Genomic DNA, 110,180 nt, shown 5'->3' with positions numbered 1-110,180 from the left:
AACATTTCAGTATGTGTAATTGTGCTGTCTGGAATTAAATCAAATATATGATCCACCTATCCTCCATGCCAAGCTGTGTGCTGCAATATGCTGCGTTCCATTTGTACTGGGAAGTCGGAATTTCCGAGTTCCCAGTCGGACATTTCAACTGGAACGCCCCCTGAGGTGGGATTTCCGACTGGGAAAGTCGGAAGAACTGAGTAACCCCGAGTTAGAAATCCAAGATGGCTGCTCCGTGCGTCAACGGTTAATAAAATCTCTCGTAATGTATTATTTAGCGCTTCTGTTTTGTTTTTGTGTAATTAAATAAGTGGTATACGTAGTACTGTCCAACGTCTATCTGTGGACATGTTACTACGGTGTTTGTATGTATAGAATACCGTGTAATGTGGTGTTTTCAACTGGTATTGCTAACAATGGCTACAACGATAGCAACAATAGCACTGGATGCGTCCATCTTGGTTATCCGAGTTGTTTACTGGAATGCGGTCAACTCGGGTGTGACGTCATTCCCAGCTCCGACTTCCGACTTCCGAGGTAAATGGAACGCAGCATAAGTCTCCCTACTGGTTTTACAGTGGGAATCTGGGAATTGTAGTTTTTCCAAGTGGTGACTCAAACTTTGAGTTCCATGGCAAGGCCATGTTAGAATTGTGCTTGATGGCAGACTAATTCCCCCCTACGGCAGGGGCTTGACACTGAGACCAGCTCACCTTGCGACTCCCTGACCCCTGATCAGATGTGTTTATCAGGGGCTAATAGTTCCATTAATGGTCCTTAATTCTCTCAGTGACCTGCACTCTCTCCGTCTCCCCCCTACACAATCAGGCCCTGATAAGCCCCTTTCACAGTGAATTGCCCACAGCTGTGGAGCCCCTTGTTGCGCTGGCACTGGCGCACTGTCATCGAGCGCACCGCCTATCTGACCTGCTAATTTGGAGCATATGTAAGTGCTCTCCAAGTGGCGGGTCTTTTGACATGCCACAAACAGCAGCTGTGGCAGCTGCCCTCAAGAAGCTTAATTTAATTCAATTACATCTTTGGGAGATATGTAAACGAGGAGCCACCGAGAGGGGTGATGGGGAGGGAGGGAGAGGGGGGTCAGGGAATGTTGAAACACCCTAAAACGCCCCCCAAACCCCTCAGCCCCTCAACCCCCCAGTCCCCTGCATCCACTGTGGAGGCCCAGGTGGCTCGATAGGCAAATGATTGGGTGAACATCCAAAGCCCCCTTTCTGCAGGGGGGGGGGAGACTGGAGGCTAATCAGGGTCAGGGGCTGCTATCACACTGATCAGCTCAGCTCAGCCCCTGGGCAGCTCTGCAATTAATGCGGCTTTGAAAGGGAGAGAAAATATTCGCCATCTGGCAATTAGGGGTTCCTAAACTCTCTGGGCTTAAACGCAATTGTGATCTTATTCTTACCAGTGCAGGGGAACATAATGCTGGCCCAAGGCCTAGCGGTGGCTGTGTGGTAGCTCAGCGCTGGAATGAACGCCTGTAATCCAGGGCAATTCAGCAGCCCCCCCCTCAGCCCTTATGCAGTGGATAAGTAATAATGATTTCTTTTTGTGTGAAATTATTTGCATCTCTGGTTCTGAGCTCCAGCTGCTTCTTAGTGAGTGCATGAAAGGCCCGCGTGTCATCATGATCAAATTAACTCTGCGCTTGAAGGGAGCAAAGGTTGTCGATTGCGCGACATTGTGTTTTTATACTTCATTGATATTGTGATTACTCATTTACAGTGACAATGCACGCCACGTGTATCTGAATGCTCTCTCTATCAGGAAAAGAAAGGGACTGTAGAAAGGGAGTGATTTAGTCCAAGTCCAGACACTCTGCAGCCTTTTGTGTTTACCTTAAGGGTGAAACATTCAAAGGACAAAGACAGTAATTAGCAGTTGGATTAATCTGTTATTACAAATTCTGATGGGTTTTTTGAGTTGCAAATCTAAAACCTTAAAGAAAAACTGACATTTGAGACAAACTATACGAGTAATGAATGCAGGCAGTTGGAAACAAAACATAAGGAAGCCGGGGTTCAAAGTCTGTTTTTACAACAAACAGTGACTCATTGGCCAATGGGGAAAAAAATGTCACATTTACATACATTTTCAGCTGTTATTATTTAAGTCACTGGGAATCAAATGAAATTACTAATCATCATAAAGTATTCAAATTAAATACACATTGCATTAAATCACAATCTTATTTATTTTCTGGATCTCTACAGAAGCAGTTAATGTTCAAAGTTAGCTCACTCAGAAGTATAAAAGTTGTGACTCAAACAGGATTCAACCCCCAACCTTATGGCTGCCAGTACAGTTACCTCAATTACTGGCCTCAATAACAAGCAAAAGCTCCTTCATTCAGGCAACATACAATGCATGTCATGTACTGGTTCTGCCACTCACTTCATCATGAGGGCACAAGACAGCAGTTCACCTGTGAGTGGATGGTCCTTGCTGGCACTGCCACTGTGTTTTATTGATGTTCTGGTCACCATCACAAGCTCAGAAAGACAATGAGAGGGCCCAGCCTGATCCGATGACCTGCTCTTTCTTTAATTGCCTGCATCCCAAAAGTGTCCTGCCACATTCACAGTTTCCTGTAAAGGGATAATTACACACATTGAATTATTAACAGTCATTATCAAAGCTTGTGCTTAACTTGTTTTGCTGTAGTGTAAGGATCCTCTGATCTTCGGCAATCATTACTTATTAAAAGCCTGAATGCTTTTCCCAGTTGGAATGTGTAGACGTGTGGCTTAATAAAGGCAAGTATTCTGCGTGCCCCCATTTTAACTCAGACTAAACGGCAGGAAAATATTAGGGTTATTCTGCACTGCAGAAAAAAAACAGTGAAAATGACAATTTATGGGCACAGTTGAAATCATTATCATAACTGCAAATTAATTAAACCAGTATTTTGAATGTATTGTGTACATAGCTGAGAAGCCACTTTCTTTGGCCCAATCTGCTTAATTCCTCTCTCACTCCAGGGCTTGGGTAAGATGTACAGAGCAGTGCAGGGAAGGACTTCCAACTTCACTCACATCATCCGTTCCAAATGTGCTCCATCAGTCACACCACTCAAATGTAAATACAACATGTTCACAGAAAGAAAAATCACATGCATTTTGGGGCGGTTTGCTAAAAAGTGTAAACCTTCATGACCATTATCCTATCACATAAGTGAATCGGGGCTTTGTTTGGTATGATTTCAGTGAGAAAATTATATACTGGCTGCATTTTGCCACAGGTCCATGATCCTTACCCAACAATAGCTGGGCAGCAACCATATCTCTTCCTTAAATTAAATCAAAACTTGTTAGTGCGTTATACTCAATCGACAATAAAATTTGAAAATAAGAAAATAATATAAAATAAAATGTGACAGGGGATACAAGTTGTAATTTTCAGACAAATACATTCTTGTCCTTTTTTGTTTTCAGTCTTTATTTTTAAGAGCAAGGTGCCAGCAAAGTGGCTTACAGCAGCATTTAAATCTTAAATTAGACACAGTAGTATACTGAAAATATCTTACTGGTATTTAGTAATAGCACTCTATTGATCTAATTTCAGAGGCTTCCAAATGAATCAGTTATGTAAAGAGAAAGAAAAACATTTTGGATAAAAACCGTTCTTATATGCAAGGGCAACCTCTGCTATTTCTGGCCCACCTGGTGTATTTTAGCAAAGGGACAGGGCTGAAAATAACACACAGCCCAGAAAAGATTTGACCATGGCAGGTATCATATGTCAAAACACGAACTTAAATTGTGAGCAATGTAGTAGGCCGTTCATGGACGTTTCCACAAGACACAAATATAGAAAACCGCACACGCATATGCTAAAGGTTCATAGCCATAGCATATCATGTAAAACTCTTTTAAAATGCAAATGCAGTCGAAATGGACTCTGTCCGGTAGCTCTTTCCCAGCTGCTTTGTTGTCGGAGCGTGATCACGCGCCAACCCTCACCTGGTTCGTTGGTTTGTCCACATTAGTAAACGGATATAACCACCGCTTTGTAACTTTCTTATTCTCTCCATTTTTTCTGAGTGAATGTCTGATTAAATAATCATTTGAACTCCGCAGAGAGCCGACGAGAGCGATACCCCCAGATTCTCACCTTGGGGACATATTGTCCCCTGTCACCAAAACCTCGGGGACAGAAGGCGGCGCCGCGGGGAGGCGCAGCGGGAGCGCGAGGCGCTGATGAAACGGAGCTCGGTTAATGAAGGCATGGCCCATGGCTTCCGTGGCTTCGCCATATGTTTCACCAAATGCAAATTGCCCCCAATTCAAACAACTTTTTCATCTTGATATATGCAAATGTGTTTATAAATACTATCTTATAAATATAGCATTACATATTTAAAAAGCGCTTAAACTCCCTCGCTTGTTTTGGGAGCGCTGCGGTAACATCTTGTGACCCACAGCTGCTTAATCAGGCCTCGCGGGACAGAAAAGAGCCGTCTTCTCAAGCACAATTCATCCCCTATCAAATAATTTGTAATGGGAGTAGCCCAAGACTGTCAAACTTTCTGATTTGTTTTGATGAGCCTTTTTGGTAGTAATAACTAGTTTGCCTTTTGTTAGACGCATATAATTTAGCCTACTACACAGGCAGCCAAATATGTCTAGATCTAACAATAACAAAAATAACAAATCAAGCGAACGTAATTAGTTATTTACATAAATTCACCACATTAACCTGCTTCTTTAGAGATATCACCTAAATTGAAGACCTTGCGTCTGTTTGCCAGAAGGGGAATAAAAAACATCAAAGAGCAAGAAAAAAAAAAAGTAGTTATTACCAGGGTATAATTAATCCACTCATCACCCATGCGCTTTATATTCCAGTTTCTGAAGAAACTGTAACAAATGTAAATGTATACCCAGTAAAATCTCATGAGTAAAACATGGCCATTTAGAAAGATGTGTCTGAAACTTTGAATTTTATGTGAGGCTTTCAGGTCTGGGATAATAGGTGGGAATGGTTTGAAGGCAAGCAGATGAATCCTTTAGCCTTTGAGAACTGGGGTTAGCAGGTGTCTGTAGGTAAAGGAGTGATGGGATTGTCATAGCCATGTGCTTGCCCATGGAGAGCACACCTGAGACATTTCTTGTGCCAACATCTTCATTGTCATCCACCACAGCCGCACATAACAAACCTGGACTGCTGACATCTGTTGCCAGCTGGCTGGGGGGGGAGGGAGCAAACACCTCAGTGTAGGCGTACATTATCACAAAATGTGACTATTGGCCATTGAAGAGATACATATGTTGAAAATATTCAAATTATGAGAGAGATATTTAGTTATGATTTTAGGTACTACAAATAGTAATTATCAGATTAGGATGAGACAAGTTTCACTGTGTGGCAATGCAGTGGTGTTATATTAATGGAAACAAACAGGGTGCAGGGTATCTGTGAGAAGTGTGAACGTTGATTAAAATGTCAGAAAATGCACAAATTCAATAAAATAAAATAAAATAAAATATATATATTGTATACATGCTCAATGCATTATTTATAGGATAAACAGGTGATTTAGTATTAATTTCTTTATTTAGCCTGTACTTTACACATATGGTAATCATCAGTGCAGTTGTCCTTAATTTATCATTTAGTAAGAGGTGTTAAATTCCTGTCAGGGAAAAAAACAACTATATTACTTAATATACGTGTTTCTGGATCTGTCAACCCATTCCATAATGTTTCATGGGTGTTTTTACTATTATATAGGATACTAAATGTTTACACTTGCTTGCATATAATTATAAATGCATGGCAATTTCAAATACACAACCTACATGGCCCTGGAAGCTGGAATAATCTGTTTAAAACGACAGTGAAACTGGACTGTGTTTGTGAGGTTTCCATACACTCCATTCAACTCCAGCAGAATTGTACGCTGTCCAATTTAGTATGTAAATGAGTGTGATTCTGCATGGAATGTTTGTGAATGGGGAGGGGCTGACAATGTGTCCAGCCAGACAAGCATGTAAACAGCCTTGACCAGATCAAGCAACTCCTACTATTTATGCTTGGCTGAATGCGAATTTAGCTCAACGTGGTTTGGGAACATTTTTACAAACCTTTAATCAAACATCCACACTTTTTCTGAAGCCAAAAACTTACTTTGAAAACAGCTGCTATGTCCCACCAAGTCTCTCTCTCTCTCTCTCTCTCTCTCTCTCTTTCTCTCTCTCTCTCTCTCTCTCGCTCTGTTGATCTACAGCATGTATCTCTCTCTGTCTGTGACAGAAAAAGGTATAGGCTGATTGATGTGAGCGGTGGTTATTGTAACCTCCAGGTTCACAGTGGGCTCATTAGCCTGTGTGCACTAGTGCTAATTTGTAGGGTTATGAACTCAATGTTAATTAATCACGCAGCTCGCAGATAACGGTGGCCCTGTGCGCGACTGTGAGCGTGCATACAAAGCAGACCTCCACGCGGAGACTCAAGTGTCGTTTGTGGGAGAAGACCGCACAGCAAGCTGCAAAGTGTTACTGTGTGGTGTGCCAGGCCCAAAGAAAAACGCATTTCCAACTGACACTTAAAGAGACCAGGTTAAATTAGAGAAGTAAACACCTGCATGTCTGCCTGAAATCAAAGGCAATTTGTTTAGCTGTTTTTGGTTTAGTTTCAGTTCCTAAACTAAATATTTAGTGTACAGATATTATGGGAAGATTATATATAAGTTATATATATCGACATATTTCAATATTATATATTATGGTACATTATATTATTTACTATTGAAAATAAATGTATATCTGAATGATCTTAAGCCCAAGCTATATCATGAGAATTTCCTGACTGAAGGAAAATATAGGAGTGATCATAGAAGTATAAAAGAAGAAAAGCCATTTTAAGTAGCTTTATTAAGCTTCACTGTTGTCATCTGCTGTTAAGCCCAGTTTTAAACCAGCCAAATGCTGGTTCCAGTAATGTTCCTGTTAGAAAAAATATTTACTTATTATCTTCCTTTATTTATGATATACTGCCACTAGGTGAACATAAATATTATGATTACCTGACATTCACTGTGTTTCTGTAGGTTTTAGTGGCCTGTGTTAGTTAAAAGATTTCGTAATATGTTATCTTCATTTGTAGTCATCCTTGCTTTAAATCCTTTCTCAGTTATTTTAGGTGTTTGTTATTTAACTATACAGACAATTTGTTTAAAATATAACCCCGGTTACACATTTATTTTGCAGAAGTGCAATGGCTCTCTCTGCTGGATATATGAGATCATTTCGATTTAACCGGCCTACTGTTCTTCCCAAACCTCATTTCTGACCATTTGTCCATACGTGATCCACAGAGTGTACAATAAGGTTCAGAAACACATATTATAGGTCATTAAATATCACACGTCTCACATGCTGCATTACAGGCCTCTATAAAAACATTTTGCAGAATGTGGACAATTAACAAAGAAGAGGAGTAACAATGTTGCTCATTAGCAAGTCTTCCTAGCCGTGGTGAATAAGGTGTTGTGTGAGGTGGCAGTGTAGGCCCAGCCCAGTGGCAAACTGACACTTCAAAACTGTTTATTTCTTTACAGCACTAGCAAACACAAACAACATGGCATAGATCATTTAAATAAATACTGGACCCTTTCCTTTCCACTAATTCCTCTCAACTTTCTTGCTATCTCATATGCACACACACACACACACACACACACACACACACACACACACACACACACACACACACACACACACACACACACACACACACACACACACACATACATTAAGGTGCCAAAATTTGGGCACCCGTGCTTTAAATGTCTGTTACAATGAATCTGTTTATGATTGAAAGGAAACCTGAACTCTAAAATTTTAAAGCAAGATAGTTTTTTCATTTTTTACACTTACAATTACATTAAAAATTTGAAGTAATGTCTCATGTTAAACATCGTACCATTTAAAGGTCAGGTTTGCTTCTGTTCACTTAGATATTAATTGTAAAAGGCTTTTTTTTTTAGTTACCCCATTTTTGCGTACTACTGTACATATACACAAATACAGGCAGCACAGTTTTTTTTGTGTGCACTCAAGCTATGCATCTTCATATACTGTATGGGACACACCACACTGTTAATCTGCTTAACAGCCACCAGCTAAATACATTTTCAGAAAAAAATGTCTGCAGCACCTCTCTGTGGAGAATGTGTGCATTACACCATTATATGTATTTATAATGATTAAAATAAATAATAAATACCAGACTTACACTTTACATTTAACCGTGGCTGAAACTTTAAGCCAATAGATGTTTCTTAATAATGGCAGTCATGACTCCATCAAGTCAAAATTCAAGTACTGTACCTGGATTAAAACATCTTTCTCAATTTAGCCTGAGATTTACAGTTCATGTGATAAAGCATTTCATTAAAAAAAAAAAGAAATCTAATTTATGGCATTTCAACTGCAGTTTCTGCGCTTTTTGTCCACAAACACCATGATATCAATCCGGTTAACCTATATACAGGTTTTAGGATCATTGCATTAACTCAGTGGACACTCTTCTTGAGAGCAACATGCAAAAGTAGAGAATATCAGTGAAATACAACCGTGGCATAGCAACAGAAAAACACTAAAGGCTGTACCATCTGGAGAGTAGAGTTGTGTCAGTATGTGATGATGGGCAGGTGTCTGCTGTTCTGACCTCTGTGGGAAGCTCACTCCACCACAGCTGGTGTTGGACAGAGAGGCCATGCCGGTGTATAGTTGGATGTTCTTTCAGAGACAATGGGGCGATCAGTCCCTTTATGGACCCAATAGGCTAGCACCAAGGCACCAAACACTGCCTGGATTAGGAGCAGGGTTGAGTAGATATTGACTACGGTATGGATAAGCAATGCATACTTATGTCTGCTGCAAAATGGTAGTGTGTGAAAAAGTAGACACATTTGATTGTCATAGAAACCTCCATCAGAAGTAATCTGAAGAATCAAAAACAGCCACAGCTAGATTTAATATTGCATGATTTGCATGACAATGTTGGTTGCATGAAAATCTTGGACATAATACTTGTAATACAAGCTCTTCATTGAACATCAACAAAATATGCAAATGTAGTTGTCCCTTAGTCAGAGTCAGCAATTTTTTTGTCCTTTTACTTAGAAATGTAAATATGCACATACAGTGACATGGTATACAGTATACTGGAGTTATTTAAACAGGATGTACATTTGAAATTGAAATCTCTTTTGCAAGAGAGAGGTTTAGAAGAAGCATGCATACTGTGTGTACTGTGTGTGAGAATACAGAGGATTGTATAAAATTGATGTTTATTAAACCATTTCTGTTGCAGTTATCATGCATTTGTGACATACATTTACCAGATTAAAATACTATATATATATATATAGAGCACACATGCTCATTTGCAGCATTAACCACTATGAATACACCTCCTCTCCAGCTAATAATACTAGTCTACACCAGAGGGCAGTGCAGAATCATTAACTGAAACCACTGCCATAAAGTTTCACTTCTTTGGTTTAAAAAATCACATTGGATTTTACTGTAAAAAAAATGGTATATCAATAATGAATGTTTATTCACCTCATTAAGTACAATTTACAAAACATAACACATAATTTGCAGTGGAAGTAGCGACCAGTTTTATCTCAGTTTGTCTCATTTGAGTCCTAAAACACGGCAAATTCATATCTCTCTTTTGTCTGTCGAGACATTTCACCACAAGGGAAATCTGACACAATCACGATCTGCTGAAAAAAAAAACAGGTCAAGTTTTGGTTTTGAAACATCTGGTAGCTTGTTGGCCAGTTCAGAACAGCTCCATACTCAACATGGGTTGACGAGCTCAAGCTATTTTTTGAAACAGCTGGTAGCTTGTCATTTAAAGCTGGTCAAGATAACTTTTATCGAGTTTAAAGTGTCTCTCTGTAATAGATTTAGCGGCATCTCTGGTCTCTGGTAGTCATAATTGTCTGTTTTTACACTCAAAATACCAGAGTTCCATGCTAAAATAGCAGTCTTTCTCCGAAGAGAATCCAGCTGTTGCGTATTTGCAGAAAGAAAACGGCCTGGAGACAACCAACAATTTCGTCAGACACGGTAATATTTAGCAACATATGAAACCAAATTTTAAAGATACTTTTGGGATTTTAGGCACTTGCTCTTCCGCATTTTACATGCAACGTTCTGTGCCGTGTCCTGTCAGACCTCAGGCAAATCTCTCGCACTGCAGCTGGCCACCCGTCGTCACATTTGAATACGTGGCGGGAATGTTGAGCCAGACACGACTTGTCGATCCATAAAATATGGATGGACACTTTTAAGAAGATAATTCATTAAAAATAAATGGTTATATATAAGTCAGTTTAGCACATATCACCATGAATTATATGCTTTATGGGTAGACAAAAAGTTTAAAGTAATTATATATTTCTATAAAGCACTGAGGTGTAGAAAAGCAGAGCCAGTGCACGATGAAGACACACAATGCATACTCCCTTCCAGGCCTCAAACATCGCCTTCTTTTCAGTCAGACAATTTATTCTACAATAAAAGAGCACACTAAGCTGTTAAAAAAATAGTAAAGTAAAACATTGATTTGAAGGTGCAATTGGCAATCACAGAAACAAATTTAGAGCATTTAAAAAACCCCCAAAGACCCAGAGAAGCCTCCCAAATACACACACATGCACACGTGTACGCACACACACCCATGCACACACTCCAATGTGTTAAAAAAAATATTTTTATTTCACTTTATTTACCACCACTTGAGTTCTGATGAAGATGGGTCCCAGAGGCTCATCTCCCCAGTGGGAAGACGAATATTTACTTATGCTGTAATTGCCACACATTAAGTATTCCTCTGCAGCACTGTGTACATTTCTGTCTCCAACTCCCCAATGCCCAATATTGATATCAAAGGGATTATTCCTCATGTATTAGCTCTTATATGATGTTACATCGTTCAGGGGCCACTGCTCCTAAAGGGTATGTTAATTGAGTCTCACACTAATTGAGGGAATATATTGAAGCAAGAAGATGTACTTGTTCTACTTGACACCATTGGGCATTGTGTCGAAGGTGAGAATACTCGGAACTTGGGAAACTTGAGGAGAAGGAGGCGAGAGATTATACTGCCGCTCAAGGGACGTTTTATGCTTGAAATACCCTTGAATTTGTGACAGCTTCTTGCTTATGAAAAAAAATTGGGAATATATTTTGAGAAATATACAGCCTGTTTCAAGAAAAGTTCAATGGACACCACATCAAAAATTCATAACTGATGTTATCATACTGATATTCATAACATGCCTCCCAAATATATTAATCTGCACCGTCAGTTATTCAGTTGTAGGAAGACAGCCTGGTCTCTCCTCAATGTGATGTCTGCTGCCAGTTTTCATCACACACTGAAGTTCACAAGTTGGGCTTGCACAGACATGAGTCAGAGGAAAACACTCCATGTGCAGCTCAACATGCAGATTTGCAGATGCTCAATTGATCAGTAGAGGTCGCTGGTGCATGAAGAGGTGCTTTTTCGCCCTGGCTCACTGAATCCGCTCCTTTCCCTGGGCTATGCTAAAGGCAATTATGCCTTTCCCTGTGGCCCTGCTGGCCACAATCAGCACTGATACAGTCTGGATTTAATACCTGGCCATTGGACCTATCCTGCTGTCAGTCCCTCTCATAAATATTATATATTATACATATTTTTATGTTCAGTCAATGTGATATTTTAAACCAGCTCTGTTACACTGCCTTCTCACTTAATAAGACACAAAAGCTGGCTGGGCCAATTGGAAACATTCGCTAAAACACTGAAATAACATCAAAACAAATGATTTAACACAGAGTTCTGAGAGTAAGTTCTGTGTACCGATTAATGCTGAACACCAAAGGTTACAGAACTGTGACGAGTTTATTTTCATTAACCCCTAATAATCCCTTTCCATTATTGGTAAACAAAAGCTTAAAGGACACCTGGAACCTTTATAATGTCTGCATCTGTACACTTTGTGTGATGGATACATTTTAAAAATGCAACTACATAGTAAGTAAATAAAGCCATAGAGTAAGTGCATGATGCATTCCACAGACTCAAAACTGAAAGGATTGACTAATCCCCGTGTCTGGTACCAACAGGAGTGTGGGATTAGTGCTGTATAACGATCCTTAATGTGCGACTGTACTGTACCCAGAACTTTCTTTCACGGTATCTCAACATAAGATTTAAGATATATAAATGCTGAACAGGAATTGTGTGCGTTCATGAGTGCCTGTGTGTGTGTGTGTATGTGTGTGTGTGTGTGTGTGTGTGTGTGTGTGTGTGTGTGTGAGTGTGAAAAATCCTCTATTAACACATTTCAGGTGACAAAATCACTCTTTGGGATGTTAAGATTTTTTTTTTTTATGTCTTCATGTCCTGTGAGACAAGTGTAAGTGTAAGTGCTTGCAAATAGATACAAATAGAAATATCTTTCATCAACAAATATTCAATACTGGTATAACATAAAATGTTTTTGGGAATTGCAGTGTCAGATATAATTTAATGCATGTTGTTTTTGGATTAATTTGTCTGCAGTGGCTTTATGTGGACTTAATCTGCATGGTATTTAAAGGTATTTTGGATGCAGAAGTTTCCGGTGATCTGTTCACTTCACAATGGCTAGTGTTTAGGCATGAATGGGTTTGGTTAGGCATGGTTTAAAGCAAGAATATACACTTCAAGCAACTCCAAAGCATCATGTTCCCAGAGGCTGTACATATGAACAAATACATTCTACAGCATTTATTCATAATCATAAACATAATTATCAGTTAAATATCAGAATAACATTGCCGTTCAAGATAGATTACTGAGATTATTTTTTAAAGATTATTGAGAAGTAGCCGGTTTAGGTAAACATGGTATATGGCTGAAGGTTTAAATGTACTGTTTGCAGCTGCATAGGAGAACATGATCTCCATCATTATCTCTATAGTGTTAACATGTGGTATGATTTTGAAGTGCACACAGTGTTGCTGTGTGTACTATGATTTACAGAAACAAAAGAAGGGAACCTCACACAGCGTCTGCATGGCTGTTGAGCATCCAGGTGTGGTGTGTGGTGGCGTGTGTCTGGTCTGGAGCCTGACTGGAAGGAAGAGAAACATGACTCAGAGCTATACTGAAAGTAAATCAGACTGTTTGTGTCAAATCCCGAACGTACATCCTGAGAAAGCTGGATGCCAAACAGGAAATTAATCGCTAATGGGCTGGATACAGACGACAGATGTTGAAACTGCTTAAAACCTGCAGGGCTGCATATGCTGTGTATGTACTGTATGGCATACATGTTCCCAGCATTACTGAGGGTTTAACAGGTCTATATCTAATATCACTCATTTATGGTCACTGGTTCAGGATAGAAGAAAATAAATATTGTTTGTGGAATCACTTTTTGAGCAAATACTTTAGCTGATAGTTGCTTTAACAACATTTTAGCTGATAATTGTTCAAATAGCTTTTCTTTTCTTAAAAACTTGTCTGTCTGGAAACAGATTTATGGCGGCTCAGATTGCAGAGTTTCTCTGTGTAAAACATGCTGATCCTTGTGCAGACCTGTGGCCCTTTTCCTACCCGAATAGCTTTCATTCCCAGGGGTTGTTTTTGTCTTAGTGTTTATATTTGATTTTAACAGAGGGTTTTTTTTAGCCTGAGGACAGAGATTCTCCAGTCAAATAGACACCAGCTCACTGGTATTATGTAAGATAATTTCCTTCACCATGTAGCATGCTAGTTATGCAACAACATGTCCCGTGTTGAATTGCTACACTTAAACTATTTGTTAACAGCAGACTTTGCCAAGGGTCTATAGAAAAAATCCTTTAGAAAATGTTCTCTCCAGGAAATGAGACAAACCCTGTGGCACTGTTTATAATGGAAGATTACAGACAGGATTTGATTAAAGGGTTTTGGAAGTCTGAGTTAAGAGACTACCAATAACACTGGCCACAGATTTTATTTTGATAGAAATGGACCTTCATGTTTTAAATGCATTTAAAGGTGTTAAAGCTATTTTTTGTGACTTATTACACTTTTAGAACCAACAACAACAGTGAAATGCTACTTATATATAACCTCCACAAGTGTTGATGTATAATATTTGAAGGTGGCCTGCCTCAAAAGATTTCGCCATTGCATTGTTTCTGGCCCAGTCTTAATTGTTACCTCTCTTTTGGAACCACAATGATAGTTCTGCACTTTTCACTATCTGTATAATGAAATATGTCCTTGTCTCATACAGAATGTCTTTGAAAAGAGCAAAATAGGTGGAAAGTCAGGACAACACGTCATGAAATAATGACACATGACAAAAATACATTCAGTTCTGCAGAAGTTCTGCTCTACTGTTGTGCTTTAATGTCAACATATATCCATAATGTATACAGACACCCTCTCAACCCTAGGGCTTAAATGTCTCCTGAAGCTTAGTCAGTACTATTGGGCCTTGTGAGGACAGAGTTAGAAGACAGATGCTGTCCTTAGACTGGCCACATTGAAGTAGATGAAGGCACATCTATCCCAGCTTCAAATAAAAAGAGAACTGAGGTTGTCAAGCAGGAAACTGAATTGTTGCAAGGGAATTGGGAGATATTTAATATTTAAAATTCTATCCTTGTTTTTTTATTTTATTTTTATGCAAACCAAAACTGCTGGATGGAAGGAGTTTGAAATGCCTGGTACTGCAGCAGCCCCTGTAAAACATGCAAGGAAATGTTTTCAATAGATCAGGCATTGCCCTGAGCACACAAATATTTCAATCATTCTAGACAAGTCCTTGCTAGAGTTTTGATCCTGTGCAGTTAGAGGTTTGGTTGTGAACTGGAAGATGGTTGCGGCTGGTTTACGCTTGTGGTCTCAGAGTAAAATACTCCAAGTGTTTCTGAGTTCAGGTTCTTTTGGGTCGCTGGCTACTGTCTCATTGATTTCCCTCACTAGATGATCTAGGCAGAGTTCAGACAGATGTAGGCATGGGTTTTCAAAGTTCATATGCTTTCCCTTTCTTCTTTGCTGCACCAAAGAGCAAAGACTCTCACAAAGGGAATAAGCCCATTGCAAGTTTCTCAAAAAGTTTAAAAGCAGGAGTCAATGGGGGTTGGGGGGGGGATACAGTACATAAACCCCTGAAAGTCTTTCTCACAGGGTTTAAATCCTGTTCAAGTACTGTGGAAGACTATGTACACTAAAGGGATCATTTTTAAGCAGTCACATGTGTGTGTGTGTGTGTGTGTGTGTGTGTGTGTATGTGTGTGTGTATTTGTTTGTTCATCTGCAGTTTGCTTAAGTTGTTTGATGCCCCGCTGCAAAGTAAAGATGTTTTCCTCAGTCAGTGGGAAGTAGAAGAATATGTATGCGACCGTATCAATCAAAACGTATGAAGTTTGACATAAACACTCATGGAGATGCAGAGTATATAGTCAGAATGCTTGATGCCTTTGTCCAGTGAAGCACTACACTGATGTATTGTGTATATCTCTACATTCTGCACATTAGCATGTGATCCTTCCAAATGAAGAGTGGTTTGCCATACCAAATCTCTGATGTACATGGCAAAACCCAGGTTTTGTTTATATAACTGTTTCCTTTGAATCCATACATCCATCCATTATCTTAACCCGCTTATCCTGAACAGGGTTGCAGGGGGGCTGGAGCCTATCCCAGCATACATTGGGCGAAAGGCAGGAATACACCCTGGACAGGTCGCCAGTCCATCGCAGGGCACACACACCATTCACTCACACACTCATACCTATGGGCAATTTAGACTCTCCAATCAGCCTAACCTGCATGTCTTTGGACTGTGGGAGGAAACCGGAGTACCCGGAGGAAACACACGCAGACACGGGGAGAACATGAGAGAGGCCCCGGCCGACGGGGATTCGAACCCAGGACCTCCTTGCTGTGAGGCGGCAGTGCTATCCACTGCACCATCCGTGCCGCCTCGTTTCCTTTGAATGAAAATGCTATATTCTCACTATGGAAATGTATGTGTTCTTAGTACTATTTTAGCCACATTCAAAAATGATATTTGCTTGCCAATGGATTGAAAATGACTTCACTGAAAGAGTGGGGATTCTGTTAGCTCAGGTTGAGATTTGACCAGACATTTAGACCTTTTTGGCATTTTTTATTTTTTTGACATTTCACAAGACACCAGGGTCAGGAATGTGCTTAACTTGTCCAAACATTGACAAGGAGAGCTACACCAGGATACAGTATACTTCCATGGGCACTACTAAAGTTACTTCAGGCAGAGAATTCACTTCTATATTCAATTATAACTGCAACCTGGCCATGGACTTGTTTTAAGAGCCTTTAATTGGGAATTAGGGGTAAGATCAAGTAATGGAAACAAGCAGAACCTTTGTGAGAGTGTTGTGAACCGTAAGTCATTTGGGGTCATTGCCAGTACTCTTAGTGTAAACAGTCTTGTCCATGTGTCAGATTTAGAGCCCACAACATAATGAGACTTCACTCACTGGGCAACCTCCCTGGAGCTCGGTGGGAAAGAGTGTTTTCTTGAATTCTGCACACCAGAATTGTGATGAACTTTTTCAGTTCAGGAACGTATTCAAAATATATCTTCCTCTTGTTGCCACTAGACTCTAATCAAGAGTGCTATGCTGTTTGATTTTAGTTGTGTCATATATTTGTCAGATTTATGTTTTTGTTATCAAACCAAATATATAGAGTAAATATCCAGCATAGGAAAGAAATTTTACTTTTTCTTACTGCAGCTTCTGCACATGTTCAGGAGCATTGCAGTAAATTTGGATCTTTAACAATGCACTGACAGTCTTACATTTCTCAATGTCAGCAGCCACACAGTGAATCCTAAATGTCCATGAATCTACATCTGTGCAATAATAGCATTAACAGGAAATGATATTCTGACATGTCACAATGTTCTTATCAATAATTTACTGTTTCATTTCGGGAGAGGTCCTGCCATCCATCAGGACACGGAGGACAGGGCACAGGCTCCCTGCAGTAAGATTTCTTGCCAAGGTATTCATAGAGTACAGTATCACATTAGTACTGTATTACCAGCAGAAAATGGGCCAATGGGCCGAGTAAAGGAACCGACACAATGTCCTATTTTTCTGCTCCCTTGAGCACTGGATTAGAGTACTCTATCTCAATGGCCTCAGGTTTAAGGGAAATACACAATGCACATGAGGGTGTGTATGACTTTAGGAGATAATTATTATGTTCACCTAATTTCGTAACATGTCCATCAGCACTCTTTTAATCAACATCAGTTGTTTGTGACGGTGATATTGGCCTAGGCCAGAGGAATAAATTGTCCCGCTTTTTTATTGGTAAGCACAGCAAGAGACCATCCCCAGACTTTACACTTAATCTGAAAGCAAACAGGAAAGCTTCATTGCAGAGGCAGGAAAGCTTCATTGCAGAGGCAGGGAAGCTTCGTTGCACAGGCAGGAAAGCTTTGTTGAACAGGCAGGAAAACTTTGTTGCACAGGCAGGAAAGCTTTGTTGCATGGGCAGGAAAGCTTAGTTGCAAGGGCAGGAAAGCTTCATTGCACAGGCAGGAAAACTTTGTTGCACAGGCAGGACAGCTTCATTGAACATGCAGGAAAGCTTCATTGCACAGGCAGGAAAGCTTCATTGCACAGGCAGGAAAGCTTCATTGCACAGGCAGGAAAGCTTCATTGCAGAGGGTTGACCTACTTCCCCGAGCGGCAAAGCCCACTTGTCTGTGCCTCTGGCTGGCAGAGTACATGAAAGAGGGTTGCCCACCTGCTGAGAAGCTGCAGAACAAAAATATACACCAACCAAACAAGGCCAGCCCTTTTCGTTTCTTACTGTAGAAACAGAAGAACAGAGAATAGCAGTAGTCTGCTGTAACCTCTCTACGATTGACATCATTAAAAAGTGTTAGCTATAACACATCGCAATAAAGGGTTATTATAGGATAATGTGGTGTATTACACAGCTAATTGTGATTCATCTTACCTGAGCCTTTTTTTACTACACAATAGTGTCTTTAAAAGAAAATCTATTCAACCTCAGGCCCAGGTTTTACATGATTAAGTTCTTTCCATTGTGATTGAGTGAACAAAATAATCACATCTTCAGTTAAATGACCACATTGCAATGCAATGTTTGCAGCAGTAGTTCATATGGGATAAGAACTGTTCTGAGTCTTGTGTCTGGATTAACATAAACAGAGTCACATGCAAACCGATTTCAATCCAATCCATTCATTCATCAGCTCTGGCTTTACCACCCACATCCTGAAGGGCACACAGTACTCCATTTATAATATGTCCTTCTTAGCTGTGTGCATTAAAACATCACAGTTCAGTGAACATCAATGATTCCAGACTGCCCTTTTTACTTTACATTATGTTTGATCAAAATCTTTGTCCACTCCTAGAGGTCCATAGTGTGCTGCCAGCCTATACATCTTATATACTGGCAGTTATACCATCACAGAGTTTTACCACATTCATTGATGGCAGATTTTATTGTAACAGCAGGCACAGTTTGTACAAGACATTTGGGATATATGTTCCGTAAATATTAATCCAGAAATAATCTGTGTTATAATAATCTGTATTCATGTAAGAGAAGCATAATGACATTGATCTTGAGAGGGAATTTTTGGAATGCTTCATGAAATGTTTTCTGTCATGATATATTCTTTTAAGATTTGATGTATATTATTTCATGTACTTTAAGAGATACAGAAATATTTATCAGCAAGGTTTAAGATTAATAGACAGTAGGTACCATGTACATTGCATTCTAATGTCATTGGCATCTTTGATAAAGATGTGCCCTAATTTCAGTACTTTGTGAAAGATAATACTATTGATTCTTCTTCCTGTGTTTTACCAGATTTTACAATATTTAGGGGGAACTTCCATATGCAATCTCTCAAGATCCTTAATATCCTTTTCCACTTTTGGACAGCCCTCTTCAATTCAAACCACACATTTTCAATAGGGTTCAAGTCTGGAGACTGAGAGAACCATTGCAAAAAATAATTAAAATAATTTCAAGATAAATTATGAATCTCACAGGCAACCAATGCAAAGATTCAATTATGGGGGTGACATGTGGTCTTTTTAATTGATGCAGGGATTCTTCCTGTAGCTGCATATTTTAGTTTCGGATGCTCTATTTGTTTGTTTATTTTACTTTAAGCAGGACCAGAGTAGAGACACTGTAGTAGTCTAGTAATTGACTAGCAATAAAAGTGTGCATTAGCAGTGCAGTATCTGCTTCTGTGAGTAAAGGCAATGTTTCTTCGCTCTGGATAAGAGTGTCTGCCGAATGCCAATAATGTAATGTAATGTCTTAATTGCAAAAAGGCCACCTTTGTTGCATGAAGCTGAATGCTTAGATTAGCGTCCAGGTTTACACCTAAATTCCTAACTTGCTTGTTTGAGTTCCTAGGTTCTTACATGTCTATATACAACCTGATTCAATTTGAGCTGATCAAGCTTAAATCATCAGGCAGGCAAGACAGAAATGAGGAGTTGTGTTTTTACTCACGATATTCCCAAGGGAAAGCATTAATAAAGAAGAGTACTGGGCCAAGTATAGAGCCCTATGGAAGCCGACAATTAATATCAGCTTTTTTATATAAGAAATCCCCCAGTGAAACATTTTTTTCCTTCAACCAGATATTCCATCTATACAATCATACAAAATACAATTCATGCATCATAAACAGAGCCACATGGTAATCCTGACATATATGTTAACAGTATAGTTATTGAAATTATTAAACATCGTTGTTGTGATCTACAGTACACTGCATAGGTGACTAGTGGAGAGTGAGAATATTACTTTATTAAATAGTTTTATTTTATGCGCTTGGCACATTTTTCCCTCATGACCTCTACTTATCCTTCAGAAAGTGTGATTTGTTTACACTGTTCATGCAACAGAGCCAGAAATCCCAGTGACGTCCTGCCAAGGAAGCACCTGTTCATGTGGAAAAGCACTTTGCAGAATTATGGCTCTACTCACGTCATTTTCTGCTTCACTGGAGAGTCCCATTGTCAGTGTTACTCCTAAAGGAATTAACTCACATGACACCTTCCATCTTCAAGGTTGACCAACCAATGACAACATTCACCAGAGGATTAAATATTGTGCAGACCCTTTACCAAAAGGACATTGTCACTGTTACAGTTTGTAGTAGACTAATTCTTAATATGTAAATGAGTGTTTTCATTTTTGTTTGCATAGAAATTGTTAAATTATTGAAATTTCATGATGAATAAATATATTTAAGCAACAGAGTGCACAGCACCTTGCCAATGGTTCAAAGTGACTCAACATGCCCTTTGTAGCTCTATCATTGCCCCCTACAAAATATAAACAAATATGGTAATAAGATAACTGCATTGATTAATTGGAGATTTGAGCTTTACTTCTTAGAAGAAAAGCCTGCCAATGACAAAGATATTGTTTACAGTTTGACCACCACAACAGGGCTTTACACTTCAGTGAGAGTCAGTGGCAGTTTCACGATACACAGTTTGATTTGATGGTAAAGGTAGTTGTGTGCAGACACACACAACACAGCCAAACATGAATGCATGCACATACGTGCTAACACACACACACACGCAAACATACACCCACACACCTACACACGCACACACACACACACACCCTGGAGCCTACTGGGTGTCATGACTACTTAGAAGCTTACTTCTAAAACAAGCCTGTTTTCTCGTGTGATTCGCAACTGGATCACAAGCAAACAGCTGAGGTGAAATGGAGTTCATTCTAATGAGCTTGTTTAAACTGGTTGTGCGTGTATAAACTTGGTCTTCATATCCGTGGGCTATATTTGTGTTTTTGTAAGCGACAATTCTGAGATCCAACCATGGCCTGGCAGAACAAATAGCAACAAGCCTTTAAATCAGAGGTGGCAGAATAGACCAGAGATTAGAGTACCAGTATGTCTAGGTTTTAATGGGACTGGAGCTCAATCCCTGAGCAAGACCTTGACCCTTCTTCAATAAATATCCAGCTGCAAAATATGCCAACTACTATTGAAGTACCCCCGAATAAGGGCATTTGTTTAATACCTTTTCTGTGAAATATAGAACCAATACACAATGATGCCTGATTCCATATTTCAGTAGTAAAGGCGGGATGAACAGTGAGAGGACGAAGGCGCGGTGACCTTTGGTAACTTGGTCAGAGCCGCGGGGTTCTGCATGTGTTTGTTTACGTAGAGCTGTCGCGTCAGAAGCACGAGACATGGCCCCCCCATGGTGGAGGAGTCTTTCTGCGGGAGACGGGGTTGACCGTTGCATAATGTTTCCTCTGCGGCTGATTGTCTTCCTGTCTCGGTACTGTTCTCTTTCCTTCTATTCAAAGCTTTTCATTTACCTGCCAGGCCATTGTGTTGCTGAGAGCAACTGGGCCATGCTCTGCGGACGCCCCACCTCCAGAGAGAGTGGAGCGTGAGTAAACAAAGCTGCCTCCTGCTTGGTGTGCCACTGCAGGGCTTGTGTGGGGGGAGGAGGAGCAGCAGCTTTCTGGGCCAGGACTCTCATTCTGTGTATACATATTTCAGTTATACATTGCTCCAATTCATATCTGCTCCCGAGGCTTTATAACATATAAAATGTTCCTTTCATTCTGTGTAGTAGACTATCTGTGTGGAGAATACATTTTTGTTAATGTTGTTTGATTCGATTTTCAGTCCCATGTCTGTATTGTATTGATTGTATTGAAGGCAAACAAGTATAGACATTTAGCTGGACATAACAGCAGCTCATTGCAGCAGCTCGGTATTAAAGCAGAATGCTTGAATTTTTCCAGTCCTTTGATCCACATTGTTTTATTGATTACAGCCACTGGAAATAATACTTGAGTCATTTGAGGAACCTCACAATGAAGAACCCAAATGCAAAATAGCACACTGCAGTTCCATTTTGATATACTGTAACAGCAACAACAGCAAGAACCAGGAGATCAATACATACTGGCTCATTTCTGGACAAAATATAGCAACAGAAAAGTAGCATCTCTCATTAGGATGATTTTGATTAACCCCATATTAGAAATTTTATTTGGTTGATTTGCCAGGATCATTGCCATTATTGCTTGATTTAGTGCAGAATTACTCTTTGAGTCAATTCACTTAAAACTTCTTCAGAATATTGTATTTGCAAGAGCACCCAGCTGTCACGCTTCAAAGAGTACGAAGACAAAAGCTTATTGTGATTATCACAGCGAGAGAGAGAAATATGGCTAATGAGGTTATGAGTTCTGCTTAGATCTTGTGCGGCATGCAAGGCATTGAGTTTCAGATGACTTCAAAAAGTATTTATCTGAGCTCTTTCATATCTGAAACTAAGGGAAAGCTCAAAGGAACACAATTTGTTTGATCTATAAATGGATGGTACTGCTATTTCTGGGATCATAGATATCTGAACTCTCTCAAAAGAACCCTGTCAATTAGTCCATTATCATGCCTTCTTTTTCTCGGAAATGTGAGAAACTGTTGATTAACGAGGAGCTTGCTGAGATCTCAGGTGATTAAATGTATTTTGAATGGCAGAAAAATAACATCCATTAAATGTGTTTTGTATTTTATAAATGATGTTAACATGGTAGAAATATAACATCCAAATGTAACACAGTCACACAGAACAAGATCAGTATATGTATTTTATTCTGGGCTGGTGAGAGGAGAGGGCAGGGAAAAAGCAGTCATAGGAACAGTGGGGGATAAATTAATCACTGCATCAGTGATATTAATCTACTTCAAAGGAAAGGAGAATGGAGCATGAAAACCTTGACTTAACTTAAAAGGCAGACATAATAATAATGACAATCATTGAGGACATACATTAGTGTGTGTACATGCAGTATTACAGAATTAATGAGAAATTAGATAAAACGACATCAATCACAACTGATACAACATGTTTCATCATGTTTGTTTATTTATCTATTTTATTTACATCCATCCATGCATCCATACTTTGTTTAACCAGGAAATGTCATTGAGGTAATGTCATTACTGGCCATAGTACATGTAAAAAGTTTCAGTTACAAACACTGCGGCAGCACAATACCCAACACTACAAATAAGAATGAGAGGGGAAATGCTTTTGAAACACATAATAACAATGGTATCTTAATAATGCAAAACAATGACATTCCTGTGGAATATTGCCTTGTACAATAGCTATAAAAACACGCAGGGATACAATGGTTGCTCATTTAAGCTGATTCTGTACATTTTTCAAATCCCATGGTGTACAATAGGAAACATCAGTTGGTACAAACACTGGGAACATTACAAAGCAACCATTTTGCTTTGTAGACTGAAGATGGTAATTGCACCAATTCCCTGACAGAAAGGAAGAGAGAGGAAGTGAGGGTGTTTACACAGAACCGCTTTATAAATTAAAAGGTGTGTCTGCTTGTGAATGGTCAATGGTCATTCCACCATTTCATAATTAGCAAAGTGATAACTACACATAAACACAATTATCATCAAGGATTTACTAATTATATAAAGATGATTTTTAAATTATTAAAATGATCAGGAATCACCAGTGGTATATCATACCCTTTGACATGCAATTGTAATGCAGCACTGACAGCAATAATCATCATGAGTAGAGCCTCCAAAATAAAAATAATAAAAATATTTTCATACACTCAGTGAGCACTTTATTAGACATTTATTAGACTTATGTTTTATACTTAAGTGTTCTGCTGCTGTAGCCTATCCACTTAGTGGTTTGATGCGTTGTGTTCAGAGATGCTATTCTGAATACCACTGTTGTAATGTGTGGCTATTTGCATTACTGTCACCTTACAGTCAGCTTCGACCATGCCCTGCCCGCAGAACTGCAGCTCACTAGATGTCTTTTGTTTTTCACACCATTCTCTGCAGAACTGGGAACTCTGGAGATTGTTCCCAGTCCCAGGAGTCCCAGCAGTTTCTGAGATACTCAATCCACCCTGTCTGGCACCAACAATCAGGCATTCCACAGTCACTTACATCACAGTTCTTCCCCATTCTGACATTTGGTCTGAAAAATGGTTGAACCTCTTGAACCACTGAACCACCATAACCATAATTTCTTCAACCCAGAAAGCTTATTTATGCACCCATTTATTGAATCCAGCCTATAATCTGCTATGACTCACATGAGCCATTTATCATTATAACAGCATATCAGTGCTCCTGCACGTGCTGTTTGTTTGGATGTGTCAATATTACATCCTGTTGCTGTGCAGATAACTACGGTATGTAATGGAAACAACAGAGCCATTCAAAGTGTCCTCCGGATAATAGCCTATTGTATGTTCTAGTGACGTACATATGTTACTTGATAATTGTTACCAGCTATTTTCATACACACAGAGACACGTGCACAGGGGGAGAGAGAGGGAGAGATAGAGAGAGAGAGAGAGATGAGTGGGTGGGTGGGTGGGTGGGAGAAAGATAGCAAACTTTACAATCACCTAGTCATCGTCACATTGCTACGATAAAGAAAAATCACTCCATTCATAGGTCATGCTTTTAAGGTGCTGTCATTTCAACACTGCTTCTTCACGATTGTAAGGAATAACCTTGAATATTAGCATCAGAACAAATTATCATCTGTTTGACGTACTGTAATGATCTAAACAAGGCACAAAACAGATGACAAGTTTATGGTTTTATCTACTTCCCCGACAGAAATGATGTCTGCTTGGGAGGGAATACGGAGCGTATGGATCAATACTGGATAAAGAAATCTATTTTCTGCTCAGCAAATAAATATATTAATAATCAAGACAATTTATCTACTTTAACTGGACAAAAAAACAATTCGGTGTTGTTCTCAGTCAGCGTTTAATTAAAAAACCAGCCATACATATTCTGTTAATTGAGGGCAGCCACATGCCCAATTTCCAAAATCATTTTTTCCAGATTCAATCCAGGTTAGAATTTTACATCCACCTACAAATGAGAGCAACTGACCTTCTCTCACTGCCATATTTAAAAAGCAAGCAACACAATGTAGGTGTAAGCCAGTTTTCTGCCAGTGGCGATAGAGAATGTATAACCTTTCTTTATGAAGCCCTTGATTAGTTGCATCACTTGCATCACATGTGCTTTAGATTGACCATATCAAATACCTGGGTCTGGCTGGGGGTAACTGCGAAGAGGTTTGGATAGACTAGCTGACTATCTCACCAGCAAATTCATAATGAATTTAACTACCTAGCTACTGAATGTCTTCTCTGTCAATTAAGAAGCATTAACTACAGGGATCAAGAAAGGGATTAAAAGTCTGAGACATCAATGCAAGTTATCAGGTTTGTAAGGGCTTTTTGATCACTGTACCGATTACATCTTACATTCATGCTTTATTCTACATCATTGATTGGCCTCATAGGGTAGGGTGAAGAACGTTTCATTGGCAGATTGTATGTCTGATATTTGATGGCTTTTCTTTCTATTCAGTTTGCTTAGTCCACTTATGGTTTGAATGCATAAAAAACTGGAACTGTGGCAGGCAATGGATATTGTTCTACAAGGCTGACAGAAGTATTTCTGTATCTCCATGCTATTTGGTTAATAAAAGGCATACCTGTAGCATTGTAAAATCATAGCATCTGTTCAAAACCATTGTGATATACAATTGATAAGCAAACAATTGTGATATAACCAGGAGAAAAACAAATGTTGTACTTCCATCTACAGCAGAGATAGCATGGCTCATGCCCTGATGACCCCATCACAGAGGGCAAGTGATGAACGAGCTGCCCTGGGGGTGGTTCTGACTGACCCATCCCTTTCAGAGGGACACCAGATGGGCAGAGGACTCTGGCTTTAATTTATTGTGATTTATGGCTGAGGCCAATGGCCCTACAGCTCTCCATCACTCTCCAGGAAGGACGCTAGAGCATATGGAAACCACCAGGACCCTGTCATTTTCTTTTTCCTTGAGAAAACAATCATCTCTGAGGAAGAATTTAGCCTGAGCTGAACATGATTCACATGCATGATATCTCATAAATCACAATGTTGTTTGATTGAACATGAAGTCATTTTTTTAGCTTTAAAAGTCATATCCGTGGGAGTAGTATATAACACTTCTGAAATACTACAGTAAATTGACATGTTTCTTACAGCAGGCTAAACAGATAGAATGCACACAATAGTGTGCACAGATTGTGAATCCTGCCTGACAACTGATACTTAAGTGAAAAGCAGAAGAGTGATGCTTGCTTCAGGCATGTACACCATACAAAGATGCCACAGAGTCAGATAAGAAGGCATCTTAAAGTGTAGAGATCCACAAACTGCCAGCTGCATTATGTAAATGCAGGACAATTGATTGCAACATTTAGTTCCCTTTAGAGATAGGAGATGTCTGTATTGATTAACTAAACCTGGTTTGATTTGTAACATCTTGAGTGTAGCCCACAATCATCTGGGAAACAGATGTATGGCTTATATTAACTTATATTAACAATCAGGGCATCTAACCATCTAACGACAACAACAACAACAACAACAACAAAGTTGAACACTTCGTTTTAACTGTGAGCATGTAAGCCAATGCACTAATGTTAGCTGTACTATACAAAAATAACAGTGGCTCAGTAGCACGTTAACTTCACTACCATTAGCTCACCACTACTGAATATAGGCTACAGCAGGTAACATGGCTTAAACTGCTCCCTGAATAACATACCAGAGTTAATGCCATACAGTATAAATTGCACCTTCACACTTAAGATACTTTACCAAACTTTTGCAGATGGACTTACATTACATTACATTACATTAATGGCATTTGGCAGATGCTCTTATCCAGAGCGACGTACAACAAAGTGCATACCCATAACCAGGGATAAGTGCGCTGAAAGACCCTAGACGGAAGAGTTGGGGGGAAGAGTTGTGTCATCACCACAGGAATGATAAGACAGAAAACAGGAGACAACAGAGCCAAGAGGCTTGGTATAGAGACTGAAGAGGCAAGGAAGAAGAACTGAACTGGGGGGGGGGGGCTGTTCGAACTTCAGAGTAATCAAAACGAACCCCTCATGCAACCTGGAAGAAGTGACAGTTGAGCTAGGAAGCAAACCAATTGAAAGCTGTGCTACAAATCCTCAAGGCAGTGTGGGAAAGCAGCAGGAGTTGGTGGTCAATTGTGTCAAAGTCTGCAGAAAGGTCAAGGAGAATTATAGAAGAGGAGATAGAAGCAGCCTTTGCTGCTGACTGGCTGTGTGGAGGGCAGAGTGGATACAGTGCTTGGCAGTGACATTTAGGAGCATTCCAGAGCCCTGGGTCAGAGTTTTGGTAAGGCTGTTGTTTGCTTTATACAGTTTCTGTGTATTGTGGTAGTTTATGCCTTGTTTCTAGAATGATAGTGACATGTTCTCTTCTTGCACTTATGATCTCTCTTGAGACTATACTTTCCCCTCCATGGAAATACTCCACTTATTTGCACTTGTGTTTGCATTGTACCATCTAAAGCTCAACCCAGGTAAGACTGAAATGATATTCATCCCTGCTAATACCTCTCCCCATCTGGATCTCTCCATTTCCCTCGGGGATACCACACTCACGCCATCACCCAGTGCAAGGAACCTCGGCGTGGTGATGGACAGCAGATTGTCCCTTTCCGAGAACATTGCGGCGGTCATGCAGGTTCTTCCTACACAACATACGGAGAATCCGCCCCTTTCTCACCCCCTACTCGACTCAGCTCCTGGTCCAAGTGATGGTTCTGTCCTGCCTGGACTACTGCAATTCCCTCTTGGCTGGCCTCCCAGCGTCTGCCGTCAGACCCCTCCAACTTATCCAGAATGCAGCAGCTCGTCTGGTCTTCAACCTTCCCAAATACTCACACGTCACCCCCCTGCTTACTTCCCTCCACTGGCTGCCTGTCATGGCTCGGATCAAATTCAAAATATTGGTGCTAGCCTTCCAAGCAGTTGAGGGGTCTTCCCCAGCTTACCTACAAAACATCATCAGACCTACACCCCTGCCAGACCTCTTTGTTCAGCCTCCACAGGCCGCTTGGCACCTCCCCCTCTCCGAACCTCCACCTCACGCTCACGACTACTGTCTGTTCTGGCTCCACGGTGGTGGAACGAACTCCCCGTTGAGGTCAGAACTGTAGAATCTCTCCCCACCTTCAAGCGCAAACTGAAGACGCACCTCTTCCCCTCCCCCTTACCTCCCTGTGAACCTTAATTGTTGTCTTTGTGATTTATGTAGTGTTTCGGTATTTTTAGTTGGCTAGGTAAGCAGTATTTGGATAGTTAAGTTCGGTCACTTTTGCTTTGTTGTTTGTTTGTTTATTTGTTGAAAAAAAAAAAAAAAAAAAAAGAAATAGGCCCTGGTCCTTATCTTTGTTGTACGGGTAGCAGTTGAAATTATACTTCCCTCTAGGGTCTTTCAGGGCACTTACCCCTGATTATGGGTATGCACTTTGTTGTACGTCGCTCTGGATAAGAGCGTCTGCCAAATGCTAATAATGTAATGTAATGTAATGTCAACTGCTGCCCACCAGCAATGATATTTGAATCAAATGTTTCAACAGCAATGACATTAGAAGAGACAATAGGGTTTGCTTCTCTCTTTCTGTGAGTAGGGGGCTGGGGACGGTGGGAATGCTGAAGAGCTTCATTGTGTGAATGTTTTTAAACAGGACTAAACTCATTGAAGATTATCTGGAACATCTGGTTGCAGAACATTGTGCGTACTGTTTGGCCACTGCATCAAACAAAATGTTACAGACTATTCAGACTTCAGTTTTAGTTTTCAGTTCAGAAGGTGGAACTATGAAAATGTACTGTACGAACATTCTGCCTGCCTATCTGTGTGTCTGAACATGACTTTGTGTATTCTGCATTGTAAGTATATCTATCTATCTATCTATCTCTCTCTCTCTCTCTCTCTCTCTCTCTCTATATATATATATATATATATATATATATATATATATATATATATATACCTTTATTTGACTAGGAAGTCACATTGATATTAAAACCTCTTTTACAAATGAGACCTAGTCAAGACAGGGTCAAATATCAGCATAACAGAATCACAATCACGAGACCATTACAATACAGAACTATCCATAAGTATGTAGGTATATACAATTCCAAGTGCATTACAATACACACAGTATCACAGAATATAACACATGGTGGTGAAATGAACACATCAGTGTTACGTAAGTGCTCAAATAAACTTTCTGGGAAGTCCTAGCACTAGAGAATGGGTGTGCTTGCCTTGGTAAATGTGAGAAGGCAGATACACATATCTAAAAAATGTAGTATGTCTTAAATTTTTTTAGATATTACCAATAAATATTTTTTCCAAAATTTGGTTTGGTACTCTCGACCTTCTCAGGGGCAGCCTGTAGCGCAGTGGTTAAGGAACATGACTGGGACCCGCAACGTCGGTGGTTCGATCCCCGGTGTAGCCACAATAAGATCCGCACAGCTGTTGGGCCCTTGAGCAAGGCCCTTAACCCTGCTCCAGGGGAGGATTGTCTCCTGCATAGTCTAATCAACTGTATGTCGCTCTCTGAGTGTCTGCCAAAATGCCATTAATGTAATGTCATGTAATACATATTTTCAACCAATTTAAACTGCTATACTATTGTTCTGAGCCCCTGTTAAAAACCTAAGAAATTTTCTCGACCAAAGCCAAAGCCCCTTGATTTGAGTGGAGCCACTTCATATTGGGCTTCGGACTGAAAGGGTTAAAGAAGTCAAATGCATCATTTGCATTCGTTTTTTTACTGTGTATAATGTGTATAGAAGCTATATAGAGGATACTTTTGATAGTATTCTTACTATAAACGGCATAAATTAATTTGTTGACTCCCTCACTGGGATAGGTCAAACGGCATGAGCTCTTGGCTGGGCAACACTAACACATTTGACCATTACTCAGCGCCTCCAAAATATTATGCTTGAGGCTGAACATGTGATGTGTTTTTCTGTACTGAGGAAACTAAGACAAAGGGGAGCCCTATCTAAAAACAACACAGGTGGTCTTAGCTGGCACTCACTCAGGCATTGGCCAAGACACAGCAACCAGCCATTGGAATGTATTCCCAATGACTGGGATGCAAAAAAAGCCAAACATGGTTCTAGACATGGGGTTTTCAATAATTTTCTCAGGATTCTGGGGACTGCATCAAAAGTAAAAAAGGTTATATCACGGTATACTATGCTCCCTCTGTTCAATTTGTGGACCCGCTATTGGAAACCCAGGATTCAGATAGTGATTCTGGTAAAGTACTTTGCTCAACAGTACATAAAATACAGGAATTCAGCATTTCAACCCTGTCCCTGAACACTTATTAGTGTGATTGTGAAGCAACACATGCACAGCTTTTCAATATATTTAAGGTTTTCCAGGGAAAAAATCCCACATAAAATGAATGGTGTAATGTTTACCATTGTAACATCAGAATGGCCTCTTGCAGCTGATCTGCAGCCTCTCCAGCTGATGATGTCAGCAGTCTCTCTAGCACTTCTATATACTTACCTTGAGTTATACAAATAGCCACAAATCCAACCTCTCTGATTGGCTGTAATCAACACCCATCAACCCCCTAGTAACACCATAGCAATCACCTAGCAACTCCTTAGCAACCACCTAGTGACAATCTAGCAACCACCTAGTAACGCCGTAGAAAACACCTAGCAGCAACCTAGCAACCATGTAGTAACACCCTAGCAACGCCATTGCCACCGCCTAGCAACACCCTAGCAACCACTTAGTGACACCTGAGCAACCACCTAGGTTGTCACTTCTTTTCATACTTTGGTGAGTTTGCTGAACATCAAAAAAAAAAAAAGATTATGACTGACACTTGCTAGTCTGCTAAAGAGAATTGTTGATTGCACCCAACTCCATGTCTGTGATAAAAAGAAGCACCTAACTGACTCAGTCTTTCAAGATTGTCCCTTGTGAACACCAGGTGTCCAGAGTATACTCTGCTTTGGCCATTCAGGGACACCCATCCACATCTGATTCAGTATGCTCTCATAAATAAATTAACTCCAACTGCCAGGAGCTTTCAAAACTAAACATAAGAAAGCCTTCAGTCTATGTGAAGTTATACATTTACATACACTCAGTGAACTTTATTAGGTATACTTATTTTTTAGAATTATTGTTCTTCTGCTGCTGTAGCCTATCCTCTTAGAGGTTTGACGTGGTTTGTTTATTCAGAGATGCTCTTGTGCATACCAATGCTGTAATGTATGGTTATTTTCATTACTGTATCCTTCCTGTCAGCTTTGACCAGTCTGGCCCTTCTCCTCTGACCTCTCTCATTAACAACACGTTTTTAGCCACAGAACTGCTGCTCACTGGATGTTTTTTGTTTTTCACAGCATTCTCTACAAACTCTAGAGACTGTTGTGCGTGAAAATCCCCGGAGATCAGCAGCTTCTGAGATGCTGAAACCACCCTGTTTGGCACATTTCTTCCCTATTCTGACATTTAGTCTGATAAACAGATTAACTTCTTGAACATGTCTGAATGCTTGTATGCATTTATGTAGTTGCTGCCGCATGATCGACTGATTAAATATTTGCATTAACAAGCTGGTGAACATGTCTACCTAATAAAGTCATCAGTGAGAGTATATGCCAGCAGTAGTGTTCTGTGAATAAGGAATTTATTCTCTGTATTGTTTCCCACATGACACTATTGCTGTACCCTAAGAGTAAAATGCTTAAAGTGAATTTATTTTAAAGAGACAGATTTATAAATTACAATGATTTGAAAGCTGGTGTGAATTGTGCATCTGCCAAGCTTGCAAAGAATTATATACTTTCATTGTTGCCATTTAAAATCCTGTTGATATATATTTCCCCATAATGGGTTCGTTCAAAGCAAGCAAGGTCAAAAGCTGCCATGAAACATAAAGGGGTAGTTAAGGACTATTTATTACACAAATTGTCTAACATCATAATTAAAAGGAAGTGCTCTAGACCACTTCATTGTCTGCCATGTTCTTGAACTGTAGATATGTGGAACCATATTGGCACCATAAACCAACAATGATATCTCTTTTAGGTATTGCAGTATAGGTTTACAACTGGGCAAAATCCACAAGTACTAACAAGTGAACAAAATATAAAAGCGACGTTCATTTAAAATCAAGTAACAACAACTTTCCACTTAATCTGCTTTTTGTTTGACAACCTGGAAGAGAAGGAGGTTCCGTAACTTTGAAAGGAAGCCATGCACATATTGAATTTGTTATGGGATTTGATGACTTTTGTCTCCAGACAATAAGAAGACAACAAAGGCCCACAGAGCCTGGTTTGCCCCCATCTTAGTCCTTCATGCCAGACTGCAAGCAGACCAGGGCCAGCATTTTTCTGCCTTGCACTCGACAATGGACCCGCTAACACACTGTTTACTTTAGCGCTGGTGAGGGGGTTTGAGCCCATGGGAGCCCTGCCGCCCTTGGTATAGAGAGAGACAAAGCCTTTTTCACACTCACACACACACAGTCTCCCATTCAGTCAGCAGCTGCCAGCAGGGCTGCCTTCTCATGGGCGCAGACAGAATAGAAACCCTCTCTGATGGAGTGGTCATCACCTTGACAATGAGACCTGGAGGCCAGCCAGTCAGAGAATTCCATCACATAGACCAGTCCAGCGATTGTTGTCACCTTTCTCTATGGCCTGTCACCGGTTCTCCCTGCCTCCCTCCTGTTACAAACTTGGGGGTTGTGGTGCACCAACTCTGTCCTTTTTCATCTTTAAAGACATTCCTTATTCGTTGCTGTTTTGCTGTGTGCACACAATCGAATAGAAAATATTTAAGGAGAAAGAACAAGGTCCACAGTTCCTTCTCCAGGTTTTGGTCATTTTCACTCCCATTTATTTACATTCATTTAGCATGGATGGTTTTTCCTAAAGCAACTTAGACAGCATAATGAATATTCTTTGTATACTCTTTATAGAATTTGTTCATGGATTGCTATGAAATCAGTTGTGATTATCCTTGTTGGGAGTTGAGCTGTTGTTAACCTTGAGGTGAATGAGCATGTGCGCACACAGACAAATGCACACACACACACACACACACACACCGTACACAGAATAATATCATTTGTGATAACTGAGCGGCAGTGGTCTATTAGCTTTTATGTCGTAAACAATGCAAAAAACTTTACACTGAAAAGAATGTTGTATACAAGCTGGCTTGCAGCCTGGCTTCCTGTGTGAATTGGCACTGCTCTTATTTCACTCTGACCTTCATGCATCTGTGACACTGGAAAACAGCACCGCCATGACCTCCTGCCCTCCTGTCGATCCTGTAGGACATGGAAAAATCTTTAGTTCCGTAAAAATATTTTTTGGATAGGTTGTGGACAAGGGCCATCCTGTAGGTTAATGCATTTGCTTCACAAATGTCTTAAATCACATTCCAAATGCAAGTCGTTATCACTCCAACATGATCATAATGACAATAAATAATTAAATGAATACAATATATTTTCTCTCTGAAGTGCATGTGTGTCTTTTAGATCCAACAATATTCATGAGCACATGAATGAATGTACTATTGTTTGGGATGAAGGGGGAAAGAGGGGTTTGTAGTGGAATTTGAATAGACTGATTGCTGAAGCTGAAGCACCCATTGCTGATTAGCCTGCATCTGCCCCGCTCAGCAGTCAGGGGAGCCGCCTCTTTGAGAGCGCTTGGGATTAGCACAGAAAAAGACTTGTACATTCAGCTATCCCACTGAAAAATCTGCAGCAAGTTCTTTTTCTTTTTTTAACCTCCCTCGCAGGTGGCTCCAGTGCAGAGGGAATGTGGGAATTGTCATGTAAATGGCGCTCCAGCATGGTGACAGCAGGAGGAAAAGTGATCACTGTCATGGTAGGGACAGGGAGGCAGACTGTGCTGCCATATTATTCACTGCTCTGCCCAATTTTTTGTACAAGTCCTTACAGTTTTCTAAAGAATATAATTATTTTTGGATAGGGCTTGTTTCCATCTTCAGTTTATCAACAAAAGCACTAATCTGTGATTAGTAAGAGGATTTACTTACTGTACTTTAGCGTTAAAGTAAGGAGATTTAAAAAACATGAAAAATGATCTGGCCACAGGCTGGAGTTAAAAGATTTTTTAGAGCGAACATACAGTTGGTAATAAGAGATAAATACATACAATGTGACAGCCTAAAACACACCTTTTCATCAAGACAATATTCTTCATGAGATTCAAAAGAGTCTAATGTGATTAAAGAGAATACAGTTCATTTACATATGGAATTGCCATAGGCAGTTTTGTTTTACATAATTGTTGAAAAAACATATTTTGGCCAGAGGTTAATCCTGAATTTGTAGTTCACGTTGCTGGGTAACAGTCCATATGTGGATTTTCATTTTTAGCATTGGTACAGTGGACCTGGCCTTTACTGGACACATCAAGGCTGTGCAGGTCTGTGGGACTCCTGTGTACGGTTCTGACTCAGCAGTACATGTTGGGAAAGGAAACCAACTGTACAATTTCCAGACACCTCACTTCTAATCCCCAGTTAATTACATCACTGGATCAAAGAGAAAAGCCACAGGCTCTCTACATCAGGATCTGTGAGATTACAGCCAGGGGAAAGAAAGTGATCTGCCTAATGGAACCATTCATTATCAGGCCTTTGTTCCCTTGACCTCTGCTTTCCTATTGTGCTTGGAACAGCAGAGGTTTAAACCATGCAACCCGTGAGATTGGTTTTGCTTTCTCAGAAAAATAGCAGGGTTTTTCTCTGAGACATTGCTGGAGACTCATGAAGGACAAATGGTATTGATTCATGAGAACAATGAGATTTAAAAATATATCATAATCCCGTAATAATAAACCTGACACAATATTCACATAGATGTCATATAGTATCTCTGTCCTGTGATTTTATACTCTAATGCAATGCCAAATGGAAGGCTGCTGTTCTATCCAGCTGGAAAGTGATATGCTCTCCTCAGCTCTCCTAATAGGATTCATCAGGTTTACTGGATGAATATGTCAGGTATATTTGCAAGAATATTTGCCACTGTAATTTACATATATTTGAAAAGATATAATGTTTATCTGAAATATATAACCCATCATAGGCTAAAATAAATAACTGTTGAGATATCCATAACAGCTGGGAAAATAACCCATTCTAGTGCCGACATTGTTATCCTCATTTTTAAAGTTGTCTACTGTATTTATTGTGTAATCTAATACTCTATTTCGGCATAGCTTGATATCATCATTTATAAAAAAAGGTCCAAAGTTGTCAAGCACACAGACACAATTGCATTTAACTTCTCATCCAGAACTCAAAGTGAACTTCACAGAAGGCTTGCATACAAACATAAATTGTTTTCAAATGATGAAACTGTATTACAAAGCTACGTGGTTCTGATTTAGAGAGAAAAGGTTGGATATTTCATCATTTAATTTAACTCAGATCAACTGTATTTGATCTGATGCCGCTATAATGGCTGAATAATAGATAATAGAACAGATACTTTCAGGTCACCTTTTTTAGCTGAGTAGGGTTGCTTGCCCAGAGTATAGGCTTTTAGTTGCAGGTTCGTGCCCATTTTATTTATTTATGTCATTCAATGTACTGATGTGGTCTCCAGATCTAATTGCCCTGCAGGTATTGTTTTACATGATACAGCCTTCTCCCCAAGAAGCTCAGCAGCAGTGTAATGTAATGCGGGGAGAAAACGGTTAAGAGGATCTGGTTTTTGTAGGTCAACTGCTCTGGCCATTGGCCCCCTTACAGCTGCCTGCGGATTGTTCCATTAGGGGGTGTGGACTGCTGGCAGACAGCTCACCTCCATACACACACACACACACACACACAGGGTGTGGTCTCTCGCTTCCTGCCCCTGGGGCCCCGCAGTTCATGCGTCTTGTGACCCCGGCTCAAAGGGCCGTCAGACCACCATTCAAACACAAATTCTACAGGGGACCTGTTAAGTACTGGCTTTAAACTGGGGAACAAGAAAACATTATAATTACAAGAGGAATAGAAGCTTAATAAAAAGCCCTTCAACCTTCAAGCAAGATCACTAACCACTAATTTACACCTTTTGTCCAACAGATTCACAGCTGACTATTTGTAGATGTATTTAAATTTACAAGAGGAAATGCAGGTGAAGTCTTTTGCTGCAGGACATAAATGTCCCTCTCAGATTTTTGGCAAGCTGTCTGCCGCCTTCTGTTGTATTTAGTCTGCCATTGGCTCTTGGGGATGGTCTGGCATGCTATACTGTAGCTCCAAGGGTCTTGGACCGGCCATCAGTTCACATTACTGTTATGCGAACCATTATTCAACTATTTCTGCTGAGCTAGCACTTTCTGTCACAGCATCAGTTCTCTAATGTAATGCATGCAAACAAATGAAAACATGAGTGATCCAACATCAGCTTCTGTACAACTGAAAGGTACAGAAAATTGATTTGCAATCGTACGACACAAAAATGAAATGCACCCGAATACAGACACTATTTCACCATTATAAGTGATTATCATTATCATTACACCCACTGAGTACTGGTTCATATTAATGTACGTTTCTATAATTCACAATTGCATGTTCTAGATTGCATATTTATTGTCTTGTATAATGTAACAGTATATGTATATTACTTCCAAAATAAAATGCTAAAATCGGTTTGATTGTTCATATAAATGATTTTGTTTCATTAATGTAGTGAACAAAGAACAGGTCTTTCCCTGGTAAAAATGAAAGGCTAACACTGCTGTTAAAACTACTGTAGCAAAGCAGCTTCCTTCCCTTAAGCCTTTTGGGATTCCTGACAAGTTACTGCAAGCAACACATCCCTCCAACAAGCCCCCCGAGCTCACCTTTCCCTCAAATGTGCTCTCCACTCCACAGGGACATTTTCTCCTGTGGACTTCTGAATCCTGCCAATTTGCACATTTACACCCCAAATGTCTTTGGGGTGCTGATACAAGACTCCCAGATTGTGTGATTGAATATCTACGTACAACTACAAAACGGCATTGTGCATTGGTAATACTATTTACCCCCACCCCCATCCAAGAAACGGTCTAGTTCATACACAAAAAATCTAAATGAAAAATGTGAGATGTATACTTAAAAAAAGAAAAAAAAGAGGTTTAGTTCCCCTCACGCACTAACATATCTACATGGTAATTAGTGAAATTATATGGTCACAAAATGTTCTGCTTTGCCATTTCAGCTGAATGTAACACTTGCGGTGCCGCTTTCAGCTTATTCAATGATGACTATAAACCTCTTTGCGCAAGAGGACACCATCCAGTCATTCATGTTGTCAAAACCTTCTAGATGACAGTTCTGATTAGTTAAGCAAATCACTCCCCACCCATAACAAGATCACTTGTCAATTCAAGGAGACATATCACAAGACAAAAACACCAAGGTTTATCCTCTATTCTATTAACTCCTGTAAAATGAAGGATGGATCTAGGCTGCTTAAAGCCTACACAATCTGGGGAGTGTGAATCCACAAAATGGGTTGTTTGAGGTCTACACATGCTTTTTAAAAATCCCAGTAATATAGTTCAGACCTATAATTAAATGTGTAAGCCAAGTAGGTAGAATCAACACTGAGCTCAAATCCTATCACCGTTTAATTAACGAAACATTAAATTTGAGAAAAATCATTAGTGTATACAGGTTTGTGTTTATTCAGGATTAACAAATTCTTTGACCTCAAACATGAACAGAACTCATTGACCAAGGAACCATCATGTTGACAGTGTATTACAGGCTTCACTTGAAGCAAAAAAACCTTTCATTATAAATTGAGTACAAAGAAGAATACTAAAGTGCATTTGAATGTCTGCAGAATACGAAAGCATACTGTGGACAGACAGAACTCAAAATTTAAGGCGGAACAGGCCTGTTTCACAGACAGATTAAGCTTAGTCCTGGACCAAATTCAGTTTTGTATGTAGAATCTCAATTCTCAATAGAATTTAGTCTAGGACTAGGCTTAATCCATGTCTGTGAAACTAGCCCAACATCTCTCCTGGGACAGGAGGCACTAAAGTACTCAATGGGCAAAGCCAACAAATAATCTGAGACTGCATTCATCAAGGCTTATCTTCAGCACTCAAACAAAACTCCCCCCAAATAACATTTAATCAACATCCAGTGACTAGTTTTCTTCTGTCATTAAAAGAAAATCTAAAAAACCATATACATAGGCCTATATATTCATAACTGTGATTCACTCATCATATAACAATAATGGTGCATGGACAAAGAGAAGTTTGCTGCCACCACCACCCTGTAAAAGTGGAATGACGTGTATTGTGTTAGAAATCTGATTTTCAATGTTCACATGTAAACAAAAACCTTGGTAACCATTTTGCACATTTGTAACCAAAGCTTTGATAGGTGCTGAAAATGAAACAGTCAGATACAAGATATCCTTATTGTGACCTACAAGATAATAGCCTTTATAAATGCATATAAATACTTAAAAAATGTAGAAAATCACTCTTTTTCCTTCAAAATGATCTAATCGGTTTACTGCTAGTGCTTTGCTTATCAATAGGTGTGTAAACATTTAAATTGATTCAACATAACCTCTTTGTAAAAGGTCAGCTTGTTGGAACTCTGATCAGAGAAATGCTCAATATAGTTCAAGAGGGCATCAAGTCACTGTTGTCTGAGGACCCACAGATGTCTGAAGTGACACCAATGCAAGCTGATAAAACTCAGCTGATAACTGTTGGCCACAGTACACCAGGGTTCAGCAGGAGTGAACAGACTACAGAACCCCCGTCGCTCCCAGTGCAAGCCACAACCCCCTCTTAAGACAGCGAGAGTCATCTCTTCTTCTTCTGCTGCCTGAGCATCTTCCTGCGTTTGAGGATCATGTCGTGCAGCCGCTCCAGGCCCTCGTTCAGGCCGTCTCCGATGATGGCGCAGGCAGGCTGCAGGTGCCAGGGCGAGGCCGAGCCCAGCTCGCGCAGAGCCAGCAGCTTCTCCACCTCGCCCAGCGCCAGAGAGTTCCTCAGGTCCTGCTTGTTGGCCACCACCAGGAGGGGCACGCCCTGGTTCTCCGACAGCCGCGCGATTTTGTGCAGCTCCGTCTTGGCCTCCTCCATCCTCTCAGCGTCCACAGAGTCCACCACAAAAATGATCCCGTCCGTGCAGCGTGTGTAGGACTTCCAGAGGGGCCTCAGCTTCTCCTGCCCCCCGACATCCCAGAAGTGAAAAGTCACCGTCCTGGAACAGCCCAGAGTCACTTTGATCTTCTCCGTATTAAATCCCTTTGTGGGCACGGTGTTAACAAACTCATTGAACTGCAGTCTGTACAATACGGTGGTTTTTCCAGCACAATCCAGCCCAAGAATAGCAATGTGGAGAGACTGGAAGGATGGGAGGCTTGGGAAAATAGTGTGTTGCTCTGATAATCCATTCCCCATCTTTTAAGCCATGAATTAGGGGGATAAATAGAGTAGAATAAGGTCGCTGCTTCAACTAATATTCACAATAACGTTAGCTGTACTATTCTCGGAGGATCACAGCAGCACCTAAAAATATAAAAATAAAATAAAATTAGCGCATCAACAAAGCACATCCTATGAACAGAGCATGGTAATTGTTTTAGTTTGGCTGAATTCAGAGGACGTGCATTTCACCTTACAAAAGCGTTCAGACGAAGAACTCTCATTTTCGTAACTAAAAATGTATACTTAACGTTTAATAGTATGACTAATCAAACAACAGCAACAAGCACGTTTACATGAATCTAGGTGGTGATGCTCAAGGTGTTTGACACAGGGACTGAAATGCACATCGCTTATATTCCCACCGGGAGATGTTCTTGCACTGCCCCATTTCCACCCTGTAAATCGAGCTGTACCCTCCAACAAGAAACCCCGCCTCAAATTGACACAAGCTATACCAGTTTGCAGTAAACCGTATTGCCAACAACGTTTTTGTAGAAGCTAATGTCACCTTATTGACTTGAGTTAGCGTGTGTATGTGAAAACTACAAGATAATTTTACTAATCAGATACAACAGCTATGACAGTGTCCTAAAAGCATTAGTCTAACGTTAAAACGAAGTCACCAGATAACTCGCAAACGACAACCTAGCGTAAGTTACTAGTTCACATTATCCATCAGTTTTAGCGTTAAAGGCTAATTTGACGAGACATGAATATACACAGCTAGACAGTACTGTTATATTGTAGTTGGATGCATTTCAACAGAAAACAGCTAGCTAGCTAGCTAACTATAGCTAATGTCAACTGTCATTTTCATGTTAGCTAGCTAACTATCAAAAGGTCGCGTTTTAACATTAGCTAAGTTACACCTTGAAACAAAAATGATATCCACTCACCTACACTTTCTACATTGGTTATCTCTTGAATAGAGGTCCTTGTTACGATGAAATTAGCTAAATGCTTAATCCGCTTTCTATTTGAACCCAAACCGCAGTTCGCACCTTTCTCGTTGGTCTATGTAGAGGCACTGACAATGTGGCAAGCTAGCTAACAAGCTAGTAGTAATTCAGCTCTAATCATCCTCAACTGCAGGTTGAGCCTTAGAATTTAAGAGAGTGCTAATTGGTTGTCTTGACACCTAACTTCACGCTTCCCCGTATCTTGATTGGTTTACGTACAACGTCAGTCAACACAGCCTTCATGACACACCCACCACCTGTTGCGATCAGTTTACAAAGTTACTAGAATTAAACTTTATTGGCCATATTATGCAGTCTGTATATTAAGGCAACTACACTGACATTGGCTAGAGTGGAAGTAAACTGGACAGTTGTCCTTTCTGACAGAAATACTGCAGGAATATGTAATTTTAAACAAAATTTCACTACTTAACTTAACTATAAAAAAACAACTGCAAACAGCTTTACCAAATAAATAGTCACAAACTCTGCAATGGGATAAACAACAAAGCAAATACTAAAAAAGTACTCACTGACAATGGTCTCGTTTCCTCTGTCCGAGTCCACTGCAGTGGACTGGAGATTGGAGAAACAGTGCCACCCTCAGCAAAGCTGATTTAACACCATCTGGATTGTTTACTTTCAAATTGATTGGTTGGAGGACTGACGATGAGTGCACCAATTTGCAGTCCTGATAAACGTTAAATTAACGACAACAAACGAAGTCATATTTCCCATACAAACAATTATGGTTATCTATATCTAACACACGCCGTTGATGAATTGATCCAACATGCTTTATTTGTAATATTTCGTAAAGTTAACCAGTAAATAGGCTATCAAAATTCAAATAACGTAAATGTATTGAAATATAGGGACATTTTCATATAAATGAACAATATTGGCTATCATCGAAACTGTTTTTTTACATTGCCTACACATACCAAATATCTGATTATACGGTTTAGTGGAATGGAAATGTGCAGAGATCTAAAATGTGCAGAGAAAAAGGGACTGAAAATCTACTTTGACGTTGGCCTTTGTACGCTCACCACCTGGTGGTCAGAATTGTGAATTGCGGGATGAAAAACCTAATTTCAAGACTCGACAAGAAAGACTATTTCGGGTGAAAACATGTCAGTGCGAGGCTACTAACATCTGAATCTAACATCTGAATTAAAGGTGAAACACCGAAAGACTCTTGCCCTACTGCGTGATCTTAAAAGACAGTAATCTAAATTTTCTAAAATCGATTTTCAAATAATTTGAAACAGGTGGGCTGCAGCATAGCAACTTTATCGATGATATTAAGGCGAATAGGCTACTGCTTTGCTTTTCCCTCATGATAATGAAGTAAAATGCTTCCACAAAGCGAATGAAACTCCAGATGAGCAATAAAACCAGCAGGCAAATTCTGCCTGGCCTGAAAATTGAATTTTTCCACCCCACTATGCATATTGATATATTGTGCGTTGTTTACTGGGCCTCCTTCCTAAGTAGATACCCAGTGTTAGCCTGCCTACCGTATAAACGTGCAAATTATGGGCTATGCACTGACAATGTAACCCACATGTCAACATGATAAATTATAAACATATTTTTTAATAAAATTATTATGCAAATGGTGGCGGCACGGATGGTGCAGTGGGTAGCACTGCCGCCTCACAGCAAGGAGGTCCTGGGTTCGAATCCCCGTCAGCCGGGGCCTCTCTGTGCGGAGTTTGCATGTTCTCCCCGTGTCTGCGTGGGTTTCCTCCCACAGTCCAAAGACATGCAGGTTAGGCTGATTGGAGAGTCTAAATTGCCCATAGGTATGAGTGTGTGAGTGAATGGTGTGTGTGCCCTGCAATGGACTGGTGACCTGTCCAGGGTGTATTCCTGCCTTTCGCCCAATGTATGCTGGGATAGGCTCCAGCCCCCCTGCAACCCTGTTCAGGATAAGTGGGTTCAGATAATGGATGGATGGATGGATTATGCAAATGTGTGGTGACTTGAATTTGCTGGATTGTGCAGTCATCGCTATTGTAGGCTGTTTCTAATGTTTCCAAGATGTTGTTGTTGATAATCTTTATAAATGATAAACTTATGTAAATATATATAATATCCCGCATTGCACATACAGAGTGACAGGGCCACTTGGAAACACACTGTGAAACTTTAATAATAGTCATTTAGAAAACAATTTCAAAAATGAAAATAGAAGGATAGAAATTTACTTTGGATTTGTGAATTTTTGTTTACCCATTAATCTTAGAAATATCACATGTATGCTCACTCTATTAAACGGAACCATCTTCAATGCCAAAACATGGTAACCCATTTATGAATAATAATAATAATAATAATAATAATAATAATAATAATAATAATATTGCATTTCAATATCGCTTTTCTAACCAGTCGGTGACTCAAAGCGCTTTGCAGTGATGGGGAAACTCAAGTGCCACCAAATGTGTAGCACCCACCATAGAGATGCAATAGCAGCCATTTTGTGCCAGAATGCTCACCACACATCAGCTGGGGTGGAGAGGGACAGAACAATTATTTAGCCAATTAAATTAGGGGATGATTAGCTGGCAGGTTGAGAGTGCCAGGTTTTGAATCTTGCCAGGAAACCGGGGAACCCCCTATTCTTTTCAAATAGTGTCATGGGATCTTTATTGACCACAGTAAATCAGGGCCCTGGTTTAACGAAAGATGGCATCTCCTACAGCACAGTGTCCCCATCATTGCATTGGAGCATTTGGCATTTGCCGTTTATTTGATGAGAGAGAAAATCACCCCCCAACTGGCCCACCAACACCACTTCCAGGAACTTTGATTTCTCAGGAGGTCTCCCATCCAAGTACTAACCAAGCCCACATTTTATCCTTTTTAATACATGATCAGTAATACACTATCATCCCCAGCAAAACATAACAAAAGATAATTGTCAAATGTTAAAGACCACGAACAGTGTATTCACATGCAAACGCAATTTCTTCTGAAACATTTTAACAGTCTAGTTTCATGATACACTGGTTTGTAATAAGAAAAGTGGGTGGTTTCTAAAGTGAGCATATATTCTTGGCAAAACATAAAAGTTATAAAGGTGCAAATACAGTAATACATAATTATGCAAAGTATAAAAGCAAACATTTCAACACTTACAAACTAGTTATGAATAAAATGTAAAATTGGAATGCCTTGGCTTTCATGCAATATGTGATGACTCCTTGGCAACAGGGTCAGGGCCCCATCGTGATGCGTCCCAGCCTAAAAACCATCCTGTGAATGTGGGCGGCTCGTGCCCCTGTTTCACAGTGACCAGCAGGGTGTCCTTATCCCGTCCTGCTGGATCCGTCTCAATGTACATTTTTGCTGCAGAGAGAGATACATATTTGTCTCATTATTAACAATCCAAAAAAAAAAAAAGATGGATAGTCCAGATGGATTATAAAATAAATTACTAATTATCATCTCCAGATTCAAAATATGAAAAATCAGATATGTGCAGAAACATGCGCAGAATTGTACTTTGATGCGATCACATCAGTTCCATGGTTGGTCAGTGTCAGTGTCAGAAAATACTAGGTCTGATGAATATGAATATTATACAATGTTCTATTCAGACTGCAGATGACTAGACTTTAATAATATAATTTTGATATCAGGGTAGTGATCATATCAGCTCAGGTAAACGATGGTTGGTTTAGAATGTAGTGCACTATTGGCTGTTAGGCAGAGCTTAATGAGGCTCAGGCAGAACTTAATTATTCAGTGCAAAGGTTCATGCGAATTAAAGTGTAAATATTAAATATATATGAAATTATTCAATCTGTTGATTTTATATCTAAAACCTTACAACATGAAATATGGAATGGGATTTGTGCATATCAAATCATTGGTGTATTGTACTTTTCAAATCACTTCAAATTATTATTAAATAATTAAAATTAAATTTCCAACCTGATTTCAGGGATTCCGTTCGCTCAACTTCATTGGCGTCTATTCCAATCCATACAAACACCTAAAAGGACATTGAAAGAATTTCACTAAATGTCTATTGTAAGGGTAAAAGCCATCATCTGAAGGTGACATTTACCTGATCCCAGACGTCAAGCAGCATTACGTCATCTTCAGCTAAATCATCCTGGGTGAATTCTCCTGGCACTTCTTCAATCTGCAAAAATATATTTTTCTTACATGTGTTATGTTTTTTCACTACTCTTTTTAGTTATTCTTCTTACCCTTGCACCAGGATAACTGCTTGTTCATTGTCTACCAGTCTTGGAAGGATTTAGGAACTATTTTTATTGCATTTATTGTTGATTGCTTTTTGACAGTTAGATAGTTACCTTACATTACATTACATTACAGGCATTTAGAAGACACTCTTATCCAGAGTGACGTGCAATGAAGTGCAAATCGAACACAGGGACAGGTGCGATGAGGACCCTAGAGGAAATATGTTTACATATGTCCTTTTACTTGTGCAGGTTACAATGAACATTTCTAAAGTATATTCGCTGAAGCATTGTTGCCTGCAGCTTCTTTTGGAACAACAGTGGTGCTTGTTGTTGCATACAACCCTTTATCCTTCAGGTGTACTGCGACATCAAGGCCTGACTGCTTTGCATCACCTCATACTGATGAAGACGTGGTGTCCTACTCACAGTGAACCTCCCTGACTTGTTTGAGCAGCCAAACAGGCGTGGGGCATGAGTGATTTTTTGTCTCTCCAGCTGCTGTGATGTCTGATATTCTTTCTTCCCACCTAATGCTGCCCAGAAGTCAGCTGCATGGACACAGTGCAAAAATGTGAAAACATGTATGCCTTAGAAATGATTACCTTTCTCTTTATAGATATGATAGACATGATAGAGTACAGTCAAATCTTGAACTACAAGTGACTCATTGATGCCGACACTGAAAGTGTTCAAATGGTATTGGACTACATGCTGACATTTCTGATGCACAATTTCGTCTCCAAAAAATGTTTGCGTTTGATACAGTTGCACTCGACCCTGGACTTTTAATAATCTTTTTCTTGAATCTTTATTTAACATGAATGAAATGATGACCTAACAGACAGTTATTAGACATGCTGTCATCTGTATGTAAGACATAAACTGTATACAGCTAGTGTTCATAGGTGAGCAGTAAAAATGCATAGGTTTACCTGGTTCCTGTCCCTCTGTGATCCTGCTGGCCTGGCAGTGTAGCTGTTCACTGATATATTCAGCACCCTCCTCCTCCTCCTCACTTGCCCCCTTGCCCACCCAGATGTACCCTGTCCCCTGTGCTAGCTTCAGCAGGTAAACATCATTGGAGTTCAGACTTTGAGCCTCAACCTGTACCTGGTAGACAAAATATGACAAAGAGACTTTTCATTACCAGAAACTATATTCGGTAACCATTAACTTGTGTATATCAAATTATCGTGTGTTTTCTTGATCTTAAAAATGAAGCTAAAACATATTGGTCTGTTTTGATTGTTGTGTCACTGTAAATCTGAAGGATCGTTTTTCGTTGACGACTAACCTCTGCGATGCGTGTTATTGTAGGTAGGTTGCGGCGCACTTGGAAGAGGCGCGTGGGAGGTGGGGAATGCTGCCCCCCTTTCCGGGATGTTCCATTCCTGAACACGATCAGAGGCTTGGCTTTGAACAGGCTCAGAAAATGAGAGGGCTCCTTGCCCTGAGTCACTCTGACCTGGAGGATACAGTCAAATCAGAGTGAAGCGTCTCATTCATTAATTCACTCACTCATTCACAAGCTCAAAACGTATCTTTAGTATCGATCATTATGTAGGTCACTCTGTGGAAATACTGCTAAATCAATGCCTTCTTAACATTCGGAAGGTAAAGCACTATAAAGTAATCAGTTAGATGTTTATGATGTTAATAAATGTGTGTCCATAAGGGCCCAGTTGTAAATGCCAATGGTTCTATCTCTAACCCTTGTATCCAATAAAAATTGAAACTGGACTTATTGCATCTTGTGGACAACCACTAGGTGGCAGCATGAATCATTTGTATTGTACCATAGTGTGTTCAGTCTGGCTGGAAAGACGGCATAGTTTTAATCATTCCTCTTAAATGTTAGTCATGCTGTCAGTCAGATTAAACCTTGGAGGAAGGACGGCTAACTATACAACTGTCCTGTCCATTTCATGCTATACAACCTGTAAAAACCAAAAGGTAAGTCAACTTTGAGTATTTTAATCTTATATTTAAACTTAAAATCTTATTCCTATTATTTTAGTAAATAAGAGCAAAAAGATTGCAAATGAGTTCAGACAGTTTTTCTTATTTTCCATTGGGGTAAGGCAATTTCACTTTTCAGGCAAAAATTACCTTAACCTGTGTGTTGTCAAAAATGACCTGCCACTATGTCTGACAGGTCCTAAATTATCCTTTTTCAACTTGACATTTGATGATAAAGTTTGTGATGAGTGACAAGTTGTTTCTTCATGCAGAATATAATTCACACAAGTAGGGTTAATGGGGTTAATACAAACTGATCTACTTAAATAATTCAAGACAAAAACAGTTGTTAAGACACTTTTTTACAGTGTACCCCTCTTTTTTACAGTGTACCCCTCCTTTCAAAAACCCAGAGACTCACATGCACTGCATGACCCCCTAAGGATCGGTCCAACTGTACAGTCAGGAAGGCAGAAGTGGTGATCTCATCCAGGGAGGCATTGGAGCCCTGCCTGTATGCAGGTGACATGGGCAATTGGGCATTGTACTGAGGAACACAGCTATCTGGATACAGGTTCAGTATGAGGAACACAGCTATCTGAACACAGTTTCAGTAGTAAGGAACACAGCTATCTGAACACAGGTTCAGTACTAAGGAACACAGCTATCTGAACACAGGTTCAGTACTAAGTAACACAGCTATCTAAACACAGGTTCAGTACTAAGGAACACAGCTATCTGAACACAGGTTCAGTACTAAGGAACACAGCTATCTGAACACAGGTTCAGTACTAAGGAACACAGCTATCTGGATACAGGTTCAGTAGTAAGGAACACAGCTATCTGAACACAGGTTCAGTACTAAGGAACACAGCTATCTAAACACAGGTTCAGTACTAAGGAACACAGCTATCTGAACACAGGTTCAGTACTAAGGAACACAGCTATCAGAACACAGGTTCAGTATGGGGAACACAGCTATCTGAACACATGTTCAGTACTAAGGAACACAGCTATCTGAACACAGGTTCAGTACTAAGGAACACAGCTATCAGAACACAGGTTCAGTACTAAGGAACACAGCTATCAGAACACAGGTTCAGTATGGGGAACACAGCTATCTGAACACATGTTCAGTACTAAGGAACACAGCTATCTGAACACAGGTTCAGTAGTAAGGAACACAGCTATCTGAACACAGGTTCAGTACTAAGGAACACAGCTATCTGAACACAGGTTCAGGCAATGTAATCCAGCATTCTCAAATAGCGCATTCACAAAAGATGAGAAGATAAGGCATGAGGAGTACTCACCAGGTGTAGATGATTGTCCCTTTGGCATACGTGTACAAAATGATGTAACAGTCTCCACCGTAGAACTGGCCATGTGTTTCCGGGTCAACTTCAACTCTGTCACCGTTTTCCACTCTCCAGATCTGCAACACATTTGAAAGAGCAAACACATCATTAGCATTATCCTAACCTCACTATTTCCTAATACAGTGGGTAAATGTATTAAGACCTTTCTGCAAATTTTGCATTTTAGATAATTTTTTACTCTTTACAAATTATAGAAAAAAGGAAAAGGGCCCAGTGCAAAGGTTTGGGAACTTTTGGATCATTATTTGTTTTAACAGTGATTTACTTGTTAGGGCTTCAATGAGTCAGGTGAGTATAATTCCAGGGTTATCATTTTATTCTGAAGTAGCTCCATGCCTTCTAAAGTGTCCACCTGCAGTGGCTGTTCTGTCTGATGCTAACAACCATGGGTTTTCTAAGGACTTCAGAATGAAGATGGTTTGTTTCCGCCAAGAAGGAGGAGGCTACAAAAAGCTCTCGCAATGTTTCAAACAACCTATTTCCACTGTTGAGTGTTTTGTGGTCAGCTTTGCTTCTGTGCACTTAGATATTAATTGCAAAGGCTTTTTGACCAGGGGTGCTCACATTTTCTCACACTGTATGTCATATATCATATGTTTCAGCTTAATTATGTATGAGCTTTTTGTGTAGCAATGGTACTGTATAGTGGCCTCCATTTGGGTGTGTTTGGGCAATGGGAGCATGCAGATGCCCTGGAGGGGGTGGAAAAACCCAAATTCCCTCAACCTGTAACTATACTGAACACTAAGAAGCTTAGTATGCAAAATTATGCAAAGTCCCTTCATAGGATGCAATGAAGTACGAGTGAACTGAGGTGATGTGCACAAAATGCTGATGGCATGCTAATAAACTAGCTTGCTTGAAGAGTTGGATGAGGCCTGAAAGATGAACCATTAACAGCACAAAGGGCATCCTGTTTGGCTAAAGAAACGCATACCATTTTCAAAACTCATCCTTCCTGCTGTGCCTCATAGCAATGTTTAAGGTAACCTAATTCATTAAAAATCCAGTGACATAGATGCCCTGAATTCTGATGATATTGCATAATACTTTGTTTTGCTTAAGAATAAAAAAATGCCACTTGAAAACTTTATTTAGGTTGTGGAAAGTTACAAAAACATCTGTGTAATGTATTTTTTCCCCTGCCTTGGACCTCACAAAAGCCTAAGGGCCCTGTTTTGCTGACAACAGGATCACCAAGGCACCTGGCTGCGTGCGGAACTGCTTTGGAAACCACGTTTTTTTCTTTATTTCTTTTTGCCTACACCTGGTTTATAATTTTTGTGGTCTACAAAGAAGGCATTTGGGTTGGGAAGTGCAGGGGGTATGTCATTAAAAACATTAGTAGCTCTGCTAAGTTTAATTTTATTATTTTTTTCAGCAGTGTGAGAGAGTCTCAAGAATCATGTTTCAATAAGTTAATTTAGTGGGTCTGGTCAGTTGTATTATGCTTTGCAGGGAATCTGGTGACTTTGCGGGTTATTTTGTTAATTATATTTCAGATTCAGTAGTATTTATCCAGCGTGATTTACAAAAATTACCTTTTTAGCTACTACCACTATCACTATTTTATCTGTACCATTGTCATGCTCAACGGTACAATGGCAGACCTGGGCTAAATAAGCATTTGAAAAACAACTTGTTAGATGCTAATAAATCGAATACACAATATTCAAAGAAACATGCTACTGAACAGAATACTGTATATAATCATCTGAAAGAATAAACACGGCTGAATTATTTCCAATAATCATTTGGGGGGGTGAAGGCTGTGTGCGAGATATGTAGGCAATATTAATTTGTTATAGCAACATGAGGACAACAAAGGGACAAAACATTATGTAATTTTAAAAGCTCAATTGATACATTGAATAGATAAATACTGCAAACCCTTTTCTGTTCAACGACAGGAATGGTTTGTCACCTGTGTGTCTCCTCTCCCATCATCCACCATGTTGTATTGAGCTGCCATGTGCTGGGATTCATGGAGTTTGGAAGCATCGAATGGTAATTGCTGGATCCGAGCAATTCTCTCTGTTACAAACACTTTCCCAAATCCCTCACTTTGCTCTTTATCCTTCCAGTTCCAGAAGAACTGTTTGAAGATTGGAGTTTCACCTCCCTGTGGAAGAACTTGAATCTAGAAGTTAGACATAATAATCCCATTTGTATTCAAAAATTTGAATGATATATCATCAGCAAGTTAGCTCAGAATATTCATTATAATATCAAATTGCGTTTGAGGGAAGGACATTTTTTGCAAATCGTTATTTTAAAATAATGCGATTGCCTCCTCCAAGTGGAAACCACACAAATGGTTCTCGCATAACAGATGCATACACATGTGATGCCCTCACCCAAGCACGCTCACTGGATTTATTTATTCATCTACTCTATTTATAGATTTTTTTCATTTATTTTCTGTATTTTCCAATGCAGCAGAGACCACTGTAAACATGTCATTTTGGGGATGATATTAATATGATAAACCTGGGTGTTCTGTGGGTAGCCCATCTGTCTTATGAAGCCTTCAGCTGTTTTCATTGCTTCCTTCCTCTCACTCTTGTTCGCATTCCTGCCTTAAAGGGATGAAGTTTACCATGTGACAGGAAAATGGATGGGAGGAAATGACAGAATAGCTAACAATATGACATGATTGAAAATCTTGAAGCAGCACTGCATGATGTGACTATATACAGTTCTGTCTCTTACATTTCAGAATAAGTAAAATGTTTATACACAGAAACTACTACTGATACCTTTCCATACGAATATCATCCTGCTCTTCCCGTGATCCAGAATGAAGCACTCGTCAGACAGGAGAAGGCTTTGACAGAAGGGGTTCTCCTCAGAGACCACAGACACCTGCATGTCCCCTGTTGCATCTGATACCTGTAAGAGAACTGGTAATATTCTGTGCCATCCAGAAGGATTTAATGAAGGATGAAGACGATAGATTACAAATAATGCGTATATGTTTGTATGTGTCCACATGCATGCCTCCATACCATGTAAAGTTTGGCCATTTTACGATTGGATATATCTGCAATGGCATCGTCCTCATTATCCCCATCAGGGAGGTCTGGCTTTTCACCCAGGACCTGAAAAATAATATTCATTCAGTGAGCTCTTTATTAGGTATTCATTAGACTTATGTTTTAGACTTATTAAGTCTTCTGCTGCTGTAGCGTATCCACTTAGAGGTTTGACGCATTGTGTGTTCAGAGATGCATACCGCTGTTGTAATGCGTGAAAGGAAAATTGTGGAAAGCAATGTTGAGGTGATGAAAGTGCTCAGAGTACCAGAAAACACTGCCACGTGTTTTTGCAAAGGACTGACTTAAGATATTCTCACCCCACAGCCATGCTAGAAAGGTGCTGCAGTTTGACCTACAAGAGGACTACTGTATGTCATGTACTGAGAGAGCCGAGTTCAGTGGAGGGAAAGTTATGTGTCATTTAATAAACAGGAGGCAAATACTGTTCAGTGTTGTATATTCAGGGTAACACACGGCCACATCAATAAATGAGTCAGTAGAGTAGAGTTCCAATAAAAATAGGCCTCAACCTTTTTTTCTTTTTTGCTATGTTACCACATGGTCATGTCTGAGTCTGTTGCTTTGACCAACTCAAATGAAATATATCAGGGTTATGTAAATTAGGATTAACATAAAAGTGAAATGACTTTCACTAGTCAGAATCACATTGATTTATATACATTGTATCATTTACCTGGACCACTTTATATACAAAATAAACATTTTGACAGTTTGCCCTGTCTTTTTGAATTTGTTTAACTTTACTCGATTTTTCCCTCTAGGATCTGAGATTATTAGAGTGATTGCGAATCAACAAACTATTGTTATCTGGAAGTTTTATTTATCATTCCGCCATTTTTGTCCAATCTTCCCACAGTTTTCAAACCAAACCAACTGGAAAATCTCTGGCTTGAATGGTGTGCTTGTTCATAGTTTTTTTATTTTTATTCCAATTAATTTCTGAGATGTTTAAAGTTTTCCAGGGAAAAAAGGCCCATAGGAATGAATGGAGGAATGTTCAGTTTCTACAGTGGTGGCAGTTAGAATTTCCTTTTTTTTTTTACATGTTATTCAAACTGTCAAAGTGCTTTATTTATCAAATGCACAGCATAACACAAGGTCATTCTGAACAATGAAATTCTTGGGACATGGCATTCAACAGCTATGTAGTAGACATAAAAAAATAATAATCAAAAACAAAACTGCCATTATTCTCAATTGTTACACTGTATACATATTTTATACATGAAAATGTTCATATACACTCAGAGCACTCATATACACCTAATATTTAAACTCCCTAGTATTGGCAGTAGTAGCAATAGTCTGCTGATTTGCCGCAATCACACTCCACATTTTCTTGAGGAAATGCACATCTCTAGTTTAAAATGTTGTGTTATTTTCATTTAATAGCCATATAGCTATAAACTGGAAATGATTACAAATCACCATTTAAATACTGAAAAGTGAAAATGTGTCTTAACAAACAATAGAAACAGCTTATTTTTTTAGGTGGGGTTAAGCCACATCTCCATCACATAATCTTATCAAAGAACTGATGCTCTATGGCAGATGTAAATATGAGTAATATTTACGGTTCAGTTTGTACTGTATTAATTCATACACTGCGATATGCCACATGGGCCAATGCACTTATACAATGAAACAAGAGCAATGGTACCTCATACTAATGCATAGTTCATCACATTATACATTTGAATTAGGCCCTCAACATACGGTACATTGTGACAATATTTATTTTGTTTTGTTTACCATCATCTGCATTTTACTATATTCAGTGGCTACCCAGGCATATGTACGGAGCAATATCTTGAGCATGAATACATTCAGAACAATAAGAAAGTTAAAAAAGTAAGTTAGACTCTGCTACCTTTATCATGCCTTTCGGTTCCATGTCTTCCTCCACCACAATGAGCTTGGCTCTCCCATTACGCTCATTGTCACGGATACTGGTCGCAACTTGTGCTGCCTTCAACCTCTCATACTTGTTACAGTTGCTGCCACACCACTGATATATCACCTACAAGGAAGAAATTAGTTAGTATTTATGTTTTTCGTTATTCAACTGTATTACAACAATTTATTTAGTACATTTAGTATATTATATTATATATTATTTAAGCCTACATGAATTGAACATTGTCCATAAAATACATATTTGTTGCTTATTAATATTTACTATATACTGTAATCACATAGTGTGCCTACTACAACTAAAAAAAGAAACCGTCTAAGATAACCCTCTTAACCCCCTTGTATAATGATTTGAACCTTTTTAAATGCCAACATGCACTGGCATCATTTAAGCAAACGATATTTGTGCTCATAGATTTTGGAAGATCTAGAAATTAGAAGTCATATACAGAATACCTAGCCAGAGCACACACTCTTGGACACTCTGCATTGCCATGATGCACACTGGCTGAGGTTGAAAAGAAATACATTTCATCACAGACCAAGACTGTGTCCAGGCCAAACTGCAGCGTCTGCTAAACAAAACCTTATTGAATGTGGCAGTTCAACCTTCACAGACTCTCCACCTCTGTGGTAAATGAGGCCATACAAATACACCTTAAAAATACACAGCTCTTGTTTATAGAAGGAATAATTATGTTTGCTGAGACAACACCGTATTGAAAATTTGCCTAGTAACACAGCACTTCTGGTTTACACAGACCAGCAAAATCCAGTCCAAACACAGTTGTGTAGTTTGGCATGAATTCCAAATATTTGCTATCTAATTCTGTCTGATTTCTAGAGAAAGAAGTTACCCAGAAATGTTAAACTGGTATAGTAGCTTAATTTTATGTGTAATCTGCAGACGATAACACAAAAGTCCAAATAATACCATGGTTAAAATGTAGATATACACTCACAGAGCACTTTATTAGGCACATTTACACTTTATTACACCTACTTTTTCATGCGATTGTCTAATCAGCCAATTGTGTGGCATAAGGCTGGTGTAGCAGAGTCATTTTGAAAAGGTATGATTTATAACGAATAAAGCCATATTTCAATAGATTACTATCACAATGGTCATAGGCAACATCATGTGGATTTAACTAATGGTGTTTGTCCTTTAACAAAAGGCTTGGTCCTTACTGCCCCTAGGTCCACAATGAAGCAGTCTCCATTGTTGAAACTGGTCCATGTGAGCGGCACCTCGGTGGCCCTCACCACCCGTCTCCCCTTAATGTGGAGGAGCCTCTCTGCTGTCAGATCATTGGTGATCACATGATTGAATCCTGTAGCCACACCTCCTGCCTAAGGGAGAAAACACAAACCTTCATTTGCATGCGCAAGTTTAATTGGTGGATTTCAAATTGAAGAGAAAAAAAGTCTCTGTTCGCATTAACAGTTTTGCAGGGCAACCATTTTAATCACCGGTGCGTATACTGTCCCGCTAATTTTGAGCAGGATGGCCTGCAGTCAACCCACAAAACCCCCGCACAACTTCAGAGTGGTTTTGTACCTTGTACTTGATTCCTCCCTTAAAGTAACTGGTGAAGGTGGTGGACTCTGCCCCCTGAAGTTCTCTGTACTGAACAGGTTTTCCGCCCAGGTAGTCATCCATCTGCACAGTGAATATGGCTGCAGAAGTGCTCTCATCCTGACTGCACTCCTTACCTGTTCAGAGGCATACACACCAGGGAAGGAGTGATATGTCCTCATGTCTGGATTAGCCTTTTATGCTATGTTTCACTTTGTTATTGTCGAAATGTGTATGGAAATATGATATTAACACCCTGTAGTAAATAGTAATTAAACTATAAAAATATGTTTTTAGTTAACAGTTTTGCTAAATTGTTTGGTACTTAATACAATGTAGAAAGAGGTGTACTCTTGCCTGAGCAATGCTTAGAGGCAGTAGCAAAAGATGCATTACTATCCATTTGCCTTTACTTCTCTTAACAGCTTTAGATAATACAGAGGCAATATCCTTGAGTTATTGATTATGCTAAGACTAGATATGAATCGATAGAGGCATAAAATATTCATATGTGTCATAAAGCTAAGGATAGAACTGGCAGTATACAGCCACAGTGAAAAGAACATCAGTTTCTTGTATATAAAGATACATTTTTTAAACATATTCCCTTATGATTATAAACCAGGAAGCATCACACATTACACACTTAAGTTGAAAAGAAGATAAACTGAAACTTTCCCCCAAAGATTTAATTTCACACATATTCTTTTAAGTACATGACCGTGTGTACAAAAAGCATTTTATTACAATTTGTGGTTTCACTTGATTATTTTTCCAGCAATAAATAATTCAAATGCATATTTTACTCACCAAGCCAGAAGTGCAGGTCATAGAAATAGCTGTCCCTCTGCTTGACTGTATGGAGAATGAGATACGCATCACCCACATAGAAGTTACCATGGAGAGACTCAGATACCAGTACCAACTTCATGTTTTCAATCCTCCAGACTTGGAGTCCAGCAGACTTCCCTGCTCTCTCAAACTCTTTGTGGCTCAGTGCCATTTCTACTAGATCCAAATGTCTGGCCACGTACTGTAGAACGAAGGGTTTCACTGTGCAATGTGAGGGAAACACTGTGCGATTCTGGAAATGAGAAGTGAACTAGCAGCAACAGCGTGCAGCAGCCTTCATGCGGTCGTAAATGGGTGTGTCCATAAATATACCTGCACTTAAACTCACAAACACACACATTGACGCAAACATGCAGAAACATTATGCATACACACACCCGCAGACATGCAGGTACACATGCATGCACACACACACACACACACACACACACACACACACCGACACACACACACACACACACACAGGCCACTTTAACCTAAAAGTGAGGGAGAGACCAAAATTATTTGTCAAGTGCTTCTTCAGTGATAGCTGTCACACTGTAGGGCTAGTACAGACAGCCAGGGAGAAGCAATCATGCCGGGAAGGTAAGTGCTGATTGCCCGGAGGGTGATCTGGCTGGTGTATATAGTTTGAAGAGTTATTGGTGGACGTCACAAGTTAATTCACTGCCCTACAGGCTAGAACCAATGTTTTAATATGCAATGTCCACCTATTGGCATAGAGGCATCAAGTCTGCATGTATCTACAGACTCAAAGCCTATACATACTTACCAAATTTTGTGAGGGTTGGGCAAAGCATTTACAGTTTATTGATGCCTGGCAGCCGTATTATTTAAAAAAAAAAAAAAAAAAAGGATGATTATTGAAACTCACCCACCCATGATTCTTTATGCCCTAATTTGGTAAATATGGACCAAAAAACCGGAGACTAGTTCGCAAAAGTAGGTTTTGAAAAAAAAACGGAAAATCCAAATGTCTGCCAATGTTGCTTCTTGAGGCAAAGTTGTTTGGCTGGAGGACATACATCATGATGTATGTTATATCACTTTCCATTTATCACAGCCAACGATACACTATTTGAAAACCTGCATTTATGCAATATCGTCCCCTAACGGCTGACTGATTAAAAATTGTTTTTCCAAATATCTTTTATTCCTTGGATTGTCTTCTAGAGACTGTCAAACAGATGGATCATACGAAATTTCAACCTGATTGGTCAAGTGGTTCAAGAGATATACGCATTTGCATTGGTTTGCTTGCTATAGCGCCCCCTATTTTTCGAGAGGTGCACACATTTTGGACCTTTCACAAGTTGGCCACACCCACTATAATTTAGTGATCCCTGGTGGCCATATTGTTTTTAAACAATATTTTGGATAATTATTGAGCTGCAGACTCCACAAATTCTTTCTAACGGTGAAGATGGGCCAAAAACCCAGAGACTAGTTTGCAAAAGTAGGTTTTGCAAAAAATTCTAAAAGAATAAATCAAGCCCCTGTCAAAGCCTAACATTACAAGCACCCTCCATGATGGAAAAGGCCCCCATGCATTTGACCTCAGTGATTATGACAAGCCTGTTAAATAGAGAGACATCTGTGTGAAGAACTTCTCTGGTCTGAACATATGCTTTATAGATACCAACCTAGACATCAACAACATAACAACCCGGTGAAGGCTATACACATGGAAATATCTTTAATAATTCATCACATTACTATTAAACAATGTGCTGGTACTTCCCTTTCCTTTCCATGTTCCTCTTTTGCTTTGTAAAGTGAAGGAAAAACAGGTGCATCACCTGAAAATGTAAACAGCATTTTAAAGCAGGAGATCTGTACACTGTTACAAATAATGAAAAGAAATATAAGTGGATTATACAAAATATATAGCTGTTTACTGCATGATAATGTAAAACTACAAATGGTGAAAAGGACCTTTTCCATTTCTTTCTTCATCATGTACATACATTTATTTTGACTGATACAAACCTAAGAGGATTAAGTCCAGGCCTAAGCTATTATTACGGAAGTGTTTAAAGAATAACACCACCCGCACCTGAAGTAGGGAAGAAATATTGACTTAGTGATGTGGGAGAAGTTGTTTCGTGTGTGTTTATTATACACATTGGTTCAGTGGTGCATATAGTCATTCTGCAAGGATCTTGTGATAATGTTCCTCCAGAGCAGTGGGGCAGATTACATTACATTACATTATTGGCATTTGGCAGACGCTCTTACCCAGAGCGACGTACAGTTGTTTAGACTAAGCAGGAGACAATCCTCCCCTGGAGCAATGCAGGGTTAAGGGCCTTGCTCAAGGGCCCAACGGCTGTGATGCATCTTATTGTGGCTACACCGGGATTAGAACCACCAACCCTGCATGTCCCTGTCGTTTACCTTAACCACTACACTACAGGCCGCCCTACAGATGCTGCTGACACAGGCTAATGCAGTGTCCAGCCCCCTGCTGGCTTGCGATGCAGTCATTACCTCAAAGTCATGGTCATTCCACTCCTATCATCATCTGTAAATCGCCATGCAGGAGGACTGGGATGCCAGAAAGCATCATGCCTTACATAAAACGAGAAACCATTACAGCAGCCTTTTGTTTGGATGGCGACAGCAGAAACCACTTCTGATATTGCATTTAAGCACAAATACTCCAGCCGTCCAAGGAAGAGCACACTGGACCAATGTGTGTGCATGAATGAATGTGTGTGATTACGGAAATATCTGAACACACCGTCCACATCCAGTGTAAAAAGCACACTCTTTATTTCCCTTCAGTTACCTGGTTAGCAGCCTTACTTACTTACATATAGAGCACCCCGCCAGGTTAGACCAGTCTGTAAAGCCCTTTGTTAACAGGTAGGGAAAATCACTAACTTGCAGCAGTTTCTGAGCAAAATTGTATTTGAAATTTAAGAATACAGAGCCCACTCTGTCCACATTTTAACATACAGTAGATTCCAACAGGTGCTTTTTCATGGCTGACCATGCTTAGACAATATCAGCTAATTTTGAATGAGGTTTCAGTTATTTCTTCTTTGATATGCAGTGAAGATCTACATGCAGGTACACAGAGTGTTAATGTGATGAATATAATTTGTTCTTCCAGGAGAGGGTGAGTTTCTCCTCCACTCTGTCCATGAAGGCGCTGTGTACCCCTCTTCTCCGTCTGTGTCTCTGTGAACCAGAAAGTGTCTGAGAAACTGCCTTCAACAACTTTATTTTTATAATGCCACATACATGAAAACCTGTGCTTCATCATGACACATGATGATTTTATGATGTAAAAGTAAACTCAGGAAAGTACCCTGGGAAAAATACTGAAAATAATTTAATCATGAGACCATCATTAATCATTAACCTAAACAAACCATTACATGACATCAAATGTCAATATTATTTAGGAAGGAAAGTGTTTCAATGTGCAGTTTTCCACTATCCTGTAGAGGGCAGTCTTAGCGTGAACTGGAGACCAAACAGCCAAAGCAACATCAGACATCCTTCACACAACTCCCATCAAAATCAAAACAAAACAACCAAACTGTTCACTCTCTGTCTAGAAGACTGGCTTTAAGGGCCATGTTCTGCACTAAGCTGTTTACTCACTGTGTAGGAGGCTGACTTTGGGGGCCATGGTCTGCTGGGTAAAATCAGCTGGGAATCCCATTTGGGTTCTGCTGGTTTAAAGGTGTCAAATTGCCTCATTGTCGCCCTCTGGTGGATACCCTCAATGGGTCCGGTCCCTCCAACTTGAAAAAGATCATTCAAAGAAACAGCATTGCAGGCATACTATAAAAATACTTTCAAAAAAATAAAATGTAAAAAAACTCCCACGGGAAAAGGACTGATATAATGATAAAATAATACATGCTTGAGCTCAAGTGCTGAGATTTGAAGTTCAGATTGCCAGGATCCTTTTTCTTGGTGGTCACAATATCTGGCATGTTATCAGCATACTGAAATTGGACAAGAAGGTATGGCACATAATAAGTGAGGCATTGCATCAAATGATAATTCCTTCTGTTTCATTTCATATTATTGATTTAGCTTTTCCTATCTGATTAGATTCAAGACTACTTTGGGTTTTGTGGGTAAGAAGTAAAAAGTCTGAAAAACACACAAGATATAATGCATGATAACTGATTGATTGTTAACCTGTCAGTGGCCTTACCTGTCTGAAATCATAAGGTTTGGGGTCACTGAAGGCCATTGAAGGATATTTGCCTCTTTTTACGTACTCCAGCTTGGATTCCAGCGCATCCGGAGGGCGGTATCGCAGAGCGAAGGCCGGCCCCTCTCTGCTGTGGTTAATTTGGGGTAAAACTATGTGGCTCGGCCTCTTGACCCTGGGAAGCATCTCCTTCGAGTCTGACGTAAATAAAGGCGGGCATCGGTTTTCTCTCTTGTTCTGAGACAGGTGCAGGTGACTGTAAAGCTTCAGGGAGAAGTCAGGAGCTTTAAGCGCCCACACATCCGTGTCCTCTGCCTTTTCAACATGAGTAAATTCTCTGCTCCGAACACAGGCTAAGTCTTTACTCGCTGAGAATATGGTCTTTTTCTCAAAGCACATACATGCTGGGGTGTACAGGGTCTGGTCTGACTCCATTATTTAGGCTTCTCCACTTCCCCAGTTCAAGGACACAAAGGCCCGTCTGTAAAGAATATGTTCAGGGACAATGTAAGCAGTGAAGATAATCACTTTCTGAAATTAAAACAATGTGTATAAGTAGAATATCTAGAGATTTACCATTAAACAGGTTAATCCCAAAATTGATACTAATTCGCCTGTGTATGCATTTATATCATATTAATTTCCACCATCAGATTTAAAGTACAGTCCCGGTCTTCAGAGATATGAAGTTACTCACTTAATTTAATTCCATTTCATAGTGTAATGCAATACTTAAGGAAGATTATACATCAATAGGAAACAAGTACAAACACTTATGATCTAGTTAATAACTGCAATATCAAACTTAGCACAACTATATGCTCATAGCACAGCTTCATTTTGCTGTGGTTTGTACAACTACTTTTCATACTTATTTCATATAATTTGAGAGAAGATACGAATCCTTTCAGTTTCAGCGACCACCATTTCATGGCTGTCAAACAAAAATCAGCAGCAGCTATTACTAACAAACTAACAGCTAAGTATTTCAACTCACCCGTCAGCGAGCACTGGCATGTCCTAGAGAGGTTAGGAGTGAAATGCTTCCTCACCACGCCGTTTTATCATACTTGAAGGGCCAGGGCTGTGAAAGGTTGTTCAATCCAATAAAGCCAGGTTGCTAAGTGACGGACTCTTGGGACTCTTGAGACTCTTGAGACTTTACATAAAGAGAAAGTATGAGGACTGAGCACAGCGCGTAGTCTCAGACAAAACACAAATGTCTTGGCAACAAAGGAACAATGAACTCTGCATTCCAACACACACACACAGACACACACACATGCAGGAGGGAGAGAGAGAGCAAGAGAGAGAGGGGGAAGAAAGGCAGAGAGAGAGAGAAAGGCAGAGAGAGCATTGTTCAGATAAAATGAACAAATAACAGAAAGACACAATATCCTAAAATAAAACAACATTCATTTTTAACGTAGACACTCAAGTAATGGAATGCATCACACTGTTGTAACACATTGCATTTCAAGCTTTTTTGGTTAAAGAATCAAGATCAGTATCTTGGAATATTTGGTATTATTTTAGAGAAAAGAGACCGTTATTCACCCAAAATATATCAAACACCAACAGCTACTAAGACACTACTCATATTTTAATATTGAAACATTTCATGAATTCTTCGTGTCAAAAATGTCTTTGCTATTATGTTGTTTGCGATTTTTAATATGGAAATTATAACTAATATCTGCACTCTTATGCAGGGTGACCATATTGTATTTCAATGAAAGAGGACAGGGAGAGAGAACAGGGACAGATGGGCATTATAAATGTGATACCAGGCTATATGTATGTCTGTTTGCAGTATATATGGTTTATGCAATGAGCAAAACATTTCAGTACAGTTTTAGGAATTGATTTATTTACAAATGTTATAATTAATTAATTAATTACTTACATTCCCTTTTCCCCAATTTCAAATGCCCAATCATATATCAGCATTCATAACTGGACCCCCAGCTATATTGGGGAGTATCATGTCAGGGCTCACTTTGTATCATACTGCAGCTGGCAGGAAGTAAGGCATTTCACATGCAGCTTAACAGACCAACTAGCAGATACCTGACTAACCAGCAGGGGTCGCTGGAGAACAATGAGACTGGCATCCCTGCCGACTGAACCCACCTTTACCCACCAATTGCACATCACCCTGAGGGGCTATGGCCCCAGCAAGCACCAACACAGGCTGTGGGGCTCATGGGCATGATTTCATTTTCAATATTGTTAAATCCATTCCAATTTTATCCAATCATTGTGTAATGTTTAGTGTAAGTAAAAAAAAAAAAAATTCTCTGTAATAACTTGTCTGTTTACTCTTTTATGCTATTTACCTGTATCTATTTTCATTATTGTATATTATGCCTTTTATTTTTGCTGCGTATGATGGCCCATATCAAAGACAGAGCACACAGCTAAAATGTTCCCTTTATTAACCTTTAAACAGCTCAGAATTTCCCCAGGCAAGTACAATGATATTCATTAGCCATGGATACAATACCATTGTCCCTGATAGGCAAGATGTCCCCGTCTACCAGGACATCTTTCTCAAGTATAGTTCCTATAGTATCCCAATTTTAAAAGAAAATAATGCAATATTCTTTAACAAAAAATGGCATGTAGCTAGTCCAACGCTCTCACCTGGGCAGACACGGATATGTCCCATCACTCAGCTGGAGGTGTGTCAGTGTCTTCCCCCATGCTAGGATGGTCCCGCGGCAGGGCACGTGACCCTGGGGATACAGAGGGGGCAGTGGGTGGGACATCTGAGGTATTCAACCGTTTCTTAGAGACCTCCAGCCTTTCAACTGAAGTTGTCTGAGCTAAGCACACTGGGCCAATGTGTGTGCATGAAAGAATGTGTGTGCTTGGGGAACACACCGTCCACATCCAGTGTAAAAAGCACACTCTTTATTTCCCTTCAGTTACCTGGTTAGCAGCCTAACTGCAGGCACTTCTTAATGCATAAGACACAGCACATAGAGCAGCGAATCAGGTTAGACCAGACTGTAAAGCCCTTTGTTAGCAGCAGCTGATGATGATGATGATGATGATGATGATGATGATGATGATGATGATGATGATGATGATGATGGTGATGATGATGAGGATGGAGGTGGAGGTGGTGGGGATGTTAACGACAGGAAATATAATGATCACTAATCATCAACACTGCATGCTTCTATCAGTTTGGTCAGTAAATATGCTTCTGTTATTGTCTCTAAATGTTACTGATGTGGTTATGGATTTTATTTTTGATGATGTAAATTCCAGTTTTAAGTCTACACTGTACTCTGTTGCCACCTGTTAAAGCAATCATCATGCACTTATCAGCAACAATGGATGGCCATATTACGGACATGACTAGCACCTTAATAGTGTCACTGCATTTTTATCTCATGTTTTAAAAAAATAATAATGAAAATAATAAATGATTATTGTGCAGCACTTTCTGGTTTACATATTTCAGATTCCAAAAGGCCAATGTGTGTATTTCTCACAGGAACTATTTTTCATATTGGTTATTAAAAAGACATTACCATATGGTATTCGCAAAAACAACCACGCTTCCACAAAAAGCAAAAGCAAAAGTAAGTCAGTGAATAAATAAATAAATAGACGCCCCTGCAGAATGAGGAGTGATTTCTTCTCTTCAGTGGTGGGGAATATTCCATCAGTATGTCTGTGTATTTGAAGGTAAATAATGATGAGCCCCCTGAGACAGGCCAGGGCTTGGCAGGCAGCTGAATGATGCATCTACCAGACTGTCCATTGCTTTCACTCTCAAAATCAGACGCTCTTTTATGTCTACTCTTGATGCATGGCTGTATTTTTACAGAATAAACCGCCCAGACAAGATAGCATTCAGCAGCAAGGCTACTGAAATAACTAAAATGAGGGATTGTGGGAAAACAGGATATCTACTGTATGTCTCAAAGTGGAAATTAACACTGTGAAACAAGGAGAATCACAGGAATATGTCACAGGTAATCATGTCTGGCCATGAGCCCAAGTGACGTGAGGCATGTAGTGTGAACAAGGCTGTTACAGCACAATAAAATTTATTTTTGTTTTGATTGCCATCCTCTGATATCCTGCAGGACACAAAGAACCCTGGGGTCTAGAGATGGACAGTGAGGTCAAGGGTCACAGCTGGTATTTACTGGGGTCATAGGAGGGAGAAGTGGATCCCTTATACAAATACTGCATCTGGTCCAGTTTATCTGCATTGCTGCCATGGCTGCATTTTTATTTATACACATGAATTAATCAATATTAATTGCAATATGTTGAAGTTAAGCAGCTGAACTGTGTGTGTCTATGCAATATATCTTCCTCAGGTCAAGAACCGTTGGGTTATGTGCAGGAAAAAAAAAAAAAAATCTATCGAAGGGTGGTCGGTGGTATGCTGTGGAAACGATTATAACATAAAATCCTGCGCTCATTAACAGTCTGTCTCGCATTCCCTCTCCAGTCATCCAGTGTCCGCACCTCACCAGTTGGCTAGTCAGAGTTGGGTTTAAATTTGTGCGCAGTAGCATAAACTGCCGTGATTCTAGTTCCTGTCGCTTCGCTTGCCTCCGACCGACCGAGAAGTCCTCTATAAATTAAATCAGCAACAGATGCGGTAGGGATTGCTGCGAGGGTAGTGTTTCTGTTGCTGACTGTTAAGTATTACATCAAATACTGCAGTAGACCCTTATTAGACCGGACGAACCCAAGGAAGATTATTGTTAAGGGTTGGCTGTTAAAACGCACTTAATGTAGAGCCCCCGAAATCATCAAAGGGTAAAACGAGCTGTAATCCCTGCTGTGCGTAGCCTATTTGTCCACGTTCCCCTTCACTTATGGCAGCGCCTCGCCCCAGGTAGGTCATAAATCAGGATTGGTTGTTTGAGGTAAGCGTTTTTGTTATCATGCCTTTTAAGATGAAGAGGCTTCTTATCAAGATTGTATGCACACATAATAAAATATTCATGAGTACACTCTCTGAGATATTGTTTTCATTTTCTATTGAAATACCATTACCATTAATTTTTTCATGCAATTTTAGATAGGGCATGTAGCATATTTAGCCGTAGTGCTGTGTATATTTACATCTGCCCTGGCGACCAAAATATATATTTTGTATAACAGTTGTGCCACTCTTAATTGATCATTTTACAACCTCTGCACTAAACAAAATGAGGGATCAGGTTTGGGTAGGTTGGGTTTTTTCTCTTTCTTTTTTGTTGTCATCACTGTCAATTCATACTGCAGAATATGAAACACTAATGAGGGGATGTCATTTGGAAAATTGGACAGATGAGACAGCACTAGAAAGGCCATGTATCATTGGCCATTACTGGAATTCATAGTTCCATTACCAGAGAATGCAGGTGGTTAGTACTGTAATTGTCAAATGAGACCTGTTATTAGTCATTTCCAACTGCTGTAAATCATGTTTGGCATGTCACAGAATTATGACCTTTCTTTGTGTTGTTGTATATGTATAACTCTGTTTGAATGAGATGTTCTGCTCGCTGTGTTGCTACTGTTCTGTGGTTTGTGCAAGAGACCTTGTTGAAGGGACCTTTGGTTTTGCACACTTCGACATGCATGCTAATGAGCCTCCAACAATGTTGTGTGTGTGTGGTTGTGCGTGTGTGCATGTGTGAGACTGTGTTTGTGTTTAGCTATTTTATTTTAAACCTCTATAAAGGTATGTGTTCTTGGAGGGTAATTCATCCTAGATTTGTGTGATTGCAGCGTATGGTTTATTAAAAGCTATTTAGACCCAGGTCCTACTAAGTGAGAAGGCTAAGTGCTATACTTTTCCTGTGACTCCATGGATCGCTGATTGATTGCTTGTGCAACCATACAGAATTGGAACAGTTGGAATTGCTCTCCTGAAATTGGGTCTAAATTTGCGATAATAATTTCCCCCTGTATTACACAATAGTAGCTGACAGTGTGGGTATTGTTCACAGCACGGCATGACATCAGATTTGCCTATGAGTTTATGCTTAAAGGTAACTACTAGGCCAGTTCTGGGAAAACAGCTGTTGACAGTAAAGATCCAAGCAAACTATTTATGCTGAACTGAATCAGTGGATGGACCATATGATAAGAAAGTATGTGTGGAAAAACTTTCAGCTTTCAACAAATAATTGACTTTCCAGGTGGGTTGATGGTCCAAGAGATTTATATCAGAGTGTGTTCTACATCTGCTTTGAGACCCAGTTGCAATTCCACTGGACTAAGTAGCCTTGGAGCCCTCCTAAAGCTGAATATGCCGTGTTTATGATGTACAAAGAAATTTGATCCAAATGATTAACCCTCAAGTAACTCAGTTATGGTCATGAACTAAAACAGCTCATATCTAACAATACTAGCATTGCTTTCTGCAACTGATACAGAATACAGTATAATGCTGTTGTGTCATATTGCACTTGTGGCTTCAAAATAATATGATATCCATTAACGATTTGGTATGAAACCAAAGGCTTGCCTGCAAACAGCATGTGTGTAAGAAACATAAAATCAAAAATACAATATCAGCAGAACACAAGAAGGAGGTTTATGGTTTGCATGAATCTGTTCCTGCATTGTTCAGCCTATTGTCCCATTACTAGAGCTTCCTGAATTCAACAACATAACTGGTGTGTGCAACTCCTTAGCCAGACCTGGAAGGAAAGAGTGCTTCTCCCCATTGAGAGACTTCAGTTTACTAGACTGTTGCTGTCCTGGTGTGAAACTGGAATGTTGCAGCTCTTTGTTCTCTGACTGTGGTATTTGCTGCACTACCCCTCCTGCAGTACCCCTGTAGAATATTCCAGATCCCTCCTTATCCTTGGACTATTCCAGTGAATGTGACACCCAAGAATGAAGCCAGTGGATTGCAATATATAGTGCCACATAACAAGAACAGTCTGTGACAGTCTTTTTAATATGAGTAATAGTCCAGGTCATGTGCAGGATGTTAGATGGTCAGGTGTAGATGGTCGTGTGTGTTCTATATGTATTGCAGTGTATTTGGCCCTACAATAACCAGACGTGATGTCAATCAGCTCTTCAGTTGAATAACTTGGTTCAGTTATCATGCAAAATTGTATATCATTTTGACAGTTATAGGTTCCCAAAAATGGGAACAGCAGATGGTTCATTTTATACCAGAAATGATTTTCACATCTTTGGACAGGGTGGAGCAACCTTAATTAACGCTGGGCAACAGATGGTTTCTAGCAGCCTAACTCCTCATACAGACATCCTCCAACAGATTGTGTTTAGCTCATTTCATGGCTGAGAACCGCTGGCCATCCTGCATTAATACATAAAGCTCAGCCAAGTGTACACAGTGAAAGATAAAAAAAAAAATTCATTTTCAAACCTTAACTGTTTCAATTGAATTAAACTAGTCTGTCATGTTTATTCACCTCCATAAACACCAGAGCTTGATCACATGTAAACATACTGTAATAGAAGGAAAATCTTAAATTTCACCTCTGCAAATCTGACTTTGGGAAGTGATACAAATGGCACAGGTAGAATTTATAGAGACAAACACAGGCTTGGTTTGTAAGTTCAAATTCTTTGGCAGTGTGTGATTTTCCAAAAGATTCAACCATCTGGTTTTCTGTTTAGCAGAATGGTGACTAATTAAATACCTTAGGACTCACAGACTACATCTGTCTTTGTTACCTCTGAAGTTTTGGCATTTAAAAGTATATGCTGTGAATGTTTTAAGCAAATGTGCATTGTGCAAGTAAATATTCACACCAGATCATATTTAGCTAAAACCAATCTATTCAAGGCTTTTAAAAAGGTTTTGTAAATAAAGTCTTTACAGCTTTGAGCACAGATGTATGGAATGTGTTTAATTATAGCTTTCCAGAGAAAATTGCAAGGCAAATTACCTCCATTGCTTTGTGGCATGGCTACAGCAATATTTTTTTTCTGAGTGAGACATTAGTTAAAACACGTTTTTTTTTTACTTTTGTAAAAACAAATCTCTTAAATGATGACAGCAACATTACCAGTGATTATTCGCAGAAACTACCAACCTTCAGGGAAAAGAGGTCAAAGGTATTTGTATTTGTTTTAAAAAAAATTGTTACGTAAAGAAATGACAATGTATTGCCTTATATAAAGAGAACAATACGTAATTCAGTTTTGGACTTGCAAATGAGCGGCAGTTAAGTCAACCAGCTGATTATACTATGCTATATAATAGCATATCATTGTCTAAAACCAATGGAAGTATACTTACTGAATGCATATGCCACTCGTTTAAAATTAAATGGACATGATGTACAGTACGTCAGTGGACTGTGATTGCACTTTCACACACTGTCTCCGTGAACGTATTTTTCAAGCTGAAAGTAAATTTTATAATTAATGATTGCACTTTATTGTACATGGAGTTCGCACAATAAACATAATATACAAATTATCGCAAAGTGTCCCTTTTAATAACGCTTTCATAGCAGCAGAGTCGCCTTCTAACTCTTGTCCATAATCTCGTTAATATCCATATTTATTTTAGTGTTACCATTTAATATGTAAACATACATATAGGTTATGCAAAAGAACGCCCCTTCTGTTGTGATGCAGCAGAATCTGTGGTCCCACGCCGCAGTTTAGACCGTTTGAGATGTGCTGGACTCGGGACGGACAGCTGAGGCAACAGTAGCAAACGTTGGGAGCTCTTGAGTGATTTCCTTGAAATTTCGTCATGAAATGGGGACTTTCACAAAGTTATTCCTACAGGTGAGAAAACGCTGGGCGTTTGAATGCCGGCTTGATGGATGAAGGTAACATTCATTCACGGTTCAAATAACTTAGGAAATATCTTGGTTCGTGTACAGGAACATGGGGACACAAAATCCAGTGGAACGATTCCTTCTGTGCCTTGTCATCTTATTAACGACCGGTGGATATTGTCAAATGGGTAAGTCAACCATTTCATGTGCGCGTGCAACAGCCAGGTTTCGCTAGCGTCGTTTGTCTATTTTTCTATTTTTTTTTATACTAAATTTGGTATCCTGTATTTAAGTGTAGATGTTCACACGTGGAACTGTATATGTGGATAATGCGCGGGCATATAGCTACTTATATATACTAATAGTCAAACGAAATTTGTATTACTCGTAAAAACTATTCATACTCTTTAGGCTATATCTTTATTAATAACTTTTCACGTTGGTAAGTTGATTGTTAAAAAATAAAATATCAATAGCAAAAGTAAGCTATGTCAGTCCTTGGCACAAACTTTGCGCTACAAAATTGCCCATTCCTCACTGATGCGATGATAAAAGACGCTTAAAGGGTGCCAAAGTTGGACGAAGAGGTAGCCTATGCCAAAGCAGCCGTTCATCTGCTGTTGCCATATCACAGACAGTGGGGCTGGTGTAAGAACACAATACACACAGCAATGCAGTCTTATCTCTTCTGGCTGTGAACGCTTACCTTCTGATAATTAACTCCTCAAAATGGTGTCTAGCCTTCCCCCGATATTTCAGTTGAGGTGTAAAGGTGTAAAGACGCTTTGACACAACCTCCCCTGAATGCCTTCTAACTCGTGCCTGTAAAACTATGGGCTGGGTAAACAGTTTGCCCCAGTGGATTCGAAGTACAGGGGGGATCTCCAAGGCCAAATTATGCACATTAACAATGATCCCAAACTTTCATATGTACTGTCAGTTTCAGAACAAAATATTTTCACAAATGAAAACAATAGAACACATGACTGTATTCAAAAAATGCATCACTGTGTGGCTCTTTCTGCATTCATGGAGCAATCTTCTTTCTCAGCCTTCAATCGTCTCTTGTTTATGCATTTGAGCAGTTTATTTATTTAATATTTTAGTAGTTATCTGTAGCCTACAGTTTGTCATAAATAAGCTTTCTTCCTTTCTACAAGTAATTCAAATCAGTTTTCTGTCTCATAGACAGACATTTGAGTTGGTTTCAGCACCTAATGCGCTGAAGACATTGACAATGGCTGAAAGAGGATTTAGGTCTTGTCCATTTTTTCTGGTCTTTAATGCCAGTGTGTATCAGTGACTCCAGATATATGTGCAGTCTGGTCACTTATCATAAAAAATCATAAAAAATGTAAAATATCTATTCTTTAAGCTCACACATAATGTTGCATGTGGTAAAAGTGAGAACATTGTGGGTGGATTTTTGTCTTTCTTGTCACACTCCCTGAATGGGTTTCTCTAGAAGAAAAATATACCAGGAATATATCAGGAAACTGCCCAGGTGGACTGGGAGTCAGGAGCATCAACTGGCCTAGTTCTGGGAGTTAGTTATAACATTTTAAAAAGATGTGCTACCCTGAACCTGTCAGTGACATTTTTCCATCCTTCCATGTTTCGGTCTGGCTTCCACTAAAGAGGAACCTCCCACTGCAATATGATAGGGTGTGACAAGCATTGACCTCATGTCCAACTTTCACAGCACATGGGAATGGCCTTTGTGGCTGCTTGATTGTGTGCTATTTTTTAGTTGTTTGGGTGCAGAGATGTCAGTGCTGCTTTCAGGCAATTCTTTGTTCTCTATAGGAAAACAATCACTTCCACTTTGTCATTCACACTTTGGAGCTTTGAAGCATGTTTTTAGACCGGTCCATTAGAATCCGACACTGTTGGTTGAGGGAGGGATTTTTCTTTCCTGTTATTTAGTCCTCAAAGGTCATTAGACAATTCTGGGCCTGTGGAGTGATATGACTATATTTCTTGGTATACATTTGACATAGTCTTTGTCTTTGGCTTTTGCATTTTTCGACACACTTTCTGAGAAAGGCCAATTTAGTCCAAACAGTTTGGAACTCATACTGATAGGTGCCATTAGTCTGTAGTCCATCATGCCATCTGATTTTTGTCTGGCTTTCTATGCTTCCCATGAGAGTGTCTGGAAGACCTCAATGGACAACGGCCAGGATTACATTTATTTACATAAACAAGATTTCGTCCAACCTGACCTTCAAAGCAACTATGGGGTAAACCAGCTGGGACTGATGCCTAATCAGGTCACTTCAGGTCATCTTCTCTGTGGACCAAGCATTCAAATATCAAAGTCTGCTATTTAATCTGAAGAGGCATTTGAGTTGTTTGACCTTTTATCTTCAGACTCCACTGTCTTTTCATTTCACCTTGTTTATATTTCCCAACTCTTTGTACAACCTTATTTCTGTCTCTTCTTTATCTTTTCTTCCCCTTTATGTCTCTTCTTCTCATCAAGCTCTCAGAAGTTTGCAGTCCTCTATGGATTTATTGTCATAAAAGTTTATTCGAATTTTGAATTTACACTTTTCCCTACACAGTGTTGTTCTGGGTCACTCTCCTCTAACCATTTGTTATCTGTGGTCTCTAGCCCTTCTTGGGTGTCAGTGGTGTTTGCACTGCCTGGATCTGCAATCCTCTTACCTCTTTAGTATACTTCTGTAAGTCTATGAGACCCTCTGTAAACGTTTATCCCAGAACAATAAACAACACTCTTTCTCGGCATGTAAAGGCTAGGTCGGCATAGGCGTTATCAAATATGTGCATATGTGAAAAATAGTTGATACTTTGCCACCATGCTGCTGTGTAAAATGGCATATGTGTTTTTAAGTGATTCTAGTTCAGTAATGAAGGTATTCAGCATTTTATGTGAAAGAACAAACCTTGGAGGCGTTGTGTACAATGATAATAAATGTTATAATTAAATAATTATTTCTTACCATTTTTAAACGTACCATTTTTGAAAGAAAATGGGAAGTGTTACTTATTAAAAACTGAAGTTGCATGGTCTACTATCACTGTGTTACATCATACATCAAAATCTGAAAAAGTATATATTGTCTGTTTCTTTAATTATGAAATACATTTCCTGAGACAGCACTTCATACACCATTAATGTCCTCCCAGAAATGTCACTATTTTTCTGGTCATAATCGTTTTTACACTAATTATGGTGTTACCCTTGGATTCTTTTGGTAGAGGCCATATTTAGTAACTGGACTCCACAGGCTGAACTCTGCTGAGCTATTGCTGCTCCCAGCAGTGACATATGTATGGAGTGTGCTCTGAAATAAAAGTACATAATTGTAACAGAATGCACAGCAGTGTGTACTGTACATAGAATGCACCAGCATATTCACTGGTTTCTAAATGTCTACACATGTCACTCAGGGAAACATTGACCATGGGCTACTTTCCTTTCTCTGTTTGATGCTCAGCCTATCTGTGTATCTCTCCAACGTGTCGCTCTCAGCCTGCTAGCAGTTTTCCAGGCCCTGTTTAGTCCAGTATGTAGGGCTGGACCTATCTCCTGCGATTGCAGTTCCCTGTCTGCCAAAACATGATGGGTGTTGCAGCTTTGAGGACTAGATACTGTATCAACTGCTGTGGGGTGGAGAGGAAGCTTTATAGTGTACTAGATGATTGTTCAATGCCCTGCCCTGCTGTGAAAAACAGCTAAGCCTGTTTGACCAGCTTGGAAATTGAGCTGGTCAAGTTTGTTATAAGCTAGTCTTGCTGGGTTTGAGGTCAACAAGCTACCAGCTGTTTCAAAAAATAGCTTACACTGGTTAAACCAAGCTGGGAGCTGGTCTCAACTAGCCAACTAGCTAAACCATGTTGAGCTGGGAGCTGGTCAGAACAGGTCAACCAGCTACCACCTTGAGCTGTTTTTCTCAGCAGGGTGGCCTAGTGCTATATGGCTCTGGCTGGGTGCTTGAGATACAATTTTTGGAGATACTGTTTGAGATTCTATTTTTGGGCTACTATTATCCTGCATATTGTAATGTATGAACCCCACTGCTATTCGGGACAGTGTTGACTAAACGTGGCATTGCCTGCCTTTTCACACCATAGCCCACAGCCAAGCTCACATAGAACTGCATCAGATGAAGACCTTTCACTTGTGACTTTGCCATGCAGTCCACAAGAGCTGGTTGCTAGAGAGCATGTGCATCCCTCAGAGCACATCTAACTGTGCTCTGGGGGATGCAATTGGCAATTGAGTACTGCCTTATGAGTTACAGGGCACAGACTTGTAGGATTTGATCCAAGGCTATGGGGATCATCTATGCACCATAGAATGTTGCCTTAACCGAAAGAGCCACCCAGCAGCCCTTTGAGCAATATTTGACTATAAATTGGGGTGGGCTGATGGAGGCGGGGTGTTTCTATTGTATGGATAGTAGAAAGTAAAACTATATTTTACAGATTGTTCTTCTAACGGTTCTCTTTATCGACTGAAGAAATGTATTTCCGTTAAATTTTACACCTTGTCTGTCTTCTCTGTCTGATCCTTTTCTGTGTGTGTGTGTGTGTGTGTGTGTGTGTGTCTATGTGCGTGCATGTGCATGTGGTGGTTGTTGTTGTTGTTGTTGTTGTTATCAGGAATACCTCCTGAATGCGCTCCAGGGGGACACACACTTCTGCAGAACCCCTACCGGAGCGTCAGCTTCAACTCTCAGCGTCTGCAGCACTCCTCTCTGCAGGACTTTGTGTGCGATCACTCCCTCACTCCAGGCTGGTATCAGTTCCAGATCTTTGACAAGCCTGCCAGCATGCCCACGGAATGTGTGGAGGTAAATCGCATTCTATTGTGGTTGGCCTTATACAGAGGGCAGTACCATGCAGGAGTTCCAGTACTTCCAGGAGAAAATTGGAATGAGCACCACAATCTTAAGGGGTTGGGGAACATTTGGTAATAACATTCTGGTTCAGAATTTAAGGCACTGCATTTAAATCTGAAATTGACTCATATTTGTAAAAGTAGCATTTTTTTTTCTGCAGCGACTAGCATGAGGGCATAGCTAGCTTGGAGCTGGGTTGTAACATCACTAGGTTGGTTTATCTCGGTTGTTCAAACTATTCCTGTTACTAGACTGCTGTTTTCTGTGAGCTCCATGTTGAATTGTGAGGAAATGTAAACACAGAGAGCCCAAGGAAGGTCCTTTTGTATTGCCCCAGGGTGATCAAATGAGTGTTAGGGGACCTACCGTACTAATTTTCCCAAACTGCCTCTGGCAAAAAGACCGCGACTACTGCACCGCTGGCCTGCGGCTCTGAAATGTCCACCTGTGGGATTGCTTAAAACATCGTGTATAAATGCCTTTTGTTTTAACTGTGTTGCTATAGCCTTGGCAGTAGCAGGTCTTTGAAGTGAACATTGGGTCTTTGTGCCCGGGTGAGCAGATAGATTGCACATAAACAGTAGCAGAGCTGTGAAGGACATCTGAGATGGAGTGTTTCTCATTTCCTTCCAGCTGGAGATCATGGCCTGCTGTTAAAGCTCTTGATGGCTCCATTTTAAATGTCAACTGCACCTATTTCCTCTCAAGATTCTCAGTGATTCATCAGGGGGTGCATTTATTTAAAACATTAGAACAAGGACATTAATATTCAAGTGGCATGCTGACAAAGATGAAGAGAGGGGGTATTCAAATAGCAGCTGATACAATAGATATATACACTCATCTAAAAGACACTCCGAAGAGAAATCAGAGACATGCACATAATCTGACCTTAGTTCTTGATTAATGTGTCAAATACGTATACCCCATTAATACTATGTACTTACCTATACACTGAAAAGTACATGTCCTAACTGCAAGTGGTTCTTACACATTCATGAAATTCATTCATGCCATTACAACTTGTATGGGTGTGTAGGTGAACCACTGCGGGACCCAGGCCCCGGTGTGGCTGTCTCTGGGCGAGGGGGAAACTCTGCCACCATCCCTGGAGGTGAAGCAGCTCACTGCCTGTGCAACCTGGCAGTTTGTCTTCAGCAGCAGCAAGGACTGCTGTCTCTTCCGCATCCCCGTCACTGTGCGCAACTGTGGCCACTTCTACGTGTACCTGCTGCAGCCAACACAGGGGTGTATGGGCTACTGTGCACAGGGTAAGAACTCTGCAGTGCCTTGTGGGTAAATACATTGGTTTATGGGTTCATGAGATATGATTGGATACAGCACAGAATTTGAATGGATTTTTATCCAGTTCACAATATTTACATGTGTTGATGCTGAAGGGTATGTATGTTGGTCAAATCATTATAGTGATTTACTACTAGCCCCAACCAGAGTTCATTAAGGGAATGTCCACCATTACCTTACACAAACAAAGCATTTGAACCTAATCTGACACTGAGCATTTGAACCTAATCGAAGAATGTCCCTTGTGGCAGCTGTTCGTGCAGGATCTTATTTGTTTTTCTGTTTTCTTTTCAACAGTAATGCCGGACTCAAAGCCAGTCTGCAGCCCTGAGGAGATGGACATGGATGGGACTTGTAGAGGTGAGGTTCACAAAAGCATCAGTGTGCTACGACAGGGCACAGCCAGATACCGGAATAATTAATGTCAGAGTTGTGGTGCGGGTGGAATGCACCCTTCGCATGCCGGACCTCCGTAATGAGCTTAGCATGTGGCTCCCACACCTTCGCCGCTGTCTGTGGCATCCTCCTTCTGCTGCCTCGTTAATTATCCCACAGCCAGTTTTACAGCTCACTGACAGGGGCGTGGGGCTCTCATCCACTTTTCAGATCTGTCCCAGCGCAGTGAAGGGTGAGAGCTGGGTCAGCCTTGTCAGACCCTCTCTCCCTGCTGTGATAAATGACAGCGAGCAGGCACACCAGCTTGAATATTTATAACACTGTCCCCTACCATACCCTTCACGTGCTACACAGTGTTTTATGTGGAACACAAGTCCTTACAAATTGCTTCTGTGCGCGTCCCAGCTAAACAGCTCCCGGCTCCAAGGTCACCCGAGATCACAGCGGAGATTTCGGGCCACAGCGTCGTCCTGAAGTGTAGTTTCGGGGGTCAGAGTCCAAACAGCTCATTGGGGTACATCGTGGCATGGTCTCGCCTCTCCCCCGAGGGAGACAAGGAGGAGCTCAAGCAGGAAACGACCATCCAGACCTTCTCTTTCATTGAGCTGGATGGAATTAACCTGCGACTGGGGGACAAGGTAAAGGCTCGTACTATTTCCTTAACAGTAAAACATGAGATATTTGCCTTTATGGCCTGTCATTGCACTGTTGTTTACCACTGCGGCCACTGTTCTGCACTGACAGATTTACTGTGGCTGCTCCAGCTTCTTCCTCGACTCACCACACATTCGAGGGACGCCCGCGGAAAGCAAGGAGTTCTTCGCAGGGATCAGGGTATGGGGTCAATGGGATTTACTCGCTTCTTGTAAATCTTGTAAATAAATTCTGTTTGTGTGAATGGCTGGTTAGGAGTGCATTGGTGTTGTGTATCTAGTTGAATCCAGAGGTGGTATCTATCTCAGAGGATGGAGAAGAGTATGAGTTGACCTTGGAGAGCACAGTTCCCATCCCCTGCTCCTCAGAAGGCCAGCCATCTGAGGGCTGCACTCTCACATTACACCTGAGCCTGAGCAATCAAGGTAAAGGCATCATAACTAACTCATACCTTACATTTTAGATGAGAAACTGGGTCCTCAAGGGCCACTGTCAATCATAAGTTCCACAGCTTCACTTCATGTTTTACCCATGCTATGATCAGATGTCCAGATAAAGACCCATAACTGATTTGTGAGGAGAAAGAATGATGTCAGACCTTCTCTTAATCTGTTCAGGGGAGGATCAGCAGGGCCAAAATCTGGCCCTTTCCGCCTGTCAGGTGGAGCTCCCACAATCCCCCTGCCACAATGGGAGCTGCAGCTCCGCCTCGGTCCACTTCACCGCAGTGACCGACTTCATCCAAGATGGAGACAGGACCACCGCCATATGGGTGAAACCCGTTGTCAGCCCAAACTTCCTGTGGAGTGGTTACACACCCCAGAGCATCCAGGTAGGAGAGCCACAGTCTCAACCATGGCTATAAAACAGTAGAATTTGGCTAATCTTATGTAAGTGCCAGTTTAATAACTGCTTTACTTTTAACTTGTTTTTTTTTTTTAGATCCATGTAAAGGATGTTCCATCTGCATACTGCTACTCTTTTACTGACCCTCATGTCATTACATTTGATGGCAGGTATTTCAACTATGTGCAACCCTTTATCATTCAACAATTCATTACTGCTATGACACTGCTGCCGGAGGCTGCAAAGACACATCACATATGCTACTCTTATTTTACTACTGTGTATTCCCAGTTTAACTGATCCAGTTAGCCCAATGTTGGCCTACAGTCATTTTTATTAGTGGGCAAAGACGTCAACAACCCAGATGGCCATTCAGAACACTGGCCACCACCAGCCATGGTTTTATCTTTAGACAACTACATGACTAATTTGCGCCAATTGATGTCACATGTTTAGCCATGTTTAGATGCTTCCAAATACCGCCCAGTACTGGCAGTTAATGTAAGTTCTGTATTTGCCACAATTGGCTCCAAATGCAAATGGACCTGTGGTAAATGGTAATAAGGTTTACTGAGCCAAAATGCTAATCATTGTTAGATTAGCAGTAGTTGGAGAATTTCAGCACTACCAATAAGGTTGTTCTGTGATGGCCATGTACTATGTCCACAAAATATACAGCACAAGACTAACCTGTTGATGTTTAGGGGTATACTATCTGGATGTGATTTTATATTTTGTTCTTGCTTGTGATCCTTTAATTACTTCATCTTTATGTTCCTGAAAAATGTAATCAGTATTGGTATATGTTTAACAGGAAGTATGATAATTACAAGACGGGGACCTTTGTGCTATACAAGAGCACAGTGCGGGAGTTTGAAGTCCAAGTTCGTCAGTGGGAGTGTGGCAGCCTACATTACCCATCATCCTGTGCCTGTGGTTTTGTGGCCCGTGATGGAGGCAATGTCATCTCCTTCGACATGTGTGACGGAGAGCTGCACAACACAAAGCCACACCTCTCTGTGAAGAGAAGAGACCCCACACGAAGCAACATTCGCATTACAGAGTCTTACCAGGGCAGGAAAGTGACGGTGTGTAGAGAATGCCATAGTAGTGTCAGTGTGTCATGAATTAACTCCAAAGCTAAACGTCAAACTCACATGTACATAATCAAGATTATGAACAGCTTCATTGAAACGGGTATTGAAATGTTACTTTACATAGAATAAATTCAGTGCAGTGATAATCATGCCATACCAGGAGATTGACTAATAAAAATCAGTTGGTGATACTGAACTTTAATAGGAGGTGACTCAGAGCATACAGTGTATCTGCTCTCCATGGACTCAAAACACTGAACTTGACATATACCTGCAACTAAATACACAAATGCAGCAAAGGTTTCCATAAACAAATGTTGCCATTAGTTGGCCCATATCTTCCAAGTCCTGCTCTATGGCTGGAATAAGAATGGGTATCAATATCATTCCTGGCCTTTCAGCTGATTAAGGGTGTTTGTGTGGGAGTAAACAACATCATGAATTTCAGATGTTGACAAGGAACTTGCAGGGAGGAACTACTGAACAAAATGCTTTGAACAGTTAGAAACAATGTTTTGTATGTAACTATAGATCACATTCTCTTCGGGAGCCTTTGTCCGGGCCGACGTGGCGGAATGGGGGATGAGTTTGACCGTTAGAGCCCCCAGCTCGGACTTTGGTCACACAGAGGGCCTATGTGGGACCTTCGATGGGGATCCCCAAAATGACTTTCACAAAGCAGGGGATGACTCTGTACGGGATGATGGAACATTCATTTCTGCTTGGAAGTAAGTTTCAGATACTGTCCAGTTCCTGAAAATCACAACTCCATAATTTCAGAAGAATATTTTAAGAAGCGCTGTAAAATAATCATGGCTGAATGAATGGTTGCTTATTTTTCAATCTATGCAGCTGTCTCTGTAGAAGTAATAAATATCTTATTTGCACTATATTTTATTTGAATATTTATTTACAAAACTGGAAATTGTGAAGAGATGCTTTCCTGTCCTGTTATGGCATAGATTCCAGTTACACTTGAGAAATATAATGTACAGAATGGGTGTATTTTTGTCCTCTACTTGTACTCATTAAATTGCACATTTCTGTCTTGTCAGGCTACCACCTGGCAGCAGTCTGTTTGACAGCATGCCATCCTACGAAAGCTCCTCAAACTCCAGGAGCTACTGCTACTGTGAGCGGGAGGCACGCCAGACACCTGCCAGACTCCAGCCTCACCTGACGTGCTCTCACCATGACAACGTCAGGCTCCCCGTGGTAATACCCTCGCTGGATGTCACAGCTGAATACATCAACTCTGTGGACCTTGTCAGAGGGGTGGACAAGCGGCAGGCTGTCCCCCGTAGCCAGGGCGGACGGCCCAGCGACCGCGCTGTTCACCTCGCCCCTGGGGCTCCCCCCTACGCCCCCGGCGAAGGACCGCAGGCTCGGAGCAGACGCAGGCGACAGGACTACACGTTTGTGGCCAACTTCCCCTTCCAGAGCCTGAGCCAGACCGACATCGAGGGCTTCGCCTACTTCTTCCCCGAAGACCACGTGGTGGACAACCAGTCAGAGCCCTCAGCCTCGCCCTCCTGGCCCACGGAGTCCGGCCTGACGCGGGGCCACGCCTTGCAGCTCTGCCGGCACGCTGTTGCTAACTCCAGCGTGGGGGCGGGCTGCGGCCGCTTGCTGGGAGAGGTGCTGGGCAGCGTGATGGAGATGTGCCTGGCTGACCTGCAGCTGAAGGATGACCTGGCCTGGCTGGGCAGCGCTCTGCCCCTGCTGGAGAACGAGTGCGAGAGGAGGCTGATCTGGGACAGGGAGCGCAGCCAGCTCCAGGACATCCTGTCCTTCCTCAAGTGCCCTGCCCTCTGCAGTGGGAATGGCCAGTGCTCTGAATGGGGCTGTGTCTGCTTCCCTGGGTTTGGCTCCTATGACTGCAGCGTGCTCTCTGGTAAGTGTCCCCGGAATATGTGCACTGTTTGATTCAAGTTGCTTCTCACGCTTGACTGTTATGGCTAGGGTCGGGTTGGGTTTCAAAACCTGGTACCGCTATGGCACTGGTTGTCATACAACTGAATCACAATGCAGATTGTAGTGCCTTATTTTGGTGCTACATTCAATTCTAATTTCTGTTTAAATTGGTATGAATTCTATAATTGTGAAATTGATATAAACAGTATAAATTGTTTCAGGCACCATTTAGATACTGGCAGTATCGTTTTAGCACCGGTATTGGCAAAATATAAATCTGGTTCCTTGGACACCTCCTGACTACACCACTCTACTCATCCAGAGCTGTACTGATCCATGATTGTACATTTCAGTTTTTCCAGGTTTTTTTTGTCAGTGAAACTTCTCTCTTTTTTCCAACATGTTCCCGGTGTGTTGCTTGGCTTTCTGATATTGTTCCGAAGATCAGATCCCAGAGATCACGCAGCTGGAGAAAGCAGGGCTCTGTGATGTTCGGCAGTATGACTGCTCCACCGTCCGTGTGTTTGGACAAGGGTTCAAAGACTCCTTCGAACTCAAATGTGAAGTTGTGAAGGAGAAGGTAGACTTTTGACCCTTTTATCTTCAAACTAGTATGAAAGAAATTGGTTTATTTTCTTTGAGAAGAAAATCATAGTAAGAAATTGTTTTTACCTGGCTTACCCTGCAATATGACATTCCTTGCTTGAGAAATGTCTTTCATCATAAGCAATTTCAACAGTCATTGGCCTCTATTTAATATAACTACACAGTATTAAGGGCTTATGTTTGAGTTAGTTTTATATTTTCTACCTTACAGCTATTTTCCATCAATCTCAGCTACCCACTGAAGCTGTCATGTAAGAAACATCAGGAGGAAAAAGTGAAATTCATCACTTAAACTTAAAGCTATGATAACGATGAGCTGTAATGAGAAGCCTCTGTCACTTCTCAGCATGCATACCAATAACCTTTTCCATCATTTGTGTGTGTGTGTCCAGTTTGTCAGTGGGCAGTGGGTGCTGGAGGACCCACAGTTCATTCCAGCCTCCTTCCTCAGCACAACGTCCCTGGACTGTAGGCTCCCGCTGGAGAGCAGTCAGTCTCTTGACAGCCTGGACTTGGATATGGTGGATGACAAACCAATCGCCAGATGGCAAATTAGAGTGAGTATCAATACCTCTCATTTGGTTAATTTCCATAATAGTGTGGATCAGTGACTTGGGTTGTGTCCACAAAGCGTGTGTAAGAAGTGAGATGCTCTTGCTTAGCAGGTATCCTCAAACCTGCTTTGCTTATATAGAATATTATACCTGATCTGACACATTCTGTAACCAATTTATGCGACATCCAGTCAGATACAGTAATCGCATGGTCAACCACAGTATCACACAGCTTTTTGTATGTTTTCTTTCTAGCATTACTTCTTTAAGAACATTTTTCATGTCATTTTATGATTTTATGGATTTCTCCCACAAAGCCAAACCTTTAAAAATTACTAAGCAAGAAATTAAAATCCAGATGGCATCACAAGATTGAGTATTAAACAGTGTAATTCAGTAAATTTCAACAGAATTGTGCATCAATAATTATGAATTTGCAGTTGTAATTTGTAAAGTGCCTATACTTACTGTAGTTCTGTAGTACTGTGTCTGACTGTCAAGCTTCCTGTAGGTGTCCAATGATGGCTACAGCTTCAGCAATGCAAAGATCCTGACTCTGTTTGATGGCGCATGTCAAATCTGCACACCCCACACTGAAGGAGTCTGTACTCTGAAGGTTGGTGACATACATCTGCATAGAGACACCAAGCCATGTGAAAATGTATGTTGTATCATCAATAAGCAGAACTCACAAGCATATAGGTATATTTACTGTGGCATAAACAAGTACATCTCTAAAAATTCAATTTAGAAAAAAAGGTTAAGCTGCATGGACAACTTTATTACTTATTTATGAGACTTCTGCAATGCATAGAGCCTCATGAAAAACTTCAATATGTGTCAAATTTGAAATCCTATTAAGTACCCACAATATGTGCAATAATATGGCCACAGGGGTAAGATGTAGTTGGAAGTGCAGGGGTCAGAGAGTAAAAGTCCTGCTGTGTGTTTTATTCCATCCATGAACTCAGCCAGCTAATTAGTTCCTGGTTGAAGAGTTCTACTAATTATCAAGTCCAGGTGATTGGAACAAAATACTCGGGAGGATGTTAATAATGGGGCAACTTTGGCTCCGGCAGTAAGAGCAGTTGTCTGGCAGTCTGAGGGTTGCTGGTTCGATCCCCCGTCTGGGCTGTGTCGAAGTCTGAGGGTTGCCGGTTCGATCGCCCGCCTGACTTCAGTGTCCCTGAGCAAGACCCTTAACCCCTACACCGGACGAGCTGGTTGGTGCCTTGCATGGCAGCCAATTGCCGTTGGCATATGAATGCGTGAATGAGAAGCTTGAACTTTACAAGTGGCTCACTTCAACCTTGAACTTTACAAATGGCTTATTTCGACTAGAGAGCATTGCTGCTTTTCTTCAGTGGTGTATTTATTGAAAAGGGTCCCATCTTACAGACTCCCATCAGCATTTTCATTTCCAAAGTATATGAAATAAATAGGATATCAGTATATCGCCACTTTAAGATCTGCTGTGAAATATATTATAATATTTTCTAAAAGTTCTACATAGTTACACTATATTGTAGCGAAAATGAAACTGTGCAATTGTGCAAGCAGGTCTGTATGTGTGTGACACTTACACACGACATGGCTCAGGCAGTAAGAGCAGTCGTCTGGCAGTCGGAGGGTTGGCGGTTCGATGCCCCGCCCGGGCTGTGTCGAAGTGTCTCTGAGCAAGACACCTAACCCCCAAATGCTCCTGATGAGCTGGTCGGCTCCTTGCATGGCAGCCAATTGCCGTCGGTGTGTGAGTGTGTGTATGAATGGGTGAATGAGAAGTATCAATTGTACAGCACTTTGGATAAAGGCGCTATATAAATGGCAACCATTTTACCATTTACACGTATTGACCCTAGTCCATCACAGGAACAGAAGCATTTCTGACATTGACAATGTGTAATATATTTATTCATCATGCTACTGGTCTGGTGTGTGCTTATTTGTCATGGTAAGTGCTTTACTTGTCTCATATATTACAGCTCAGGCACATCCCCTTTAAACAGTCCTTTCAGGGTCTTAAAATAAGACTGATCTTAAAATAACACCAAAATAACATGAACAAAGACAGCCCAGTAGACCTCCCTCTGCTGATGCTTATATTTCTTCATGATTACGTGTAGAAAAGGTATCAAATGTTCTGTACAAAGTACTGAATATATCAAACACTTTTGAAGTATATAGCGAGTTGGCAGTTTGCTTTCAGTCATTTTAATTGGTGCAGTATGTCAGCAGGACAGCTACACAGACTTTGTGGGCAAGACGAGGAGTTTGGTACTTAATCTGTTCTGCCAACTGTTATTAATTCCCCTCCCACAGTTACTATGGCTCACATTTCCTCAAATACAGGAAACAATTTTGTCTTTTAGGTTGAACTACACATACACTTAACATATTCAGGCTCCTTGCTGTGTTTTCTATCAAAGCAAAGAAAAGGTTTTTGTCTGCCTGCTGGCATTTGAAAGGGGGAAGGGACAATTTTCCATTTAACCCTTCAAAGCTCTCATGCAGAGTAGGCCCATGTACCATACCTTTGTAACACACTCCTGTCCCAGTTCATATATTAACTTATATTTATGTTCCCGAGGATACCATAATGTAGTATTATGAGGAATATTACAGTATGGTGCCTGTTCAATGGTAAAGTTACAACCTACTGTACACCGTGTAAGATGCACATACTGTATGTTCTCTGAAATGCGGACTCCCAGCTGTAACGTTTTTCAGGAGAAGACGTGTAACATTGACGGACTGTGCTATGGAGAGGGGGACCTCAATCCCAGCAGCCCCTGCCTGAAGTGCCGCCCAGAAGTCTCCAAATTCACATGGTCAATCACAGAAAGTACATCTATCTCACTATTATTTTCAATGTTATTCTTTGGGCATTATGTATATCTGTATCTATGTATATTAATCCTGGGGTAATGATAGCTTCCTTGGGCTTGGTGATTTTGAAGTTACTCATTACTCATGTTCAATGGTGCCTGTCCATTATACAGTACATTGTAGTGTGTATTGAGCTGACATACGTATATGCTCATTATGGTGTGTACTGTATGGCTGCATTTTCTCATGAACATGTTTGCACATGTAACTGATGAGTGCCATTTGGGGTCCTACCCTTGTAATTGCTCCCAAGTTCTTTATCTGTGAGGAAACTGCTGTTTGGTCAAAAAGAAGCCCCTTTTTGAAAAATGTAATAAAATAAACCCTGACAGAGTAATAATATTAATAATATTATGTAGATCTTAGCACTTTTTCTATACTATTACAGAATTAAATGTTGTAATAGTGTGGTAAATGAGTTTTTCAGTCTATGTAAGTTCGTATTCATATATTTAATGCATTTATGCGCCCCGTATGTTAAGTCACTGTGGATAAGTGAATGTAACATAACGTACTGTACCCAGTGGACTGTGGTACTGCGTGTTGATGTGTGTGTCGGTTCCGGTGCTGCTCTCGTCCGGGCAGAGAACGAGCCGCCGGTGTTCCAGGCGGTCCAGGCCCGGCTCCAGACCTTCCAGGGGGAGAACTTTGTGTACCAGTTTCTGGCGTCGGACCCTGAGGGCTCTGCGGTCCTCTTCACTCTGGAGTCCGGCCCGAAGGACGCCCTGCTCTCCCCCGCCGGCCTGCTCATCTGGAAGGTGTCGTCCACCTCACCGCAGTCCTTTGAGTTCGCCGTTACCGATGACTGCAGCGCAGAAACAAAGGCTTTTGTAGAGGTGCGCTTCTAACGACGCTTTGTTTTTCATTTAAACCAGGTTTTTAAGTGGTTGTTTGAAACTAAAGCCATAACCGGAACTACAAACCCATGGAATGTAGCGTGTGGATATATCAATTTAACTCATAATTGTGATGCTCCGCTTATTCGGCACATATACCTTTACACGGTAACTTATGTAGATAACTTCCATGTGCAGAGAGTTTACAACTTACAGCCACAAGAGGGAGCTCTGAAATTGAAATCCCTTCTGGCTTTCTGAGAACACAAAGGAAAGCCAGTGTTTGTGAGCAGCAGTGCGCTGGCCTGCAGCAGTAACTCTGTGTGATTTCCAGGTCTCGGTGCGGTCATGTGACTGTCAGAACGGAGCTTCCTGTGTCACAGACATTAAGTTCCCCCCCGGGAGTGGAGAGTACCTGTGTGTCTGCCCTCCAGGGTTTGAGGGGGACAGGTGTGACGTTGACACGGATGACTGCGGGTCCAGCCCCTGTCATTTGGGCAGGTGTGTGGATGGGCTTAACTCTTACACCTGCATCTGTCCACCTGGACTGACAGGTAAAATCAAATACCCATGATGGTTGATCATTTTCTTAAAAAAACTAGGGATTTAGAATGTAGATATTAAACCTAGACTGTTTGTCAAACCCCAGTACCCACTGAATTGATTTAAGATGATGAGGATTATTATTACTGTAGATTTTATAACTGCCTTATCCGATGCCCTTCTCATGTTTAATTACGATTGAATCAATTTAGAATACAAAATACAATACGATATTGGATAATTAGGTTACAGTCTTATAAAAACAAGCATACAGTACCGCTAACATTCAGAATACATAACCAGCATCAGAACGCACTCCGTTGCAGGTCTGTCGTGTGGACAGGATGTGGATGAATGTGCGTCAGCACCGTGTTTCCCCGGAGTTGGCTGCAACAACACGTTGGGGTCGTTTGTGTGCGGATCGTGCCCTGCGGGACACTCTGGAGACGGGAGGACCTGCAAACGTGGGTTCAGCCTTCAGCACTGCTGTGTGCATTACGCCTCTCACACTTTCACTGAACAGCAGCCCAAATACGCAGGGAGACGTGCATCTGACGGGCTGACTCTCGTCCTCTCCGTGGAGCCAGGGGTGTCTCAGACCTGCAACTGCTGCTCGTCATCACCACCGCGCCTTATAATCACTGCCATTCAGCCTGTAAATAAGATATGTGGTGGTGTATATTACTGATAGACAGTTTTCATTCTAGTTAGCTGGACTGAGCCCCACAAAGTGCTTCTTGCAGTTGGAAGGTTCCCCCTGTTCTAGCAGTTGTGTGTGGTTGCAGCGTCGCTGACCCCCTGCTCCAGGAGACCCTGTTTCCCAGGGGTGCAGTGCTTCGAGAGCCCGCACCTGACCGCCGGCTACACCTGCGGGCCCTGTCCGTCTGGGCTCCATGGCAACGGCCACACCTGTACAAGAGGCTCTCCAACTGGTATGAACCGCCATGCTCACCCTGCCAGTCACAAGGCATTGGTTACTGAATCATCACTGACACCAACAATCTGAGTCTCCTTACTTAGATGATAAAATCTCGCTCTCAAATTCAAATCCAGCCTTAGTAGTCTTTCCTTTTCTCCTGGGTAATTAACTGAACAATTAGTGCTACTGACTGCCTGACTCCCAGGTAAAGGCAGGGTGGAAAAACCAGCAGTTCTCGGCCCTTGAGGACCGTGATTTGATGATTCCTGGTTTATGAGATGCATAGTTCATAGTTGAGACCTCTTACCAAGCTGTTCTGGTTCATGTTTAAGGTTTGTCCTCTAACTCCCAGTGTTTTACAGGGCAGAGGCCAGGGGCTGGCAGGGCGGTGGAGTCTGTCTGGGACCGGCGACAGTCGTCCAGCGACAGGAGGACTCAGACAGGCGCACAGGACAGGAGGACTCAGACAGGCGCACAGGACAGGAGGACTCAGACAGGCGCACAGGACAGGAGGACTCAGACAGGCGCACAGGACAGGAGGACTCAGACAGGAGCACAGGACAGGAGCACCTCTGGGTCAGGGACCCCGACGGTACACAAGGCCGGGGCCAGCCAAGACAGGACCCCGCCCTCCTACCCCAGTCCGGAGGGGACAGCCCTGGTGACGTGCGCGGACTCTCCCTGCTTCCCCGGGGTCCCCTGTGTGCCCTCCCAGACGGGGTCCTTCAAGTGCAGCCGCTGCCCCTTCGGATACACTGGGGATGGAGTCAGCTGCAAAGGTCACCTGCCTCCCTGCTGACAATACCTGGGCTCAACCATTAAAAACCATGAACCATTCCGTGCCATAGCACACACACTTGTTCTGATGTGACATTTTATTTTATTATGACATTTCTATATGCCCTTTGCAGACCTTATCCCAGACATTTGCCATATCCCAGCAAACATGTATTATCTGTGTGAAGTGTATGATGGTAACAGATATGAAATGATGTGTTACAGCGGTGTGCCGGTACCCCTGTGGACGCAACATGGAGTGTTCCAGGCCCAACACCTGTAGCTGCAGGGAGGGCTACACTGGATACGGCTGTCACATAGGTCAGAGTGCTGGGGGGTGTTTGTGCAAGCTGCTCAGATGGGATATCATGCATGATTTTCCCCACACGTAGCAGCCACGGCTAAATGAGACCAGAGGTAATTTTGTTAGGCATTCAAATGGGTCTCAGTTTAAGGGTGTAATTTGTGGGTTGTGTAACAGTATCTAAGCTTGGCTGTCCCCTCTAGCCTGGTTCTGTTGCGATAGCGACACACACACACACACACACACCCTGACTGCGCTATGCTCCCTGCAGCTGTGTGCCGGCCCGACTGTAAGAACCGAGGGAAGTGCGTGAAGCCAAACACGTGTGTGTGCGCCCTGGGGTACAGTGGGCCTTCCTGTGAGGAAGGTAAACACACCAACACACCAACACACCGACCACCAGCCAAAACACCCTGAATCAGACATTACACACTCTGAACTGTAATCTCAACTGACACATAAGATACATAAGAGACCTACATATTTTCTCCTGATGGTCATAGAAGCTCATCAGTCTCTATTGTGTAGCTGTATAGAACACACATATCTGGCAGTTGTGACATCTGTCACCATGGAATTTCCCATAAGGTTTCAGCACCAGAACTGTTCTCAGCAATGCTAATGGGGAGTCCAGCTCAGCCTCCTTGATAATCAGTACTTATTGTTCTTCCATAATGGAATCCTCAGCTGCTTATAAATAACAGGAGAACAGAAACAATACTTTGATATGCAAATGAGTAAAAGTAGTCTAATATTAGTCTAATAGTAGGAAATTATATAAAAATAGTGGTATCTGAACTGACTGAAGACTCAGCTGATTCAGGAGAGAGATACTTTGAAAAAGGATCTCGGTAAATTGATCTCCAGTGTAAAAAATACTGGTTGGAGTGATTTTCAGTGATTTTGTATATTGACAGCTGGCGTGAGGTGCATAGCTTTCCTGGTGTGTTCTTTCATCCTCTTGTCCAGCTAACTGTGAGCCAGCCTGTCAGCACGGTGGAACCTGCCTCGCCAGGAACCTCTGCACCTGCCCCTACGGCTACGTGGGACCCCGATGTGAAACAAGTAAAACTCATTTAGTCCAGTCCAGTTTTGTTACAACTGAATACATGTATTTTGTATGTACTGTATGTGTATATACAAGTAGGCTCCTAATAGTATTCAATAAGGCAATTGCTAATTATATGCTGTAGCTATGCTTATGTAATTTTCTGAAGTGGTCCTCTTATCTGTGTGATTTCCTGAAGTGGCCCACTTGCATGTGTGTCTCCGCAGTGGTGTGTAACAGGCACTGTGAAAACGGAGGAGAGTGTGTATCTCCTGATGTATGTAAGTGCCAGTCTGGCTGGTATGGGCCCACCTGCAGCTCAGGTAAGTCTTCCCTTTACACAGTTTAGTCCAGAAACAGAATAAAGTCTATCCTGGGGAAGGTTACAAGCTTGGGAACATGGTGTAGCATTCTTCCACTAACATTCTCAATAAAGTCATTTGGGTCTAAAAGTACTAAAGGTAATGCCAGATTAGTGATATTTCTGTTACATACAGGCGTCATTGTTTATGTATTTACACCCTACAATACATTGTCTTTACTTCCCAGCGGACTGTAAGCCAGTGTGTCTGAATGGTGGGACCTGCATAAAACCCAATGTGTGTGTCTGCCCCAGTGGATTCTATGGCTCTCAGTGCCAGATTGGTAAGATAGTGTCTCTCTATCAGACACATATCACTGTGTATAGATTGAAAACAGTGTAATGTACAGATCCTAGCCCTGTAATATAGGCTACATTCTCAGAGTTGATATCTGAAATAATTAAAATCATTGAGTGGTATGATCATTTAGCCCCAGTCCTGACTTATGATCCATATGTGTAAAAGAGGCTAATATGAATGAGTTCTGCACACCCCAATGACATCTGTGAAAACAAACTCCTTGGTAAATGTGGTTGTGCATCATCGGGCAGCTCAGCTGATGTATAAAATGAGTCAGCTACAAGAGACCACTTGAATTTGAGATCAGAAATATGAAAATAAAACAATCACATGAATGAATAGCAAAAATCATGTCTAAAGTACTACATGGTCAGCATCCAGTCCTGTGTAGACTGTGTTGCACAGTAGATACTGTTTATAAATGCTGTACATGCCCTGTTTGTGTTCCAGCTGTCTGTAATCCTCCTTGTAAAAATGGTGGTCTGTGCATGAGGAACAACGTGTGCTCCTGCCCTGAAGGCTACAATGGAAAACGGTGCCAAAAGAGTGAGTTCCGCCCTTTACATATTCCACCTGAAAACAGACATGTCTGCGTTTAACATTAGCAGAGTTGATTCCAACTATTTATTGTTTATACAGTATGTGTGTTTCCCTTAGGAGTATGTTAAGTTTCCATAAAACAAGGAAATGCTTACCTGCTCCAGATTTAATGTAGCTGTGTGTGTGTGTGTGTGCGTTTTCTAGGTGTGTGTGATCCCATGTGCATGAACAAAGGGAAGTGTGTGGGCCCAAACATCTGCTCCTGTGCATCTGGCTGGAGAGGGAAGAAGTGCAGTGTCCGTGAGTGAGATCCGTTTATCCTGTTCATCCTATTCATCCTCCATCTTAGCTCATGGTCACTCCATGACCAGTGATTGCCACCATGTCCTGTTCATCCTCCATCTCAGCCCATGGTCACTCCATGACCAATGAGTGCCACCATGCCCTATTAATCCTCCATCTTAGCTCATGGTCACTCTATGACCAGTGAGTGCCACCATGTCCTGTTCATCCTCCAGCTCAGCTCAGCTCATGGTCACTCCATGACCAGTGAGTGCCATCATGTCCTCTGTGGCTGTGATGTCAGCATTATTTTAAATGACAGGCTGTAGTAACAGTGATTAGGTTGTGGGTGGAGGGCACCAAGGGCCTGGCATTTTGTATTCACTTGGGCTTACCTTCAGGTTTTTCTCAAATTATTAAATTCCTTTATAGTAGTTCAATGGTTGATTTATAGGCATTTTACTTCCATGTTTCATTCACGTTTCCTTCACTATTATTATTATTATTATCATATATGTTATTTTCTTTCATTGCTGTTCTGCGTACAGCGGTGTGCCTGCAGAAGTGTAAGAACGGTGGAGAGTGTGTGGGGCCAAACACATGCCATTGTCCAGCTGGATGGGAGGGGCTTCAGTGTCAGACACGTGAGTCTCCCATAATTCTTTGCACCCTGTCAATCATGGGGATGCTCCACTTTTCGGCTAACCTTACAGCCTAACATGTGTTTTACAGCAATATGCAAGCAGAAGTGTCTCTACGGTGGCCGATGTGTTCTCCCCAACTTCTGCCACTGCCGTTCTGGGTACACAGGCATGGCCTGCGGGAAAAAGGTAACGTGCGGTTCACTGCTCTGTCTGTACGCCTCCCACACTCAGGCTTAACTGCTTTTCTTTTGTTAACTGCTTTTTAACTGGTTTTTTTTCATATCCACTTAGGGCATGTTTTGTTTTTCTCTAACAAAATGATTTCGTTTTGTAATGGTTTTTCAACTGCTACTGGTCTATCTCATAAATATTAATACCCTGTGCTTACGCTGGTGCTTATTTTCAATGAAATGTCATGCGTGTATTGGAATTGCTCTGTAATTATGACTGACCCTGGTCCTGGAGTGCTGCCATCTTTGATGCAGTTTTTCAATAGCAGTTGATTGGATTGAATAACAATCCTCTGCATTTTTTTTTATGAATATGCTTAAACAAACACAATTTGGTCACATTATAACGGTGATTAAAATAGTGATGATAATGGTAATGAATTGATTAAATGGATGCTTGTGTATGTTTCAGGTTCCACAGGGATGAGTGGGGAGCTGAAGAAGCTGCAAATGTGATAAACTGCTGGGAGTTCTAAACCCATGAGAAGTACAGCATTGAGAGGAAGTGTGTGTGTGTTTGTGTGTGTGTGTGTGTGTTTCAGTATGTGTGGTTTGCTTTGAGAAGAGATAATAATCCAAAAAAGTGAAAATACTAGATTGGTATCAGTGTCCATCTGTCACTACCTCATGACACTGGGTACAGTCTGGGTCCTGTGGGGGTTCACCAAACTTAACCCACCTTTAACCTTGGATCTTGGACTCTCATATTGATTTCTCATAATGTGATTGATATTATGCTCAAAAATATTATTAAATCCCGGTTTATCATATAATGCAATTTAAGTTCTTTTTTAGCGTGCGTGTGTTACTGAGTGTGTGTTTCTCTTTACTTGATGTGCACTGTGTCATTTTACACAATACTATGCCTGGAACAATGTTAAAACACTTTTTATCCTTTGCATACAATATGCCTAACAGATTAATTTAATTCCCTATTTGTTCATAATAGTTTCATAACCTTTCCCTCAAAGCATCTAACACATTTTAATGACTGTTTATATCTGCTTTATATCTGAGTAATTTTGGTTGTAAAGTTTTATTTTCTCTCTTTGATATTGTTGGATATTAAAGAGTAAAAGTAAATGTACTTAAAAATCATATGCATTGAAAAAAATGAAGACAGTTTAGCTTCGCTCTGTATCAGTATTTTGGAGCATAAGACCTTTTCTGAAAATAAATTATAGTTGTTGAGTATTTGATATATTTACTTTTGCTGAAGTATTTTTAAATAAAATATTTTGATCTGTCTTTATGGCTTATTTTCTTTTCTTTTTTCATTATTGAGTTTTTATTGACTTTCATTCTACTGTGTGCCACTGTAAACATCTGCAAAGGAGCTATCAAGACAGATGTTCCCAAGTGTTGTATGGGAAAGTGGTATCAGGTGATTTAAGCTACCCCACATGTTGTGTCAGTAACAACTTAATCATTTGTGTGTGAGAGTGATTATTTTCTGAATGCAGCCAAGATGTGCAGTAAGGCTTATGTACATCTGTGTGCATACTGCGAAGGAATAGATTTTTACATTATAACTGACTAAATATACTCTGTACACCAATATAATGTACTGTAAAGGCCAACTGTGCCATCCACATTTCTCCATTTTTTCCCACCTTTCCACAATCTATACATGACAAAAATAATAGATGTTTTTCCTTGGCTCTTTTCTCATAAATGTAATTTTTTGATGCAAAAATGGATGGATAGTTTTGTTTTATTTTCCAAAATAACTGAAAGTAGTTGAAATGCAGGGTCCCATGGAATACAGTATTTGTGTGGCTGTCCTGTATGTATTTATGCACTCTATCAAGCATAATGTATTTATGCATTTACCTCTTATTACATTTTACAAAAGACAGAGACTGATCCATTATTTATTTTCCCCACTCACGTTTCATCTTATTTTATGATTTCTTATTGCTTGTAAGAAAGAAATGCATTATGGGAGATTTCAGTAAGCTAACAATTAACTGAATAACTAAATTAATGTAACACATTCAAGTAATAAGTCCAAGCTATTAGAAGATGTTATGTCACTGTTGTTCTATCGCTTTAAAATCCAACTCCAGACTGCCCATTTCCGAGACATCACAGTGAATCAAGACTCCTATTAAATATGTGTTTTTTTATAATTGGTACAGTATAGACAGAATAAAATGTTTTCAAACATCAGGAAGTTTTTGTCCCAAATAAAAGTTCAGTGATTCATACAACACATTTACACATTTAAATAGTAAACAGTTTACCTTTAGCACCATTGTGTAAAATCATTAGGCTTACAGGTGAAAGTGAGTTATTTTCCCCATGTTCTCCTGTAGTAGGGTATTTGGCAGTTTCCCCTGACTTTAAAAAACCTTCTTCCTTTCTGCACATCGTGGTCCAGAGAAGCGGGGGTGACATCTGCACACATCTGGAGAAATGCACTTCCCACCATTCAGACATGGACGTGTACAAACGGCTTCAGGAGAAGAAAAAAGGTATTTCAGTATTTATCCGCATGAAGTTGCGGGATAGGTGGGCTTGTGAATGAATCTTATACAAGGTAGGCTGCTTTATACTGGTGTCATGCGTTTCATCCCTAAATTTCATAGAGAATTTGGCTGATATTACAATGCCATCCCATTTAAAACATTCAAGGATGTGAATATAATGTCTCATTTACCCAATTAAAGAAACACAAATAACTGTGTGTTTGGCCTGTATTTCAGTAATGATCCTTTTATAATGTGGGCAATTGGTTCATATAACGATGTCATACATTTTGATTCTTCTGACAGATATGTCTTTGCCTGAGTTTGTGACCTGACTAACGAGAGCTAGTTCCACTGGGAGCATGCCTGAAGAATTCTGGGAAATACATCAGGCAGGTCATTTGTTCTTTCTGCCAAGATATAATGACCCAGGTGTAAAGACTAAACCAGATCTCCTGTAACAAGGCCAACCCAGGAACCAAAATCCCACTTAGCCGAGAATTAGTTGAACTCACTGATTCTTATTTTGTCAAGTATATCCTAACACACGATGAGCCTTCGCAGGATACCTCTCTCATAGTCTAAATCAGACATATTTGAGGCTTTGTTGTGTGTAGCTGTTTCCTGGTAACTGATGGCGGTGGGCGGGACTCACCAGTGTGACAGGCCCCTCCCAGCCAGCCCTCGGGGCAGCTGCAGATTCCCGGGGCCACACAGCTGCCCCCGTTCCTGCAGCCCTGGGGACAGAGCGCTGTGGAGACACCAAATCATTCTCACAGGAGGGCCACATTAACTCCTGTTCTGCACTGTAGAGCACAGTCATGGTCATTATACTGACAACCAGGCACCATCCACAACCATCTGCAACTTTTATCGCCAACCTTCTTCTGTTTCCATGTAGGTACTGCATACACAACAGCCTTGCCCAGTGTGCGTAATGCGTTACACATATCCCAATATTCTCCAAATGTAAACTCTAGGACTTCCATTTCAATTAACAAACACACAAATCCACAAAGATACTAGCATCATACGAACTATAAAGGCCATTCTGTGCATCCTTCTTGGTAATAAATATCTAAAAATCCATATAAATAATTCACAACGCATTTTGTGTGCGAGTAATGACACAGACCTTCTTGACATTTAGATCCAGTCCAGCTGGAGGGACAGAGGCACTTCACTACTCCATTCACTGCAATGCAGTCCCCTCCATTCCAGCAACCCCCATCACAGACCACTGTGAGACAGAGACGCAGTGAGACAGCACACACACGCAAACGCCAAAACACACACAAACATGCGCAAATGAACTGGCACACACACACGCACATAATACAAACATACAACCACACATAAAGTAAATACACACAGACACACACATTCCTCAAATTCTGCGTCCTTAAACACAAAGCATTGTTAAACGCAAAAGGCCATGTTTCCCACAATGCCACACAGACATTCTGACACATACATATTCACATGGACGCACAAGTGCTAACTCTTTCACTAACTCTTTCCATTCCAGCATCCTCTATTGCAGAAGACTGAAATAAAGACCCTGCTCTCTCTCTCTCTCTCTCTCTCTCTCTCTCTCTCTCACACACACACACATACACACACACACACACACACACACACACCTTGAAGCTACTATGCATGCATAATTTCTATACCTTGAAATACATACATTCAGATAAATGAAACAGTCAGATAAATGTGATACACATGCAAAAGTTACCTTTGTGACAATATTTTCCCCCAAATCCTGGAGGACATCTACATTTCCCAGGACGAAGGCACTCTCCTCTATTCTTACACTTGGGATAACAGTAAGCTACAATCAGAAATAAGCATTTTTATTCAATTAGAATTATTGGAAAAAGTCGTTATGAAGTGAGTTTTCTCCATAAAGTTCAGCCTATGCCATACAGGTTGTTTTACCAAAACCATTGATACTGTTGGTTTGATTGGGTGAGAGAATTAAAAAGATGCTACATCACCATACTGGCAGCGCTCTCCCTCATAGCCCTTGGAGCAGAAACAGGTGTTGTTGCGGATGCAGATTCCTGCGTGCTTGCACGGCGGGTCGCAGATTGCTTTGGGATCAAAGACGAAGGGGACGACCACCCCGCGGGATGCCTCTGAGGTGCCCTCACAGACGTTCAGGAACAGAGCCACAGAGGCCAGCAGGAGCCCTGTCCTCAATGGGGAGAGAGAGCTGAAAACGAGCACCATCTTCTTCAGAGGGGAGACGGGAGGAACTGGGGCAAACTGAGGCTGAACTCTACTGTAGCCCCCTCAGAAACACTGCCACAGAACAGCCTCTTTGGCACCCCCACTGGTGGCATGTGGAACTGCAACAGATCCAGGTACAGCAGCTAAAGTTACCAATGAAGAGGGGGAGAAAATGAATTACACACGAGTGGAGACCTGTAACTCAGGTCGCCATTTCCACTACAAAACGTTGTGTTTGCTGATATATTTTAAAATGAAGCAGCACAAACTTATTTTTTTGCAGTGATAAGTTAAAACACTAAAGTCTCTGTGGTCCAGAGATGTCAAAGGTCAGCTGTCAAGTTCTTGTTATATTTACACATCTGTGTAAACTTGCATGTTAGAAAGGCAGTACAAGAAAACTGCTACCTTGCTGTAAAAATGAATGTGGGATGAGATAAACATAACATAAGCTTAACTTGCTTAACAAAGCAAATGTTGGGAAAAAAGTCACGAAAGTATGAACGTGGATATATTAAACAACTACTTTACTGTGAGTTCATTTAATTAGTTATTACTTTCAGCCTCTTGGTAGGCACTTTATTCTTAGTCGGCATATAATTTTACATTTAAATTTAACTGAAGCAGTGTACAGTAGCAGTTAAGTAAATATTTAAAACAATAAGAAAGTATTAACCATTATGGCCAAGCATGCATAACTCTAACCATTACACATCACACAACCTCAAAGGGCACTGAATACAAGATATGTGATAGAGGAATACACATTTTTAACTCATTTTAAAATAAGAGGAAACAGACAGCATAATTTTACTTTGCTCCATCGCTTGAGGGCATCGTAGTGAGAATTGAAATAACACCATAAAACATTCATAATCTTCATCATCCTCTCTTCATACAATTTGAAAGAGATCCCCTCATTGCTTTGTGCATCCAACAATTCCCCAGTGATAAAACATGCATACATTTGCAATGCAAATGAGCCAACTACTCCAAGAAACAGAATTTAGAACAGCTCCATTGAACTGCTCCATACAGTCTAGCTGCATGTTAATGTAATCATATGAACTGTTTCCCTTGACTCATAGATCATATTTATGTTCATTTTGCCAGATGTTGTGAAATGGATTCAACAGATGCATTTTTGATCAGCTGACATTGTGTGGAACTTGCAATTCAACATTTTCCCCCTGTTTTGTATTTAAGTGTGCAGTTCATCCTTTTCACAATGAAGTGAAGCAAAATGTTCTGTTTTTTACAACTTTGTTATTCAACATGATACAGTTTAGCTACCATAACCTGGACAATAGTGTATGTATAAAAAGCAATATGGACAATAAATCATAATTAAATTCTAATTTCCCTCTAAACCACATAGAAGCAATTAGGCAAGTGTTATATTATTTCAGTAGCTTAATCTATATTCCTATATTCCTATATTTCTGAAATAGATTAACCAAAGTAAAATCATGTTTTACAGGGGGACAGTCGTCAATAAGAGCCTTCTCTGCCACTGTCTATGAGGAGAGCTAATCTCTGAAAGTCAAACCATTTCCTTAAGTGATCTGGCCAAAAGTATGGGGCCCAGGTTCAACTAATGTTGAGACATTGAAGAAAACACTGTTAAAACCTTTTGCACATGCTACAGTTTTGCCTGTTTACCTTCAGTGAACACTGTACAGGAATTAAATCTCCTGAAACCTGCACAGCTGTCCAGGGGGAGTTCAGCCTCACCCACGGGACACGAAGGGTCTTGTTTCTGAGTTGTTAAGTGAAACGAATCTGATCCTCCATCCTGCGTGGGTGTTTTTAATGACGCAACCAGATGTGCATGCCTTTATCCACAGGAGACTCACTTGTAGAGCTTTGTATCTGGAAACAAAAAGGGTAGCACACTGACACACATACACATTACACACCATCACACGCAGTCTTCCTTCTAAAGTTACATTAAACTGATTTTGCAGAGGCTTTGTATAAATGCGTGGTCAAACTGACTGCATTCTTCATGGTAGACTTTCTCATTCTCCATCTGCAGGGTGCTTTTCCTGGTTTGCTGTCTTCATTCAGTCTATATCCTGTCTGTGCTGACCTGGACATGAGGATGAGAGAGCATTTCTCCAAAGCAGCTTGCCACAGTCGACACAGATGGATTGCAGGAGCTTAAATCTTTATGCAGATGCGCTCAGCATGGAATCCCTTCCCTGAAAATTACCCACAGAGGAATACAGACATTTTGAGAAAGATGTTGCTTCCTCTTTGATACATGCTATGACAGTTTGAAGTGTGTGCCACTTGAAAGCTGCCACATTCTTAGTCACTCTGTCCTACTGACCTTTGCTGTGCATAAACATCTCTGGGTTTCCTGCGTATGACCTTCTAAATCAAATAATACAAAGCATTCAGAGTGTGACTTTTGTAATAGTATTGTTCTATTGTATGTTGATAATCCAAGTAGGTTTATTAGGATTATTCCATTTTGGATGTATAGTTAAATGCAAATGTATTGGGACAGTGACAAATTTCTGTTGGCCTGGCTCTGTACACGAACACATTGGAGTTGAAATCAAACAATGAATTAATACGAGGCTAAAGTAAACACTGTCAGCTTTAATTTTAGGGTATTCCTATGCATATGCAATACATGCGACACCCATGTAGCAAATACAGCATTTTTTAAGCAGTCCCCCCATTTAATGGGAGCAAAAGTAATGGGACTAATGAGCAAGCTGCAATAAAGTCATCAAATGTAGTACTTGGTTGCAAATACTTTGCACAGCCTTACATCTGAGACCCATTCTAAAATTTCCCTCGGGATGAATAAAGTATCTATCTATCTATCTACATCACAGGACAGAGGCTATCTTCCCTGATGATGCTCTTCCAGGGCTACCCTGCTTTCTGGGGAATTTTACCTTCAGTCTTACCTTCAGCAAGTAGAATACATGCTCAATTGGATTCAGGACAGTTGAATGACTTTTCCAGTTTGGGGTCATTGTCCTGCTGCAAGGTGAAGTGTCATCCAATTAATTTTGAGGCAATCGGTTGGATGTGAACAGATGTTTCTCTTCACTTCAGAATTAATGCTGCTGCTGTCATTCGTAATCACATCACAATAAATTATCATAATAATCGCAATGAAGAGAAGAGAGCCAGTTCCAGGGGTGGCCATACATGCCCAAACCACAACACTACCCCAACCATGTTTCATAGATGATGGGGTATTTTAGATGATGATCAGGTTCCTTTCTTTCTCCACACTTTGTTTTTTTCGATCACTTTGACACGGACTAATACTCATCTGTCCGTAAGACTTCCAGTATTTTATTTATTTATTTTTTTGGACATTCTGTTCTTGAGGCTCACCACTGCTTTGCATCTTGTGGTGAACCCTCTAAGGTTATGCTGCTATACCTTTACGGTAGTCCTTGAAACATTTATACCTATATCCTGGAGAGTGCTTTTGACATGTTTGACAGTTGAAAAGGGGTTTATCTTCACAATGCTTCGGTTATCCGTAAGTAAGGCTTCCGTGGCCTACCTGGATGTTTGCTATTTCTGAGCACACCAGTGCATTCTTGCTTTTTAACAATGTACCAAACAATTGATTTTGACACACTCAATGTTTTGGCTATGTCTCTGATCGATTTATGAGGCTGAAAAATTATAATAAAATATATATATATTATAATGAAAAAAAAAAGCCTCATGGCATTGACGCTTACAGTATATGGTCAACTTAGAGACAGCAGTCAACAATGGCAAATTCTACACCACAAATCAATTCTGGAGCTTCCATGAGCTCTCCTGTGCATGACCTAATGATGCAGAGACAAACAGCAGCCCAAAAAACAGCTGAGTAGCGAATTATCCATTATCCATGTATAAAATGGGACAATGTATAAAAATGCCTGTAATTCCTACATGGATTACCTGCTATGGTACAAGTACCCTCAAAGAAAGCTGACAGTCTGCACTTTAACCTCATATTCATTAGGTTATTTCAATTTGAATGTGCTAGAGAAGCTAGAGGCCCAATAATTTTGCATTTAACTGCACATGATCGTTTTCTTTTAAAATCTTAAACATTTCAGGCTAGTTACGTGCAAAAAGCTACGTACCAACCACCTCATATTGTAGGGAATACTTTCAAATGAAGTCCATACTGCATTCTTTTCCACAAAGATGCCACCCTGTGGATACTATAGGCAATAACAATCTAAGGGACCTCTTTCGTGTGAGGATGACCCATATCTTGTAATCCTGCATGTTGTGACCAAAAATAATTGATAGATTTCCCCCCCAGATGGAGGTGTTAAATGACATGTATTCAGCTGTATGAGAAGCATTTTAAACAGTGTGTTTTGTTCAACAGAGCTAAAGAGTTTGAACACTAACCATCATTTAAGCTGCAAACACAAGCAATACATTTTTAAGTCTCCAAATAACTGTGAAATAAAAAATAAAAACATACCAAAAAGTGGGCCATTTGGAATGCTCTGGTTACAAGTGTGAGAAACAAGGTTACTAAGGAAGTGAAACTAGTGGGCATGGATAGTTCTTTGCAAGCTTTCAGGTGAACCCATGTGCACCTTCACAGTAGAATGTATTCATTGAAATGATTATATTCCATGTCCGATCCCCATGTGTGTACCAGCACCATTGTTTCAGGATGCATTGCGTCACACAATATTTCTCCAATGTGCAAGGTACCAATTAGTGATATGGTATTTAAATATGACCTCCGGGGACCCTCCAGTAAAACCCATAGCCTATAGGAACCCCAACAGGGCAGACTCACTGGATTTCTACTGAGAAGAGAAATGATTATTACTGTTATTTAAGCTGGCATTTTATGTAAATGACAGCTTCTGAAACAGTTGCTTTTATGAATTAATCAGGCAATTCTGTTTCTAATTAAGGCATTTTTCCAAATATGCTAATAAAAGCACATTTTCCTTTGAAACTGCAAGAATGGGACACAGTCTTGTTTATCTGGTAACTAAATTCTCCCAAAAGAGGGGAAAAAAGAATACAGTTGTAAAAATGTTTTGTAGACAAAGAAAAAAAATATTCCTGATCAAATAAGTCCAAGTGCATATACAAACTGAAATCTTTATTCATTTTATTTTCATGCTGAGAAGAAACAATAGTATTGCATTAGAAAAGCACACATCAGTTGACTGGGGAAACAAAATAAATAAATAAAAAAGTCACAAAACTAGCAAGCAACGCATGCCATGTGATTGAGATGCATGTAGACAAAGATGGTATTAGTATTATCAAAGATGGGAGTGTGAAGACAATACCGCACATTAATACCTGCCGTTCCACTGTCACCTTGTAATGACACAATCTGGCTCACATGAATCTTTCACTAACATTTCCCATCATTGTAGCTTGCACTTTCATTTCCTTTTCCATGACAAAACAAACAGGACTTTGAATGGATGCCATCATCTAATTGACCATAATTAGAAATGATGACAAAACATATGTGCAAGTCTTCATACGCTCTGCCAAAAAGATGGCTCGAGGAGATTCACTAGCTTGCAAAACATCTTTCTGACACAGTAATCTAGGGATCTAGGGCGGCCTATGACATAGTGGTTAGGGTAAATGACCGGGACCCGCAAGGTCGGTGGTTCGATCCCCGGTGTAGCCACAATAAGATCCGCACAGCCGTTGGACCCTTGAGCAAGGCCCTTAACCCTGCATTGCTCCAGGGGAGGATTGTCTCCTGCTTAGTCTGATCAACTGTATGTCGCTCTGGATAAGAGCGTCTGCAAAATGCCAATAATGTAATGTAATGTAATGTAATATAATCTTGCACCATACAGTGATGAGAAGAAACAACGGAGTTATAAAGGGGAATGCTGAAATGACACAGCAGTGAGAATGAGAACTAATACACTGTCACGCACTGAACAGCAGGAATCACCTGAAGAGCATGCCAGGACACAGGTTCCAACCCCACTGCATTTATACACGGCCATTATACACCAGCTGCTCTACCAATCTCTTCAGCTGCCTATCAATGTTACTGCCCAAACAAACCAAAGCAAAATTTCATTTGAGGCTAAAGATGCTGCTGCCATGTACAGTACAAACACCAAATATCATGTATCCAATTCAGATTCTTCTAATTAAAATATTTACAAAGACAAGTTTCCCAAAGCCAAGTAGAAAGTATTAGTACAGTATTAAAGAAAAGGCTAACTTTAACTGTTCAGTATTCCATCTACTATAACTAAAGCTAACACATATGCCAGGTTATTTCTTCAACATTTTCCCTTAATAATATGCAAGTCCAAGTAAAAAAAAAACTAAAAAAAAAAAACGTGTAAATGATTATCTTTTCAAACATGATGGAAGGGCACTCAGGATCTCGCACTTCTGACCTGAGGCTTAAAGGAGACATTATCCTGTAACCTCTAAAATGCCTGATATTAACTATAACCTTCACAAATAAGTAACTAGTAAATTGGAGCTTGAATCCTTAGAGAGGAAAAGTCTTAAATGCTTGAAAATTTAAAATAAATTAATTGTTCAATGTAGCAGTCTCAAACACAAAAAAGGTTTATTCAGTAATGCCTGGATCATTAACATCAACTAACTTTCCTTGTTTTTATTTTCTACACTGTGATTTAGCCTGTTTTTCTGGACTTCTCTCTCTAAAGTGGGCCACATCTGGATCAATCACACTTCAAGTGGTACCTCTACATATACCACCATGTGGCACTGAGACTTCTATTGAGAAGTGCAACATTCAGAAAAATATACCTTTGTGACATTTCAAAGTTAAGTGACTGTACCACATGTTCAATTTACCCAGTAGACACAGGCAAGTGAAGATGTAACTGGGAACACCCCAACTGCACCCCCCCCGAAAAACCTTTACATTTATGTAGTTCATACAGAAATATTACACAACACTGAGATCTGAAAAAATGAAAACAGGGTAAAGGTAGTACATATCAGTAGTAACATCACATAAGATTATGAGGTGAAAATGTAGTAGTCAATACCTTTTTGCACTGAAATATGACAATACAGAACAAAATGCTTGGTTTAAAGGCAAATACATTAGAATAAGTGGGAAATCAGTAGTCCATTATCCTACCACAATTTACCGTCTAAAATGTGCTTGAAATGAATTTGACCTTTTATTGAAAGAGTATGAAGCTGAGAATGAAACTCTGGAAACCCTTTGTTGGGACAGACAGTACCAACCGCATTCAAAGTCAGTGGTCCTTAGAATGCAGATATAAATGTTCAGCACATCAAACTAGCTCTTTCCTTGGGTTTCAGTTTCTCCCAGAACACTGGGCGCCATTTAATAAGGTGCAAAACATTAAACTAATAAATTATAAACCAAAATTGGTTTGAGATTAGTGAGTTAGTGGTTCTACCACCTCTATCCAAGAATTATCTTCTTTTGCGCCATCATAATGTACCACATCTTCAGTATCCATCTAAAGTGCTTATTTCCTTCCAATACAACAGGGACATGTGAGCACAATAGGAATGAGAACTTTACACGAATGAGCCCTTTGCCCCTCTTCCCACTGTTAAATCTACCCCTAACATCACAACCCAGTAACAGTATCTTACACCATGAGCACTTAACACACAGAAATACATGATGTTCACTTTCCCTGTAAACTAAGTAACTAAGCGAACCAGCTGGATGGCCTTCAAGGTAGGACTACCAGACATGGTCCAATGGGCAGGGGCGTTATTCAGGGAGTGCAATGACATTGGAGATCTTGGCATGGCCGTGTAAGGAGGTGGTGTTCCCTCCACAGTCCACATACTGGTACATCTCCTGCGATACCTGCTCTACATGCCCAAAGTACGCCGTGCTCACCGTCACCCTAGTGACCAAGGAAAAAGCAGTCAGAGGATTTCATTCCACTTCATCTGCTTGGCTGTCAGCATTGGACATTCAATTGCCATTTGCATACTCAATATTTACCGGACAGCCATCTAAATAAGCAGTTACTCTAATCCTGATCTCCTAATATTAAGATTGACAATTTATTATCATTTCATAATGTCATTTTTTCAATTCTTACAGCGTACGTGTTTTAATTCTTATAATAATATAAGATTTTAAAATACAAGCACCAGTTAAAAAGGTGTACTTACTGCATCATAACCACAATGTTGTGTACTTTTATGGTCTGCAAGGTACAGTAATCACTAGAAGAGAAAGCAGACAAGTGGTTAAACTAGCCAGCTAAGCAGCAAACATTTCAAATACTAGATTTATTCAAACAAGACCTAAATGAACATCATACTTACTACATGTAGCTCATTTCATCAGCTATGGTGGTGGGAACCATATAGTCAATCTGGAAATGACAGGAGTGTTACCATTCATTTAACCATGTAATTCTTCATCAGAAATAAGATTATTTATGAATAGCAGCAATAAGGCCAATATATTTTACTGACAAAAGCCGTAATGAATAAGACAGTTGTACTGAACCACTCATTTATAAAGCTGTTGATGTTGTCTATGGTGGAATTTTCTCTTCATCCAAGGCACTATGTAATGAGTAATAGCACTGCCTGATTGACTCTTTTTCTTCACACAAGAAGTGACAACGGGAGGAGGAGCTGACTTTTGATTCAAACTGTGTTCTGCAGTGCAGCAGTCCAGCAGGTCTCGGGCTACTATATAACTCACGGACACTTCTTGCATTCTCGCGCCGAGGCTTATAATAACAGATTTTTTTCTTTTCAGGCCGATTTGTCACAATGGGAGGTGAACTCCAGCAGGGAGAAAAGTGAGTGATAAGATGCATTGTTAGTCAGTGCACGACCATGCCTTTCACAGTGCAAAACTGGTTTTCTAACTCCCAAAGCACCACGGGAGGTAGCCTGGCTCCAGAACCGATCAATGTGATTTAATACCAGAGATAGTGTGGCTTTTCACACTGGAATGAGCCGAATGCTTCCGCCTAATAGCTCCTTTGCTATTCTGCAGCTCAATTGAGGAATAGGAAAGGCTGTTACACACATTCAGTTAAGAATACAGTGATTTAATTGAGGCTCCCAATAAACAAGGGCCTGGCTGCCTGTATGAGCGAAGTTTTTTGAAAATGTTGCTCCATCAACGTGGAGTTCTGACCCACGCCCACTCAGTCCCAGCGTGAAAGCGTATCTGGGACCGGCGCTGCAGCAGCCTACCTGCTGCATGTCCAGGGGTCGGATGGAGGTGACGTTGCTGATACGAGTCTTGCCAATCACCGTCTTGGAGAACTGCACCTGGGCGGTGATGTTAGCTACCTCCACGGAGTAGTAGTTATTATTGGTGATGCTCAGAGTGTTCTAGAAGCAAAGGAGATAGCAATTCATTTCAGCACCAGGGCACCCAGCATGAACAACTGAAATACGCAAAATGGGTAACATACACAGGAATGGACGTTGTTTTTAGTTTTGTTTTTTTATATTAAAAAAAAAAGTGGTTTATCGCCGATGAAAACAGCAAAGATGATAGAAATGGCAGGGGGAATAAAGAGTAAGCAGCTCACCGTAACATTGAGATAGACGATGCGTTTGGCCTGGTCGTAGCTGACATACACGGACTTCACACCCACGTAGGAGACGTCGATGGAGCGGGGAAACAGGAAGAAGACGGCGAGGCCGGACAGCAGCAGGCACACGCTAACAGACGCCGTCACATACAGCTTTCTAAAGGAGCACACGCCACCATGAGGGAAAACGAAAACCATCAGCCTAGAGCTCAGAAAGGAGATTTAGAGCTGTCTCATACATATCCAATGCACAATTTGACATTACTGATAAGAAATACCGGGATTGAGAAATTTTAGACTCACGTCCTTCTCGGTCTGAGCCTTTGGTCACTGTAAGGAATCAAAGCAACAAGCTGGTTTTCTTGACCTGTGTGGAAAGCATTAGAAACGGTTAATGGCATGCTGTGACACACAGAAACACAATCACAATCACATGTGCAGTTACACAAGCATGGTGCCTCCAATCTGTACTTCCCTTTTCCTCTCTGGGTAAGTTCACTCATTAACTGTGGCACACCACGACCGTCTGCCAGACTCCTAATTATACTGGCTGTGTACATCCCTGCTCTTAATCTGGGGAGCTGCTTTCTACTTTTAGCGGCACATATGCAGGATGTTTCATTCCTCAAGAGCACCGAGCCCAGAGATATAACCAATTATTCCCTGGGCTGCACATACCCCATATAAAGATTTCTAATTTCGCTGATTCTCTCAGCCTGAATAATAGAAAGTGTTCTGGCTTATCTGAGGAACCTCGGGCCTGAGGTGAATACAGTGCTGGGTGTTTTGGGGTGAATACGGTGTTGGGGTGAAGACAGTGCTGGGTTTTTTGGGGTGAATACGGTGCTGGAAGTTTTGGGGTGAATACGGTGCTGGGTGTTTTGGGGTGAATACGGTGCTGGGTGTTTTGGGGTGAATACAGTGTCGGGTGTTTTGGGGTGAATACGGTGCTGGGTGTTTTGGGGTGAATACGGTGCTGGGTGTTTTGGGGTGAATACAGTGTTGGGTGTTTTGGGGTGAATACAGTGTCGGGTGTTTTGGGGTGAATACGGTGCTGGGTGTTTTGGGGTGAATACGGTGCTGGGTGTTTTGGGGTGAATACAAAGCTGGGTGTTTCTGGGAAGCGGGCGTGTTCAGCACCTCGCGGGATTCGGCCTGTGCCCTGGCACGTGGGGCAGGTGACGCTGTCCCTGCCGGTGAACTCCACGTAGGGGAACTGAGACACATCTCCACCCCGGCTGTCCTCACTGTGTGAATCGGTGTACTCCGGGGCAGAGGTGAGGCCCTCCTGGCACTCATCCTTGTGCTTGGGGTGATGGGAGAGCGACTTGCCCATGCTGACTGCTGCTGAGGTTGGGAGACAGAGAAAAGGGACAAGTTTCCAGTGGCTGTATCTGCATCCAGATCCTCTATACTCAGCTTTCCACTCCGAAACTGTGTAAAAAGGGAGACCCTGTTGTATGGAGGGTATCCCAAACATGAGGGACAGAATTTCAGAGGGTTTAGGGGCGATCTGACATATTATAACCAATCTCAAGATTACCCATCCATTTTTGCCAAGTGAAACTTGCCAAGTCACCTCTGTGTCATGTTCATCAGACTCACTCTTACACAGGTCTAATCTTAATCACAGCAGGATTCCCAGAGGCTAACTGGAAGTTTGTGGATTTTCAGCTTGGAAAATGAAATGTGGTGATTGGCAGAACGCTATGTGATCCAGTAGGAAAGGCACTCTGATTCCCAAATGCTGAATGCCTTCAGAAGTTATTATAACTTTTTCTTGTAATCAGATATACGTATGATTTAGCTAGGGTTTTTGGGGAGTCCAATCAATTGGCAGTTTTTTTTTATTGGGCTTAAGGAAAAGCTATATGATCGAAATGGTCTGTGCATGGGTGCAAGTTTAGACAAATGTTTATTTTGTTTCAGACCTTTTCGGCAAATGGTGAAGTGTCTTTTAGAAAATGTGCTGACAGTCAACAGCTCATTTCCACTCTCCATTGTGCCATATGACACGCAGCTATTGTTAGAGCACAGCTGGCAAAGGCAGAGAGCAGGCATGTGATGGATCATAGGAATTAGCTACAAGCGAGAGATGAGGTGGGTGTTACCTGGCCGACTGAAGCCCTAACGCCCTGGCACTGCTATAGTCAATTGCGATTCACGCCTGAGGTCTCCCAGCAACTGTTGCCAAAGGCAAGGTCCAGATTCAATTCTAGCCAGAACCACTGCAGTCTGCACAGGAGCCTTTACTGGGTAGGCTACATCAGTTCAAAGCCATTGATAAGCATATCATTTTTGATCTTCCATTGAATCCAGTGGAAATAACTTAAGATAACAATTTTGTAGTGTTTCAAATTCACAACATTTTAATTTAATCATAATAGGTAGCAAAATCACCACTCCACTTAGTGTAACATAGACTTAAAACAAAATTGATAACTATGCAAGGAAATAAAAATAGGTTGTTAGATCATACCAATACAATTCATTGTCCATTTGACTGCATAAACCAGCTACAAACCGAGCGATAGTTTAGCAAAAACCCAACACATTGTCAATCTCAGTAATGCCTCAAAACTCTGCAAGCTGTTTGTGAACTACCATTTCGTTATCACGTTAGGTCTGTGCTTGAAGATAACCTTTGACTAGAATTTCTTTCGCGTTTATGGACCATTGATCGCTAATTAGACCACATACTCTCAATGGGGGCCAAATAGGTTGTAGTCTGGGGCACATTAATTGTTGCAGATGTAGTGGGTTTAGGCCCTATAAACCTGTAATCAGACTAGACGTTTTAGTTCTACAGCACTGCATAAGCCCCTGCCTTTTCTTTTTGCGCACCTAACTAGGCCATGTTTATTTGGAATGGTTCTCAGGGGAAACATTTGTACATGTGCCCCATACCTGCAATGTTATATCGAACTACTGAGGTTGGTGTACCTGTGTTACTTCAGTCAACATTTCCTTCTGTTTTCCTGATACTCAACACAATGCTGGCAGTACTCCTGTGATTTAGCTACAGTATTTTGATTCTGTCACACTGACATTCACTTACTGCAAATGCCAATGCTATGCAGGTATAATTGACAGTACTTATCCTCGCCGAATTAAGCCAAGCAAACACAGACTTAACGCTTCGGCAACATGAAGGAATTTAGTTAATAAAAAATTATTTAATTTCACGTTCATCTTAAATAGGAGCGCATACAATTAAATCAATACCCTGATGTTGTTTGCATGACGATTTACATCAACAACAGTGGACCACGTAGCCGACTATAAATTACTATTGTTAAGTCACACAAATAATTAACGTTAAAACTAGCTGCCTTTAATAGTGCACTATTTAGCAAGTGACCATGTCATTAGTGCGGTGTTTGCTATGAGGCAGACGCCCGACCGCAAAGGTAAGCTAATACATGGCTAGCTATCTTGATAAATTAGTCGTATCACGAGCATTCGTCAACAACAACAATAACAGTTAGGCCGATGAACATAAGCGATCATAAAGATCGCCGAATGCATTCTAAAATCCGTATGTGGTCTAATTAGCGATCAATGGTCCATAAACGCGAAAGAAATTCTAGTCAAAGGTTATCTTCAAGCACAGACCTAACGTGATAACGAAATGGTAGTTCACAAACAGCTAGCCGCGACTGGTTATTATGGCTTAACGTTATAAAGATGTTTCTTAGAACATTATTAACTAGCTACATGTTAAGATAGCCTACTGCTAGCTATCATTGTGGGATTTGGGAAGCATACGGTTTACGTAAACGCTAGCTCTTAGCAAACTGCAGGGTAGTAGCTTCATAACAATCTAAGCCACGGCTCTGCCTAGCACGGCCTGTCCACTGGAGTGGTCACCTAGACTAATAGTACTCTGGTGTGAACAACATGCATGATCGCCGTTACAAGGTTTTTCACCCTTCATGAAATATAGCGAAACAGCTAGCATTCATTCTCATTTGAACAGTCAAATATTCAATGCCATTCCACTCTTACCGGAATGTAATCTTCTGTAGCTAATTTTTTGGCAATCGTTGGAGGAGATCCTTGCTTATTCCTCCCATTACTTTGACCTGCGTAATACTTGGTCACGCCCTCTTCGGGTCTCGTGCCAATGGGGATGACGCAAGTAGTCATTTGTTTTGATGACTAAAAACAAAAACATGACAAAACGTTAGTTTCTCTGTGTTGCACATTCACATGATATCGTTAATTATTTACAAAAAAATCAAAATAAAATACTGACTGAAATAGAAACAGGAAAACAAACAAACAGAAAACACAGAGTGTGTGCTTGTGTGTAGGCTACTCTCAAAAAAAGAAAGGTTCTTGAGGGTTCTATATTGAACTATATGGATTTTTGTGTTCTATATAGAACCATATGGTTCTGTACTTGGTACTATATATAACTCCCCTGTCTTTTGCTGCTTTGCTTAGTTTCAGATGCAGTTTCAGAGTCTCAGAATTTTGGGACCCTGGTATTACATTATGAAGCTAATGTTAACAGCAGTTAAGTAGCAGAAACCAGCAAGCATGGCTTAAAAGCTTACAACCCTACTCAGCAATTTACAAAAATATCTGAAAGTAGCAGATATACCACAGAATGTCTACAGTGTCAAAAATAGACATTCCTGTCGAAAAGAATCAATGCTATAATGCATGTATAATGAACAATTAATGAATAACAATCTACCTAATTCAAATGAGTAAATAAATTAAGAAGAAAAGATAAATAAATAGTACGACGCTAATTCAGCCTTAAAGGGCCAGTGTTGTTTTTTGCCCCTGCATTAAATACAGACCTATATATATATACCGAATATATATTACATTTTGGTCATTTGGCAGATGCTTTTAATCCAAAGCGATTTACAAGTGCATAGGTTTGCAACAATAATTGCAACCAAAAAATCAGTCTTTCACATCTATGTGGAGGAATTTTAGTCACTCTTCTTTGCAGAAATGATTTAATAAAGACAAATTGGTAGGTTTTTGTGCATGAACTGCTCATTTAAGTTCCTGCCACAGCATCTCTATTGGGTTCAAGTAAAGATGTTGACGAGGCCACTCCAAAACTTTAATTTCACTTAAATTTTTACATTAGCCTACATTTTATTTAGCAGCAAAAAATAGCATTTCCATCTCAAAGGGAAATTTGTATTTTTACGCTGAAGCATATTGTAAAAGCGTCACACAACTGGCTCTGTATAATTTCGTGCTGACTAACTACACAAATAAATGACATTAGAGTGCTGTGGGACAGATGGTCGACATTTCTGTCCCGTTCCGCAGGACCATGAGTGTGAAATAATCTGATATACGGAAGTTATTTTGACAAAGCCACGCGAGAAACGCGCGACAGCTGTCCTCTCCATTCACATTATCAGTGTGATTTGATTTCCATTTTAAATCAAGAAAATCCAGGAACGGTATAGAGAGGCTACCGGTCCCTACGGACAATTTAAATTAGGAAGTAGTTCTCAGTCAATGAAAAAGATCCATTCAAGATACAGCATAAGATCATTTGGAACACGGTATTCAGCGGCCCTAGTAACTGGATATCAACTGGGATGGTTTCAATATGGCGTTAACGCTAT

At 40.6% G+C, this 110,180-nt stretch overlaps 6 protein-coding genes across 11 annotated transcripts; 1 reads left to right on the top strand and 5 right to left on the bottom strand.

The window, feature by feature from the left end:
• Positions 1-37,743: 37,743 nt before the first annotated feature.
• LOC133134860 (ADP-ribosylation factor-like protein 4A) lies at positions 37,744-41,163 on the bottom strand. Of its 5 annotated transcripts, none has more exons than XM_061251394.1 (2): positions 41,039-41,163; positions 37,744-39,627 (listed from the first exon to the last, which is right to left on the bottom strand). In XM_061251394.1, exon 2 carries the CDS (start codon positions 39,517-39,519, stop codon positions 38,917-38,919), a length of 603 nt encoding a protein of 200 aa, XP_061107378.1. In that variant the 5' UTR covers positions 39,520-39,627; positions 41,039-41,163; the 3' UTR covers positions 37,744-38,916. The 5 variants fall into 5 exon arrangements, with proteins under 5 accessions (XP_061107378.1, XP_061107397.1, XP_061107368.1 ...); XM_061251413.1 differs by having other exon boundaries at positions 41,043-41,090; XM_061251384.1 differs by lacking the exon at positions 41,039-41,163 and adding an exon at positions 40,443-40,634.
• Positions 41,164-43,365: 2,202 nt separating this feature from the next.
• Positions 43,366-55,706, bottom strand: scin (scinderin). The gene is made up of 16 exons (XM_061235124.1): positions 55,435-55,706; positions 54,607-54,761; positions 54,237-54,398; positions 53,002-53,151; positions 51,081-51,173; positions 50,832-50,964; positions 50,563-50,651; positions 49,997-50,212; positions 48,007-48,128; positions 47,115-47,205; positions 46,029-46,199; positions 45,667-45,844; positions 45,161-45,282; positions 44,590-44,667; positions 44,454-44,514; positions 43,366-43,865 (listed from the first exon to the last, which is right to left on the bottom strand). The coding sequence occupies exons 1-16, from the start codon at positions 55,625-55,627 to the stop codon at positions 43,699-43,701; spliced, it is 2,181 nt and encodes a 726-aa protein (XP_061091108.1). The 5' UTR covers positions 55,628-55,706; the 3' UTR covers positions 43,366-43,698.
• A 2,523-nt stretch (positions 55,707-58,229) lies between these two features.
• Positions 58,230-60,711, bottom strand: si:dkey-30e9.6 (uncharacterized protein LOC564083 homolog). Its single transcript, XM_061232442.1, has 5 exons — positions 60,654-60,711; positions 59,657-60,137; positions 59,357-59,441; positions 59,092-59,234; positions 58,230-58,662 (listed from the first exon to the last, which is right to left on the bottom strand). Exons 2-5 carry the CDS (start codon positions 60,089-60,091, stop codon positions 58,564-58,566), a joined length of 762 nt encoding a protein of 253 aa, XP_061088426.1. The 5' UTR covers positions 60,092-60,137; positions 60,654-60,711; the 3' UTR covers positions 58,230-58,563.
• A 7,743-nt stretch (positions 60,712-68,454) lies between these two features.
• Positions 68,455-91,564, top strand: vwde (von Willebrand factor D and EGF domains). Its single transcript, XM_061256271.1, is given in 31 exon segments — positions 68,455-68,591; positions 73,036-73,226; positions 74,314-74,545; positions 74,877-74,939; positions 75,381-75,613; positions 75,720-75,809; positions 75,910-76,054; positions 76,247-76,461; positions 76,572-76,645; positions 77,290-77,563; positions 78,104-78,300; positions 78,628-79,466; positions 79,930-80,066; positions 80,485-80,649; positions 81,158-81,262; positions 83,374-83,488; positions 84,118-84,368; positions 84,703-84,922; positions 85,238-85,456; positions 85,697-85,991; positions 86,314-86,609; positions 86,833-86,928; positions 87,183-87,278; positions 87,881-87,976; positions 88,187-88,282; positions 88,509-88,604; positions 89,072-89,167; positions 89,366-89,461; positions 89,992-90,087; positions 90,176-90,273; positions 90,730-91,564. Coding segments are annotated over 31 exon segments (5,316 nt in total). The 5' UTR covers positions 68,455-68,512; the 3' UTR covers positions 90,745-91,564.
• A 643-nt stretch (positions 91,565-92,207) lies between these two features.
• seraf (Schwann cell-specific EGF-like repeat autocrine factor) lies at positions 92,208-95,062 on the bottom strand. The gene is made up of 5 exons (XM_061230285.1): positions 94,792-95,062; positions 94,530-94,625; positions 93,924-94,028; positions 93,444-93,539; positions 92,208-92,775 (listed from the first exon to the last, which is right to left on the bottom strand). Exons 1-5 carry the CDS (start codon positions 95,024-95,026, stop codon positions 92,663-92,665), a joined length of 645 nt encoding a protein of 214 aa, XP_061086269.1. The 5' UTR covers positions 95,027-95,062; the 3' UTR covers positions 92,208-92,662.
• A 5,072-nt stretch (positions 95,063-100,134) lies between these two features.
• On the bottom strand, positions 100,135-108,681 carry tmem106ba (transmembrane protein 106Ba). 2 transcript variants are annotated; one of them, XM_061248242.1, is made up of 8 exons: positions 108,580-108,681; positions 105,712-105,915; positions 104,875-104,938; positions 104,569-104,728; positions 104,225-104,365; positions 103,334-103,383; positions 103,178-103,231; positions 100,135-102,903 (listed from the first exon to the last, which is right to left on the bottom strand). In XM_061248242.1, exons 2-8 carry the CDS (start codon positions 105,905-105,907, stop codon positions 102,765-102,767), a joined length of 804 nt encoding a protein of 267 aa, XP_061104226.1. In that variant the 5' UTR covers positions 105,908-105,915; positions 108,580-108,681; the 3' UTR covers positions 100,135-102,764. The 2 variants fall into 2 exon arrangements, with proteins under 2 accessions (XP_061104226.1, XP_061104217.1); XM_061248233.1 differs by having other exon boundaries at positions 105,712-105,918; positions 108,580-108,679.
• Between the last annotated feature and the right edge of the window lie 1,499 nt (positions 108,682-110,180).

This window comes from Conger conger, chromosome 1, assembly GCF_963514075.1.
Source record: "Conger conger chromosome 1, fConCon1.1, whole genome shotgun sequence".
NCBI lineage: Eukaryota > Metazoa > Chordata > Actinopteri > Anguilliformes > Congridae > Conger > Conger conger.
Note: the sequence above shows the minus strand (reverse complement) of the source record. Positions and strands in the feature narration are given on the sequence as shown.

Bases quoted from the DNA above. Each gene is read 5' to 3' on its own strand.
- seraf (XM_061230285.1), bottom strand. From the start codon at position 95,026: ATGGTGCTCGTTTTCAGCTCTCTCTCCCCATTGAGGACAGGGCTCCTG. The intron at 94,029-94,529 runs GTAACTTTTGCA...TCTGTCTCACAG, and splicing joins GGGAAAATATTGTCACAAAG to TGGTCTGTGATGGGGGTTGC. The intron at 93,540-93,923 runs GTCTGTGTCATT...GTGTCTCCACAG, and splicing joins TGGATCTAAATGTCAAGAAG to CGCTCTGTCCCCAGGGCTGC.
- scin (XM_061235124.1), bottom strand. From the start codon at position 55,627: ATGGCACTGAGCCACAAAGAGTTTGAGAGAGCAGGGAAGTCTGCTGGA. The intron at 50,652-50,831 runs GTATCAGTAGTA...CATCCCTTTAAG, and splicing joins GATGATATTCGTATGGAAAG to GCAGGAATGCGAACAAGAGT. The intron at 45,283-45,666 runs GTAAACCTATGC...GTGTCCATGCAG, and splicing joins CACAGAGGGACAGGAACCAG to CTGACTTCTGGGCAGCATTA.
- si:dkey-30e9.6 (XM_061232442.1), bottom strand. From the start codon at position 60,091: ATGGAGTCAGACCAGACCCTGTACACCCCAGCATGTATGTGCTTTGAG. The intron at 59,442-59,656 runs GTAAGGCCACTG...GTCCAATTTCAG, and splicing joins AACCTTATGATTTCAGACAG to TATGCTGATAACATGCCAGA. The intron at 58,663-59,091 runs GTGAGTAAACAG...TCTGGTTCACAG, and splicing joins CAAAGTCAGCCTCCTACACA to AGACACAGACGGAGAAGAGG.
- tmem106ba (XM_061248242.1), bottom strand. From the start codon at position 105,907: ATGGGCAAGTCGCTCTCCCATCACCCCAAGCACAAGGATGAGTGCCAG. The intron at 104,729-104,874 runs GTGAGTCTAAAA...GTGCTCCTTTAG, and splicing joins AGGCTCAGACCGAGAAGGAC to AAAGCTGTATGTGACGGCGT. The intron at 104,366-104,568 runs GTGAGCTGCTTA...CTTTGCTTCTAG, and splicing joins TCGTCTATCTCAATGTTACG to AACACTCTGAGCATCACCAA.
- LOC133134860 (XM_061251394.1), bottom strand. From the start codon at position 39,519: ATGGGGAATGGATTATCAGAGCAACACACTATTTTCCCAAGCCTCCCA.